Source organism: Halichoerus grypus, chromosome 13 (genome assembly GCF_964656455.1).
Source record: "Halichoerus grypus chromosome 13, mHalGry1.hap1.1, whole genome shotgun sequence".
Taxonomy (NCBI): Eukaryota; Metazoa; Chordata; class Mammalia; order Carnivora; family Phocidae; genus Halichoerus; species Halichoerus grypus.
The window spans coordinates 72,029,261-72,143,986 of NC_135724.1; the positions used below are offsets into that span (position 1 = coordinate 72,029,261).

Here is a 114,726-nt window from a genome sequence, read left to right on the forward strand (position 1 = left end):
AGCACTGTTTATTTCTTCATGTTCTTGCTATTAAAACATTCTCAAGAAATAACAGAATTGGAATTACCAAACTTGGAAGCACTTCAGCTTAAAAAATATATCGAGTGGGGCGCCTGGGTGGCTCAGTCGTTAAGCGTCTGCCTTCGGCTCAGGTCATGATTCCAGGTCCTGGGATCGAGCCCCGCATCGGGCTCCCTGCTCGGCAGGAAGCCTGCTTCTCCCTCTCCCACTCCCCCTGCTTGTATTCCCTCTCTCGCTGTGTCTCTCTCTGTCAAATAAACAAATAAAATCTTTAAAAAAATATATATATATATATCGAGTAATATCTTCTCTATTTTAGCACACTAAGACACTTATGGGCCACAAAAGCACACTGTTGGTGATGTTTGCATGTATCCTGCTATGACCCAGCCTGGATTTAATATTATTTAATGCTTACAACAAATTATGACAAATAAAAAATATTCATTCCAGTGGGAAAGAATAAAATAAATAGAAATGTTCTGATTTCTTCCTCTGCTTGCTCTGAGCATCCCAAGGGCTCTCATTTTAACAGCTCTAACCTTCCTCCTGCCCCCTTCCTTCCTCTCCCCTTCCTCTTCTGATACTAATATTAATACTAATACTGGCAGCTAATATTTATTGAATGTTTATTAATGTGCTACACACTGTGCTAAGGGTTTTATGCAATTTAATCCTCACCCCCGAATCATGAAGCAAGTATTACTACATATGAGGAGCTAGAGGCCCAGAGAAGTTAAGCAACATACCCAATGCCACACAGCTGGTAAAACTCACACTCAAGATTGGAATCTGCCTACAAAACCAGCACCTGTTGAAATGCTGCCTCACCATCTGGGCCAGAGAGGAGGTGCTGTGAAGGGATGGAGGGAGGGATGGGGCTGGAAAGGAAGGAAAAGGCTGCGGCAGGGGGTAGTGGGAATCCATGCAGAGGCATTCAGATCTTCTCCAGAGTACAGAGGAGAGGGGTGGAGATTAGGAGCACAACACAAGTAGGAGGCCACTGCAGAGCCTCAGAGGGATCAGGAATATCAGTCAAGGAGTTTGAAGGGCCAGGAAGGTTGAATAGTGGGAAAAGGCAAGTAATTGAGTAGAAGAAAGCTATGATTAAGGACTTGAGGCCTCAGATGTGTATCTGCCAGGTGAGGAGAGGCAAGAAGTCTGGTAGACCTTCTGGCTTCTTGGATCTGTTGAGGGTCACAGGTCCCTGCCCTTCTCTGAGCCTCAGTTCTTTCTTCTGTTCAATGAAGGGAAAAAAGATTCCTAGGAACCAGCCCAGCTCTGGTAGGTGGCATCACTTTTTCCTCCAGTCTCCTCATCTGACTTGGGGGAGAATATTCCCTGGGCCTAGCCCATCCCCCCCTCACCCTAGGCTGGGGTCAACCTCTCCTCATGGGTACAGGAAGCTCAGAGAGAAGACCATGTGTGCAGAGAGAAGGGAGAAAAAGCCAGAGAGAGCGTCCTCTAATCCTCTTCAACTCCAACCCTTCCACAGAGGAGGTGGAATCCAAATTGAGACACACATTAAGTATAAAATACACACCAGATTTCAAAGACTTAGTATGAGGAAAAGAATGTAAAATAGATCATTGATAATTTTAAAATATTGATTACATGTTGAAATAATATTTTATGCATGGATTACATAAAAATGGATCATGAAAATTAATTTCCCCTGTTTCTTCTACTTTCTAAACTGTGGCTAGAAAATTCTAGATTATGTTTGTGGCTCACGTTAGAGTTCTATTGTCCAGCACTGGTGGACAGAGTGTGACTTATTCACCTGTAAGAAAGGAACTCGGAGAGGTGGAGCTGATGTTCACACTGCCCAACGGTGGCAGAGTGGGATGGGAAATCAGGTTAGTTTGAACCCTGAGCCCACGGATGGGCTGAATGGACTGAATGGACAACTATTTGATCTCTTCCAGGGTCATATCTTATTTGAGACCTAAATCAATCTTCTGTGGGGACCTAAAGTACACTTGCCCATCCTGGGTTGAAGGCGTCAAGAAAGAGAGCTTCCTGGAGGGGGTAATTAAACTGACACTTGAAGGATGAGTAGGAATAAGCTAGGTAAAAGAGAGTGTTTTAGGCAAAGGAAATGGCCATATACAAAGGCCTTAAGAGGAACTGGTGATTAAGGAAATGAAAATAGCTCTATGTCACTAGAGCAGAGAAGTGGGGATCTGGTAGGCTTAGATCCTGCAGGGTATGACAGACTTCAACCTGAAGGCCAGGGTGGGTCAGGGGATAGACCTGGCCAGGGCTGTGTTTTAGAAAGATCAGGCCGGCTGCGATTTGGAGAATCTTTATTCCAAGAGAGAAAACTGAGAGCCAGAGAGGCAAAGGGCTTGTCAGGGTTCTACAGTGAGTCAGAGGGCAGAGCCCAGACAAGAAGGACCAGGAAGGTGCAAAAAGGGACCAGAAACTTGGAAAGACAGTCTTCTTTGTTCAGTTTCTCTAGGAGGTGCTGGCTTTGAGTGCCCACTAGATGGCAGCAGAGGCTGGACCAAACATTGTGGGCTCCGGAAAGGCCTACCCTGTTGTCCCCACAGGCCTTCCTGCTCCCATCTCCCTAGTCTGGGCATGAGGGGGCTCCTCCCTGGAACCTCTTGTCCAGACCCAAGAGCAGCAGGAAGAGCGCTGGGTGTCAAGAGGCCCAAAGTCTGGTTCTAGCTCTAACTCCCATCTGCTATTGACTTCGGGCAAATTCACAGATAAAACTGTGCTTGAGGGGTGCCTGGGTGGCTCAGTCGGTTAAGTGTCTGCCTTCAGCTCAGGTCATGATCCCAGGGTCCTGGGATCAAGCCCCATGCCGGATTCTCTGCTCAGTGGGGAGCCTGCTTCTCCCTCTCCCTCTGCCTGCCATTCTGCCTGCTTGTGCGTGCGCGCTCTCTCTGTCAAATGAATAAATAAAATCTTTAAAACAACAACAACAATTGTGCTTGAGAACTTGAGTCCTTGGCTGTAGAAATAACTAAATTTATTATTTAGTCTACTAGGGCCTGAGTTCTGCAGTCAGATCCCCCTCTGGCCTCCTGATCCTTCTTTTATGCTCCACCCCACCCTCTCAATCCTGTTGAGTGAGTTAGACTCCCAGGGCTTTTCTAGGGCCTCAAAGGCCAGTCCAACCCCAAGAGGGAAGGGCGTGTTGTGAGCTAAGGTCTCTGAGTTAGAGCCAACAAACAACCCAGGTTTCAACCTCAGCCAAAGAGCCCTGTGTAGATTGAAAAGGTGGATAAGCAGCAGAGCTTTGGGCAAGTCCTATCTCCTCCTTGTGCCTCCACTGTGAAGTAGGATGAAGAGTTACTGCCCTGCTTATCCTCATCTCACTGCCGGGTAGGGTGGTCAGATGTAGCAAATAAAAAACACAAGACAACCAGTTAAATTAGAATTTCAGATAACCAAAAAATAATTGCAATGTTCGGAGCATACACTTAAACTAAAAATTATTCACTGATTTCTGAAATTCAAATATAACTGGGCATCTCTGTTTTATCTGGCAGCCCTACCACTTGGGCTTGGTGAGAATATAAATGTCAAGTGCCATCTGAATAGGTGGGTTGTGATTCTTGCCCTCAGTGTCATTCTGTCCCATACCCCGAGGCCCCCAATGTGGTGGCCACCACATTGAGCTGGATAGAGCTCTCAGGACCCATTCTGCCCCCTGTTTCCCAACAGTTCTGGGGGCGGGATCTCATGCCACATGAACGACTCGTGAGCTATTCATGATATAATGTCGGTGAGCTCCTTTTTTATTCTCTGATCCTTACCATTGTCCCTGGGAAGTAAAAAAAAAAAAGAAAGAAAGAAAGAAAGAAAGAAAGAAAGAAAGAAAGAAAGAAAAGAAAAGAAAGAAAAAGGTAGGTGTGAGCATACCAATCAATAGATTATATCATGGGGATCCAGCCAAGATAAGGGACTTACCCTAAGCTGCCTAGGGAGGGGAAGTGGAACCCAAGATTGAACTCAGGGTGTGGATAAGATCTACTGAACATCTTAGGACCTTACTAGCAGGCTGGAGTCAGTTGGGAGAATGGAAGGAGCCCACATTCTGCAACCTGGGGAACTGAGCATTAAATTAGTCATGCTGTGATCCTGCCTGGCTCCTGCCCTCAAATCCCATTCTACCCATCAAAGGCTGCTGTATGTCAGCCACTGAGGTACCCTATATACACTCACATTAATCCTCATGGTATAGGCACTATTCTCATCTCCATTTTACAAATGAGGCACAAAGAGACAAAAGGACTTGCCTAAGATCACACAGAAAGTAAGGGAGAAGCGAGTACTCAAATATGGGTCTGTCCTGGGCTTATTCTATTCCATTACACTGCTTTTCCCATCCCAGGTATTGGATACACCTGCAGTTTCTAGGGAGATAAATCAATCTACAAACAATGACAGTTTTGTTTCTTCCATTTCAAACATAACAATTTGTGGGTTGTTTTTTTTTTTATTTTTGAGAAAGAGGGAGAGAGAGCACACACCAGTAGGGGAGAGAGGCAGAGGGAGAGTGAGAAGCAGACTCCCTGCTGAGCAGGGACCGTGATGCAGGGCTCGATCCCACCACCCTAAGATCATGACCTGAGCCAAAGGCAGATGCTTAACAGACTAAACCACCCAGGTGCCCCTGTATTTCTTTTTCTTATGTTATTACATTGGCTGGGACTTCCAGGAACATTAATAGTAGGTACCCATGACATATACCTGAATCCTTCTGTGTTACTTATGTATTGCTGTGTAATAAATATCTCAAACCGCAGTATCTCAAAACAACAAACATTTATCATCTCACACCATTTCTGAAAATGAGGGATTAAGGAGTAGTGGTTCTGGTTCAGGGTCTCACAAGGTTACAGTAAAGATATCTGCCAGATTTCTTCAAAGAAAATATGCAAATAGTCAGTAAGCATGAAAAGATGATCAACACCATTAACTGTCATAAAAATGCAAGCAAAACCCATAATAAGATGCCACTTTACACCCACTAAGGATGGCTATAAGATAGACAATAACAAATGTTGGCAAGGATGTGGAGAAATCAGAATTCTCAAATACTGTTGGTGAGAATGTAAAATGGTGTAGCCACTTTGGAAACAGTCTGGCAGTTCTTCAAGTGGTTAAAGACAGAGTTACCACATAATCTAACAATTCTACTCCTAGGTATGTGCCCAAGAGAAACTAAAACATATGTTCACACAAAAATTTTTACATGAGTGTTTGTGGAAACATTATTCATAATAACCAAAAAGTGGAAACAATCCAAGGGCCCAGCAGCTAATGAATGAATAAACAAAGTGGGGCATATGTATACAATGGAATATTATCCAGTCATAAAAAGGAATGAAGTACTAATATATGTTACAACAGAAATGAACCTTGAAAACATTATGCTAAGTGGAAGAAGCTAGTCACAAAAGACCATCTATTGTATGATTCCATTTATATGAGATGTATAGAATAGACAACTCTATAGAGACATGAAGTAGATTAGTGGCTAAGTAGGGGAAGGGAGGAAGGCAGAGTGATTGTTACTTGTTACAGGATTTCTTTTTGGAATGATGAAAATGTTCTGGAATTAGGTAGTGGTGATGGCTGCACAACTTTGAACATACTTAAAACCATTAAGTTGTATACCTTAAATGAGTGAATTGTATGGTATGTGAATGATATCTCAATAAAGCTATCACCAAAGGCAGAGGGCAGGGGAGGTCACATGGTGCTGTATTCATCTGAAGGCTTGATTGGACCTTAAGGATCTGCTTCCAAGTGGCTCACTCCTACAGCTGTTGAGTGAGCCCTCAGTTCCTCACCATGTGGGCCTTTTCATAGGGCTGCTTGAGTGTCCTTGAGTGTCCTCATGACATGTCCACTGGCTTCCCCAGAGCGAGTGATACAAGAGAGAGCAAGAAGGAAGGCGCAATGCCTTTTATGACTTAGTCTCAGAAGTTACGTCATGTCTACCACATTTTATATATTAGAAACAAATGACTAAGTACAGCTCACACTGAAGGGGAGAGGAAGTAGGCTCCACCATTTGAAGGAAGGAGTATCAGAGAATTTGTGCACATCTTTAAAACACCACAGCTTCTAATGTTGTTCAATTAGAATAGTTTCCATGGTCCCTCTGACTCCCCATCTCTCTTTCTCTTTTTTCTACGCATAGTTTAATAATCTGTTAAATTGAATCTAATGTGTTTCTTCCTATCTACTGCGATGTCTAGTTTTTTTTTTTTTAAGACTTTATTTATTTATTTGAGAGAGAGAGAGTGAGAGAGAGAGAGAGAGAGAGAGCCGCACAAGTTGGGGGAAGAGCAGAGGAAAAGGGAGAAGCAGACTCCTGGCTGAGTGGGGAACCCCATGCAGGGCTCGATTCCAAGACCCTGAGGTCATGACCTGAGCCGAAGTCAGATGCTTAACGAACTGAGCCACCAACTCCCCCTGAGATATCTAGTTTGAAACACTGTTGTTTCTCAGTATTTATTCCCTCAGACCCGGGGCTGGGCTTCGTTATGCCACGGATGCTTGGGTCTGAACTCCTACCTGGAAATCTTATGAGGGATAGTCTTGTACTCAGATTCCTATTCCTTAGCCCTGGGATCTCCTGGAAGAAGACTGCCTTCTGGGCTTCCTCCCAGCTGTCAGACCTACCATCTGCCCATGGAGTTTCTTCTTCTGATCTGGGCAGGGGCTGCCCCAGCCACAAGTGGGTGGCTGAATTCTCAGGTGTGACAGCATCAGCTTCAGCACCTTCAGCATCTGCAGCAGCATTGGGGTGGATGCCACTGTCCTCCTGGGCAGCCCCCACCCAATGACTGGGCACAGCCAGGGCATTAGGGCCTGCCTGTTTCTGACCAGCTGGGGCTCTTCTATGGGCAATCTGCACCAGAGCTCCCCGTTGGCTGGCTGAGATCTGCTCAGAGTGGGACCGCGGGGTGATGCTCTTACCCAGCTCTCCGTCCCTTCTACTCTCTCCCCATAGATGTCACTTGCGACAGACTGAAGGCTTTCCCTGCCCAATCCTGTTTCTACCCTATCCCCTTTATCTTTCACAGGCATTTCCTCCACTACATCTCTTGCACTTCCAACTCCATCTTGGTGGTGGCGCCCCAGAGGACCAAGCTGACACTCAGGCCCTAGCTCCCATGGGCTGCCAGACCCTGTCCCGGCAGGGAATGCATTCCTCTCCATCTCCTGACTTAAGCATGCTCTGTCTCTCCTCCCCTTCTCTCTCTGTTCAGCATACCCCCCCCCCCCCCCCCGCCCCGGGGCCTGGCAGTAGTAGACGCTCGATAGCTATTTGTTTTCAAATGAACACAGAATGTTCTGGAGCTAGGCACTGCCTGCACCATTCTCCTGGCACAGAGAGCTGCAGAGAGACCTCCAGATGGGCTAGGGAATGCAAGCTCCAAGGGCTCCAGGCAGTGGGGAGGAAATCCCTGAGATGAGGAGGTGGTAGGGGAGCCAAGAGCCTCCCAGGGCCATGGGAGGTCCTCCCCACAGGCCAAGAAAAATCTGACCTGTCTTCTCACCTGGTCAACTATGCGACTCCTGGCAAGTTACTTCTCTTCTGGAACCTCATTCCATCCATCTCAACAATGGGATGAGAAGCCCTGCCCTGCCTGTCTCCCTAGGGAGGGGCAGGGGTTGTGAGCATCAGATGAGGTCATGGCCTGGAAAGGGCAGGATACACTGGGTCCTGGGCCTGGGGTCAGGGTGCGGAGGGGGAGAACAGACAGAAAAGGCAGGAAGAGAGAAGAATGAAGGGAAAGAAACAGACACACACACACACACACACAAACGAGGAAACTATGAGACATAACAAGGGAAGGAATGAGAAAGAAAAGAGGAAGGGAGGAGAGAAACAAGAAGACATTAAGAAACAAAAAGAGAGGAAAACAAAGAGAGGGGAAAAAATTAAGAGAGAAACAGGAGAAAGAGGGAAAGAGAGTTTGGGGAGAGGACAGGGATACTTAGAGCCAGAAGAGCCCAAGAAATGAGATAGAAAGGGAGGGAGGGAGGAGAGAGAGAGAAATAAATGAGGAGAATCAGAGCCAGAGAGGGAAAGAGACCAAGAGACAGAAGGATGAGAGAGAAGACCGAGGAGACAGAGCGATGAGGACTGCTGGGCAGAGAGAGGGATAAATGATCAGATTCCATGGACCCCTGCCTCTCACCCTCCCTGGCACCCACTGTGAACCCTGCCCCACCCCAGACAGGTGGGGATCCAGAGGAAAGCCTCGGCTCCCCTTTTGTCTGTAGGGCCGGGCCTGTCCCGTCCTGCTGGTTTGGCTCCTGGGATCCTCTGTGCCAAGGCCTCTGAGGGGCACTCCAGTGGGAAGCAGGGCTCCAGAGTCTATCCTGTAGGTTGACTGACGTGACCACAGGGTGGAATCTGAAGAGAAAACCCAGTGACACCTTCCCTCGAGGCCTAGGCAGGCCCCTACCTGCCTTCCTTTGGGGCTGAGACAGGAAGAGACCTCAAAGATCACTTCCATTGTTTTCTTCACTGTACAGAGGAAACCAAGGTCCAGATAGGGGCAGGGACTGGCCTGAAGTCATACAACCAGGTCATGGCCTAGCTGGGACTAGCTCTCGTGGGTGCTGTGGTCTGAAAATCTGGGGACTTGCTTTCTCCTGGCCAAATTGTTTCCTGCCCAGGGATGTCCTGAGGCTTTAGTGACAGGGTCTTGGAGGCCAATCACTGTGCAGAGAGTCTTCCCCAACATCCCATGAACTGACTACTGTGATTATGCCCATCATACAGATAAGGAGACTGAGGCTCTGAGAAGTTAAGACTTCAAAGCCTGAGGCGACACAGTGCCAGGACCCAAGTTAGGTATGTCTGACCTTGAAAGTTCAGTTCCTGCCATGGGACCTCCCAGGCTTCCTGGGTGATGGGCTCTGTAATACAGAAAAGGGGGCAGAGATGGGTGGCCATTCCTACAACTGGGGAAAATGACCAGAACATGGTAAGCGCTGTGAATTGTGCAAGACTGTTGAATCTCAGATCTGTACCTCTGAAACAAATAATGCAATATATGTTAAGAAAGAAAAAAGAAGAAGAATGTAGCAGGAGGGGAAGAATGAAGGGGGGGAAATCGGAGGGGGAGAAGAACCATGAGAGATGATGGACTCTGAAAAACAAACTGAGGGTTCTAGAGGGGAGGGGGGTGGGAGGATGGGTTAGCCTGGTGATGGGTATTGAGGAGGGCACGTTCTGTATGGAGTACTGGGTGTTATGCACAAACAATGAATCATGGAACACTATATCTAAAACTAATGATGTAATGTATGGGGATTAACATAACAATAAAAAAATTTAAAAAAGAAAATGACCAGAACATGGTTTCCAAACAGTAGAGTTCTTTCCAGAGGGACCCACCTTTGTTCAGTGGTGTCCCTACCTTTGGGAACCCCAGGTCTCCCTACCCTTCCTGCCACCACTCTCTCTATTCCACACCCCCTTTCCCAGCTTCTTGAGAGAAGGAGTTTGGCTCCTGGGCTACTCCCACCCTCTTTCCCTTTTCATTGTCCCCAGCCACGACCTTCTGAGCCGCAGGCCCAGGCTGGTTCTGAAGCACAGAGATGGGCCTGCACTCCCGGCCACCCCCCTTCTCCCTGCTATGTACAGTGAGCTTCCCTTCCCCAGCTCTGTCCGTGGCTCTGCCTCACTGGGACTCGCCCTCCTGGAAGATTCTGGGATGGAGATTGAGAGGGATGTTGGGGGAGCGGGAGGCTGATGTGCAAATGGACAGACAGACAGACAGAGAAATCACTGTCCCTGGCAGCCCTGACTTCCCAGCAAAGCTTTCCAAGAGCTGTGCTGCCAGCTTCGAAGCCCTCCCTCCCTGGAGCCTGTCACCTGAAGTTTCCTCACCCTCAGTGATCTTCAGTTTCTTCATCTGCACTGTGGGTGTAAGCGTCCCAGCTTTCCTGGACGGTTGGGAGCTGGATGATACGTTAGCTTTGGGATACAGAGGGCTGGCGGTAGCCCTTCCCTGATGGAGAGACCATTCCTGTCCCTTGGGGAACACATGATGGCCTGCTGTGTCCCACTGGTGGCAACAGTCCAAGCATGGAGATGGCTGCAGACTCAGCCCTCTGCCCAGCCCTCCACTCCTCTGGGGCCTATAGTCCCTTCAAGTTCAGAGCATTAGCCCTGCCCCGTGCCCTGCTCTCAAGGCCTGCTCTGGCTGTGTCTCCACCATATATCAGACCAGGAGGGTTGCTGCTCGGCCAGGCCTGTGTCTGGGAGTCCCAGGAAGTGGGGAGCCCCAGGGCGCTATCCCCTGATTATGCCGAGAGGCTTTCTTAGAACCAGTCCTGGGCGGTGGTGTACCCCAGGTGGCCAGGGGATGGACTCCCCCTTTCCCAGAAGCCTCAGGAGCTCCCAGGGGGGTGGCCACAGGGCCCCAGCCCTGCGCTGAGCTCCTTCACATAGGTCTGGCAGAGGCCATGGCCCCCTGCCAACTTCGTGGAGGTGGGTGTGGCAGTCTCCCTGGCGCAAGGGGCTGAGGACGAGTTCTGGGAGCCTCCTCTGAGCCCCTGAACCCCCTTCCCTCCCAGGAAGATAGAGATCCTCTCCTGGCCCTCTGTCCCACAGCCCAAGGCTTTGGCTCTCACAGTCACCATCCAGGCGGGCTGGCAGCAGGTGACTGGATGAGAAAGGCATGGTGAATGGGGGCGTGGGCCCTGGCAAGTACACTCCTTGGCCAATCAGCAGCCTGCCCAGCCGGTGGATTCAGTTACAAGCCCGAGATCACCCCATACTCCAGCCTCCTTCCTACTCCTCCCAAAGCTCCATTCATTGGCCCCGCTGCACCGGGTCTGCAGGGCACTGCTTCCGCTCAGTTGCTAAAGCTGCTGCCTCGTGGGCTGCCGGGGGTTGGTGTCCTGGGGGCTTTGTCTGACTGGGCTGGTCTAGGACGGAATGGGGGTTCCGGTAGTGCTGTTAGGGATGCTGAGCTTCCTGGGAGTGGCTGGGGGGGTCTCCTCTGCCCTCCGCTGGGACAGCACCTCCTGCCACTTGGTCAGGCCCACCCCCGGCAGCCCCTTGGGGACACTGAGCTTCCTGGGAAAGGATGCCCAAGGACTGGCCCTGTTCCAGGCCCACTGGGACCGGCACGGGAGGCTGCAAGCGTGTAGCTGGCGAGACGAGCCAGAGCTCACCGCGGCCTTCAGTGCCCTCTGTGCTGGTGAGATCACCCAGGGCTCCTTCATCCACACCCCTGGACCCGAGCTGCAGAGAGCCCTGGCCACACTTCAGAGTCAGGGGGGCGCCTGCCGAGGGCCTGAAGAGGGTCCAGCAGGGGCTAGGGAGAAGCGAGCAGCAGGGACCAGGGAGGAGCAAGCAGGACACAGCAGAGCACCTGGCAACAGAAGACCCCAGCGGGTGAAGAGAGGCTGGACCATGCCTGGCACGCTGTGGTGTGGAGTAGGGGATTCTGCTGGGAACTCCTCGGAGCTGGGTGAGTCATGGGGGTGTGGACTGGGGGGCAGGGGAGGGAAGTGCTGGTTTTCGCCCTGGCCCCAACTCTCCCAGGCTGTGTGTCCGTGGGGGATTTCAATGTCCTTATCTGTAAAATGGGGGTGACCCTAAGTCTCATCATGGGTTGCTTAATTTAGGTCATAGATGGCAAATGTCCTAGTCAAACCTCGGAGTCCTCATTAATCACCATCCCTGGGAGGGGTTGGACTAGGGTGGGTCCAAGGTTGGCTGAGCCAAAAAGCCATTACCCAAGAGGAGGCTTTATGAGGCAGGATGCCCAGGGGAAGGGACGCCGAGACCCAAAGGCCTGGGTTAGCAAATTCAGGCTGAACAAGTCACTTCCCATCTCTGAACCTTGGCTTCCTCACAGGTACATGGAGATGACATTTCCCTCACAGAGCTGCTGTGAGTTTGGGTGTGGGGAGTGTCAGGCACTTGGGAAATGCTCAGTAATGGTAACAAACTTGGATGACTTTTTTGCACTCGGTACAGCTGTCTTTGTGCACGCATGGTGGGTTGGGGGAAGGCTTTGGCACCTGAGTTGGAGCAGACTGGCATCCTGGAAATGCCTCATCATGCCAGCGAGAAAGGACGCACTCTGCCTCTTTGCCATTCCATTCCGCACACATTCATAACTTTGGAGTTTTATTTGGGGCATGAGCTTGGGAGCTCTGGAGGCAGACTTCACTTCCCCTGAGGAAGTCCCTTTCCCGAACAAGGGCTCCTGGGTGGGTTGCCCAGCATTTGGAGCCGCCCAATAAAGGCTGTGCCTGGTTGCTCTCGTCAAGCTTTGAAACTGAGAGTCCCACAGAGGGAGAGTGGCCTGAGGCCACCCAGGGTATCTGTGTCAGGGCTGGGGCAAGACAAGGTCCCTGCTCCCTGCACCAGCGAGGCATAAGCCAGCATGGGGTGCCCAGGACCCTGCTCAGCTGGTGCCCTCTTTGCCTCCTGCAGGGGTCTTCCGAGGCACTGATCTCTGCTGCCGGGAACACGACCATTGCCCACAGAACATCTCGCCCTTCCAGTACAACTATGGCATCCGAAACTACCGATTCCACACCATCTCCCACTGTGACTGTGATGCCAGGTTGGCAGTGGGCAGAGAGGGCCAGGGGCTCAGGGGTGGGATAGTTCCTGGGTGCAGAGACTGGGATTCCAAAGAATCCTAAAAGATCAGCCCGCCAGACCCCACCGTGCAGGTGGGAAAGCTGAGCCCTAGGAGAAAAGACCCTTGGATCCCAAACCACCTGCACGGTAGCGACTGGGTGGTCTCGGAGGAAGGGAGGGGTGGCCCTCTTTGGTCCAGGGACCTGAGTGCCAGCTCTCGGGCAGGTTCCAGCGATGCCTGCAGAACCAGCAGGACTCCATCTCAGACATCATGGGTGTGGCCTTCTTCAATGTGCTGGAGATCCCCTGCTTCGAGCTGGAGGAGCAGGAGGCCTGTGTGGCGTGGTACTGGTGGGGAGGGTATGTGGCTGCCCCCTTCAATCCCCTTCCCAGCCAGAGGGGGAGCCTGGGCTCCAAGCCCTGGGAGGGAGGCTTTGTCTGTCCATCCTCCAGCGAATGATACCTCATCCTCCCTGTGCTCTCCTCAGGACAGGGCCCAGGCTGCAGACCTTCCTCGGGTGCTCCACATAGGCCAGTGGGACAAGGGATGGCACTGACAGAGCCTTGGTCTCCATGGAGATGAACCTGGGGTTTCCGTGTGTGGTGGGGGGGTTGTGAGTTACCAATTGCCACCTTCCAGGTGTAGAACATATGGCTCCATACCCCTTGCCCGCCTCCAGTCCAGGAGGACCTTCTACAATGCCTCCTGGAGCTCCCTGGCCACCCCCGTGACTCCCAGCCTCCAGAGCCCAGCCCCCAGCAGGCCTCCGCAGAAGCAACGTTCTCAGAAGCGGCCGCCACAATGGAAAGGGTCTAAGCACCCCCACAAAACCAACACCACAGCCATCCATGTCCCCGTGGCCTCCACCAAATCGGATATGTCCCCCACAGCCTGGCTGGAGGTCACCCATCCAGGCCTCCAGGGGCCACAGAATGGCCTAAAACCTCAGGGTGAGCTCAGAACTTAACTTTGGGGGTTCCTGATGTGGGAAGGTGTCCCTGCCTCTGTTGAGGGGCCCTGTGTTGAGGGGCCCTGTGTTGCTTCCTTCCCTTTTCCAAACTCTTCCTGGGGTGTCCCAACCTCTCCCATCAAGTCACATTGCAGCTAGAAGGATTTTCGTAAGCCCTAAACTTGCCCATATCACTCCTCACTGAGCCCCCACCATGGCTCCTCTTAACTCATGATGTCCCAATACCCAGGGGCCCTCAGGTGCTGGTCCTGCAGACTCTACTCCCCAGTTGAAACTCCAGTCTTGAAAACCTCATTTGGTTCCTCAAAAGCAGCTTGCTCTGTCCCACCTCTGGGCCTTTGCGCATGCAGTTCCTTCTGCCTGGAGCACTCTTGCCGAGTCTTCTTGTCTCTGCTTAGCAGTCTCTTCCTCCAAAAAGCCTTTCCTGACCAACATTCTGGGCTCTATGGTGGCACTGCTGTGTGTGCATGTGAGTGTGCGTGTGCATGTGTGTGTGAGACGTGTGTAGCATTCTGAAGGCAGGAAGGACATGAGACGGGGGACACTGTCTTTGTGTGACTGAGCACGTGTGCCTATGCTTCCCCTAAATGGCAGTGGGCATTGGTGGGGCTTTGCTGGGGGACCGGGCTCCCCTCACCACCATGCCCCCTCCCCCCAGATGCCCGCCGGGCCTGCCGCGCCTTGCGCCGTCTGGATCAATGCAAGCAGCAGATCGGGCCTCAGGAAACCAAGTTCCAACTGCTCAATAGCGCCCATGAACCCCTCTTCCACTGCAACTGCACACGTCGGTGAGGCCTGCTTGGGCCGTTGGGGGTGGGCAGCCTGCTGCCAGTCACGGAGAGGGGGCTCCTGGGTGGCCAGGCCCTGCCCTAGCCTAAGCCTGCCTCTGCCCTCAGTCTGGCACGCTTCCTGAGGCTGCACAGCCCAGCTGCGGGCACCAACATGCTTTGGGAGCTGCTAGGCATGAGCTGCTTCAAGCTGGCCCCTCCACTGGACTGTGCTGAGGGCAAAAGGTAAGTGGCGGCAAGGCCAGGATGGAGGGGGCATTTTCCCAAGGGGGGGTTACCTATCCTCCCTTTGTGTGCCAGGGCCAAAGGGATGGGGAAAGGGGCTAAGGCACCTCTGAGTTCCATCGTCATCATCCCCCTACTCCCTGGTGCTCCAGGTGCAGCTCTGCATTGGCTTGTACGGGTCCATGTTGACTCTGTCACTTCCTATGCGACCTAGCAAGTTCAGTCACCGCTCCGTGCCTCCATTTTCTTATTTGTAAAAAGCTTGTAGAAACCAAGGAAATGGTATGTGTGACACTGTGACACACAGAGCCCAAGGCCTGCCTGGCACATAGTAAAATGTTTGCTTAACTCTTACTCCTAACCTAAAACCATGACCACCTGCCCCATTTTTCTCCACCCACAGCTGTTCCAGAGACCCTAGGGCCATCAAGGTGACAGCCCGGCACTTGCGGCGACTTCAAAAGAGCCGACGCCGGCTCTGGGGTGTGGGCACAGGTGAGGGGCAGGTGTGGCCTTCAGATCACCCAAGAGCCGCCATGTCATTCTATGACCACTGCCTGCAGCTGACCCAGGCAGCCCGGAGACCCATAGGGCAGCAGAAATCCTAGAACGGAATGATCTCAGTTCCGGCTCTCCTGGGCACCAGACTGGACCCTGCCTCTAGCTCTGCTAGGCCCCAGGGGGTCTTGGCTTCCTCTCCATGTGTTAGACTGAAGCATGGCTCGGGCCCCTGTGGACAGCCAGGCGGCAACGAGAGTCAAGGGTAAAATGCTGGACCACGTCTCCTGCTGTGCTGAGTGATCTCGAGCTGGTGACACAACCCCTCTGTGCTTGGATGTGGTGTTCAGGAGGCGCATTCTGATGCCCTGGGCTTGGGCCTTGCCAGATGGGAATGGGGAAAGGGTAACTTATTACAACAGCCTCAGGAGGTACCAGGAGGAGGTACACGTATCTCCAGGTTGCAAAATGAACACATATCTCAAAAGCCTGTCCAAGGAGCCCCAAGCACCTACTTGCTGAGGCCTGAGGCAGCAGGTGGGGAATGGGATGTCACAGAAGTGCCTGTATCTGAATCCAGGAAAGGGGAGGGTGCTAGGGGGTGCTTCCCAACTCTTCCCTGGGGGATCCCTTCTCAACAGCTGCTGTGCCCTTTCTGGCCCAGCCCTGGCCCATTTTTTACTACCCTAAACCCAAATTCAAATCTCCTCTGTGTCCTTGAACGAGGGACCTCCCCCACTCTGAGCCTTAGTAACTCCTCTGAAAAGGGGCAGTGTGACCAGGACCTACCTCATAGGATTGTTGAGGATTAAGTAAACCAATACATGGAGAATGCTTAGCACCTAGTAAATGTTCCCTCCCTCTAACATATAGCCAGACTGTGGTTAGGCATCTGATTCTGAGAGGTTCACCTCCTGGAGGCCTCAGTTTCCCCACCTGTGAAATAGGTCTAAGAATTGCACTGAACACACCGCAACTCAGGGTTGTGGTGCAGATTAAAAGAGATGGCATGTGTAATGTATACGGCTGGTTCCTGGTAATTGTCAGATCTATCATCCTCTTGCCTCTTTAGTCCCTTCCTCTGACTACCCCCACCCCCAGACTGCTAACAAGTTAGGAAGGAGTCAGGAGTGATGCTGGAGAATTTAATTTCTAATTGATGACCTCCAGGATTGCAACCCCCCCATCTCAGATGGGGGCCGATAGGGCTTTGCTGATTGTCACAGTTGAGGTACCAGGACTGAGTTTGGGGGACCCCACTTGGCCACCCCTGGCCAAGACAGAGTGGCAGGTGCGGATGAAGCCGGAGCAGCAGCAAAAGGAACACAGGTGGGTTTGCAGGAGATCAGGGCACAGTGGTGGCCACCTGGGCCCATCCACCCACCCACCCTCAGGGCCCCAGACCCCCTTCCTCCAGCCCCTGCCGGCCCTGGCTACTGGGGGCTGGGGCCTCCCGATTAGGTCCCCAGGAACCCCCACCACCAGGGTCGACGGTCTCCAGGCGCAGGGCAGGCAGCAAGCCGAGGCTTCGAGGCACAGATGGTGGGAAGGCCCAGGGACCGGGCAGCCCAGAGGGCCCCTCCTCACTACTGCCCCGGCTGCCACTGTCATTGCTCCTGTCAGGGGCCACCCGGGGCAGGCGGCGGCTCTGGGGTGAGGGGCTTCGGTTGGCACCACGGCGTTCACGGGATGAAGGCCGCAGGACAAGGCCAGGGAAGCGGGCCAGGCCTGGGCTGCGGCTACGGTGTCTCTTGGACTTGCCAGGGCTGGGGCTACGGGACTTGGATGCAAGCAGCTCCAGGGTACTGTCATCCTCATCCTCTGAACTGGCACTTGAGCTGTCCGTGCTGCTGCTGGCCGGCTCCGAGGTGGGCAGCGAGATCTGGGGGGGAGGCCGGTTACTGGGCTGCCCCGTGCCCCAACCAGCCGCGGAAGGCGTCTCGGAGCCACTCCCACCCTGCCCGTTAGCAGAGCCGGGAAGGTCAGGTTACTTGCAGGAGATCATGGAGCAGAAGGCAGAGGCTGTGGTGTTTGAACAGGGTCTTTTAGCACCCCCGATCCCGCAGTCTGACCTACTCACCTGGAAGGGCTCAGTGACGCCAATGAGGATGCTGTGCGTGTGGCTGTAATAGCCCAGGATGAAATCTCCATGGCCCTTGGGCAGTGACTCCTCACTGAAGGTCACCTGGTGGGCCCAGGACATAGGCCCAGGTTGGGGTCAGGGAGGCAGCCTCAAGGACTGCCCAAGCCAAGTCCCGAGCCCCAAGGGCAATGGGGACTTCCTCCCACCCTCCCCCTCCCTTTCAGTACCTGGTAGACGTTCCCATCCATATCCTCGTGTTTGGCCCAGACGTAAGCCACGTAGTCCTTGCAGTGGCGGAAACCCACCTGGGGTGAGAGGATTCAGGGTGGTGTCTCCTCTCGCCTGACTCCAGCAGCCTCCCGGGGTAGCAACAAACTCTGGAGAAGCCAGTGATCCCCCTGGGCCCCTGGCTGCTTTCCCCAGGCCCTCCCTTCCCTGAGGCCCTGACCGTCCCTGCCCTTCTCACCCGGTACAAGCCGATCCAGTCCCAGGAGCTGCGGGCGAACACGGTTTCCATGCGGTACCTCACCACAGCCTGCTCTGGTCGCACCCACTCGTCTGCCACCTCCAGCCGCACTAGCGGCACGTCGTCCCTGTAGGCAAACTGCCCAGGGGCGGGGGCCACATCAGGGGAGACCCTCCAAGTGTCCTTGGGCCTGAGTCCGCACAAATCAGCTGAGAGAAAGAGCCTTTGAAGCCATCTTACAGGTTGGGAAGCGAAGGCAGAACAGGTCTAGGATAAACGCCAGGCTTCCCACCTCCCAGCCCAGGGCTCTTTATGCCCGCAGCCTCCTTAGGGAGTAAGAATACAGCTTTGAAGTGAATAGGGTAGCCCTCGTTCTGCCCTTGCTCCCACCTCAGGGAAGGACTGAGGATGGTGTGTCAGCCTCAGGCTTTTGTCTACTACCCCCCCCACCACCACCACCATTTATCAGGTTTCGGGTTTCCCTCCCTCCTCAGCTTTTGAGCCAGGCTGTTCCAGAAGAAACCAGAACATCCTCTCCCTGTTCCTAGGTTCCTAACAGCAGGTTTGCCCGGGGTGGCCTCTTAGAAATGCTCTCTGGGGCCTCGCAAGATCAAAATGCTTTGGTCAAGAGACTTAAGTTCTCTGAGCCTCTTGGGAGGAGAATTTGCATGTCTCAGGGCCTACAAAGGCATTCAGAGGATGACAGAGCCCCAGGGCCTGGCACGCAGTAGGTGCTCAACAGGTAACGTTCTGCAAGGGTCAGAGACCTTGATGAGGAGGGAAGGTCAGGGTAGGGCACCCAAAAGGAGTGGTTCTCAAGGTGAGGCCCCTGACTGAGGGTGAAACCTCACACCCAAGTCTTTTACCAAAGGTCATGGGAGGCCCGACTTGGGCAGATTTCCATTCCCAGTTGAGGATACTGGCCAATGTCCCACTGACGGACCACATGACAAAGTTACCAGGGAAAACATTCTCTGGCCTGCAGACTCCCTCTTATCAGATCAAGGAAAGGAATCGGAGAGTCCAGAGTTGGGTTTCAGGACTGGAAAGATGGGATCTACCTTTCTCCCCTGCTGAGCCGCTGTGCAGCTTGGGGGTACATGCCTACCCTACTGGGGGGGCCTCAGTTCCCCATAGAAAAACAGAGTGTTGGACTACATGGTCTCTCAGGTCCAGCTCTGACATCTAGCATTTCTCCTTTTTACTTTGGCAACCAGAGACCTCAACCCTGAACACAACGCCCTTCTCACCCGGTACAAGCCGATAACTATACTATACTAACTAAAATATAAAATTCTTTGTATTTTCATCTCTCTACTCCTCCTCCCCATTACTACCTCACTCATGGTGCCTGGCACATGGTAAAATGGTAAATGAATAATGAATAAATATGAACGAAGGCTATATGGAGTTTGAATAAACATTTTGATTTTTCTGGTCTTACTATGTGACTATATAATGTGAATTTTAATAAAAGTGGTCCTAATCCTTTATCAGAAGAACAGAGTTAGGGATTAGTGAAGAAGGCATGGACTCTGAAAACAGACTAGCTTGGGTTCAAATCCTAATTCTTCTGTTTACCAGCTTTGTGACCCTGATGTGATGCCGTGTCTCTAAGCCTCAGTTTCCTCATCTAAAAATGGAGATCATAACCCACTCCCACTCCGCTGCAGTGAATGGATGCTGCTGAGGGCAGGTGCAAGGGCTTATTGGTGGGCCATGGGATGCTGAGCTGGACCTGGGGATGTCATGACGGGAGGATGGGGCCAGGACTCACCTGCAGGACGAACTGGGCAGCCACGGGCTTGTGGTCACTGACTGTGTATTCCATGTGGCTGCGGTAGCTGTGCTGGGTCACCTGGAGGCGGTGGCTTTCCCGTCCTGAAGGGCTGGGACCCACACACGGAGCCTTGACCTTCCACAGGATACGGTCTGTCCAGGCTGGCTTCCGCTTCTTGGCACTGAAGTAGGCAGGGGTGACCCAAGTTTCAGGGGCTGGGGTTTGAGGCACAGCCCCCAGCCTTGCTTCTTGCCAATCCTCTTCCCTTTCTTCCCTATCCAGAAGACCTCAGCCCATGTCTCCACCTCATCCCAGTGCTGAGCTCACCTGGTATCATATTTGTTAGTACCCACATCAAATTTGAAGGTGGGTGCAAAGTTGAGGGGCCCCTCCTGGAAGCCCTTCAGGATGGGCCAGGTGTTCTTGGCCATGTTGAGCTGTGAAGGTCCAAAAGGGCAGAATTGGACAACAGCTTGGACAGGACAGGTGAAGGCAAGAGCCAGAGCCTAGGAGTATGCAAAAGTGTGCTGGGTCATGCTCTGTGTGTTTGGCATTTAGGGTGCGGGCTGGGATTCTGCACCTGGTCCTTCTCCCAGAGCTGGTGGAGCTGGTCGCTGTCAATGGCAAACTTGACGAAGTGCAGGTCATAGCTCTCGATGCGGAAGTTGAGGTCCCCAAACCAGAACACGAGGCTGTTCGGGGGTGGGGGTCAGCAGGGCCCACGGGGTGAAAGAGCCCAACCCAGATCCTTCTCCACCCCCATCCGACCCACAGCACTGGATGCCCCTTGCGATGATGCAGTGGGTGGGGTGGGTGGCTGCAGACCCTCCAGCCCGCCAAGGAGAGGCAGGGGGATGCAGATCTAGAACAAAGTTTGATTGGACCCTCAGCAAGGCCCTGCCCCTCAGCAAAGCTCCACCCTGCAGTTTCTGTCCTCCATCAAACTTACCAGCATTCGTGTTCCTAGATGTAGTTTAGGGGGGCCACCCCCCCGCCATAGGCTCTGCCTCTCCCCGCAAGGCCCACCCAGGCTGGTACTAAGGTTCCTGTGGCCAAATTTTTGAGACTCTCGCCTCTGAGGCCCACCTCCTCCTTCACTAGCCCCGCCCAAGCTCCACTTGGTCCCGCCCAGAGCCCATACTCGTGATCCAGGATGCCATGCGCCCCGGGCCCCGGGAACTGCTGGAGGCTAAGGATGGTCTGGAAGTTGTCCTTGCGCTGCTCTGCCTTGTCCATGTGCGCTGGCAAGTGGCAGTTCAAGAAGCAGAGCATGTGCCCGAAGGCCGCCAGTCGCACGCTCACTCCACCCTTGTTGCCCTTGGGAGACATGGTTGATCGAGTCATGGGCGGGGCCTAGGCAAGTAGATGAGGCACTGGGCGGGGCCTAGAGAGGGGCGAGGCCAGCCAGCCGGGTGGAAGAGGCTTAGAGAGGGGTGGGTTCTACGGCAAGGAGGGGAACCTTGGGATGGGGCAGGGACAGGAAGGGGGCTGGGTCTAGAAAATGGTATGGGGTGTTGGGCGGGGTTGGGGAGAGACAGGCGACAGAGTAAGGGGTGGAGCATGGGGAGGGGACCTTGCCAGTGCGTGGAGGACCCGGAGGACTAATCTATAGACCCGTTAAGGCCCTGTCCCGTCCCGGGCTGCTCCCATGCTCACCCAATAGCCACCCAGGCCAGTGCGCGTGCAATCAGTCTGCACGTCCCTCAGGAAGGGCAGGTGGTAGTACTTGGCGAACAGCAGCAGGATGACGCCCTGCATCCGCACAGTACTCACCTGCGGCGGGAGGCGACGAGGTTGAGGGACCGCACACAACCCCCGCCCTGCTGTGCGCTTTCCCCCAGTCTCCTCCATCCTCCTATTTCGCGGACCCAGCAACAGAGGTCCAGCAGGCCCCACAGTGAATCAACGCAGAGCTGGGGCCGGGAATCCAGGGGGCTCCACCCCTCCAGGGGCTGAGGGAGACGTTACCAGCACGAAGTTGAAGGGTGCCAGCGCGTCCATGAAGAGCTCGCTCCACTGGTCTGTGAAGAGCGCGTCCTTGAGCCGCTTGTTGATCATGGAGTTCACTTCCTGCAACCTGGGGGTGGGGGTGAGGCGGCTGCCGGGTTGGGGGTGTCCTAGAAGCCCTTCCCATGGGCAAGGGTCTGGGAGGCACGAGGGATCCAGAGTGGGGTCCACCCGCCCGGCCCCCTCACCCTATGGCAATCATGTCTGCCCCATCACTGTCATCACCACTGCTGCCCAGGTGGAGGAGGGATGTGACGTCGTCAGGGGGCATGGCCGTGCCCACATTCCACGTGACCACAGTGATCCTGGGGGTGGGGGTATAGGAGGGGTTACCACTGGGCACCACTCCCTCCTCCTCCCTCCCTCCCACAGGGCTCTTTCTGGGGAAATAAACTGAGGCAGGTGTGGGTGTAAGCTCTCGGAAGGAGGACAGTGGGCCCAGGATCCCTCCTACCAGACTCTCCCAGAGGAGATCGATTGAGGCAGGGGTGGGCAAGTCCCTTAGGAGAAGATGCTGTCTCCTGAGGGTCCCAGAGTAGGCCCAGTACCCCCAAAGAATCTTCCTCAGGGAAGTAAACTGGGGTAGTGTAGGGTAAGCCACCCTGGAAAGATGGCTAGTTTCAGAGCTCGAGCCCCACCAATCTTTCTTGGGAGAAGGCCCCCTCACCAGAAGCCAGGGTCGCTCTTGCAGGTAGGCTGAGCTGACCAACAGGATGATGAGGTGGAGGTAGAAGGGGAGGTGGTGACCGGAGCTGGAGTTTCTCGGGGCTGAAGACTGGGGCTCAAGTGCCCACTAGGCCCTGCACCCTGGGTGCCAGGCCTGGAGAGGGCCGTCTCAGGGGCTGGTGGCACACAGGGGGAGCGGTTGGGGGAGCGGCTGGGGGAACGGCTGGGAGACCGGGGTGGCTTGGGCAGAGGTGGGGGCACAGTCTGGGCCGAGGAGGCCCCTGGCCGGAAGGTGGGGGACAGAAGTCCTGGGGAACGGGAAGCAGGCTCTGGAGGGCCCTGGCCCACATCCAGGGGCAGGGTCTGGGGTGGCCGGGGCAGGACAGGATCCTCGGGGCTGCTGCGGGGGGCCTCAGGCCGGGCTCTGAAGGAGGGGGAGATCCAGGGGTCTGGGGGGGTTTGGATTAAGGATGTGGAGCCCGCAGGACCAGATGCCTGAGCTGAAGGCTGGAGATGCTCTTCGGAAGAGGGGAGAGGTTTAGGGGCTGGGGCATCCCTCTCTTTAGCTGGTGTCCATCCGACAGAGGCCGAGGCTGACGTCACAGAAGCTGGAGCCAGGGCCTGGTCCTGAGAGGACGACAAAACTGGACTGGGCACTAGGGAAGAGTTGGAAGGGGGTTGTGGGGGCTGCTCCTCAGATGCCAGGGCCAGGCTCAGGCCTGAGGCAGCCAGTGCTGGCTTGGGTCCCACGGAGGCAGGTGGCACCTGCTTTTGGTCCCTGGACGTTGGAGACAGCCTGGGCCTCAGGGTGGCTGGGGGAGGCCTCGGCCTTGCCGAGGCGGACATCACCACCTGCCCCAGGGGTGCTGGAGCCAGGACTGAGCCTGAGGTCACCGGAGGCGGCTTCGGCCCAGCTGAGGCAGACATGACTAACTGGCCCACGGGTGTTGGAGCCAGGCTGGAACTGCGGCGGCCAAGAGCTGTCTTCTGCCCTCCAGGGGTAGACAGTGGAGCCAGGGTGGGTCGAGGAGACGCCAGAGCCAACCTCGGCCCCTCTGTGGAAGGTGCCATAGCTGCTCGTGGCCCCGCAGCTGCTAGAGCCAACCTTGGTTCCGAGGGCACTGGGGCCGCATTCTCCTTCACCGGGAGCTGAAAACTTGAGTCCACCTTGCAGAAGACAAGTCAAAGACTCAGGGTAACCCTAACCAGGGGCTTGGGCCCCAACTTCCATAGAGACCCCAGCAGACTCCATCTAGCTAAGAAAGGCATATCTTTGCAAGGAAGTTCTTCCTAATTTCTCACTGCAATCTATTCTGTTGCAAATCAGCTTCTCTTTTGGAGGAAAGAGGATGCAGAACCTTATCCCCTCCCTCAAGTCTGACACCTCTCATAGATGGGGAACCTAAGACCCCACCTCAAATGAGGCAGGGTGTGAGCCTGAACCCGAGGGTTCTCTCCTTGCCTTCCTGGTTGACACCAACTCCCTGGCCATGCTGGAGTTTGGGCGCCTGGAGCCAGCTTCCCTGGGCAGCCCTCCCTGCATTTCCTCCTGCTCCCCTGGCTAAGGGCTAACACCCCAGATCTGCCCTCTCTGGACACCCTGGGTCTAGCCTATTCCTCTCCTTTCCTCCACAGTTCCTCCAGGAACCGTCAGCTTCTTCCCTGCCCAGCATCGTGAACTCCTTGGTCACGGTCCTCTCTGTCCTCCTCACCCACTCCCAGGGTTCCATATAGGAGCAAGAGCAGGGCTAAGACTAGCCATGTCAATTCCAAGCCCAGCTCCATGTCCCCTTAGGCAAGCACCCCTCTGCCCAGGGCCTCAGTTTTTGTCTGTAAAATGAAGAAATCTGGTAAAGGGTCCCTAGCCACACCTTGCTCCTGAGAAGCCTGGGTCTCCCATTCTCTGCATTTATGAGCCAAACATTTGCTAGGATTCCATTCGAGCCCCATGGAATAGTCTGTCCTCATCAAGTGTGATTCTAACATTCAGAGCAAGTGCAGGATTCTGTTGATCCTGGCATTCACTTCTCTGTGCCCAATTGCACTGTCTCCCCTGTCTCCCCCACTTTTGAGGACAAGCAAGCAGGTATCCTCCTTTTGTCTGGTAGGCGGAGTGGGGGGACATGAGGCCCTGTGGGGACCTCCTCTCTCTTTCCCATCTGTCCTCTGTTTCTGATGCCCCTGTCTCCAGAAGACAGGATAAAACGTCCTCCGCCAGGGAGGGCAGAAGGTTTACACCCGCCCTGAGGTGGCCCCATCCCTGCCTCCAGACGTGCAGCTCTGTCTGTGTCCCGTGTCCTTCTCGTTTCAGAGAACCTGAAACTCTGCCTCCACCTTCCTCCTCAAACTTAGCTCTTTGAGGCTGCATTTTGGGCATCCTCCTTGGCTCCAAGTGTCCCCCCAACCACCACACCGCCTCCAGCACTAACAACTTAGACATCCCAGATGTCACCATTTTAGTCTTCAGGGACAAGCCTCCTCATTTTGCATTGGTTCAGAGAGGACAAGCAACTTGCCCAAGGTCACACAGCAAACCTGGAGCACAGCTGGATCCCCTGACACCCAGTCCAGGGCTCTCCTGGGGGCTCCTGGAGATGGCTAACTCCATCTCTCTCTGGGTGTCCCATCACTGCCCCCTCAGCCCCCAGAGTGCCCTGTTTGCCTAGCCCCTGCTAGTGGGCAGAGGAGAGTGCCCGCCCCTCAGCCAGGGGCACCAGAGTGCCTGCGGTGCGTGGGGCTGTGTGGGACCAAGGATCAGGGATGGGGGTTTAGGTTTCAGGGGTCTTACCTTGGAGGGTGCCCCAGTTTGGGAAACCCCATGGGGCCCAGGCATGGGCAGGGGTCCCAGGCCAGCCCGGGTGCCTGGCCTCCTGCTACTGCTGCTGCTCTGGCCCTCCATGTCTGCAGCCCCGAGCAGCCCGGGCTCCCTGGGCTCCGGCTCCTGCTCCTCCGCTCCCGGGAACCAGTGATGTCATCAGCCGTTTCAACCTGCTGAGAATTTAAAGACACAGGCACCTACTTCCCAACCTAGAGGTGGCCAAGGCAAGGTGGCCTACACTCTGGGAACCCTTCAAGCTGACTGCTGAGGCTGAAATGGCCATGGGGCGGGGTGGAGAATGTGCCCGTTGGCCTGGCTTGGGTCCCAACTGGCGACATGGAGGAGGCTGCCTGTCTGCCCCCGCCCTCCTGCCGTAGGCCTGGCTGGTCCTTACTCAAAGGTGGGGTATTGACACACCTGAGGGACAACGTAGAGACAGGTAGCTCGGAGGTCAGCACCCTCTCCAGGGCCGCAGAGACAACTGAGAGGGAGACCCTGCCATGATCCTGTGAGCTTCCTGACTCTCTGCCAGCCCAGGGTTTGCTTTGGCCCCCACCTTTGCCCCATTTTCGGTCCTTGGTGCCCGCCCCCTGCCTGGCTCTATCCTTCCCATCCCAGAGCCATACACTCAGGCTCCAGCCACTGGAATCCCCTCCCATCCCAGCCTCACCACCGTCCCCTGCTATTCTGCAGACACCTGGCCACCTGTCCTGGATGTCTTCACAGCCCAGCCCCTCTCAGCTTTTCTCTCTCCAGTATTCACTGGGTGTGGTTCGGGTGAGGGACTAGCTCAAGTTCACCGGGTGAGCTGGGGAGGTCTCAAGAGTTTCAGTGAGGAAAGGGAGGTTTCTCAGTGACCCAAGACCCATAGGAGCCAATTGGGGTGTCTGAGGGGAGGGAACTAAGGTGGAGAAAGTCCCAGCAGTGGGGGAACAGACTGGCAGGAAGGTGAAAAACAGGCCCGGGAAACTTCGATGGCCAGGACCCAGCACAGGGTCCAGGGAAATATTTGCTGAATGAACCGATGACTCAATGAGTGAGTGAGGAGAGTGAATGAGTGACGGGGCTCAGATGTGGCCAGGGATGACTGTGGGCCCTCTGATTCTGCCTCCTTCCCTCTCTCACTCTTACCTGCTAAGTAGTCCCTGAGATCCTGATTTCTCCAGAATTGCTGGATTGCTTCGAGAGGAATGATCACACTCAGTGTAGCCAGAAAATGTCCAGAGTTTTGTACCCAGAGCTCTCTGGTGGTCCACGGTCACCACTGTAGCCTCATGGGCCTGTGTGGTCCCCTGCATGAAAGCTGCATGGACAGATACCTCGTCTCCTTCTCCTGGATGGGATTCCCCCCTCTGCTAGACTGTCTCGGGGTCTAGTCTGTGTTTTCCAGCCAGCAGCTCTGTGAGGCTGGAATTTGCAGGGGCGGAGCCCCAGACCATGTTAGGGCCCTGGAGTAGAAAGGATTTGGGGTGATGAAGGATGGTGGAAGTGATGAGTGGCTACAGGGGAGGTGACTGTGGTGGAGATAATGATGTACGGAATTCTGATAATGGAAGTGGAGGACCGACACTGATGATGGAGGTGCTGGTGATGTTTCGGGTAAATGGAGGTCGTGGAGGTGATAACAAAGGTACAGCCGTTGGTGATGGTCGAGGTAGTAGAGTGAAGCGATGGTGGTCACTGGGATGAGGGTGACAGTAACGGTGGAGGAGAGATGGGGGCAGGGAGGCACCTGGGCTGTTCCGTTGATAGAAGAAGAGGTGGTGGTGGAACGGGACATGGTGGTGGGACTCAGGCCACCAGAGAGGGAAGGAAAATTTGGACTTACCCTGCCCAGTCGTCTGACTCCTATTGTATAGATGAGAAAATGGAGGAAGGAGCCCCCCCGCCTCCCCCGCCCCCCCCCCCCCCCCCCCCCCCGCCTCGTGAGTACTGGCCTCCAGTGCAACCCTGGAAGTGGGGGAGGGGGCAGATCCCAGTCCCTGGGGCCTGTCGCAGAGCTCAGCCATCCACAGCTCAGACAGGGACATCAGTGTCCTTTGGAAGCCAGGCAAATGTCATGCAAATGAGCATGCAGAGGGTTGCTGCACCCTGCAGGGCAGCCCAGGATTTCCCGTCATCGTCCCTCCCTGAAGTCAGATCCCACAGGGGACTTTGTTTCTGGCCTTGCCACTGGCTTACCTGGGGAGGTCGCTCAGATTCCTGATTTGTGTAGGGAGATAAAAACAGTAGATACCTCCTAAGGTTGCTGTGAAGATTCAACAAGAGGATATATCTGAAGTGTTTAGCACAGAGCGGGGCACAAGCGAGCTCTCGGCGAGGGCAGCAGCTCTGCAGTTGGCATCACCACCATCATCATCTGCTCCAACCTGCCCATTTAGTGGATGCTGAAACTGAGGCCAGTGTCAGTTGCATTCCTGGGGGGAAGGGACAGGGGCTCTGAGACCCAGACTTGGCTTTACCAGGAGAAGGGGGCGGGGGGGGGGCGGACCCTGGTTGAGAAGGGAGCAGGGTAAGAGCTATATTTGAGCTCCTGGTGTGATGACTAAGGAGGTTGATAACAGGCTCTCGGGCTCTGGGCGGCAGGCTGGGGGCAGCTGCCAGGGAGAACCGCCCCCCTGGAGACGGCTGTCTCCAAAGGCCCCTCCTGGCTCCCTCCCTGTCCTCACTCCAGGGAGTAGGGGGGTGGTGTGCTGAGGCAAAGGGTACATCTTGTCCAATCCCCCCCCCTTGGAAACTCTTAGTGCTACCCTTCAGGCTGTTTAGGTCAGGAATAGGAAAGGAGGGAGCTGGTGATTGACAAATTATCTCACTCTCCATAGTAACCCTGGGAGGCTGGTAATAAGATCCCCATTCGACAGAGGAAGAAACTGAGCTCTAGGGATTACACAGCCATTAGGGGACAGAGCATGGGGTTCCCAGGGAGAGAGTGGATAATTCTCCCCCATAGAAGTGACTGTTGAACTCCTCCTTTGAAGGAGAGTCAGTGTTGCCAAATTGAAAAAAAGGAGAAATGCCCTGGGAAGCAGAGGGAGGAGCAGGGGCAAAAGAATGGAGCATGAAAGGTCCAGGCTATGTATGACAGGATGCAAAATCTGGATATGTGCCCTCGTGGTCCTTTGGCTCAGAGTAAACCCATCATAAGCAGGGAAGGGAGAGAGACTTTCTCTTTCCTCCTCCTCTTCCTTGAGCCACCTGAGGATGGTAATGATACAGAAGGGCCTGTCCTCCTTCCTTTTGCTCCCTGGTCACCCTGACCCAGGCCCACAGAGAGGGAGGTCACACTGTGGCCACTAGCCGATAAATAAATCTCTTGAGATTGTAGAGTGTGCCATAGGGTCCTGTAGGAAGGTAGAAGAGGGAAGCATTAAGGAGGGCTTCTGTGAGGAGGAAGCATACAGGGCACGGAGGAACACTTCTCCCTTCGCTCCAGGGTTCTTTATTGCTCCGAGTACCACATGTTACGTCATTGTATCCTCATTCTCCCTCTCTGGGGCAGGTGTCATCCTCAGCTCCCATTCTGCCCCATAGGAAATGGGTTCAAGCAGGAGTGACTTTCCCAAGGTCACACAGCTGGGGCTGCGCTCAGGCATCCCTCCTCCCTCTCCTCAGCTCCCCCTCCTCCCAGGCAGCCCAGCACCCGCTGTCAGCTGCTCTGAAGTGAGTGGCTATTTTTATTCTGGTGCGAGGGGATCTTGGGCAGCAGAGCCATGTAGGTTAGAAGACTCTAGGACACCGGCTTCGGCAGGAAAGGCGAGGCTTACTGCAAGAACATAAGCTTGCCGGGGGGTTCTCATTTCCTGCATGCCAACCTGCCCTGGGCGCTCATGTACCAGAAATTGCTTTTCAGGAGCTCAGAACAGAGCATAGAACCAAACTAAACCCTGGCCCTGATCCCAGATCCAATCTGAGCCCCAATTTTGGTGTTAACTGAGGCCTTATCCCATGCCAAGACTGACCCTATACCCTACCCTGACCGTAGTCTTAGATCAAGCCCTGACTCTACCCATGTACAGAGCCTGATCCAAGTCTGACTAAGGCTGATCCCAACTGAGACCTTGATTCTGGACCCAGATTGAGCCCTGGTTCTCTGTCTAAGCCTGAGCCATAGTCATTGACCGAATTCTAACCCCAGTCCAGACTAACCCTTGATTTTAGACTGAGCCCCAACCCCAGGTCTAGACTGAGCTCAGAGTCTAGTCATTAACTAAATCCTGAACATGATGGCAGATTGAGCAATGATTTTGGTCACAGACCGAGCCCTGAGCCAAATCACTGATAGAATCCTGTCTTCAAAATGAGCTCTAACCCTGGGTCACACAACACTGGTCCCACACTGAGCCCTCGTTTCAGACTGTGCACTGACCAAATCTGGTCAAAGCCTGAGCCTTGAATGTAGTCATAGACTGAGCCTTGATCTTGGTCACAGACTGAGGTCCAAGCCCAATTATTGACTGAGCCCTGAACTGACTCCAGCCCGAGACTCAGTTCTAAATCTGGCTTTAGGCCAAGGGCTGACCCTGACCCCAATCCCATTACAGACTAAACCCCAAACCCAGCCCCACCCGAGGAAGGCTGCTAGCCTAGATTACAAAATGCCACATAAGGGCATGGATTAAAAGTAGAGATCTGTTCAGGGACAACCTGGGCCTCCCATGAGTGCTGATGCCAGAATGTTCCTGGTACTCTTGTGGCTAGTGTCTCTACCACTGGTTCCACTCACTGGCTAGTCAACCCCCAGCAGCCCAGGCTGTGGCCCCTCTAGGCCACAGCATCTAGGTTAATGCAATGAGAGTGGTTTGGTGGCATCTGTCCAGTGAACAATGTGGGTCCATGAGGCACTGAGGTTTGGCTCTGTCAGCAGAAAGGCCACAGGCTCCATGGGGCCTCTGGCTTCCGCCACTCTGAGGCTCTTGCCTTGCTGGGGTATGGGCTAGGGTTGAGGGAATCCATGGCATTTGACCCATTATTTCTGTAAACAAAGTTTACTGTTTGTATTTAGATAATACATAATTATTATAGAAAATACAGAAAAAAAGTATAAAGGAGAAAAGCTTCACCCTATAACTTCATCTACCAAGAGATGACTATTTTGACTTCTTGGGTTGTTTCCATCTAGATTTTGTGATTTGGGCTAGGCATATATGTCTATATATACATATTTTATAAAATTGGTTGGCTACTCTGTTGATGCTACAACATCTGTTGAAGCCCATATCCTAGACGGGCTCCTGGAATGGGTCTCAGCTGGTTAAGCCAATGAGCTATTTCCATTCCCTTAGCCACATGATTGGATCATGGATGGATTAGTGAGATATAAAGAGATTTTTTGAAAGAAAGCTTGCTTTCTCTTCTGAGAAGGTTACCAAAAAAGATCATCTCCCCTTCATTAGATATGAATGAAGAAGTCTGTGGTCCTGGTCACTGTTGGCAGCCATCTTGATACCATCTAGGTAACTGGCTTAATGACCAGCTGACACTATGGAAGGCAGAATGGAGAGAAATCAGGTCTTGGGGACTTTATCAACCAGATCAAACCTGACCTGAAGGCCTCCCTGCCATTGAACTTTTTTGTTATTTGAGCCAACAGATTTCCTTTATTGTTTAAGCCAGTTAACTTGGGGTATCTGTGACTTGCAGCCCAGAGCATCACAACTCCCAACTGATATTACTGTTTTATAGCCTAAAAAAAATTTTAATACCATAACTATGAACATTCTCCATGTTGTTCAACACAATGCTGCATCATTTAAAACAATTGCATGATTTTCTATCCTTTGGAGGTACCATCATTTATTTAACTCATTCCCTGAGGAGACATGCTTAGGTTGTGTCTCCAGTTTTTCACCATTGTAAACAGTATTTTTAAAAAATTTATTTTAGTTTATTTTTTTAATATTTTGATGTTCTTTTGGAACTGCTCACATAACTTTTTTTTTTTTAAAGACTTTATTTATTTATTGTCAGAGAGAATGAGAGAGAGAGAGCACAAGCATGGGGAGCAGCAGAGGCAGAGGGAAAGGAGACTCCCCACTGAGCAAGGAGCCCAATGTGGGGCTCCATCCCAGGACCCTTGGATCATGACCTGAACCGAAGGCAGACACTTAATTGACTGAGCCACCCAGGCATCCCTTTTTTTTTTTTTTTTAATGTATAAAGAGATTTATTGCAAAAAATGGTTTATGCAACTGTGGAGGCCAGTAAGGCATGTCTGAAATCTGTGGGGCAGGCCAGCTGTCTGGAAACTCCTAGGCAGGAAGGGATGCTGCAGTCCACAGGTGGAATTTTCTCTTCCTCAGAGAAACTCCAGTTTTGCCTTATCTTCCACAGATCTACACCTCAAAACGTGAAATCCAGAAGGCCCAGGGAGTCCAGTGCCCAGCAACTGCTCAGCAGCTCCTCCTGTGGATGCAGCGCATGCCTTGGGCGCTAAAGATTGAGCCAGGGCAGGCGCCCTACAACCATGGCTGGGTAAACAGTGTTTTGATAAACTTAACCTAAAAATTGGTCCCTTCTCTGATGGTTACTTTGAGCCAAATCCTGACAAGTGAAATGACTGGGTGGAAGAAATGTTTTTAGGGTTTTGATTTATTGAGTTAAATTGCCCCTCAGAAAGCTTGGATGAATTCACACTTCCATAGCAGTAAATAGAGTGTTAGACATTGTTTATCATGTCAATAGTCTGGACAAAACCAGTTATACTTACAGCGCCCTGATGTATTTACAAAGAATGGGTATTAAATAACAACTCTAAGCCCATTATTATTTTATCTTTACAATCAAGTCAATGAATGTGAGGTAGCAAGGTATAAGCAAAGGGCTCTGTGCAAACCTGACTTAATCCATTAGGCTTAGTGTCCAGGACCCATGATACTTTTAGAGGTCATGAACATGTTTTAATTTTCATTTCTTTTAAAATTGAAAGAAAAAATAAACCTATAATAATGAATCCAGCCAGGATTATATTCACTTTTTTTTTTTTTTTTTAAATTAAGGCAGTTGTAAAATGCCTTAATGGAGGAAAAGGCCCAGGAAGGCAAAAATACCTAAGGGTCCATGAAAGTCATAATGCAGCTTTGGCTTGATGTTAAGAAGGATTCTGATTCCCAGTTTAGATTCAATAGCAAAGAGCACTGTGATCAATTTGCTGTGTCTGCCTCAGGCTTAAAGAGGGAACGTGGCGTCCTTATTTAGTCATCTTTGGTTTGATGAGACGAGCACAGGGACGTTTCAGGTTCAATTCCCAGATCCACAATGTCATCGGTCTACCTTTCTGATCCTGTCTCTTAACTTGCAAAACGGAGTTCATGGGGCTTTTATGAGGTAAGAAATGAAATAATGAAAGCTAACACTGTGCCAGGTACTGTTCTAAAGGGCTTTATGTGTATTAACCCTTTTATCCTTCCAGCCCCTACAGAGTACGTAATATCCCACATTCCGCCATAATGTGTGCTCCAGGGATTTGAAACCCAGATCGGAATTTCATCCAAAGAAATAAAAGACACAAACAAGAATTCCCAGCCTCAATTTCCCTATCTTCAAGTCAAGTGGCTGGCCCAGAAACTCCCTGGTCCGTCCGCATCCCTCCCGCGCCCCCTGCCGGCGTAAGGGGACACTGTCTGGCCGCATCCCGCCGTAGCGTCTGCGCTCTCGGTCGGCGTGGACACTCTCGCGGCTGGGAATATAAAGGCCTAAGGGCCAGAGAAGATCCCGAACCAGAAAAGATTCCAAACCCTGCCGGAAGAGAGCTGAAGGCCCCAGAGCCGGCCCTGGGGCGGAGACTGACAGCTCGGGGCGTGGTCCCCTAGGGGGCGGGGGCTCGGGCGGGGCGGGGCGGGGCCAGCCGGCGGACCCAGACGTGGCGCAGTGGCCCGGCCGTTCGCCTCTAGCTTGCGGGATCATCTTCGGCCCGGTTTCGATGCACCTCCCGCTGCCTCCACCGCCCCTGCTGCTGCTTCTCGCGGCACTCGCGGCCGCCGTCACTACCTTCCGGCCCAACTGGAACCGTCTGCACGGCCTGGCCCGAGCCCGGGTAGAGGTAAGTGCTCTGGTCCCTAGCTCAGGGACCACTGCCCCCAACCCTCTGGCCCCTTAGCTTTGGAATCACCGCTCACTTTGGCCCCGGGACCCTCCTGACTCCCAAGTCCCCCTCAGGGCCGGGACCATCCCTCCCGCTCCCCAGCCTCAGGACGCCCCAGCACCCACCACCGTGGAAGCCTGAGACACCCGATCTTGCGGCCTGGAAACCCGAACTCCTCCCTAGTTTCCCATCCGGCTGGACAGCGGGCCCCCAGACACACTGGCCCTGTCCCCTAACTCTACTCCCGGCCTGTGACTCTTCCAAACCTGTCCTCTGGAGCCTAACTTTACATCCTCCCATCACCACTTTTTCCTGGACTTCCTCCCCCACCACAGTTCCGGTTTGTGTCTCCCTTCCCCGAGGGAGGGAAGACTTTCTGGGCGCTTGCCCCACTATGCAAAAGCCAACTGCATTACCAACACTTACTCCGCAGCAGGCCCCCATCCTCCTCTGTGGGGAAATTACCCGTCAGAGCCCCTGTTTGGTTGTGTGACTTGAATCATCACAGATCCTCTATGGGCCTTAGTTTTGTCTGACAGAAGGAGGGGGAGGAGGAAGGAGGACTAGAAGAGTCCTGGGGTCTGGACTCCTGCTGGGAGGTGTCTCTCCCCTCTGGGAGTGCAGGGAGGGGCCCACACATCCTCCCATGTTGCGGAAGCAACCAGATGGAGGCCCAGCTCTGCATGGGGCTAGGTAGGGACCAGATGGCAGGTATCTCTAACGGGGTCTCCCAGGGCAATTCAGAGCTGTTTCCTTCTGGCCTGCCTCCACCCTGAGGTTCTAGGGGCCAAAGTCCAGGCCCAGGTCTCTACTGCCTGAGAGAAGTAGAGTAATCATTTCTTTTGGGCATTGGGAGTGAGTCAACAGTCAGTAAGGTGTGCAGGCAAGAGCCCCAAGGCTGGTAAGTGCCTTTGGGTCACTGGTCTTGCTCCTCTTTTACCTGATGTTTGTAAGCCCCTGTACAGAGTTCCCCCCTTCTGTCATAAGGGAACTTCTGTTTCAAAGGTAATCCACAGCCTCGTCCAACTCTGGGAGGAGGGTGAAATGGTCTTGAGGGTGTTATTGGGCAGATATGAAGGATTCCTGACCTATCTGATTTTGTCCCCCTCCAGACCTGTGGGGGATGACAGCTGAATCGCCTGAAGGAGGTAAGTTTGTGTGTGTGTGTGTGTTTTGTGTTTTGTGTTTTTAAGAGATGGGGGGGCAGAGGGAGAGGGAGAGAGAGAATCTTAAGCAGGCTCCACGCCTAGCACAGAGTCCGACTCAGGGCTCCATCTCACAACCCTGAGATCATGACTTGAGCCAAAATCAAGAGCCAGATGCTTAACTGACTGAGCCAGCCAGGTGCTCCTGAAGGAGGTAAGTTTGAAGAAAGGGGTCTCCAGCTCTGTCTCCACTGAGCCCCTTGGGGGATGGGTAACATAGTCCTACAGATTGGCTGGAGGGGAAGTTCCCTGGGGTGGGAGTCAAGAGTGTGTGACCTCAGCAGGTTTCAGTTTCCTGTCGGTATCTGGAGGGGGTCGGGGTCTGATTCTCTGGTTCTTTCCCAGGTGAAGGCCTTCGTCACCCAGGACATCCCTTTATAGTATCCTTTTTCTGTTGTGGGGGAGGGAGGATGGCGAGGAGCATCTGGGAGAATCTCCTTCCACTTAACTTCACAGATAGGGATGACAAATGGTTTTCATCTGACAAGTGGAATTGATAGTGACTGCCCAGAGAATTCCTAGGTGGTAGGCAAGAGAAATTGACTACTGATGACTGCCACAGACACGGGAACGGAGAAGAGAGCACTTTACTTCTCTGAACTCTAATTTCCTCACGTGTAAATGGGGGATCCCTGCCCTACCTGGGCAAAAGAGGCAGTGCTGTTCACCTGCTGTTCATAGGTGGGAGACCCCACCAGCCTCGGGCCACCACTACATGCCTTAACAACTCCAGTCACAACCTGGTAATGAAACACCTTCCAGGGGCCGATCCAGAGCTCGTCCTGCTGGGCCACCGCTACGAAGAACTGGAGGTGAGGCTTGGAAGCCGGGCGGGGGCGGGGTGGGGGGGTTGTCGGGGCGAGGCGCACTGACCCCACCCCTCCTCTACTTCAGCGAATCCCACTCAGCGAAATGACCCGCGAGGAGATCAATGAGCTGGTGCAGGAGCTCGGCTTCTACCGCAAGGCGGCGCCCGACGAACCTGTTCCCCCTGAGTACCTACGGGCGCCCGCCAAGCCCGCCGAAGGCGCTCCGGACCGCCCTGACCTTTAGGTCCGGGGACGCGGGCCCACCTCCTCCCCCGCCCGAGCCCTGGGGACAGAATGAAGCGCTCAGCGTCCCGGGAGCATCTCCCTCGCTGAGGGCCGACGCCTCGTCCCTGAGCCGGCAGAGATGGAGTTGGGTTTCCTCCTAACCCCTCTTTCTTCCCTACCCAGCTCAATTAAATCCTCTTCCGCCTAAACTGAGACTCGACTCCTTCCTTGCTGCGGGAGGGTGGGGAATAGGAGCCCCCCTAATACCCCCGAGAGGCCCAGCATCCCCAAATACTTGGCTGCTGGAATGGGGATGTGTGCACGCCTTGCCAAGCTGCCATAAATTTAACAACCCCAAGAGAGGCAGAGAGGAGTCAGGGTCGTTGAAAACCAATAATTTATCAAAACGCAGCGTGTGTATGCAGGGGAGGGTGTCGCGACAGACAGGGCAGCAGTGGGCAGGCGCACAGGGAGGGGATGGTGCCTGGATGGTGGGGGCAGCTTGCCGCAGGCGGGCCGTGCGGGCAGGGAGGCTAGACATTCTTGCCGCGCAGGCGCAGCTCGTGGCGCCGCAGGTGGTTGTAGAGCGACTGAACATAGGTGAAGACGCACTTGGGGTCGGGCTTCTTGCCCATGATCATCATGTCCTCCACCTCCACCAGAGGCACGCAGTCCACCAGCATCCTGCAGGGAGGGGGCACGGGGTGGTTGTCAGCGCCGACCCCGCCTCCTGCGGCTACCCTCTACCTGGAGGTCTTTTCACTGCTTGCAGCCTGTTGGTCTTCCATAAACTCCAGATTCTTGATTGACTGAAGGGGTAAAAGCTTTCGGGGAAGACAGGAAACTCCAGGCCCCACTCACCGAAGCCTAGAAGCATCACTATGGGGAGCCAGGCCAGGAAGGCAGAGGTGGAGATGGGAGAGGAGCACCATGCTCCATTCCAACTCTGGGCAGGTCCATGTCTCTACTCCTAGCCCGGGGGGGAGGGGGGGGGTTCCTGCCTCCAGACTTCACCCATGTTCTGTCTGGAGGGCCACCTCCTACACACCCTCAATGGCACACTCCAGCTGGCACAAGCCTCTGGGTTGGGCCATTGGATCCAGTGGGGCCTTACCAATGGGAAATCTTTCTCTGCAGTCAGGACCCGCCCCTGTAACCCTCTGTGCCCTGGATTATCTCTCAGATGCCTGGCCTGGTACCTCCTGCAGAGAGGCCCGGGAACTCCTGTCCTTGCACCAGGGGACAATCCCACTACATGAGATGGAGGACAGCGAGTGTGTGTGTGTGTGGGGGGGGTAGTTCTTTAACCCTTACCACCTGCCTTGGCTAGAGCAGGGGAGGCAGACGAGGGTCCCAACCAAAACAGCCAGGACCATCTACAACATGCTCAAGGGTGGGACCGCCCTTCTGTCACCCTCCAGAGTGCTAGCTGTACTTTACAGATAGGGAAACTGAGTCACAGACCAGGAGTTATGTTTCAAGCCCCATAGCTTAGTAGGTGCAGGGCTGGGCCTCCTGGGACTCAAGCACCCCAGTCCTGGCTGCTGACACCTGCCTGGAGCCCCCTCTTCCCTATTGCAGGAGCCATCTCCCCACTCTGGAGTCAATGGGCGGCAGCATCTGACAGCCCCAGAGCTCTAAAGCTGGAGTGTGCTCCTTGGCTCCATTTCCCCTCCTCTCCCAAAGCAAGACCTTTTCTGCCTTGCTCCCTCCCATGACCATGTTAACTGAATTTCCTTTGGCAGGGAAGGCATAAGGGCAGGAATTGTTCCTATTGCCAACACACCAAAGGGCCCAGGACTACCTCCTCCCATCTTGTGCCCTCAAGGTCAAACCTTGGGACCATGGTAGGGCTGGGGCCTACTCCCAGCTCACCTGGACTCCTTCATTGAAGCAGCTTGGGAGGCAGGAGACCTCTGTTTCAGTCCAGGCTGTACCCCTGATCAGCTGTGTGTGCTAGATAAAGCTCTCCCCTGTTCTGTGACTCAGTTTCTCCACCTCTATAGCAACAAGTTCTCTGCCTCATTGGAGACCTTGAGAGCACTTAGGATGAATGAGGGGGTTTCTGACTCTGTTGCTGATGTGCTATGTGCCCTTGGGATCATGTCTGCCCCAGGCTGGATTCATTTCCCCGGCTACACTAGGGGGAAAGAGGCAGCCTCTCTCTGCATCTTCTTCAAGCTGTGGCTATCACCCCAGGGATCCCGGGCTCCCCAGTGTGGAGCTCCCTCCCACCTCTGGTGTCTTCCCTGGAGACCTTATAAAGCCATTGTTTACACTGGGGCTCACAGCTCAGGGCTCCAGCTGCCCCAGTGACAGGCCAAACACAGGGCAATTCGAGCAACAGCACGGCTGAGTCACACTTTCCAACTGGATCAGGGCTGGGTTGGCCCCTCTCCTTCCAGGCCAGCCTGCTGGGCAGCAGCTCCTAAGTCCATATATGACCTGGAGACAGAACCAAGCCCATCCTCCCCTCACCTGCATGGCTTCTCTGGGTATATGTGTACACATGTGGGCTGCCCCCCACATGGCTCCAGGCCCCGTGGGGCATTTGAGTGCACGGCTAGCTCTGTCCCTGACTCACATTACTTTGGGCAATCCCCTTGCTCCCTCTGAGCCTTTGTCTTTTCTTCTCTCTACACAACAGGTGGGAAAAGTGATGGGGTAAGGAAAACAGCTGCTAAGTGGGGAGTCTGGAGTTCCGGTTTCTGGCCCTGTCTCTGACCTAAAACCTCCAGGACGCCGAGCCACCTTTCTCCTTCTCTGAGCAGCTCGTCTGGAATGGATAGTTAGCTCAGGACCTGAATTCTGTGGCCCTGAGGTGAGGTGACTAGAGAGAAAATGCCAGAGCTGGTGTAGAGATCCAGATCCAGATCCAGATCCAGAAACATCTTCCTGTTACACTGGCCCCACTCCTGAGCTCTCCAATGAGTGTGGCACCACCAGATCCCCAGTGCCCAAACTGGAGGCCTGGCAGATTCCTTGAGCCTCCTTCTCTCTCCCTAACTGGATACATCAGGAAGCCTGTCCTACTTCTTATTAAGCTGCTTCAGCTATCTAGCCCATTCCTTCCCTCCCCATCCCTCATCCAGGCATTGTTCTAGAATGCTAACCAGACCACATACATTCCTTCTCTGTTTGGAAATCTTTTATGACTCTTGTCCTCAGGAGGAAGTTCAAACTCCTGTGGCTCCTTCTCCCCTTCATACCCAGACTAAACTTCCTTCCCTTCCCAAGTGTGCCATGCTCTCTCTCCCTATCAACCCCAGCCCTGTGCATAAGCTCATCCCTCTGCCTGGGACTCCCTTTCCCTCCTTTATCCTGAACTTGTCGTTCAGATCCCAGCTCGGTTTGCACTTTTTTCAGATAGCCGTCCTGGGCCTGCAGGCCGGGTCAGGTGCCTCCTCTGGGGTTCCCTCCTGGGCTTGCTCCATCTCAGTCCTACTCATGTGGGTCATCACTGCCCCTTTAGAAGAATGGTCTTGCCTGCTAGGCCCCAAACTACCAGAAGATAGGGCCATGTCTGGCTCCTTCCGGCTCTTCTCAGGGTCCGGTTGCTTCCCCCACCCACCTCCCGGGTCTCTCTCTGTGCCCCTCTGAGCAGATTCCAGCGTACAGCACAGGTGGGCGAGGCGGCGTTTCTCACCGTGGGGCCCCTGAGCAGGGGTTAGGACTTTTTGGTTTTTACCAGCCCCTTCTGGACCAGACAGCGGTAGAACTCCTGGATGTACGTGTACACGCACTTCCAGTCAGGCTCTCGAAGCCGCACCATGTCCTCTGTGTCCAGGAGCTGCGGGCAGTCCGCATGGGTCCTGGGGAGGGTAGGGGGCCGGGAAGGGGCAGGGAGGGAGGCAGGGCCCGGGAGAGGAAGAGGGGGAAGAGGCAGAGAAGAGAAAGGGGAGGAGAACAGAGAGACACACACATACACACACACACAGAGACAAGAGTTCAGTTACGTTCTCAGTGCTGCAGTCGGCCGGCCCCCCCGCATGCCCCTTCCCCATTGTGGACGTGCCGCTCACTACCCATCACTAATGGTGTGCGATGCAGACAGGGGTGGGGGGCCAGACCAGTCACAGGTGCAGAGAACTCTTGGGGCAAGCGGGAACGGGGTGTGGGGCAATGGCGTTGGCACTGAGGTTGGAGAGGAGGGCTGTGCCCCAGGGAGGGGGGGTGAGGGAGGCGTGAGAGGAGGTGGGGGAGGGGAAAGAGGAAGAAATCTGGGGGAACCAGAAAGAGAAAAGGAGAAAAGGAAAGACAGATGGAGGGTGCTGAGGGTGAGGTGAGCAGACGGGGTAACGATTCCAAAGTGGAGGGCTTGCTGATGTCCTATATAAGCCTTTGGCAGCACCTATATAGGCCGGGCGGGCACGGTGCCCGGGCCAGGAGCCTCCTTTTGGAATCTCCAGCCGGGATCCCGTGGGAGCAGGAAGCTCTGGTGATAGTGGGAGGAGAGCAGGACAGAGAAAGGGAGAGAGAGAGAGGGAGGAGGGGGCAGAGGGAGGATGGAGGGGATATGGACAGGGCCACCTGGTGGGCCTTGGCCGGGGCTGGTAGGCGGGCCGGCGGCTCCTTCGTTCCGGCGGGCACCTGGCACGCTCAGCGGCGGGTGGGCAGGGTGGAGAGGACAGGGGCTTTCTGGGGAAGGGGGGATCTCAGCCGCTGTCTGACAGTGCAGCTGGCCAGCTCTAAGGGGCCTTGGGGCAGCTGGGCCTGGCCCAGATGCGCAGCCCCGGATGCCCAGCTGACACCAGCAGGGCTGGGGCCCACACTTACTCTGCAGATGAGAAGGCCACCTCGAAGTTCTGGCGCCGGTTCTGCGGGCTGAGCTGCCCATAGTCGAAGGCCTCGGGGAAGAAGTTGTGCACCAGGGCACAGAAGGCCATCCCATCACTCCAACTTGAGGAGAAGTTCTGGATGTCCACGTGCTATGTATGGGTGGTGGAAGGACTGGTCAGCTTCCCCATAACTTCTATGCCCCCAGCGTTTGGCATTCCAGACGTAGGGCAACTGGGGTCAGAGAGGCCCTGTAGCTTTCCCAAGGCTGCACAGCAAGTTGGGCAGTGGGAACATGAGCATCCTTCAATTGAGTTTGTCAACTCCCACGTCTGCTACGTATAGGCACAGAGCAACCAGGAGGCCCAGCACCACCCGGCTAAGACCATGGTCATGCCTCCCTCACTCCTTCCCTTACTTATAGAAATTTACCCAGCTCCCCCACTCCCATTTCCAAGAGCAATGAGGGGGGACTCCAAGAGTGAGGTCTGACCCTGAACTGGGCCCCTCATGAGGCCCTGCCACTTAATCACTTATTCTGGAATCTAGGGCACGTTGTGTGTCCTCTTTGAGCCTGTTTCCTCATCCCCAAAGAGGGCTTCCATCCTCCCTGCCAGGCACGGGGGCTGTGAAAAGCACAGGGTGTGAGAAGGAGTTCTGCCAAGAGGGAGGTGCAGAGCGGCGGGGTGGGGGTTGTGGGGAGAAGAAAGAAGCTAGGCTGCCTGGCCTCATAGAGCTCACCTCATAGCCACGTGTCTTGGCTCGGCACCAGTCCAGCAACATCTGCTTGATGCTGGTAGCGTTGGGGACCCCAAAGCTGGTGGAGCGCTGCACGGCTGCGCGGGGTCCACCAGGGCTGCTGCAGGGGCGCGTGGGGGCGGGGGGGTGGTGGTGAGGCGGGGCCGGGTCACACCACCATAGGGGACGCTGCCTCCGCCCGCCCATCCAGCCGGTCCCAGGCCCCGCCTTCCCCGTCCTTCAGGCCCCTCCCAGCACAGCTCCCACAGCGCCTTCCCGTTTCTGGCCCCGCCCAGCCACGCCCGCTGCTACTCACCCCGCGGCGCCTTCCTTCTCCAGCTTCTCAATCATGGCCTTGCGCGCCTGGGAGGCCGAGGTCTTGGGCAGGCTCTGCGCCTTCATCAGCTCTTTCTTCTTCTCTGCTTGGCGTTTCTCGAGTGCCGCCAGGCTGCCGGGCCGCGGGCTGGCCTCATCCTCGCGGTCAAAGATGCTGGGGGGGGTGGGGGTAGGGAGGCGACTGTTAGGCTCCTCCCGAGCCTCGACCCCCACTTGCCAAGGGAGGGGTCCTGTTGTACCCTACACCCTGCCGTATATCCACCACCGGCAACACAGGTCAGCAGGGGAGGCGCCCTTATCACACCCATTTTGCAGAGTAGACTGAAGCTCAAAGGACAAGAAGGTGGGAGCCACTCTTTTCAACAGACTTGGCCCCTGGGGAGTTCTCTGAGAACGCTCACTCTCTGATCAAGTTACTAGGTGAGTTCAGATTCTGGGCACTATCAACTAATAATGCCCACCAGCATAATCAGAATGATGGTAATAATAATAGCTCATATCTATTGAGCCTTTGCTATGTGCCATTTTAAACTTCACAAGGGGAGGGGCACCTGGGTGGCTCAGTCGTTAAGCATCTGCCTTGGGCTCGGGTCATGATCCCAGGGTCCTGGAATCAAGCCTACATCAGGCTCCCTGCTTGACGGGAAGCCTGCTTCTCTCTCTCCCACTCCCCCCCGCTTGTGCTTCGTTTCGCTGTGCTCTGTCAAATTAAAAAAAAAAAAAAATCTTAAACTTCACAAGGGGAGGGAGGCCTCTGGCCTCAGGTTTCAGAGGGCTTGGGGGGCAGTGCAAGAACTTGAACACAGGTCTTTCTGACTCAGAGTTCTTGAACCCCTCTGGTTCCCAGCCTGAATTCTGATCCTACCAGCCCTGATATACTCTGTGGGATAGAGGTGTACTCCTCCCTCACGGAATAAGGTGCAAAAGTGCTCTGTGACATGGGACGTGGTCTGCAGACACAGGGAAGGGGCAGGGCCATCAGGAAGCTCAGTGGCAGGCAGTCCTCTCTACGGGCTCAGTGTTATCGCTGCCACTCAGAGCTGGGAGACCCTGAGCAAGTCTCTGGCCTCCCCAGTGGTGTGGTTGAGGATTAGGTGAGATCACAAGGGGACCAGGAGTGGCCTGATTCCTGCTCTGATTCTCCCTGCCTGTATGCTTATCACCTTCCAGCACCATGGTCTACCCCTCTGTAGAATGGGTGTGCAGTGAGGTCCCATGTGGCACTGACTCCATGTGGTCTGGGGATGGGTACCTGTGCTCACCTGCCCATCTTCTTGGATGATGACGAGGAGAAGGTCTTGGTTTGCACCATGGTGCTGCTGCCACCATCTACAAGAAAGGGGAAGAGGAGCAGGGTGAGGGCTTCAGCTGGACGTCAGGACATAGGGCAGGGGGCTGTTGAGGGGGGGATGGTGGTAGCCACAGGCAGAGAAGAGAAAGTGACTGCTGGACAGAGAGACACACAGATGAAGGTACGGAGAGAGAGCTTGAGGAAGAGTCTGAGGAGGTGGGCAGGCAGGCAGGCACAGGGCGACACCAGGCGGCCTTACTCTCCGAGCGCCTCACAAAACTGGACTCCACTGTGGTGGTGCGGGCCGTCCGTGTGCCATCATCTGGAGGGGCAGGGGACGAGAGGAAGAATGTGAGGCATGGGGCCAGCGGGTGGCTATATTCCCACGTGGAGCCCCGAGCCCTGCTTGGCCCCCTTACTGGAGTGGACGAGCCGCTCAGTCTTGGTGACAGTGCTGACAGCTGAGCCATCGGCTGTCCTCTGGCTGTGCTGCGTGGTGGTCTCAGTGGCTGTGTTGCCACGGCCCTCCCCTGGCCGGGCCCGTGCCTCTTGCAGCCGCCGTTCCCGTTCCTTGTCCCGCTGGTCTGGGCGGGGGTGGGGGGATGCCCCATGCATGCCCAGAAGGGCCACCCATCACCCACACAGCACATATGCATGGGCACACAGGGCACACAAGATGGGGTGGAGGGCAACTTGTTAGAAATACTGAAGACACAGGGGACAAGGGCCCTCTCTAGGAGTAGCTGAGGGTGAGGGGAAAGCTATAACTTGGCGGGGGTGGGGGGCGGGGTGTGGGGTGTGGCAATGGACTCAGGCAGAAACGGGGAATATGGACTAGCTAAACTCAAAGGGGAAGTATTTGGATCCAAGAAGGGAGTTTCTGTGGGAATGAGTAGCTTATTCCAGAGTGAATATGCAGATCTAGGGAGGAAGTAGCAGAGTTCAGGGAAGAAGCTGAGTGAGGCTAGTAGCTGAGTGGGTCTTTAAATGGGTCTTAGGTGGGAAAAGAGCAGCTGGAGGAAGAAATATCTAGATGCAAGGAGGGAGTAATTGGAGGTACCTGAGAAGTAATTCAATACAGGGAAAGAGTGGTCAGGAGAGAAACTGGCAAAAGGGGTAAGTGGGCCTAAAGAAGTAGGTGGGTGGGCATAGGGGCTAGGTGGTCATCAGTGGGGCCTGGAGGAAGCAGTCAGATTCAGAGAGTATCTAGAGCAGCAAATGAATCTAGAATCTGAGGGAAAGAATAGCTGGGTCTAGGAAGTGCTCAGGGAAGGGGAAGCTGGGTGGGGGGCAGAGGCTATGGTGGTCATCAGTGGCTCTCAAGGAGAGAAAAGCAGCTGGGGGAAGGAGTATTTGGATTCAGGGTAGGAGTAGTCGGCAGCACTTGGGGAAGCAATGGTATCCAAGGGGGAGTAGCTAGGAAAGGGAGTAACTAGGTCTAGGAAGGAGAGGAGAAGCTGGTTGGGGATGGTATAACTGGGGTAGCCAAGGGGGAAAGAAGGGGCTAGGGAAGGGAGAAGCTGGATCCAGGGGGAAGGAGGCAAGGGAACATCTGGGGCTAGAGAAGAAGCTGGGTAGGGCAGTTTACTGAACTAGAGTGTCCATGAATGGACCCCAGCGTAAGGGGAGCAGCTGGGCGATGGAGCAGCTGAATCTGGAGTGGGGCAAGTGGCTCTCTACCTCTCTTCTTTTGTCGGAGCTCACGTAGTGCAGCCCGGATGAGCTTCCGTTCCTCATAGTCTGTCGTCTGATCCAGCTGCAGATAGAACCCGTCATTACCCACCTGCTGGCTGCTGGTTCCTGCCCCCTGCCGACCCCTAGTCCACCAGATCTGGCCATACCATCTTGTCCAGGATGCTTTCGTCCTCGATGGCCATCAGCTCCTCAGCGCTCAGCGCAGCCCGCCTCTCTGGTGCTTTGTCCACCCGGGTTTGCTCGGCGCCATTAGCCACTTCCACTGCTGCAGCGGGGGGCTCTGCTGGCTCTGGCTCCATCTGCAGGGTGGGGACAGGGCATGGACTTTAAGGAGGGCTGTAGAGGAAACCAACCATGCCCCCAGCGGACAGGGGACCGGGCCCTGGGTCTGCGGGCACAGCCTTGGAAATATCCACCAACTGGTCAGACTGCCCGCGCAAGGATGGTCATAGTGTGGTCAGACTCGGGGAGGAGGCACCGACAGCCTTGCCATAGGGCTTCCCATCTACCCGGGATGGTGTTAATACAATTAGCAGTGCCAATACTGGTGATTTTCATTTGGTATTAAGCATTGTATAAACACTAGGGATTTTACTGTCCCTATTTAGCATAAGGGAAAACTGAGGCTCAGGGTAGCTGCATGACTTGCCCACAGTCCTTCCGTAAGTGTGATGTAGCCTGGGGTCTGAGCTGAAGGTAGCTTAACTCCTGAACCTGAGTTCTTTCTGCTGCTTCATTCCCAGCCCCCTCCCAGGCAGACTGTGCTCTGTCCTGGCAGTTCCCAAGGCCTGGGTCCTCCTGGGCCAGTGCCCAGGCAGCACGTGCCCCACACACACACCCACACACACCCACACACACACTCACACACACACCCACACACACACACACCCCAACGGGGCTGGACCAGGGCCCTTGGGCTCCTGACCAGGTGTCTGACTGGCACTGCTCAGAGCCAAGTCCTCTCTGAAGCCTGCCCCCGCTCCCTCTAAGGGGCCTGCAGCCCCAGCCTAGCACCCTACCCCTCCCAGGCCACCTTCCAACCACTTGCGGACAAGCCCCCAGCCCAATTATCACAGCCCCTCCCCTCCTGGCAGGGCCTCTCGGTCTGTTGTGAGGGTAAGGAGAGCCAAAGTAGCAGCTGCTTTAGGGAGACTCAGCCTGGCTGGGGCAGAGTAGGGGTGGGGGTGGGGGCTGGGCCCTGGCCAGGGGCCGCTGGGGCAGCCACCAGGCATGCCTCAGGGCCAGGAGCCTGGCACCCTCTCGCCTGAGTGTTGGAGCACTGGCATCCCAGTCCCTCTGCAGATAGGTAAACTGAGGCTCAGAGGAGGTAGTGGCATCACTTAAGGCCCCTCAGCAGAGGCAGAACCCACTCAAACCCCCCCCCTTCCCCAGCCCACGGGGACTTACGAGACTGCTGCTGCGGGCGGGGCCGGCAGAGGAGCGGCGGCGGGTGCTGAAGGCAGGCGGGTGGGCCACGGGGGTCCCGGCATCCTCAGCCGCCTGGAAGAGGGCCTCGGGATCGGCAGCGGCCAGGAGCAGCTCACTGGGCTCCAGCTCGGGCTCAAGGTCAGGCGCAAGTGGGACCCCCAGCCGCAGGCTCAGCACCTCCACCTGCCTGCCCAGTGCATCCAGCCGCCGGCTCAGTGCTGCCGTCTCCACCCGCAGCTCTTCAGCTGCCCGGGCCACTGGCTCCATGGCCGAGGCTGCCGCCTCAGCCGCCTGGGTCACTGCCGCCCGGCCTGCCTCAGCCACTGCCCGCAGCTCCTCCAGCGCCAAGCCCAATCGCTCCTCAAGGGCTGCAGCCAGCTCAGACCCAGGCCCCGGTACCCCCGGCATGGTGATGGCAGGGGCTCTATGGTGGGGTGACGAGGGGCACAGTGGTAGGGACAGTTGCCTCTGGCTGGCAGTGTCAGAGTCTTTGCAGCTGGCCTGAGGGCGAAGGCAAGGGCAGTGGGCCTGCCCCGCCCCTGCTGGCCTCCCGGCCTCCCAGCCTGCTGCCCGCCAGCTGGGGCTGGGGCCCAAATAGAAACCTATTCTGGGCTCCCTGTGGAGGGGGCTGTGGGGGAGGGGTGGCCTGCCCGAGCAGGCAGACCGCCAGGCCTGGCCCTGGCCCTGCAGAGATCACAGACTGGCAGTACAGAAACTCTGCACGGGTCCTGAAGGACTACCTAGGCCACAGCCCCATGCCCCACAGATGGGGAAATCAAGGCAGGGAGCAAGGAATGGGTCTGCCTGGGCCACCATTTGCATTAACTGCGAGGATCCAGTCTGCCAGACTCCAGAGCCTGCACTCCTTTGCCTTTAGGCCATGCAGTTTTAGAAAGCCCTGAACAAATGGGGGAAATGGAGGCACAGAGAGGCGGGACTTTGAGCAATCTGCTATAAGAAGTGTCTCGTCCCTGACATAAATATTCTCTGGCCTGCCTGTGGCCCTGGGATCCAACCACAGATTTTGAGCACGTTTTAGGCACTTTTCTGCTTTCCCTTGATTCTAGATGGGGAAACTGAGGTGAGTTGGTGGTATCAGATGCAGAGCTCACGATTGTACCTCCCACCCACCCCAAGGGCCTCAGCCACCATCCCCTCACTCTCTTGGCAGAGAGCAGTTAGGTCCTGCTCTGCAGGGGAAAGGGTGCTTTCTTGCCCCCACCCTCTCCCAGTCACCCCCGAGAAGGCCCAAGTCTGGCTCTAGCCATCTCACCTCAACCAAAGTCCCATTCAGTCCCCAGTGCAGCCCAGAGGACATTACCTGGGCAGCCGGACGGCCCACTGGGGATCCCTTCCCCAGCTGAGCTCCCAGCCAGCTGATCCCAGGCTCGGGAATGAATAATGGAAGGGTGCAGCGTATTCAGTTCTCGTGGCACCTGCTAGGCTGCGGCCTCACCTGACCGGCAGCCCCTGCCTGTCCCCCCATCAGTGCTTCTGCTCAGCCCCGCAGAGATGTTGACACAGATGGTAATCACTAATCTCCAATCTCCTAAGAGGCCAGGCTGATCTTCGATGAGAAGATCAGCAGCTTTGCTTCTTGGGGCTGAGGCTCAGTTTGGAGTAGGAACAGGAGCACTGGGACTATCACAGGAAGAGGGGCAAGCCCTCACCACCCTCTCTGAACTTCCATTTTCCCATCTGTTCATTAGGAATGAACCAACCAATTTTGGAGTAAGGACCAGAGATCAGCATGTGGGAAGCCTGAGGCCAGTACAGAGTAAGCTTCTGACACACCTAGTGGGCGATACAGATCCTAGTCTGCCCTTAGCTCTGCCACCAACTGGCTCTGGACTGTAGGTAGCCACCTGCTCTGTCTGGGCCTCAGTTTCCCTGTTTGTGCAATGGGGGAGGAGCGGAGCCAGAGGAACCCCGCTAGCCTACAGCCTGAAGCAGTCTATATAAGACTGATGGATCGTGAGGCTGGTGGGGTAAGGAGGGGCTCACCTTAATGCTGCAGCCTCCCCGGCTAGCAGGGGAGGCATGGCTGAAGCTGGTGACGTGAGTGACGCTACCCAGCTGGGCCAGGGTCCCAGGGCTGCTGATATGGGTGATGGTGCTCTTGCCCCCACTGCTGGTGCTGAGGAGGGTGGGAGGCGCCCGTAGCCCCAGCGTCAGTTCTGGAGGGGGAGAAGGGCTACTGTCAGATCAGCTGCGGTGAGGGCGATGCCAGCCAAGGTAATGGTGCCCCTTGCTCCCAGCACACCCTTTGGAGAAACCCTGAACCCTGGGCACAGCACTTGCCCTATGTGCAGAGCTGGGTGGCTGGCTGCAGGCACTCATCCCCAGCAGTGGGGAGACAGCAGGGAGGCCTACCTGCCCTCTGGTTGCCTGTGGGCAGCAGCACTCGGCTCGTGGATGCCTGGCCACGGCCATCCTTGATCTCGATGGTGAATGTGGTCTTCATACCGGCCCCTGGCTCGGCAGTGCCGACAGGCACGGGAAGCGGGGCACTGGGCTCCTCTGAGCGGGCCACGGGCCCCCCTGCTCTGTTTTCAAGGGGCCTGGCAGCCAAGCCCCGCCCCCTGGGGCCCTCCTCCCGGGGGCAGCTCTGAAGCTGGGCCAGGGGCCTGGCTGTTCCTCGTGGCTCCTTGCTGAAGCGGGAGGAGGTGGCACTGGGGCCCCGTGAGGAGGAGCCACTGGAAGAGGAGGCAGGGGTAGTGCTGATGTGGGAGGGGCCCAAGAGTCTTGTGGGGGTCGAGGGACCCAGGGCCAACCGGGGTGGACCATCCTGGAGCCCAGCAGCCATAGGAGAATCAGATGTGAACTTGCGCACACGATCCCGCACGGAGCTGGCCCGCTGGAATGGGGAAGGTCCACTGGCAGGGGTCGGGGGTTCTAGAAGGCATAAGAGGGCTATCAGTGACTTGGTGGGACAGGGACTGCCCTGAGTCTACAGTAGTGGGAACAGGTAGTACCTCGGTTCTGGGCTGGCTGGCGGGGGCTGAGCACGGACAGGGAGCGTTGGCAGGGACGGGGTCCAGCCAGGTCTGGCAGTTTGGAGAAATGGTGGTGGCCAGGTGGGGGAAGATAAAGGAGACGTGGATATGGGGGTTCCACCCCTCAGAGTTCTCTCCTCCATACCACCTCAGCCTCCCAACCCCTTCCTGTACCCCAGCCTCCCCATCCCGTCTTGTACCTCCTTAGCTCCTGGCCTCCCCACTCAGCTTTATCTATCTTATAGGCTCCTCCTTCTCCTCCCACACTGACCCTAGGATGACTTGGACACTCCTGGGGGCTGGGGCTAGGGCTTGGGCTGGAGGAAGGGTGCCCAGATCCTCCCTGCCGATGGAGATGGGGGACACCCCCCCGGCCAGGACTGCCCCATGGCCTCAGCTGGGAGATGGGCGCACTCCCTTATTGGGGAAAAGAATGTGCTTGAGGCCCGTTGCCTTTCAAGGCTGCGGGGAGGCCTCTGGCCATGGGTTGGGGGGGGGGCGGGCCAGGCTGGGGGTGGGGACACTTCAGGGCAGGAGGAGGAGTATCAGGGACTGCCTAGCCTTGAAGAAGCTGAAGCTGTCTAGGCACTAGAGCCCATTTTCCAGACACGGAAGGGGAGGCCTGTAGCTACCCCTGCTGGGACCCTCACCTGCTCTCTTTGTGTTGGAAGGACCTTTGGTGGGGCCTTGGACAGCTGGGGGCTCTGTGGGGCCAGGCAGGAGCTGCAGGGGAGACATAGCATAGGCAGGGCCTGACTCCCAAACCAAGGAGCTCACCTGCCTGGCATCCCTGTCCCTCATCCACACTCACCTTGCTGACCACCTGCCTCTCAGTGCTGGGGGTGGCTGGAGCTTCCTGGGGCTCAGGACTGGTGGCCCTGGGTGGGCTGGAGGGTGGCTCGGGGCTGCCCACAGCCTCAGCAGCAGGACACTGGGCCTCAGCAGGCTCTAGTGGAGGCTCAGGAGAAGCAGTGGTGGGTGAACTGACGGGCGAGGCAGGTAAGCTGGGTGTGCCCCCAGGTGGGGCCCGCAGCAGGAGTGTCACCGTGGTCACATCCCGGCTGGTGCCCTGGGGGGTTGGGGTTGGCTCTGGGACCTCTGCCTGCTGCTCCTGTTTCTCTGGCTCTGGCACCTGTGGGTGACCCACGGGATGCAGCCAAGGCTCCCCAGGCTGTCCGGTGCCCAGGGCAGGGCAGGCAAAGCAGAGGGGCTAGGCATAGCTTCCTGTGGGCACACCCGCACATGCATGGACGCTGATCCTCACTTCCCAACCTCCTGGCACTACCTAGTGGAGGGTGGTTCAGAGAGGACCAGATCCTATGCCAGGGGTTGGGGATGAAAGGAGACCTGCTGGGGACTCCCGGCCTTAACAGATCCCTGGAGCTGAGGCCCCAGAGCCCTGATCCTAGCCTGGCTAATCAGTGGGTGTGTCTGTGGGGGTAGTCCTTCAGGGACTGGGACCCAGCGGCCTCTGCTGGCCACTTAAGGAATCTACACAGCGTGACCACACTCCCCGGAGAACAGTCAACTCTGTGAACAGTGCTCCACCCGTCAGCTGGGGTGTGATAGGTAGGCCCTGATAAGCCAAAGTCAGGATGTGGGCTGTTTGGACAGGGAGGGACAGCCCTCAGGATGGGTTTAAGCTGGGGAGGTACCAGGGTCAGATTTACATTTCAGGGAGATTGCATTGGCTACTGAGTGGAGGCTGGATGGCCATGGTGGGTCAGAGGGGGGCATGGAAGTAGGGAGGCCAGCAGGGTGGTAATGGGGAGACATACTCGGGAGCAGTATAGACAAGATGGCTTTGAGGGGAAGGCCTGGGTAGATGCAAAGTCTAGACTGGGGGACATGTGGCCAGAAGTTGCCCAAGAGAGGAGGCAGGGGCCTGAGATAGAGCCCTAGTGTCCCCCCCGCCCCCCCCCCGGGTCAAGTACCAGCCTAGCAAAGACACACAGGTGCTCTTTGCTGCTGGCATCCATGGGCACAGGACACTGGGCTACGCTCCCACCGTGCTCACCTTCCTTACCTCACACCGTTCCAGCCTCTGTGCTGCCCGCCCCTTGCTCTCCTCTCTTGAGCCACTGTTGGGACGCCCGCTGCACAACCTCCCAGCCAACGTGGCAGCTGGAAGGGAAGGACAAAATATCAGTGGGTGGCCCGGAGGTGCTGTGGGGAGCACGCAGCAGGGCACAGGGCAGGGCCAGGGCAGGGCACCTACCCTCAATCTCCTGGGCCCTTATGCGGCGGATGGCAGCTCGGATCAGCTTGCGTTCTTCATACTCACCGGCACCTCGCAGCTGTGGATGAGAAGCAGGCCACAGGTGCTGGACCGCGGAGGCCGGCTCCTCACCTGCCCCGCCCCGTCCCCTGCCCTGGCCTGGGCCTCACCAGCGCGGTCAGCTCTTCCACATCATTCATGGACTCCAGCCGCCCTGCCAGCCGCGCCAGAGCAGCTCGCTGCTCCGCCTCCTGCTGCTGAGAGCTGCAGGGACATCAGGACCATAACCGCCACTGCCACAGCCAAGTCATGGAGGATGTGGGCTGAGGGGCGGGGCCCGGACAGGGTACCCAGAACCTTGGCAGAGGGGCAGGGAGCGGCGCACCCCCTCTGGCTCCCCACTGGCACACGCCTGCCCATGTCCGTGAGCACTCAAACCACAGGCTCCGACGTGCTGTGGACATGCGTGTGTCCAGGGCCCCGTGACCGGCGAGTGGTCCGGGCCCGCATTCATCCCGGTGTATTCCAAATGCCGGCCGGTACCGCCATCTGCACCCAGACGGGCAGCAGACACAGCTGTGCTCATGCCTGCCTGCGCAACGCCAGCCTCCTCCCACCTGCATGACCACCGCCCTGGCCACTCACTGCAGCCAGTTCTCCTTGTTGTCCTGCCGCTCGGCACGGAAGCGCTTGGATGCCAGGGCCTCCTCCTCACGCTGCAGCTCCTGCCGCTGCAGCTCCCGGATGGCTGAGCGGATGCGCCGCCGCTCTGCCAGATCCGCTGTGACCTCCAACTGTGGGGTGGGCGGGGGTGAGGGGCGAGTCATTTTGGCTGCCGGGGTGGAGGGCGGGCACCAGCTGCCCACAGCTTGGCCTGGGCCACAATGAGTGGTCTGTCTCTCCTCTCTCTGCCACATGCCTGTCACGAGCCTGCCCTCCAACCCACCCGGGGTCTCAGGGAGACCCGGCCCATGGAACCAGAGCTCCTGGACAGGCCGCTGTGCACTGTGGTTTACAGAGTGGGCGGCCAGCAACTGCCCACCTGGGCCAGTTGCCAAGCCAGGCACCGCTTCCTGAGATTTGACTCCTGTCTCAGAGTCCTTCATCAAACCCCAAAGAGCCTGGGAGTCAGGAGGAGGGAGGCCACCCTATGGGCTCCTAACAGGGTCCCTGGGGGAGGAAAGGGTGATTAGGGCAGCCGGAGTCCACCCTGTGAGCAAGGAAGATTCTCATGTTCTGGTCCCAAAGCACTACAGCCTTGCTGGGGGTAGCAGCCTCATCCACTCTGGACTGATGGGAAAACTGAGGCAGAAGCAGGTGCTCAGGAGTCCTAGTTTCTTGCCCGGCTGGGGGCTATTTTTTTCCCCCTGTACTGACCCAGTCCTAACCACCATCAAAGGGGCCAGGGCCCAGAGTAGCAGGGTCAGTTCCCCAGATAGATAATGCAGCTGCACTAGGGTCTACCCAGGGCCCTAGAGAGGGTATCAATGGGGGAACAGGTGCTCCCACCAGCTTCTGGGCCTCTCAATCCCTGGGAAATTGGAGGCGGCTGGTCTAACCAGGTTCAGGAAAGGGCACCTTCGCTGGGCAGAGTCAGCCGATTCTGTTGTGCCCTCCCCCCCCCCACCGGTACCTCTCCCCCCTACAGTCTGTGGCTCAAGAAAGAGAGGACTGACCTGGAGAAATCATTCAGGGGTAGGGGCCAGGAACCCTCTACCTCCTTCCTTATAGCCTCCTCCCCCATCATTCCTTCCTACTCTAGGATAGGGGGCCAAGTGGTGATGGGGATAGGTTTCAGCAGGGTGTATGGGCTGGCCCAATCTGCCATCAGGTCACTTGTCCTAGTCTGAAAAGAGTAGGGAGAGCTCTGGGGGACAGATCCCTCCATGGTTCCTTCAGGCTCCACATTTCTGAGGAGCTATGGGAGGGTCCCTTGAGGCTCAGGCCAGAACCCCCAGCTTGCTCCAGCCTCAGTCCACGCCTGGCTGGGTGGTCAGGAATATGTCCTTAACCTCTCTGTGTCTCGGTTTTCTCATTTGCCAAATGGAACAATGGCTCCCACCTCAGGGCAGTGGGTGGGGATGGGGGCAGTGACTTGGGGTGCCCCTGCATAGCTGTGCATGCAGTAAACATCACCCTGTCCTTGGTTCCAGCCGCTTAGGAGGAGAGAAAGGCAAGGGTAAATGAGTTCAAGATACGAGACATCAGTAACATTTATTGAGAGCCTATATGACAGATCCTGCACTGAGCCCCCAGTCTGTCCTAATCTCACAGAAACCCTAGGTACTTTATTACTCCTATTTGACAGATGAGGAAACTGTGGTTCAAGGGGGAGAAGTCATTTGCTTACAGCCAAACGACCGGAGCCAACATTTGGACCCATGTCTCTCTGACTCCAGGGTCAGCCTTGAGCTGAAGATAGCTCTGTTGCTAGGGCCTGTCTGCCATGGTGGGTACCTTAAGGACCTTGGCACCACTGTGTAAGGAACCCTCTCTAGCCTGGACTAGAGAGAACTATAAAGAGGGCCTATTACAGCAGAGGAGGGAGAATGAGACTCACCTTCCCACTCTCCAGTCCTGGCCTCAGAACTAGAGCCTTCTGTGGTACACTTGGAGATTGTGGACAGTGTGTGGTACACTTGGTGATTGAGGGGTCAACTGGCTCAGTCCCCCTGTCCAGAGGGTAAAGAGGCTAAGAGATGCAATGACTAGCCCTCTGTCTCCTGGGTACCCCTTCTGAATGCCCTGGATTCCAGAGATGGGGTTCTTGTCCCTGAAAACAGCCTGATGTGGAACCTTGGCTACCTCTGTAATCCCTAGGAGCCTCACTGTCCCCATCTGGAAAATAGGATCCTCCGTCTGATCCTCCCACCAAATGAGTGAAGCGGAGCTGGGGGAAGGACAGCCTCATTCCACTGGTCATCCCCAGCATGACCCTACCCTTTGGGCCTGGGTATACTGTCTGCCCACAGTAGCCCTGCTGTGTGGCCTATGTTCCCCGCCCTCTCAAGCCCCACCGTTGTGTGTGGAGGGGGCTGTGGGAGGGAGGGAAGGAAGTACAAAGCGCCATTGTCCACTAGAAGGAAGGGGAAGGGGATAGGGCGGTTTCCGAAACTGCCCAGTGAAATTCTCCCGGGAGGAAAGAGGGCACTTCCTCCTCCTTGGGGGCCGGGTCTCCCGGCCTTTCTGTCCTCGCTGCTGGGGAGCGGGGGGTGGGGTCTGGCAGGCCCCGGCATCTCTCTGGTACTCGGTCTCCCCACCAGCACAACACAAGACTTTCCGGGCATTTCCTCAGTCCCAGCTCCCCCAGCCACCCTGGGAGACCGGCCGGCAGTGGAGCGAGGCCTCGCCAGGGGGCGCCGAAGGCCCGCAGGCTCCGGAACGGCCCGCCCTCCCAGGGCACCGCCTCTCCCGGGCCGCCCCGAACTGGGCGCCCGGTGGGGAGCCAGACAGGAAGCCCCCCGCCACCGCCTGCTTTAATGTCTCCGGCTACGGAGAGGAAATCAAAGTTCATAGCACTTAAGCAGCTTCCCTAGGTCACCCAGCTAGTGAGCGTCGGAGCTTGAACTCGAACCCGGGACCCAGGCGGAGGGCGTCCGGGTATGTGGCGGAGGGACACGCGGCGTGCCTGTCCCCCAGCGCCCCCATCCCGCGCAGGCACCCCGCCCCGTCCTCAGGAATGTGCGGGAGCGTAGGCCGGAAGCGGCTGCCCGGGTCCCCGAATCGGCCCGAAGCTGGGGCGCGGGCCAGCTTTCCCTTATAAGGCCCGGCCCCGCGGGGAGGAGCCCGGCTTGGGACGCCCCCGTTCTTGCCACGAGGCCGGCGGGAGCCAGGCCGGCGCTCGGGGCGGGGACCCTCGGCAGTGCCGGGGCGAAGTAATGGCGGGCGCCGGCCGTGGAGGAACCGGTCTGGGGGTGGGAAAGACCTCGCGCCGCTTCGCGGTCCAGGGACGAGGGGCCGCGTCTAGTTAGTCCTTTCCCGGGGAGGAGGCGGGGCTGGGCCGACAACAGCTACTGCTTTGGCTCCTTCTCTGAAATCCCACATGGGGTGGGGGTTGGCGACTGGAGAACCCCGAGCCTCAGAGTGGACCCCTCAACATGGAGATGCCCGGAGACCTGGCTTTCTTTCTGGAACGCTCTGCCTCTACTACCCCCAGCTGACTTCCTGAGGGGAGGTCGAGCTGACGTGGTGGGAACCGCTGAAAAACCAACGGGACACACAGCCGGCTGTGGCGGTGGCAGACCCCCAGAGAGTCTAAGGGGTTGGTCTGAGGGCACACAGGCTGCCTGCCTTGGGTAGGTCATGGCGGTACTGGCCCCTGCCCAGTGACCCCTGCCTCCAGAAGAATGGTATGGGGGTGGGTAGGTCACTAGCCTTCTCCTAGGGAAGGTAAATCTTTAATCCCCATCCCTCCGCTGCCCACCCTCGCAAAGGTAAAGGGCTGGTGGGGGGCAGGGCTCTGGCCCCTCCTCCAGTTCAGTAGCTCCCTGCCCTCGATAGTGGGCACATGCCTGCCCTGTGGTGTTGCCCTGCAGCCTTTCTGTGCATGGGGATGGGTGGGCTATGGTTAGATAGGGTGCTCAAGAAGCTGGGAAAAGAGTAGGCCTATTCTTCCACTCTAAGATCTGGGCCCATGCCTCATCCTATCCCCATGTCAGCTCTAGGGCCTAGACATATGTTTGCACAGATCTCCACCTCCCATTTTACAGGTAAAGAAACTGAGGCTCAGAGAGGGAAAAATGACAGAGCTTACAAGGGCCCCCAAGGCCTTTCCCTCTTTACTGGCTCTTCTGGCTTTGAGTTACTCAAGACTTGGTCCCCCATGGCCCTCTTTGGGGTTTGTTTGGATCCTGGCACATCCTCTTTGTAGCTGGGTGCCCTCGGGGAGGTGATTTCACCTCTCTGAGCCACAGTGCCCTCCTGGCTTTTGGAGCTGCTGTGGTCACAGCTTCTGTGAGATGGTCTACCACCCAGCCTGACCCCTGCTGTGCCCTGGCACTTTTTTTTTTTTAAGATTTATTTATTGATTTTAGAGAGAGAGTGTGGGAGCAGGGTGAGGGGCAGAGGGAGAGAGAGAATCCTCAAGCAGACATCCCGCTGAGCTGGGGGCCACATGCGGGGCTCAATCCCAGGACCCTGAGATCACGACCTGAGCCGTGGCCACCCAGGCGCCCCTGTGCCCTGGCATTTTTAATCATTGCTGCTACTATTATCCTTATGGCCAGCCTCCAGGGGCGGGCACTGCCCAGGCTGTTGCTTGGAAGAGCAAATCTAGCCTCCCCACACCTGTAGCTACACATGGGCGAGTCCTCAGCAGTTACTGTTTAAACAGGTGGTGGCAGTGGGGGGCTGGGAGGGACCAGGCCTTAGCACCTGGCACGGACAGGCACATGCTACTAGGTCCTCTGCATCAGCCATGCATAACAGGCTTAGTCCTGTCCCCCTAGCCTTCCTCCTGCCCTCCTTTCACCCCTCCTCTTGTCAGCTGAGAGGTAGCCTGGACAGGCCCTGCCTCTGACCTGGCTTGCCTGTCATCACAGCAGGGATGAACAGGCCACTTACCAGCTTTCGCAGGGCTCCCTCGTCCAGCCCGGCTAAGGCCTCATCCGCCATCTCGCTGGCCCCTACCTCTGTCCGTCCCCTCCTGGTGAGATCTCCAGTGCCTGTGGCACCTGACACCAGCTCAGGGAATTCTGCAGGAGACAGACATGAATTAGGCCTGCTGGGGCCTCTGGAAACCACAGGTACCTGGGCTCTGTGCCTCAGTTTCCCTCTCTAACCCATGATCATCTGTTGGTGTCCCATCCTTGCTACCTGTGGCTCCCGGCTGGGAGTTCCCCTCTGTCCTAGGCTGGCATGTTGAAAACTTAACAAACCAAGGGTGGGAGTCTCTGGTTCCTGCCCGGCTAACTTGATGCCAGCAGGCTGTGTGGCCTAAACTGGGCTCTCTCCCTGTCTTAAGCATCAAACAGGGAGAATAGAGACCTGGATTAAGAAGGCCCACCACAGCCTGATCACCACCAGGGGGTGCCCGCCAGAGTCCAGTTTCCTGCCCCACCCACCTATCCCCAGGGCCTGCCCAGCTCCTCCCGGACCAAAAGCTGAGTCTCTGGCTGTGGGCTGTGCCCATATCCAAATCCATGCTGCCACTACCCTTCATTTCCCCAGGTGATTTAATCCACTGAAGGTAACATCCTGTCTTCCAGTTCTTGACCACAGCCGTCTATACACACCCCTCCCTTCTCCCCTTCCTACCCTCCCCCTGATGCCAATTGTCTAGACCTCATGAAGCCAGGTGTCCAGACACCCAGCTCCTCCTGCCAATTTACAAACTTAGAACTGAATTTCCCAGCTAGAATGGCTTTCAGAACCTGATCCGTCCAACCTCTGGATAGGCAAAGTGAGGATTGAAGAGGGCCAGGGATTTGTCAGAGGGGTAAGGAGGATCCCAAAGACCCAGAGGGCAGGGATGGATTTAATCAAAATCTTGGCCACCTCTGGCTCCTGAAGCCCCCTTCCAAAGTGCCCCTAGGGGCTCAGGTCACTCCCTCTTGCCCCATCACTGCCCATCATGGCCCTCTAAATCCTGGCCCAACCTTCCAGCTCCTTTCTTCTTTTTTCAGCCCTCATGTCTTTATGGAATTTGAGGGCCCACAGCCTGACACACCGTAGGTGCTTAATGTATGGGGACTAAAATGGCCCCAGGATTGCCCCCCCACCCCGCGTTGATTCATCCCTCAGTCATGCCTTCCCCCTCCCCAGAACAGTCACTTGTCGAGTCACCCCATCCGGTGAAGGGGTCTGGTGGGGTGAAGGGCGTCCCTAAGCCACAGTTGGGGTTCTTCGGACCCTGCCTGTTCAAGTGGCTGCTTGCCTTTCCCATCCCCTTAGGCTTGGATGGGTGTTAACCACCCATCTTCCCTCTGTTGGGGTCCTTGCCTCTATCTACCTACTTTGGGGTAATCCCCCCGAAGTGCCACTCAGCAATCACCAGACTTTAGGTTCTGTGGACACTCTGAGTTCCCCCATGTCTCCTGAGGGGCAGGGGTCCCTAATGCGAAAGTCAGAACGCTGGGGGGACTATAGGAAGTGTCTTTCTCCTTAGGGACTCCCGCCGCTGCCCCACTTCAGTTCCAGGGCTCCCTGTCACACACACAGTCTGCGGCCCCCGGGGATTGAGAGAGATCTTAGAGTAATGTGGGACGTTCCCCAAGGTGTGTGCCCCCACAGACCAGGGTCCCTGGGGGTCGTGGAGCCTCCTGGAGGTCCGTGGGTGGTATCCTTTCCCGCGGTCTAGAACCTTATCCCATGGCTTAGAGCCTCAGTGGATGGGGGGAAGCTCCCAAGCCTGGGAGTCCCAGAACCCCTGTCCAGATATCCGCGTTCCACCCCCAGGACCCGTCGGGGGTCCCGGTGCCTCCCAGAGGCCTGCACACCCACCTCTCAGTCCGGCCCACCGTTCGGCGCGGGCTCAGGCTAGGTCTCTCGGGATCCGACAGAGACTAGGAACGGTCAGGCGGAAGGCGCCGCGACCGGGATCCCAGTCGCCCTCAGCAACCGTCCCCGAGATTCTGCAAGCGCCGCCCGTCCAGCCGCGCCAGCAGCCCTGCCAGCCCCGCCCCGCGCCGCCGCGCCAGCCAATCCTTAGGAGGGTCCCGCCCATTCTCGTGCCCCATTGGGGAAATTCAATTTGACGGCCACGCCCCCAGGTCAGGTCCCGCCCCACGCGGGCCGGGTTGTAGGGGATCGTAGTCTTGGGGCCACTGCTGCCGCGACCTTGGCTGGTTGGGCAGGCATCGGCAGGAGGACGCAGCTTCGCACCAAAGTCGGGGAGGGCGCCCAAAGCCGGAGTAAGTGGCCCGGGCTCGTCCGACTCGTGGAGTCTTCAGAACAGCCCCTCTCCGCCCTCCTCTTTGTTCCTGAGACCTTGTCCCTTCCCCCGACTCCGCCCCCTTCTCGCGTTAGCGTGTGGGCTTGGCTGCCGCCCAGGCTGCTTTCGGGACACCTGGTCCCGGCCACCTCAGAGCAGGGACTGTGACCGGCAGCACGTCGACCCTATGTTGGTGCATCTCAAGGAGCATCTCAGGTGGAGCAGGATCAATCACAACAACCCTTTCCCAGTCGACACACCTTTGGACTGACGTTGCCTTCATCTGTCATGCTTTTCCTTCCGAGCCCCTCAGGGTCCGCCTCTGGTTGCGCTAGAGGGAATACGGAGTACAGGCTCTCATTCAATAAATGGGGAAAATTGAGGCCCAGAGAAGGCCAACATGCCCAAGACAACACCAGGAGTTAGCCAGGGGACCCAAGAGCTCAGATCCACTGGGGAGGACGGCCCCACAGTATCTCGTGCTGGAGGCCCAGGACCCTCCCACCGACTCACAGTTCCAGGGTCATTGGACCCTACCTGTTCAAGGAGCCCGGGAGGTGGGGTCTGGAGTCCTGTCTGTCAAATAAAAACAATACCAACTCATTTATTTTGTACTTGCCATGTACCAGGTATAAAATCCCTATAACGACCATTTGAGCCCAGGGTTACTGTCCCATTTTACAGTTGAGGACAACAGCTGATAGGTAATAGAACTGTAATTCATCCCAGCATCTTTTGAGCCCAGAATTTGCTTTTACCCACTGTGATGTGGGGTAATGGGGAAGTGGTTTCAGCCTATTGCCCCAGCAGAGCCCCGCAGCCCTGCTGTCCAGATCCTCTGTGACCGACCGCCCAGCCACCCCACCCCACCCGCATCTAGAGAGAGGGCCAGTACACTCCCAGACTCTTTTAAAAGGTGTCATCTTATTTCATCCCCACATCCCTGAGGCGTGGTTCCACTTTACACAGGAGAAAATCAAGGCACAGAGAGGGAAGAGACTTGTGAAGGTCACACAGGAGGAGGAGCAAACAGATCCCAATTTTGGAGGCCATGGTTCCAGGTCCCCTTCTTCTGGGAGGGCCCCATCTAGGCCCTCTCTACTTGACCTAGATGCCATCTTATTTACCAGAACGAGGGGCAGCGCTCTCCAAGGCTAACTCGGTCCCACTTCAAACCTCGTGCTGCCCTGGGAACGGTCGATTGGGGTGGGGCACACCTAGGTTACCTGGGATTCTCAGGGCCTGCCTGTGTGGCGGCTGGCGGCTCCAATGAATAGCTTGCTTCGTGCTAGCCCGCCCCCTGGCCCCGCAGGCTGGGAGGAACCACACGGGTGAGTCTGTGCCTGCGGACTTAATATGTCGCACACGCGCTCACCAGGTCTTGACGGTACGGAAGAGGTGCGTAGGTCCCTCCCCGCTGTCAAGCCCTCAGGGCTGGGATCCTCCTCCAGACCTACCGGCCTGACTTTTTCTTCTTCCCTGCAAAGGGTGGGGCGGGATGACGGTGGTGGCAAAACAAAGATCAAAGGGTAGCCGGGTACAGTGCCGGGGGAAGCTTTCAGCTACAGCCCAGGAAGGAGTAAACATCCCACGAGGAGGGCCTGCCTCCATCTTGCTGCCTCTAGGATGGGGGAAATCTTGGAAGACTTCTCAGAGGAGGTGATTTGCAAACTGATTCTTGAGAAAGGGTGTGAAGAAATCCATCACACAGAGAAGATGGGGAAAGGCATGGAAAGGAATTTGTGGCAGGGGAATGGTATGAGTTAAGGCCGGGAGGTTTGTAAGTAGGAAAAGGAGGAGAGATGGGTTTGGGATGAAGCAGGAAATGGAGACGGGGGTGGGCCCTGAATCCCAGGTGAGCAAAGTGCACATTATCTTGGAGGCACTGGGGAGACCAGGCCTCAGTCTATCCATCTGTAAAATGAGGGGATTTGACTGGCCTGTTTCAGGCCTTCCCGAGGCAAGGGGCTATAACAAAAAGGGTCCAGATTCCTCCAGGTCCAGTCCTGGACTGGCAGAGCGGGGAGTGGCTGGAGCAGCTCAGGGGCCAAGGGTAATATTTTGCTCCAGTGCCTGAGTCTGAGAATAAATATTTTACCAAGCTGGCAGCGCTAGATCCCTGAATCACCCTGGCTTCCCCTCCCTCCAGCTAGGGTCCTGCCAAAAGGCAAGAGGGGTGATGGGTCTTAGCGCTGGCTCTGCCCCAGGCAAAGTTTTGGTTCCTTCAAAGCCTCAGTTTCCTTATCTGCACAATTATGGCCTGAGCTCCCTAATCCCTTTCCCCCCTAGACTACGCAACATAAAATCCCAAGACTTTCAGGGAGACCCCACCTTGGGGTATGCTCACAAGTGGCTGTGAGACCAGCCAAGGCCTGAACCTGGGGCCTATGAGGGAGTCCAGGGGCTGCTGGGCGCGGGGCGGAGCGGAGGGTTAGACATAGGTTGGAGCTGGGCCTGCTGTTGGGGTCTCACAGCCTAGTCAGAGTAGGGAGAGACACGGTATCTGGACTCTTCCCTTTGCAGGGAAGAAGAAAAAGTTGTACAGAACGAAGCCCTCACTTGCTGTTTGGCATGCTGAGGGAATGGGAAGGGCAATCTGGAGAAGGGAACAGCATGAACACAGGAAGGGAGGTAGGACTATGAGGATTTTGTTGGGGAAAAGTCAAGCAGGTGAAGCTGGAGCATGAGGTCCTTGAGGAGAACTGGTCCTTACTGGGGTTGGTGGGATCCAAGGGCTGTAACCTTCTTCCTCATGGGCAGAACTGGAGGTTCCCATGGTCATGGCCAGCAGCCCCAGGAATAGGACTGGGGACCTGTTTGGCAAACCAGTTTGGCAAGGCTGTCTCCTCTATGATGTCATCCAGCCGCTGTGTTCTCTGAGCGACAGTGCCAGACAAACTTCCGGCCTTGGAGGAGAAGGGGGCCTGGCCTTAAGTGCTGAAGGATGGGAAAGGAGGACTCTTCCTTGGAAACTTGGAGGCAAGTGGGCTCTGGGAAGGAGAAAGGGCCCTGAGATGCCTCATGGAAAAAGGAGAGGATTCAGAGTGGGCTGGCCTGGACCTCTTGTGACTTCTGGGGGGTCCCTGATGCCTGACATCTATCTAAGTTCATGACAGAGGCTCTATGCAGTTGCTGCTCAGTGGGTTGGAGCCTGGCTCCAGATCCCCCTTATAATACATGAGTGGCAATTTTGTTATTACCAAGACCTTCATAGCTCTCTAGTCCTGTGAGGTAGGACCATCATTATACAGAAGAGGAGACAGACCCAGTGAGGCCAGGCCATGCCCACACCTCACACAGGATTTGAACCTGGAATCCTCATTCTTAACCACAGGACCCTGCTGTCTGCCATTTGGGATCTGCCATCTGTCCACATGGGCTCTTGTTCTGTTTCTTAACTATTCAGCCTAGCAGCTGAATCTTGGCATTGTAGAGTCCTAGATGCCTACCTTGTGATCCAAATAGGTAATCTGAGTCCCAGAGAGGGCAGGGAACAGGCTTCGTGTCATATAGCAACTTGGAGGGGGAGCCACTCTGCACCCCAGATCCCCAGCCTCCCAAATCCCTTGTTTCCCCCTTGGCCTGGCACACCCAGGCATGAAATAACAACACCTGGCACATACTGAGTGCCCATTACATGCCATTCACTCATTTAATCATTACCACGGCCCGTGAGGTAGATGCTCAGATTATATCCATTTGATAAAGACACTGAAGCTCAGAGAGGGAAGGTCACTTGTTCAAGTTGACACAGCATGTTGGTGATAGGGCTGGGCTCTGAACCCCGTTGTGTGGCCCTTTCCCCTTGAGGGACCCAATAACCCTCACAGGAGGCACAGAAGGACCTCTAGGCGGGAGGGGAGAGGGCCCCTTTTCAGGCTCCAGAGGCGAGCAGGGTCCAGTTGGTAGTTTCCACGCAGGCCTGGCCTCTCTGGGTGGGGTAGAAAAGTGCTGAGGCTGTGGAAATGCTCTGAACCTTCCCAGAGGAGGCGGCCACGGTGGGAGGGAGTGCTCGGTGCAGACCTCAGAGCCAAGTGGAGACGTGGCGGCTGGACCCGCTGCAGGCGAGGGAGGGCAGGCGGGGTGGGGCCTAAACCCAAACCGGCCTCCGGAGCAGCTTTCCCAACCATCCGCCAGCCAGGCCCGGCCCTGCCTGCCCTTGTAGCTCCCCATCTGGATTTGAGATGAGGACTCTGGGCCTAATAATAGCTGAGTGGCAGCAAAGGCAGCGCCTGAAGCTGCAGCCCGCGGAGGGCTGGGGTCCCCCATTGTCTCGTGCTGGCCTGGAACAGGTTTCAGAACTTTAAAAATAACGGCAAGTGCTTATGAAGCGCATACAGGTGCCAAGCTTTGTGCTAAGGCATAGCCCGCAGGAACTCATTCATTCCTCACGGCCACCCCAGTGAGTTAAGACTGTTATTAGCCCTATTTGAGGGATAGAGAAACTGAGGCACAGAGCGTTAAGCAACTTGCCTTTGATGGTTATGGCATCCTCCAACTGCTGAGCACATACGTGTCTGTCCTGGATGCTGTGCTAAGCACTTTCGTGTACTTTCCCATTTGAGGAAACAACAGGAGGCTTTAGGGGCAGATTGTCATTTACTGAGATGAGGAAAAAAAAAAACCCCAGAGAGAAAAGGGACTTGCACAAGGTCACATGGCTCAAGAGACAGAGTCGAGACTCAAACCCAGGACTCCCAAACTCTAAGGAAGTTAAGACCTTGGCTTCTGGAATCAGACAAACCTGAGTATGCTGGGGACATCACTACCCCTTAGCTGTGTGGCCTTGGCAAATTGCATCCCCTGCCCAAGCGTCTGTTTTCTCCTCTTAAAATGGGGATTTGGCTGAGATGATACTATACCACCTGCCAGATAGTAAGCCCACCTTGGGGGTAGTAGGTCATTTATAGTGTGCATTTACATGATGCATTCATTCATTCAATTCTCATAACAGCCCCCAATGTGGGGACTCCTCTTGCACCCATTTTATAGAAGAGAGGGAAATAGGAGGCTCGGAGAGGAAAAGGGACTTGCCCAGGACAGATAGCAAGTGAGTCAGGATTGGAACCCATTACTGTGATTCCAGAGGCTGAGCTCTTATCTCTTTACACCTTGCCCTCTGATACTGAGGCACAGAGAGGGTGTGGGCTATGCCTGGGTCACACAGCAAGGTAGGTCTTTAGGGACATCTGATGTATGAAGGCCAGGAGGGGAAGACCTGTCTGCTAGCCCCAGCTCGCTGAAGTCACAGCTGCTTCAGGTTTGGAGCTCAAGATGTCCCCCAGCCTCAAATTTCTCTAAAGATGCCCTGTTCTTCCAAAGGCTAGAGCAAGATCCAGATTTGGGGGCCTCTTCCCCAGGAGGCTACGATGCTGGATTCTCGGTTCAGCTAGCAGAGGTGGAGAGGTTCCTTCTGGCCAAAGAGGACCAGTCCTCAGAGTCACCAGCGAAGCTTAGGGCATGAAGAGATCTTCAGGTTTTGCTTAAATCCCGATTCTTCCATTTACTATCTACTTCATCTTCCTGGGCCTCAGTTTCCTCGTCTTTCAGATGGGGGGCACTAATACCTTCTGTGGTAGATTGTTTGCAAAAGTAACTGCAATGCTTTGCTCCCTCTAAGCAAGACCCTTTGCAATGTGACCTTGAAACCCCCCCCCCATCAGGAGATAGAATCTGTTTCCTCACCCCTTGAATCAGGGCTCAGCCATATGACTTATGTTGGCCAACAGAATGCAGGGGATGTGACGCTGCTGGTTCTGAGCCTGGACTCTTAAGAGCTCTTGTAGCTTCTGTTTGTTCTCTTGGAACCTTCTCAGCTGGCATGTGAACAAAGCTGGGTCTCCTGCATGAGGATGACAGACCACCGGAACAGGAACGAGTTGTCCTGGCTAAGGCTATGCTCGTCAGCCACCAGCTGATCCCACAGCAGACCACAGATGAATGCGCAAGCCGGACTGAGACCAGAAGAACCTCTAGCTGAGCCCAGCCCAAATTGCCCATTGGTGAAATCATGAGCTAAATAAATGGTTGCTGTTTTAAGGCACTAAGTTTGGGGTGATCTGTTATGCAGCATTGCTGTGGCAATTAATAACTGGAATACAGTTTAAAGTTTATTTATTTATTTAAGTCATCTCTATACCCAACATGGGGCTTGAACTCATGACCCCGAGCTCAAGATTCGCATGCTCTTCCAACTGAGCCAGCCAAGTGCCCCTGGTATACAGTTTTATTCAGTGTAATTAATGTAACAAACCAAAAATCTCAGTGGCTTAACACAATCGGAGTTTATTTCTCCCTCACACAAAGTCTGATAAGGGGCAGGGCTCTCGTAACTCACCTCTCTTGGAAGGCACCTCTCTTCCAAGCAATGACTCCCTCACACCCTCCCTGGAATCCATTTTTGAGTCTTCTGTATGTGGAAAGGGAGCCTAGAAATCAAAAGAGGCTCACCCACTCTTAATTGCTTTGCCCAGGGGTGGTGTGTAATTTCATTGGCCAGAATGTAGCCATATGACTCTACTAACTGCAAGGGAAGATGAGGCTGTGCCCTTCTTGTGTGCCAGGAAGAGGGAATAGGTTGGAGAACACAAAGCCTTGTTTCTGCCACATTCTCTCCCTCACCAGGCTGTCATGAGGGGGCCAAGCAGAGAATTAACACCTATAAAGAATTAATTCTAGCACCTAGCACAGGGTGGTTTGAATAGGGGACAATTTATAGGTGAAGAATCTGAGGCTCAGAGAGGTAGAGGAATTTGCCCCAAATTATACAGCGAGCCAGCTGAGTAGCTGTTTTGTGGTAGTGAAGGGTTCAGGACAGATCTGGGTATATAAGTCTCAACTCTGTCACTTCGTCACTGTGTGACATTAGGCGAGTTCCTCAGTTTCTCTGGGCTTCAGTTTCCTCATCCACAGAATGGGGAGAGGAATAGTTCCAACCTCATAAGGTTGGGGTGAGCATTCAGGAACTGGTGAGTGTCAAGAGCTCAGCTTGGAGTCTGGTAGTGGGCACTGCTTAGTAAATATGAGCCCCCTGTGCAGATGTGATGCTGTTTCTGACCTTATCTTGCCAGGGTCAACAAATTTATTATGTTTTGCAAATTCTGTCTCTTCTCTCTACGTCTTGTGGTGTGAATGGTCTTATTTACTTGGTTAAGAGAAGAAAACTTTTCCTTGCTTGGATATTAGTCACTCAACAAACCTTTATAAGCACTAAGCCCCCAAACACCCATGGCTGTTCTGCTGGCAGAGGTCTGAAATGCCCTCATTATTGCTTCCTTTAGACTAAAGCATGGCCCTGTGAAATGCGTCCCCTTCCCAATCCACCCCTAGGATCGTCCCATCACTGAGAAAGGGGCAGGGCGAGAGGGTCTGGAGCTAATGGGCTCCAGCTGGGGAAAGGCCAGAGCCAGCGCAGACCCTGCTGGGTGTGTGGTCCGGGCATTCTGCAAATGTCTGCCCACACAGAAGGAAAGGTCCAAGATGGGTAAGAAGAGGCTTCCCCTCCTTTTTTCCCCATGTAAGCCATCTCTGAGCCTCCTCTTGCAGCCCGCCAGACAGAGGTTCATGAGCATATGCTGAAACTTGGCAGGTCTCACAGAGCTGACAGTCTGGATGGGGAGACAGACTCGGCAGACAGAGCACCATATAAAGTTATCATCACAGATTCGGGTGAGCTCTGTGAAGGAGGGGCCACATGACACCATGGGAGCACATCCTGGGGACCTACTTTTTTTTTTTTTTTTTAAAGATTTTATTTATTCATTTGAGACACAGAGATACAGAGAGAGAGAGAGAAAGCATCAGCAGGGAGAGAGGCAGAGGGAGAGGGAGAAGCAGGCTCCTCGCTGAGCCAGGAGCCCGATGTGGGGCTCGATCCCAGGACCCTGGGATCATGACCTGAGTTGAAGGCAGACGCTTAACCATCTGAGCCACCCAGGCGCCCCCTGGGGACCTACTTTAAATAAAGTTGTGTTTTGAATGGATAATCCTAGGAGGTCAGAGAAGGTCTCTCTCAGGAGATAATTATGCTCAGATCTGGAGGCTAAGAAGAAACAAAGAACTGAGTTGGTCTTGGGGTGAGGGGTGGTGTCACAGGCAGGGGTAATAAGTGCAAATGCAGGAACAACCTCCAGGAACTGCTGGAGGACCAATGTGACTGCAGTTTGAAGGGTAAGGGAGGAGTCGGGTGGGAATAAGAAGGGAAAGGGGAGCGGGAGCCAGGCCAAAGTGTCCCAGTAGGTGGTGTTGGCTGTATAATTTGTGGGGTCTGGTACAAAATGAAAACAGGAAGGCCCCTGTTCAAAAATTATTAAGAATTTCAACATGGTGACAGTAGAGCATTAAACCAAGCATGGGGCCCTGTGGAACTGCACAGATCATACACCTGTGAAGTTGGTCCTGCCTGTGGACCATGGTAAGAAGGAAGGACTTCACTGAGGGCTGGAGGGAGCCACTGAAGGCTTTTGAGCTAGGAGTGATAAGCTCTGATTTGCATAAGCTTTAGTTGCTATCTCACTACCCCACACCTGGGTGGTATGTGACCCTCTTCTCTGCACAGGTGGCCTGATTCACTTTCCTGAAATACTTTACTCAGAAGGTCATTCTCCTGCTCAAGACCCTGCAATGGCTTCCACCCCCTAATCAGATCCAACCCAAATTCCCAACACGGACGCTCAAGGTCCTTCATGATCTGCCCTCCCACGATTTAGTTAACCTGTTGCCAACCCAGGCTGTGTGCTGAATCCCAGAGATGATGAACTAACTCGAGGACACGAAGCAATTACAGGAGGGCAAGCCGGGACTAGAACCCAGGTCTCCTGTTGTTTTCCCACCCGGCCTTGGAGGAGTGTGAAGCCTCACAGTGTGCTCTGTGCCCACCGCCCCCCAATCTAGCACAGAACCCTGCTTGATATGTGTCTGTGGAGTACAACTTTGCCAGGGTAATCGTGTTCCAGGGTCCAGGATGTAGTTAGTGTCCTTTCTGACTCCTCTCCATCCCTGCTACCCCTAGGCATTCACCAAGCCCCACTGCACCCCGGGGGTGCCTGGTGGGCCAGGTCCTGCCCACAGACATGTGTCTGGCCCACATAGCTTTTTATTTTATTTTTTAAAGATTTTATTTATTTATTTGACAGAGAGAGAGCACAAACAGGGGGAGGAGCAGAGGGAGAGGGAAAAGCAGGCTCCCCACTGAGCAAGGAGCCCAGATGCAGGCTCCATCCCAGGACCCCGGGATCATGACCTGAGCTGAAGGCAGACGCTTAACCGACTGAGCCACCCAGGCGCCCTACACAGCTTTTTAAAAGCTTTTTAAATTTGTCATTGACATTTAAAAATCAGGAAATTTCACAGGGAAATCTGCATTTTTGTTTCTCTGTAGTCTCCAGCCTGGGTCTGGATTCCCCCAGGGTAGCTGCTCCCTTCTGAGGTGAAGTCAGTCTTCCAAAGGGGTTCTACCCTAAGCCCCCACTGGGCCTGTGGAATTTTGGACCTTGAAGAAAGAATGCCATACTTTTCACCAAGGAGCAATCAGGATTCTGGAATCTGACCAATCAGGTGAATGATTCCTCCTTTGGGAGGCGGGGCCAGGAAAAGTAAACCCCGCCCCCAGTCTCTGCTGACAGGAAGAGGGAGGGATGCCCCTGACCCGTGTTGCTGGTGTGGGTGAGAGCCCCTATATAATGGGTAAATTTGTTTGCAATTAGGGAGTAATTAGTTACCAGCTAATTAATGCACAATATAGCTAAGGGGCTGGGAGGAGAAAAAGGGACTGAAGCTCTGAAAGAAACCTCAGGTCTCTTTCTGGAAAAATATTAAGAGAGGGCAATGAGGAATCCCCAAGGTAATGTTTGAAAACCTCTTTTATGTTGCTGAAGGAGATTTAAATGTTCAGAAGCCCCCCCACAAAGGATTTGGTTAGAGAAGCAGTTGGGTCTAACCAGGCTGTGGTGGTTGGGGCTGGAAGGTATGGAGTGGGACGGAGGAAGAGTAACCCTTTCTTACTTTGCGGGGCAAAATGCTTTTGGGTATTAGGAAAGGTTCTTTGCAAAAACTAGAAACCTCCCTGGATCACCCTGAGCAAAAGGGGACTCTATTAGAAGGCCATCAGAAGTGGTATGAAGATTATAAAAATCTCAAGGTAGGAACAAAAACTCATTGTTTTAGTCCAAATTGGTTTCTGGTGTCCAGACTTCCTTGTGATCAGCCTGTTGGCAAGAAGTACACACCTTTTGCATTCGAAGTGTGGTCCGTGGACCAGCCTTGTTGGAAATGCAGAGTCTCAGGCCTCCCCCCAGACCTACTAAACCAGAATCTGTATTTCAACAAGATTTTCAGGGAGATTCATGTGCACATTATAGTTTGGGTCTGTGGCCACAAGAATCAACTGAGTGCTGAGAAGCAGGATGTTTCATAAACCTGAAGGTTCCTAGGCCTTCGAGAAGAGCCGTTGCCTCAGTGGTCTACAGGAGATGGGTGTTTTCCAGGATACACTGGGGAGAGGTCAATAAAATAGGCAAATAGTCTTGAGCTGCAGCCACCAATTCCCACCCAGGTGCTAGTAGGGCAGGAGTCTGGCTTAAACCAGCTGGCTCCTCCGGTGGGAGATGGGCTGGAGAAACCCGGGCATGTGACTTGTCAAGGAGGAAACTGCTCCAGACCCTAGAGGGAATGCCCTGTATGCTGCTGGGTCTCTCCTTAGGGGACTCTATTTTGAGGCACTCATCTGCTTGGTTGAAGGAAGGCAGAGGGTGGTCTGGGCTGATGTCAGAGCTGGGACCTTTAACGTTTCTGCTTTGCTCTGGGCAGGCAGTTCCTAAAAGCTGCCCCTGGGGCACAGAATGGGAGTAGCAATATTGACTTGGCCCTATAGGGAGTTTCAAAGCCCCTTCACCCTTTATTATATTTGATCTTCATAACAATCTCATACAAAGAACCAAAAAGAAACAGCCAAGTATGATGGCTTCTGCCTCTAAAAAGGGTTGAATTCAACCCCAGGAGTTACTGTAACAGCTAAGTTTAGTGAGAGCTGCTACTTGACTTGTACCCTCTTGGTTTGTTGAAGTCCTGTTCTCAAATTAGAAGTGCTGTTGAGTTAGGAGGTTGGGTCAGGGGTGAGCTCATCCTTTCACATTATTCATTTAAAGTATGAAAGTATGAAAAAAAGTTGTTCATTTAAAGTATGCCCCTGTTAGAGCTCTCTGTAAGAGACAAGTATCCATCCAAGCTTGTTCAATACTTGGTGGGGTGTGAGTTTCCTTTTCAGGGCCAACGCATTATTGGAGGAAGGCAATTCCTACTTCTCCCCCTTATTTCTGTCATGAGAGAAAAGATTTCCCACCTGCCACCTACAGGTTCCAGGTATCACTTGGCACCTCGAGGCAGCTCCCAAAATTGCAGACAGATTCCAGAAGGAAACGGGGCTCACCTTATGTCTCCAAAACTTATTAAATGACATCACAAGTAAGGCTTGGCAAATAGGATGAGGGAGTCTGGCTGGTGAGGACAGACAGAAGCCCGCGGGCATGGATGCACACAGGATGGAAATGGAGACCTGACAGCAGGTGGCGGTGACGACAGAGCTGAGATCCCCGGAAGAAGAATGAGTAGTCCCAGTTGGCCCTGCAGAACAGTTCTGCGAGCAGGATTCCCCTTTATCCTTGGCAGCCCTGAGTGGTAAGATCGAATTATACCCATTTTACAGATAAGGATCCTAAGGTCTAGCAAGCTCATGGAGCTACACATAACCAAGCCAGTGCTTAGTGGGTGTACAGCTGATGTTTGTGGAATACAAGTAGAGAGTGTGCATTTGATAGCACTTTGTAAATGATGAGAAATTTATATTTTTGTGTAGCTTTGAGTATCTCCCCACAAGAAGCTTGCTAATTACAAAGGGACCCTTTACAACAGGGAAACTTGGCAGACGCCTCCTTAACCAAGTGATCGAAGTTAACATCACCAGTAATAATCATGTTGACAGAATGTAGCCCCTGAATGATGTACTAAGAAGGGTACAACATCGCTTGGTGGTATTCTTGCCAAAAATGCATAATCTTGATCTAATCATGAGAAAACATCAGGCATCCAAATTGAGGGATATTTTATAAAATGACTTACCAGCACTCTTCAGTGTCCGGGTTATAAGAGAAAAGAGAGTTGAGGAACTGTCACAGATTGGAGGAGACTAAAAAGACATAACAAGTAAATGCGGTGTGGGATTCTGGCTTTGATCAAAAGGAAAACTGGCAAAATTCAAACAAGGTCTGTAGGTTAGTTAGTAGTATTATTATATTAGTGTTAATTTCCTGGTTCTGATCACTGTACGAGGGTTGTGTAAGATGTTAATATTAGGGGAAGCTAGGCGAGAGGTACAGAACGTGAAGATTTTAGCAGAACTCTGAACTACTTTTGCAACTTTCTGTAAGTCTAAAATTATTTCATAATAAAACTTTGTAAATTTGATGATATATGAATTATATCTCAATTTTTAAAAATAATACAAATCTTGACAAAGTAAAGCATTAATATGTAGTTTCTTCAGATGATAACTTCTCCTCTACCAGTGCTTATTTTTCTCTTCTAATTTGAGATGGCATTTAGAATCTCTGTATGTTCCACATATTCTCAGCTCAAAAGTCATGTCTTCCAAGAAGGTCTTCTCGATCTCCACAGCTAGAAGATATGTCTTCTCCCCCTGAACTCCCGTAATACTTTATCTGCACCTTTATTAGAGCATTTATCATCTTCATAATGGACAGTTATGGTATTTCCCACCTAGTGCTCTTGCCTAGCTCTTCTTTCCCCTTCTGACTCCAACCACGACTTTCTCATGGGAGCCGCCATATTTTTACAGACCCATCCCGAGCCACAGCTGATTGGTCCAGGGGTGGACATCTGACTCAGTTGGGCCAATCAGACACCTTTCCGGATCTCTCCCTCCCCCACTGGAAGTGAGAAGTTGATTGGTCTGTCTGTGGTGGCTGGTGCCGGGTGTTATGAAACATGGAAGTTGTTAGCCATCAGCTTGTCTGCTACATGGGGGAACCCTGTCCGCCACTAGCGAGGGAGGATAGGTAACACAGAGAGAAGCAGAGAGTGAGAGTGAGAGTGAGAGAGACCGGATTCTATTTGTTTTTGGAGTTTCCTGTCTTTGCCTGGTGTACGTTGGTTGGTTGTCCCTACTGTCTACTACATAATCCCCAGAATCCAATCTCCCAGTAAAATCTCCTTCCAATAAATCTTTATTAAGGTAGCCAGGATAGTTTTATGTAGCTCTCAACCCGAAGACACTCAAAGAATATAGCTACTCTGGATTATTTCCCTAAATGTTTTCGCTTTCCCACGCATCTGGAGATTGCCAAATGCCCACTTAGATACAGTTTTCACTGGCCTGCGGCTAGGGAGAAAACTAGAACAATGTGGTGAGTTATAAAGGTAATTTTTTTTAATTGCTGAATTCTGAGATTAGTCCTTATTAAATTTTATGGTGACAGTAGAAAGCAATGCTTTATTTTTCCTTTTCTTTAGTGTTCTTTGACAAATAACAAAATGTTGCCGCATATGGGGAGAACACTTCACTGGGATGTAAAATCGCAGAGTCTGGGAAGCACCGGCCAGGTAGTGATTCCTCTGGGGCAGAGCCCTCGCCTAGCTCTGTGCACAGGCTCCTGATACGTGGTAGGGCAGGAGGTACCTCGGGAACGAGTGAGATGAGCTAATGGGCTTAGAGGGCTGTTCTGGTCTTCTGCCTGTCACGCGGAGATGATCTGATTCAGAACTGTTATAACTTGTTCATTAACTTCATTCTTTTATGATTTTCAAATCAGGCCAGATTTCTTTATCTATTTGCAAAATACCCTTCTCGTCCCGCCTGACCTTTCCTTTCAAGTGGACCTCAGATTAATTTTCTCTTTTATCCTTACATCCAATGAGGGGTGGCTTGACTGGGAGGAGAGTTGACAGCTCTCCTCTCAGAACATGGAGGGTCGGCTCACTGTGGTGGGGAGAGAGCACTGGAAGGGGAGTCAGATAACATTGCAGTCCAACTCTGCTTTTCCCTCTGGCTGGTTGCTAACTCTCAGGCAACCCGTTTTATTTCTCCAAGCCTCAGTTTTCCCATCTGTAAAATGGGAGGTGCTGTCTAGCCTACCTTCTGCATGGGGCTCTTATGAGGGGCTGAGTAAAGCTTTGGCAGCAATTTGGAAACTGAAAGCAGGGAGAGAGGGGGGGCCAGGAGTTGTTTTACAGGGGCATTTGGGGGTATCTGAGTAGGAAATGATGAAATCCTCGAAATGGGAAATTAGGGAGGTTGCTAAGTACTTCCTAGCTCTTCCTGGTTATGTCTCTTACTTGCACGTGACCTCACTTCTCTGTGCCTCAGTTTCCTCGTCTGGAGAGAGCCACGTCCCACAGTCAGGATGTCATACTGGACACTGAAGCACACAGAGAGCTGGTTAGGGAAAGAGAGGCACTCCGTGTAGAGGGGACTGCAGCAAAGGCTCTTGGGATTAGGAATTACTGCGGATTGCATGAGAAACACTGGTCTCACATGATGTTTCCCGGGTACAGTGATAATACTTGTCTGTCATGATATGAATGAAACAAGGTAGAGCCCTCAGCTCTACTGGCACATAGTAAACTCAGTCATGGTGCTTGTCCTTACTGCTGCTGTTTTATTTTACCTGTAAAGGAAACAGAGTCTCTGAGAGGTGATGTGGCTGGCCTAGTCACACAGTTATTGGAGTCAGGCAGGATTTGAACCCACATCTTCACTCTAGAGGCCAGGCTCTGAACAACTGTGTTCCATACAGTCACCCCTTTGTGGGGCCACTGCTCCCGACCCCAGCTGCCTGCCTGACTCAGCAGCTGTGGGTGGCCTTGCTCCTGTGTGTGGGCAGCAGAGCCTGTAAGAAGCTTCCCGGTTCCTTGAAAACCAAATATGGCCAGACCGGGCCCTCTGAGGCCCGACCCCCAGGCTGGGCTTGCTCCTGCCTGCTCATCTGGGCCGTGGGGCCCTATTCCCTATACAACCTCTTGGCTCTGCCCCAGAGGACTCTGGGAGAGCCTCTGTTCAGATTCCCCTTCCTCATGGGATCTTGTTGAGCAAGTTACTGAAGGAGAACATGTGAGACCAGTGTCTCATCCACACTGCAGTAATTCCTAACCCCAAGCCTTTGCTCATGCAGTCCCCTTCACCTGGACCAGCTTACCAGCTCTTGTGCAATCTTTGGTGCCCAGTGTGAGGTATGAGGAAGAGGTACTTCGGGACTGTGTGACCTGGAGCAAGATACTCATCAAACCCATCCATCAATCCCTCCCTCCCTTCCTTCTTTCCTTCCTTTTGTCCTTCCTTCTTTCCTTCCTTCCATCCACTGGGTACCTACCTGTGCCAGCCACTTTATGTACAGTCTCTCCTTGCAGACTAGAAGCCTCTTGAGGATTGCAGACCAGGTGCCAGAAGATAATTATTCAACCACTATCCATGGCCCAAGGCTTGTCTTCACTACGGTCCTGGTGAAGCTTTTAGAGACGGGAAGTCCAAAGGATGCACAGCAGAGAGGAGTGGAACTGAGACTTGTCCCTGATCTGTTGGACTCCAGAGGCAGTATGGAGGGACAGACCGTGGTGAGGGTCAGGTCCTGGGGGGAGGACTGGGACCACTTCTCCTTCAGTTCTTTTTTTTTTTTTTAACATCTTTTAAAAAGATTTTATTTGACAGAGAGAGAGAGAGAGAGAGCACAAGCAGGGAGTAGCGGCAGGCAGAGGGAGAAGGAGAAGCATGCTTCCCTCTGAGCAAGGAGCCCGATGCGGGACTCGATCCCAGCACCCTGGGATCATGACCTGAGCCGAGGGCAGATGCTTAACTGACTGAGCCACCCCCGTGTCCCTCTCCTACAGTTCTTAGCTTCTGAGCAGTCCCCATAACCCAGAGTCTTTCTGAGGCAGCTGTCCCTCACTTACTTTCCCTGCTCCAGCCCCTCTGCGACTGGAGCTGAAACTTGCCCGGGTGGCTAGAGAGGGTTAATTCTTTCCTGTGTCTCCCTCTTTCTGAGCCTTTGAGAGTGTCTGTCCCATCTCATAACCTGCAAAGTCCTTTTCAAGGTCACCAGCATCCTCACCTCAGCCTTGCGGGGGACAGCAGAGCAGGGAGGATCTTCCCCATGGTTCAAATGGGGGAACTGAGGCCCCTGCACTGGTCATATGCCACCTCAGGGGGTGGCCTTGCTTCAAGGAGCTGAGCATGGAATTAGCTCCTAGATCTTTCTTGAAACCATGGTATGAAGTGTTTAGAGTGCAGCAGATCCCAGCTCTGCCACTCGCTAGCTGTGCAGCCTTGGGAGAGTCACTTCACCTTTCTGAACCTCATCTTCTCCTCCGACAAATGGGGACAGTGCTAGGACCCATTTGAGAGATATTGGGAGAGTGAAATAAAATAATGCTTGAGAAGCACTTAGCACAGTGCCTGGAACATACTGGGTGCTCAGACAATGAAGTTATTATTGTGCTAAGTGCCTAACATAGAACATCAGATCAGGAGGGTTATCTAGGCCAAGGCTAATTTACTAACATTCCTTTATCGCTACTGTGTGCCAAGCACAACCAGCAGGACACCGTCCCTATAACTCAGTGCCACTTTACAGATGAGGTAACTGAGGCTCAGAGAGGGAATGTGACTTGCCCTAACTCCCTTTCCAATCAGAGGAAGAGTCTGGGTCTGGACCCAGATCTGTGTCTATACCCTCAGCTCTGGTCTCCTCTGCTGGATTCTCCAACCTTACCATGCTAAGGCCCAGAGAGGAAGAGGGAATTACTCGGGGCTCCACAGCAGCTGGGAGTAAGTCAGACCACACTGCGGAGGCCTCTTCCATCCTGGCAGCTCTGCATAGGTCTGGATAATTCTCCAGTTTTAGGATTAAGACGGGAGCTGACTGACACAGTCACAGTCCTCAGAAGGGTCCCAGAGTCTGGTCCACGATCTCAGGCCAGCCAACAGATCTCAGCTTCCCCAGACACCCCTCGGCCCCCCACTCTACCCCGTGACCACCCCTTGCCCACCTCCAGCTTTCCGCATGCTCCCCCTTGTTTTCAATCCACTGAACCTTCTGCCAAAGAAAACTCGTCGATGCCCGCAAACCAGCCAGCCGGGGGAGGAGGCTGGCCTGGAATGTCAGAGGGGGGTCACCACACTGTTTGTGAGCGGGCCAGCAGAGAAATGTGAGCAGCTACCTTTTTTGGGGAAAGTCAGAACTCCTGCGGGAAAAGAGCCAGGCTTGGGCCTCAGTTTCCCCCCATGATCACCACCATAGCATTTATGGGGCTAGGAGTAACTCCGGCTGTTGATTCAACAGCTCTTGGTGACTGCTGGGTACCAGGCACTGAGCTGGCCGCTTGAGACACAGCCAGGACAGAGCTAAGCCCTGTCCTTCGGGGCTGACTTTCCAGGAGCAGGCAGTCCCTCAGCAAGTCTCCCGATGAGCTAGAGGCAGCTGCCCCCGGCCCACAACCCCTGATCAACACTCTTGGGGCTGGATGGGTTTCAGAACTCAGAATTTTGGGGGTTTTAAAAGGTGACCCAGTGGGGACTGGGCCCACCCATCTCCAGTCAGATCTATGAATACTGCTGTAGTGAGAAGTGTGAGTATTGAGTCAAAGTGGGATCAATAAATGTTCTGCCCAGGCCCCAGTCCATTCAGGTTGGGTTTTGCCTCCACACGAGTTTTCTTCAAATACCCAGAAAAGCCCTTGGTTGCCTGGGCTTTGTGGACTGTTAGAGTTGAGGACAAGGAATTGAAGCCCTGATTTATCTCCCCATTTCCTCAGATGAGAAAACTGAGACTCAGGGCAGAGGAATCACATACCCAAGACCCTGGAGCAAGCAAATGGCACCAGTGAGTAGGATTGCAGGTCCCACTGACTCCAAATTCAGAGCTTATCACCGGCAGGGACCCTGGCTGGGAGAGAAGCAGGGGCTGAGTGGAGAAGGCTCCTGAGCCAAACCTCGGCGGCCCACCAGGCAGTTCTGCCAGGAAGGGGTTAAGAGCACCCTGGGCCTCTGCCAGGCCTCCACACGGGGCTCCTCCTTGCACGGCCTGCCTGTCTGGGGCCTGTTTACCAGGAGGCGCTTGCATCACCGGCTTTGACGTGCAGTGCAAACACACTCACATTCTTGGGTCATGAGAAATGCACAATTGTGATGACATCATTCCCAAAGAGAAGATTTGCGCCAGCCTCCCTCCTGCCCACAGTCAGAGCTGTTTAATTAACACTCTTAACTGGAGGTCTTGTCTTCTTGTAAAAACCAACTGGAGAAACTTATGGGTGGGGGTGATGGGGGTTGGAGTGAGTGTGTGTGTGTGTTTTAAGGGATAAAAATAGCCCATCTGGGACTCCTTTTGGGGTGTTTGTATCAATGCACCACTGTTTATATTAAATCCATGTCACACTGGACATTTTCATCTGAATTTGGCTTGGAGACCGGACGAGAGAAACCACCCATGTCTTTTTGTTCCCTGTAGTTTTTCCTTTTGGGAGGGAGACACGTAGGCCAAGTAAAAGGGCCCTTGGAGACGATTTAGACCAAAGCTTATATAAAGCCAAGGAAAGGGAGGCCCAGAGAGGGAAGGGCCTTGCCTGAGGTCACACACCGAGGCTCCAAGTTCCCACAACACTCACATGCATTTAGCAGCACTGCCCTCAGGCCCCACTTCGGCTTTGTGAGTTGGTTTATCAGGGTATTGGGAAGAGAGATGCCTCTACTCGAGCTTCCTGGATGTCTTTTGAGATCAGAGTGGAGGCGTTGGTGGTGGTGGATATGGAGGTGGCCTGGGAGCAGAGGAGAGAGATTGGGACCACAGGAGACCTCAACCTCACTCCCCTGCACCCCCCCAAAGGAACCTACCCTAGGCAATCCCAGGCTTCCTTTAGCTCCCCCTTCCTAAGAAGTGCCACCCCCTCACTGGCCTCCTTCTCTGACGATTGAAGACTATTTCCCACAAAGGGGTGATAGACTTTTAACAAATGAAAATAGAAGATACCCCGCTAAATTTGACTTTGAGATAAACAACAAAAAATGTTTTAGTATAAATATGTCTCATGTAATACCGGGGCATCTGGCAGCCCCAATCCCCTTCATCTTTATCGTCATCATTGTGGCAGATACAATGCCTCCCATTAGCCTTCCCTCTCTTTCCTCATTAACCAAACCCTGGTGTTGTCTGGGTGGCATTGTGTCCCAGGCGATGAGTCAATCATGATTAGTCTAAGCTAGTCATGACAATCCTGTTCTCCTGTGCCTTCCCAGACTCCCTTGCAGTCAGGAATGATCTGGTAGCTTTAAAATGTGTCTGTAAATTTTTTGACACCCTCCTTTTGAAAAGGTGGAAACTCATCCCCACAACATTGAATGTAGGCTAGACTTAGTGACTCATTTCAAAGAGTAGCTTCTGAGGGTAGGTCATAAAAACCATTGTTCCTTCTGCCTGGCTCTCTTAGATTACTCACTCTGGGGGAAACTAGTGGCCATATTGTGAGGACACTCAACAGCCCTGTGGTGAGGCCCACATGGGAGGAACAAAGTCCTCCCACTAGTAGCCAGCACCAACATGTCAGGCATGTGCGTGAGATGCCTTGTAAGTGGCTTCAGCCCCAGTCAAGCCTTTGAATAACTGCAGCGTGGGACAACATTTTGACTGCTGCATGTGCCAGAGATATCTTTGCATGAATCATATTTTTTAAGATTTTATTTATTTTTAAGATTTTATTTTTACATAATCTCTACACCCAACGTGGGGCTCGAACTTACAACCCCGAGATCAAGAGTTGCATACTGTACTGACTGAGCCAGCCAGGAGCCCCTGTATTAATCATATTTTTAATTTTCTATATTTTATGATGTTTAAGTATTTTTGGAGAGCCTTGCTGGCTGGGAAAAGACTGCCCCTCCCGGTTAGGGCTAGCTAATTCCTAGAGACAGTAAACAACCTGTTGGTGAGCCCACCTTTCAAATACAAACCAACTAATCCTGAGTCCATCCCCCCAGCCACCTCCTTATCTAACTCACACACCAAGCCAATATTTCCCTTGACCTAGATCATCCTAGGGCCAAGTACTAGACAACTAGGGACAGCCCCTGTGCCCCAAAGTCCACTGGAATTATCCAAACTATCCAAACGTTACCCTGCCCTGCCCTGCCCTGCGCTGCTTTTCCCACAGAAACCCCAATGAGGGTTGTGGCCTTGGCCTTCTCTTGCTTCTTTCTGCCTCCTGGCTGACAGTGATGCTTTCTGCATCTTGTTACTCTTGTTACTAGGAGGACTGTAAGTAATGTTAAACTTTGCTCTCAGTGGCATTGAATTTTCCATGTCGTCATGTAGTCATCTTGATAAATTAAGACTCAGACACAAATCACCCCTGAGAGATCCTGATCCAGAGCCTCGTAACTACGCCATCTCTAGCTGACCCACAGTAACCAGAGATAGTAAAATGTTTATTGCAGTCTTAATAAGCAACTTAGGTTTTGGGTAATTTGTTTCCCAACAACGGGTAACTAACATGAACGGTCATGTGACCTAGTTCTGACTAGTACAACGTAAGGGAAAGTATGCTTGGGTGCTTCTAGGAAGCTTTCTTCATAAAAGGATCAGAAGGGAGAGGAGAGATGAGGGGTATCTCCCTCCTTGAACAAGGATGATACTTAAAGAACTGACAGCCATCTGGGAACCATGAGGCACTGAAAATAAGCATACAGGAGTGAAAAAGTAGAAAGTACCTGTATCTTTTATTTATTTTTATTTATTTTTAAAAAAGATTTATATTGGGATGCCTGGGTGGCTCAGTCAGTTAGACGTCTGCCTTTGGCTCAAGTCATGATCCCAGGGTCCTGGGGCTCCCTGCTCAGTTGCGGGCCTGCTTCTCCCTCTCCCTCTGCTGCTCCCCCTGCTTTGCTCTCTCTCTCTGTCAAATAAATAAATACAATCTTTAAAAAAAAAGATTTAGGGGCGCCTGAGTGGCTCAGTTGTTAAGCGTCTGCCTTCGGCTCAGGTCATGATCCCAGGGTCCTGACCTTCAGCAGGAAGCCTGCTTCTCCCTCTCCCACTCCCCCTGCTTGTGTTCCCTCTCTCACTGTGTCTGTCAAATAAAATCTTTAAAAAAAAAAAAGATTTATTTATTTATTTTGGAGAGAGAGAGTGCATGCCTGCACAAGTTGGGGGAGGGGTAGAGGGAGAGAAACCCAAGCAGACCCCATGCTGAGCACAGAGCTCAACCCAGGGCTCGATTTCAGGACCCCGAGATCATGACCTAGCAGAAATCAAGAGTCGGCTGCTCAACCGACTGAGCCACCCAGGTGCCCCACACTTGTGTCTTTTATAACATCATTAAGCAGGTGGACTAATTCCGTGACCACCTGCATCCAGTTGTATTTTTTTAAGATTTTATTTATTAATTTGACAGAGAGAGACAGTGGGAGAAGGAACACAAGCAGGGGGAGTGGGAGAGGGAGAAGCAGGCCTCCGGCCGAGCAGGGAGCCCGATGCGGGGCTCGATCCCAGGACCCCGGGATCTTGACCTGAGCTGACGGCAGACGTTTAACGACTGAGCCACCCAGGCGCCCCTGGCTGCATCCAGTTTTGCAGACAAGCAAACAGTCAATGTGCTTAAGGTTTAAGCTACCATATCCTGCAACTTGCAGCTTTAATGCGTTCCTAACCAATACAATCAGCACGCACAATAGCATCTCACTTAACTGGAGTAACTTGTGCAATGACTTCATTTATCTGAATTTCACAATCTGAAATGAAGCTGAAAGGCCAACTGAGCACCAAAACCAATAGCACAATGTCCATACCAGTCACCTTGCTCTTAGGTAAGCGGTCCCTGGCCTTCACTCACAGCCTTTTAACTTTTACTTTAGACACAATCCTAACAAGCATTCCTAAGGTATCTTCCCAGGCAGAGTAGCTTAGAAATCCAATTCAATTCAATAATCAATCATTTGCTATTGTACAAAGCACTGTGCGAGGCCTGCTTGACACCAGGTATCCATAAGTAAGTTTTAAGAGAGAGAGAAACATGATCTGATTGGTCAAACAACTTGGGCTGTAAAGTAGAGACCAGAGCAAGCCTGGAGAAAGGAAAAGAGAAAAGTTGCTAGTGAATGCCAATTTATTCAGAAAATATATATTTCAAAGTATTTTTCCATGGAAAATTCCATCAACAGGACAAACCACTCTAACTCTTCTTAATTGTTGCTAGTACTGCTTTCCAAAATACCCAAAATACTTGTATGCTTTAGCTTCCTGAATCCCTTAAAAGTTTTCACAAGTAAAATCCAGTGCCAGGCCTGGATCTAAGTTCAGAGGAGATGCAGAACGTGGCAATTCTAGGATATCCCGATGCACAGAGGGGAATCTACGGGCCAGGAACAGCCCGGAGTGACTCGGTAAACTAGTGGCAGAGTGAAGACTGGAACCCAGAGCTCTGAAATTTTCCTTTCTCCAGGCAGTGAGGGAGGGAACACCAGTCCCCTCAAACCACCCAAACATTTCCTCTCATGAGGAGGAGGTTCTTCACCCAGTGCTGCAAGCTTCCCCCACCCCGGGTCAGGAAGCTCTGCCTGCCCAGGATTTCCTGTGTGTGGGAAAGAAACAGAAAGAGCAGATAAATCCTCCAACACTTATTTTCAAGTGCATGAGGCCCTCTCCCTGGCCTCGATGCCCTGGCCAAGAGGACCAATCCATTGACATGTGTTTTGTGTGTTTCTAAAAGTAATTTAGAAGGATGACTGTGCGCCCATGAAGCACGAGGCTGGACACAATAGCGGAGGAGAGTATGGGTCATTGTTCCTATGCTTGGGGGGGATGCCTTGGTTTGGGTCCTCCCAGAAGCAGACCCTAAGACAAATATCTAAGTGTCAGTCATCTCTCTGGGGAGTGAATCCCTGCAGGGGAGTGGGGGAGTGAGACAGGGAGTGGAAGTCAGCCAGTAAGGGAAGCATAATCAAGGTATCACTGGGGTGGACAACTAGAGATCAGCCCTACTAGGGAGCCCTCAGAGGCAGTGTTGGGCGTACATCAGTCATCCCAACCAAAGGGTTAGGGGGCTCGGGTGTCTATCCACCAATTTTCTTTTTTTTTCAGACTTTATTTATTTATTTGTCAGAGAGAGAGCACAAGCAGAGGGAGCAGCAGGCCAAGGGACAAGCAGACTCCCCAGTGAGCAGGAAGCCTGATGCAGGGCTCGATCCTGGGACGCCAGGACCTGAGCCAAAGGCAGATACTTAACCAACTGAGCCACCCAGGCGCCCTATCCACTAATTTTCCACCCTTTGATGGTCAAGGGCTCTTCTGGGGGGGCCATGTCTTGGCACTCCCAGCTTACCCGCAGGTAGGCACAAGCATGCTCCTGAGACTCAAGCTGTCAGGCAGATTATAGGATTCACAGTGAGCGGCTTGTCGTGGGTAGAGGTGATTGTCAGTCGGACATGGGCAGTGTCTGGTCCCGGAGTTGACCACTAATTGGTTTTCCATTCACAGGAAAATGTGGACACAGGCCCAGGAGACGTGTCTCCTCCTCCCTGGGGGAGGATGGGAAGGGTGTGTACGCTGCAACAGCAGGGGCTTTTTCCTGTCCGGGCCTCCGTCGCCCCTTTCTTCTCATGTTGGGGAGCCACTCTTCTGTGCCCGTCAGCTCGTATATCCATGCCTTCTTCTTTGACACTCAGCTAGACCACACTTCCCAGCCTCCCTTGTAGTTAGGAGGAGCCGTGTGCTGATCCCAGAAAATGAATTGTGAGCAGAAGGGATGTATGCCTCCTCCAGACTTGGGCAAAAAACAAAACAAAACAAACAAACAAAAAAACCCCTCCACATACTGGGCTTTTTCTTACTTTCACCACATGGGCAAAGGCCATGGGGCAGGAAAGAGGAACCCAAAGCAAGTTAGTGCAACTGGAGGTAACAAGCGAGGGAGAGTGGCATGGGAGGAAGGTGCATGATCCTGATACAGGATTCCTGGGTTTGTGGGAGGTATTTGATGGGTTTGGGCCAACACAGCCTTGGCACTCTCCCCCGTCTCCCGGGGGCAAAGCATCAGTTTAAGAAACCAGATTGTAACGAGGAGGGGCTGAACCTAGATACTCAGCATTTGTAAAGTGTGGCTTGGATAGTCGTGGAGTGCAGTGGACCCCATTCCTGGAGTCCTCTGTTCCAGAGTCAGGGCCCTCTGCCCCTCCCAGTGGAGGAGGGGCTTTTCTGTGTCCCAGTCACAGCCCAGCCTCACCTCAGAGGATCATTCCCAGGTCACCTAGCCTGAATTTGGTGAGTCTTGAAATCAGGTGGCCCAGACACTCTCTTGGGCTGAGTTCCTCTTATCCTATACAAATGACTCTCCAATACCAGAGCCACAGGCTCTTCTTGTGGGCTAGCCTGGGAACCTCACCCCATGGTTTTGTTAAACCTCAAGTAACTGACTTAACTAATGAAGTGTTGGGGCCAGAGCTGCTTGCTTGACCTCCGGGGCTGCTTTTTGCCTGCCCCATCCCCTCCCCCAGAGCAGTGTCCTCTCGGGAAATGCAGCTGACCCAGCTGCATCCGTGGGAAGGCCTGGCCCCCACACCTCACCCTCCTAGCCCTGCTGAGGCCTCAGGAAATGACCCTCTTAGCAGGCACGAGCTGTGATCCAGAGGACAATGACAGAGGGACGGAAGCCTGTTTGTCTCAGCTAACATGTCCCCTTGGGTGGATGCCAGGTGCTGGAAACACAAAATTGAAGATTCAGTGGGAAAACATATTTTTTTAAAAAAAACAAACAATCCTGTGGGCTTTAGCCAACTTCTGAGGATGCGAGGGGTTTTGTTTTCTTTAATTGTGTGTGTGTGTGTGAGTTTAAAACATAGATAGGGTCAGAGAATCAAAGAATCTAAGGTTTGGGAAGATCAGCTGTGCCACCCAAGCTGCAGGCCCTGCTATGGCATCTGTCTTTATGTGGCTGGGCTCAAACGCCTCCAAGGGGCTTCCTGACCACCCTCTCTGAAACAGCACTTCTCAGTTGTTCTCTCTCGAAACACTCATCATAACACTTAACCCCATCTGGACGGATCTGGCTTGTTTACACGTGCCAGGTGGATGGTAGGTACTCAGTAAATGTTGACTGGATGTTTTTCAGTGGTAGTTGCATTCAGGTCAGAGTTGGCTCAGAGAATCTGGTTTTTATTGAATTGCAACACACATCATCATTCTTGGCTACAAACCGTGTGCCTGGGCCAGGAGGTAAAGCAGTCAGGAACTCCACTCATTCACTCGTTCATTTGGAGGGTAGAGCCCTGAGTAGATAGTGATTCGGTCCTGGGCGGGGTGGGGTGGGGGGTGGGGAGCAGTGCAGAGAACAGAAAGAAAGGTTCATGGCAGAGGGGATGTGAGGTGGGTTTTCCATCAAAAGAGAAGCCAGATGGGACCGAGGACTGTCCAACTTGAAGGAACTGTCTGGCTTGGAAAGCGTGAACATGAATGTGTTTAGGAAAGGAAGAGAGCCATGGAGTGTGGAATTTAATTTATTCCCACTTGGGACTGCCAGGGAAAGCAGAGACGTGGTTTTATCTGGGGCTGCAGCGGGGACACTCCACCTTGTTTGCTGCAGCAACGGAGGGATGAATGTGAAGGGCTGAGGTGGGGTCGGGGTGAAGCTCTTCTGTCGCCCTGGGGGCCTTGAAGGGCATGCTAGGCAGTCTGGGTTTTCATCTAGAGGCAACGGAGTCGAGGAAAAAATAATGATTTTGAGAAGCCTGTTTTAAGATCCTGGATGTCACTGGCCCCAGAATTCAGTCTCCAGTGATGCAGACGTCTGTGAGGCAGAGGCTTCTGGAAAATACAGTCACCTGGGACCCATCCTGGGAGAGTCTGATTCTCTGTAAGTTAGAGTTGGGGCCTGGTCACCTGCATTTTTACAACCTTCCCAAACGTTCTCATCATTTGCCAGGTTTGGTGACCACGGGGCCTCCGAGAGGCAAAGGCAGCCAGACAGGGGCACAGGCAGAGGGGGCCTTTGAACCAGGTCCATGTGGCCCTCCGTGTTTACCCGCTTCATCTGCAGCCTCCCACTGGACCAGCTCTTTTCTCCAGTTTTCTTTTCCCCTGGATGCAAGCAAGCATCTGGGCCACGGCTGAGGCTGCTGGCCCTGTTCTCCCTTCCCCTCCCCACCCCCAGCCTCAAAGGTCAGGTACCTCCCAGCCTCCCGCGGGCATGTCCATTTATGGCTCTGTTGTTCCAAAATGTGGCCAAATTTATAAACTCCCCCTTCCCGGAGACACGAAACAATTTGCGCAGAGTACAGTGCGGGGGCAGAACTGGGAGCTCCAACCGGGGCCTGGACTTCAGCCCGGGCCCAGGCCCAATGAGCTCTGGCGTTGGACAGGCCCCAGTCCCTCCCTGGGCCTCAGTTTCTCCACCTACCGGGCGGAGGAACTGGACTAGATCATTCCCGAAGTCTTTCTTAAGTTTGGACACATGCAATTTACTGCTTACAAATGCCAATTTCCTAAATCCATGGGCCCAATCGTTGTAAAAGGGTGGGAGGATGGACTGCAGCCTCTATGCTCATCTGCATTGCTTCTTTTCTTTCTTGCTGGCTTGTTTTTTTTTTAATTAAAAAAATTACCCAAGGAATCAATTTCCATGGTAAAATAAAAGTCCCCCTCACCTGCTTCCCATTCCTACGCTCCTCCCCAGAAATATCGGTTGTCAAAAGTTTGGAGTGGTGCTTTGAAGACAGGATTCTCTGCCTTTCTTTATACATGTATTTGTGTTCATATGGGAGGGTTTTAATGGCATTTATTTCTTACCTACCTGAGAATTGTATAGATGGGCATCTCACTCTTTTTTACTTAATGTCTTATATCCCTCTTGCTATATCAACTTCCTTTTTTTAAAAAAAAAAAACAGTTTGGTTGAGGGGCGCCTGGGTGGATCAGTCATTGGGTGTCTGCCTTCGGCTCGGGTCATGATCCCAGGGTCCTGGGATCGAGCCCTGCGTCGGGCTCCCTGCTCAGCGGGAAGCCTGCTTCTCCCTCTCCCACTCCCCCTGCTTGTGTTCCCTCTCTCACTGTGTCTCTCTCTGTCAAATAAATAAATAAAATCTTTAAAAAAAAAACCAGTTTGATTGAGGTATAATTTACATACTATAAAATTCACCTGTTGTTAGGGTATAGCTCAATGACTTTTGCAAATGTCTAGGGCCATGCCATTTGGTAATGAGCTCTCTGTCACTGGGGGTATTCAACTAGAGTCTGGCCAGCCATTTGGCAGAGGCTATAAAGGAGCTCTCAAAATCTGATGGGAAATGTCTGTGTGGCTTCCGAGCAGCAGTTTGGCTAAGGGGTTAGAACATTTCCACACACTCCCCATCCCCCAACAAGTGCCCTTAGGCCCATTTGCCAGTCCATCCTTCAGCCACAGGCAACCACTGATCTTTCTGTCTCCACAGATTTGCTTCTTCTGGACATTTCATATAAATGGAATAATACAATTTGCTCTTTTGCATCTGACTTCTTTGCTTAGCATAACTGTTTGGAGGTTCATCCATGCTATATGGTGTATCATCCTTTTTCTTGCTAATATTCCATTGTCTAGATATGCTGCATTTTGCTTAGCTGTTTGCCCGTTGGTGGACTCTAGAGCGTATCCAGTTTGGGGCTATTAGGAATGATATTCTTATGAATGTTTGCATACAAGTCTTTGTGTGTTCTCATTTCTCTTGGGTGGACAACCTCAATCCCAAACTTTGAAACTGCTGTGGTATCCTCCACTGGAAGGATGAACTCTGATGTAAGTAGTCCTCTATCAACGGACATTTAGATTCCTTTTGAGGTTTTATTCTCACAAACCTACTGTTTGGAGCTTGTTCACCCATCCACCTTTAGGTGTGCGTGCAAGAAGAGAAATGGCTGGGTCATAGAATATGTACATTTTACATTTGCTGAATTGTTGCCAAATCATCCTCCGTGATACTCTTGCCTTCTCTTCAAAGAGAATGGTAAGAGAGAGAATCCATTACAAAGATATCACCATTACCCCTACCCTGCCCACTGAGCTTGAGGGACTGGACAAGGAGGAGAAAAGCTACTTCTGGATACAAGTCCCCAGGGTGGGCAGTCACAAGATAGCTGAGGTCAAGCAGGAGAAAGCAGAGGCTGGTATAGGGACTAGAACCCTTCCTCCCAACCTTCTCCTTTGCAAGCCTATAGGTAATGAGCTCTCTGTCACTGGAGGTATGCAAGTGGAGCCTGGCTAGCCATTTGGCAGGGGCTACAACAGAGCTCGAAAAATCTGATGGGAAACTGGGCTATGTGGCTTCTGAGCAGCAGTTTGGCTAAGGGGTTAAGAATGTGGGCTTAGGGGGCACCTGGGTGGCTCAGTCGTTAAGCGTCTGCCTTCGGCTCAGGTCATGATCCCGGGGTCCTGGGATCAGGCCCCACATTGGGTTCCCTGCTCAGCGGGAAGCCTGCTTCTCCCTCTCCCACTCCCCCTGCTTGTGTTCCCTCTCTCACTGCCTCTCTGTCAAATAAATAAATAAAATCTTAAAAAAAAAAAGAATGCGGGCTTGGAGGGGCACCTGGGTGGCTCAGTCAGTTAAGCATCCGATCCTTGGTTTCAGCTCAGGTCATGCTCTCAGGGTTGTGGGATCGAACCCTGTATTGGGCTCCATGCTCAGTGCAGAGTCTGCTTGAGATTCTCTCCCTCTCCCTCCGCCCCTCCCCACTCTCATGCTTTGTCTCTCTCCCTAAAATAAATAAACAAATCTTTAAAAAATAAAAAGAATGTGGGCTTAGCTGGTGGGAGCCCCTAGTTCAAACCCCAGCTCTGCCATTTTCTCTTCCTTCCAGCCTCCAGGTAACCATGATGCTGACTCCTATTATCATAGCTTTATCTTGCCCATTCTAGAACTTCATACAAATGTCATCACACAGAACATTCTCTTGTATCTGGCTTATTTCTTTTTAAATATTTTATTTATTTATTTGACAGAGAGAGACACAGCGAGAGAGGGAACACAAGCCGGGGGAGTGGGAGAGGGAGAAGCAGGCTTCCCGCCGAGCAGGGAGCTCGATGTGGGGCTCGATCCCAGGACCCTGGGATCATGACCTGAGCCGAAGGCAGACACTTAACGACTGAGCCACCCAGGCGCACCATGTGTCTGGCTTATTTCATTCAACATTATGTTCATGAATTCCTGAGTTGTTTTTTTTTTTTACTCTCCCTCCATCCAGTAGGATATATTCATCAACATTCGGTCTTTCATTAATTTCTTCCATCACTGAGTCACTCATTCAACAAATATTTCTTGAGCCCTTACTGTGTGGGGAGGACTGGCCAAACACAGTAACCCATGGGAAAGACTGGTGAACTCTGAGTCTCCCAGGATGTTCTGATTCCAAACTATTTTGGCTCCGAATTACAATGGTGACAGCCCTACTCTGAACTACCCCAGTATCAGGTAGAATCCCCAATAGAGGCCACACAGCTCAGTGGTGAGGGGCTCGGGCTCTTGCATCAATACACGTGTACGTAGCAGGTGCTTAATAAACAGTGGCTATGACTATTTCCTTGGCACAGAAGCATTGTAAGGAGGAGAGCCCTCCCCTTTTTCTAATCCTTCACTGGCCCTAAAAGGTAGGTACCATTACAATCTACATTTTACCAATGAGGAAAGGATGCTCAGAGAGGTGAGGTAACTCTCCTGAGGTTGCACAGCTGGTGAGTGGCTGAGCCAGGATTCAAACCCAGAACTGCTGAGTATCGAGTTTGAGCTTTCACCTCTGCTACGGGGAATCAGCTGATGCCTCCTCCCACTTCCTTTAAGCCAGAATCGCTCTGGACAAAGGTTGTACACTTTGCCATTTCTTGTCTTTTTCTACTTTGAGAGGGTCAGCCCAGGATGTTTTCCTGGCTTTGGATTTTGTCTGTTTCAGCTTAAAATCATAGTGGAGGGGGTGGGGAGAAGCACAACTCACTAGCACCAGCTCCTGCCCCTGTCCGGTGCCCTGGGCCTGGCTTCTAGATGGTCTCACAGCAATTTGTCCCCCTCCGCCCTGCTTCCTGGGGACTATCCACCTTCGGGCCCTCCTGGACCCTCACTCTAAGGTTTTATCAAGTGATCCCTAATGGCAGCATTTTCCTAAGTGATAGGCATGAGATTATACATCTGGGCTAGTTGTTACCAACACCCTGACTCACCGGGCTCAGAGAGTGAATGAGCCTTTCATTTTAACTGCTGGCTTTTAAAGGGCCATGCACCCATTTTGTCCATGCACCCATTTTGTCCAACCATGTACAGTCTATTAGAGAAGGAAAAATGTGGTTCAAAGAAGTAGTTAAGTTTTCTCCATGGGAGCACATTTTCCAGGGAAGAAAATATGTCAATCTTATGATATAATTGAGTGGCTTTCAAAAAATGTTTTTTCAGCACATGAACCCTTTCGCAGAGGCTCCTTAAGCTGAAGCTCAATGTACAAATGCTAAAAGTGGAGCTTCTGTGACAGGAGGAGGAGGGATGGGATTCCCTCTCACTTCCTAGCCACTCACTCCTCTGTGAAACTGGCCGTTGGGTGTGGAACCCAGTTTGAGAACCTCTGAGAGCACCCTGGCCCAGGAGTTGAACCCTGGGTCTGAGCCCCAGGGTCATCCTTTACTAGTGTGTGACCTCAGAAAAGGGAGTGGGCTTCCCCAGACTCAGCTTTCCCATCTGGGAAATAGCACAGTTGTAACTAAATATAAACTGCTTTCTAGTTCCAAGATTCTGTGTTACTGGGGAAAATTTAGTTGAAGCGTCAACTGTTGGAAATACAGACTTTTGGAAAAAAGAAACAAAGTTCTCTTGTTCGAGGACATCCGGTAACAAACCAAGGGCTATAAAAGTGTTTTCTAAGTAGAGGTACTGTGGGCCTCCTTGCATGAACTGATAGAAGAAGACCAAGAGGTTCATTTACTTCATTATTAGAAAGTAAGTGAAGTCAAATCATTATGTTGTACAGCTTAAATTTATACAGTGCTGTATGTCAATTACATCTCCATAAAACTGGAAAAAAATGGGGATAATATTAAAGTGTCGAAAAAAATACTCTCCAGGAAAATCACTCCCATAAATCAATGCAAAAAGTCATTAATGTATTACCATATGCGGCAAGGATTTTTTTTTTTTTTAATTTGACATAGGGGCACCTGGGTGGCTCAATCGTTAAGCATCTGCCTTTGGCTCAGGTCATGGTCCCAGGGTCCTGGGATCGAGCCCCGCGTCGGGCTCCCTGTTCCACAGGAAGCCTGCTTCTCCCTCTCCCACTCCCCCTGCTTGTGTTCCCTCTCTCGCTGTGTCTCTCTCTGTCAAATAAATAAATAAAATCTTAATAAATAAATAAATAAATAAATTTGACACAGAGAGAGAGCACAAGTAGGTAGAACTAGCAGGCAGAGGGAGAGGGAGAAGCAGGCTCCCCAGTGAGCAGAGGGTCCAACAGGGGGCTCAATCCCAGGAACCCAGATCATGACCTGAGCCAAAGGCAGGTGCTTACCTGACTGAGCCACCCAGGCGTCCCTCTCTGTGTAATATTGAGGAGCTACTAGCTTCTCTGGATCCCGGCTTCCAGCTTGGTGAAATAAGGGGGCTGGTCTGGAACAATTTTTTTAAGCAGTGGAACTTGTCAGATAGTCAGGACCCCAATATATAAAACAGACCATAGTCACAACATTTACATTGTCAGCATTTAGCTGGAAATTCTTCATGGTGTACAGAATTCCTGAGACTCTGTTCCATAGGCTGAGGCTTCCAGAAGCAGAGTGTGAAAACATGTGGTTTAATTGCTCTCTAAGGACTTTTGGGGCTTTAAAATTAAATCCAACATTTAATTCAAACATTTCATTTGTTTATCCCACAAAAATGTTTGAACTGCATAAGATTTACGAGGTGCTGGTCCAGGCACTGGGGTATCAGAGATGAGCTAGACCAGGATCTCTCCACCCTGGCACTGTTGTTATTTGGGGCCAGACGAGTCTTTGTATTGTCTTGTGCCTTGCAGAATGTTTAGCAGCGTTCCTGGTATCTACTCCCTAGATACTCCCTACTCCTGCCCAATGTGACAGACCCAAATTGACCTTGAGGGGTAAAAATCAACCCTGGTTAAGAATTACTGAGCTAAACTTATAAAGATCTCTCATCTCGTGAGCTTATGTTCCCTGGGGAGAGACAGACAAGAAACATCTCTTTTTAAAGAAATATGTGATAAAGGGAAAAATGGGGTGATGAGGCAGGTATTACTGGGGGACTTCTTCAGTTGGGTGGGCAGAGAAGGTGTCTCTGAGAGGATATTTGATCTAGAACAGGAATGTCCAGCAGGGAGGAGCCAGTCATGCAAAGATCTGAAGGAAGAGTGCTTCGGTCAGAGGAAGCACTGAGAGCAAAGGCTGAGAGGCTAGACAAAACTTGGCTTGATTAAGGTATAGAATGAAGGCCAGTGTGCTAGGAACATCAAGGATCAGGGCATGGACAGGAGAGATGAGCTGAGGGGGTGTGGAAGGCAGGTAGAATTGGGAAGTGTAAGATCATTGAGGGCCTCATAGGCCAGGGGAGGGAAGCTATTTTTAATTATTAGCATCTGCTATGTGCTCCTGGGCTAGGTGTTGGGGACACAAATGTGAATAAGATAGTGAACCCACAGAGGATGGTACAGTTAATTCTCTCTGGGGTGAGTCTAGGCAGGCTTCATTGTGGAGATGACATTGGTGTTCACTTGAAGGATGAACAAGAATCCACTACATGGAGAAAAGGGAGCAGCGGAAATTGTTTCCCACACACTATGCATGTGATTCTCTCTATGCACGTTGTTAAATTGCTGACTCCTGGGTCCTATCCCCAGAGGTGGCAGGGCCTAGGAATCTGTATTTAACACAGCATTGTAATGATTCTGATACAGGTTGGGGTGGGGACCTCATTTTGAGAATAGTGCTCCATGGCTTTCCTGTCACTTTTCTGGTGCTCAGTGGAGTATGAATGTCTGGGCAAGTCTTATTCCAGTTGGAAAGCATTCACTCATTTGTTGTATACCAGGACCCAGGGATAAAGGGGAAGGCAGAAGGACCTAGTCTCTGCATCTCTGTCCCCAGTTATCCTTTCTCTTGTATGAGGAAACAGAGACTCAGAGGGGATAAATGACTCCCCCAAGGTGTACAGCTTTCTTAGAAGAGGTCCATTTGGACATTAACTTCAGGCCTAGGGGCCCCGGGTCCTGTTCTCTTTCCCCTTCCCAGCTATACTCAAGCTGTTCTTCCCCGGAGATCCCTGCATACACCATCCATGAAGCCAGTGTCCACTGATTTGAAAATCAACTCTGACTCACACCAGAGGGAGCCACATGAAGCCGAGCAGGCCAGCTGCCAAAAGACTGGGGAGGAGGATGTACACGGGGTGCTCCACACAAAGCTCTGAATCTGCAAGTGCCCCAAATGCTGCTTGTTTTTCTTCCAACGGACACACATGGAGACGGAGGGAAAAAATCCCACAAAAATGTTCAGACCACAGGAAATATGTTGGCAACTGTCAGAGCTGTGGACAGGGACCTGCAAGAACAGGCTGGCATGAGGCAGGCGTCAGAAATGAGAGTGGGCCTGACTGCCGGGAGTGTGACTAAGAGCCTTCCTTCCCTGAAATACAGCCTCCTCTCCTTGTTAAACTGGGTGTCTATGCAGTTGCGATCACACCAGATCTGGAGCTGGGGCTGTAGAAGTGGGTGATAAGCATGTAGTTGTAGAAGCTTGCAATCACATAAGTGTGTCATTGTATAAGTGACTAGGCAGGTAAAAGGGTAACCCTGGAGGAGGGCAAGCAGATCAGCGAGTAAGTGTGCAATTGTGTTAGCACACGAGAGTGCAAGCATGTAAAAGGTCCAGGTGCAAGGAGATAAGCATGTGGCATGTCTGGAGGTAAACATGTAAGCTGGTAAGCGGGTAAGAACGTAATTGAGCAGCTAAGTCAGGGAGGAAGCATATAATTGTGTGGGCAGGAAGTTTGTAAGTAAGTAAACATGAGCGAGCAGGCAATCACATATGTGGATGAGCGTGTAAGTAGATAAATGTGGAAGCACGTGAGCATTTGGCTTGCTGCTGGAGGTGAGATGTGTGGCTTCCACACACTGTACTGATGTGTACTGAGCTGTTTTCAGAACTTCAACCAGGGGGGCGCCTGGGTGGCTCAGATGGTTGGGCGTCTGCCTTCGGCTCAGGTCATGATCCCAGGGTCCTGGGATCGGGCCCCGCATCGGGCCCCGCATCGGGCTCCCTGCTCTGCGGGAAGCCTGCTTCTCCCTCTCCCACTCCCCCTGCTTGTGTTCCCTCTCTTGCTGTGTCTCTCTGTCAAATAATAAATAAAATCTTAAAAAAAAAAAAGAAAAAGAAATTAAATGACACCCTTTAATATAATTCATAGCTTAAAGAAGAAATAGCACAGGAAATTTTTTTTTTTTTTTTTTTTTTTTTTTTTAAAGATTTTATTTATTTATTTGACAGAGAGACACAGCGAGAGAGGGAACACAAGCAGGGGGAGTGGGAGAGAGAGAAGCAGACTCCCCGCTGAGCAGGGAGCCCGATGTGGGGCTCGATCCCAGGACCCTGGGATCATGACCTGAGCCGAAGGCAGACGCTTAACGACTGAGCCACCCAGGCGCCCCGAGGAAATTTTTTTAAAATATACAACTGGTGTGCCTGGGTGGCTCTGTCGGTTAAGCATCTGCCTTCGGCTTAGGTCATGATCTCAGGGTCCTGGGATCGAGTTCCACGTCAGGCTCCCTGCTCAGTGGAAAGTCTACTCCTCCCTCTTCCTCTGCTCCCCTCACCCCAGGCCCCAGCTCATGCTCTCGCTCAAATAAATAAATAAATAAATAAATAAAATCTTTAAAAAATACAGAAATGAATGAAAATACATTTGTGGGATGCAGTTAATGCAGTGCTGAGAGGGAAATTGATAGCACTAATATCTTTACATTAAAAAGTAGTAAAGATATTAAATTAGTAATCTAACTTTCCACCTCAAGAAACTAGAAAAAGAAGAGAAAAATAAACCCAAAGCAGAGAGAATAAAGAAAATAATAAATATAAGAGCAGAGGGAAATGAAATTGAAAACAGAAAAACAATGGAGAAAATTAATAAAACAAAAAGCTATTTCTTTGGGAAAAAACTAATAAATTGACAAACTTCTTGCAAGACTGACAAAAAAGAGATCAATATCAGGATGAAATGGGAGATATCACGACAAATTATGCAGCTATTAAAAGGATAATAAAAGAATACTACAGGGGCACCTGGGTGGCTCAGTCGTTAAGCGTCTGCCTTCAGCTCAGGTCATGACCTCAGGGTCCTGGGATCGAGCCCCACATCAGGTTCTCTGCTCAGCAGAAAGCCTGCTTCTCCCTCTCCCACTCCCCCTGCTTGTGTTCCCTCTCTCACTGTGTCTCTCTCTGTTAAATAAATAAAATCTTACAAAAAAAAAAAGAATACTACAAACAACTTCACACTACTGGACTTGAAAGAGATGAACCAATTCTTCAAAAACCATAAATTTCCAAAGCTCAGTCAAGGTGAAATAGATAATTTTAATAATGCTATAATTACTGAAGAAATTGAAGTTTTAATTTAAATGCTCTCAAAAGAAAAAAAAAACCCAACCCTCTAGGCCCTGATGGTTTACTGGGGAATGTTACCTAATAGTCAAAGATTTAATGCCAATTTTACATACTCTCTTCTAGAATATAGAAGAGGAAGTTTCACTTCTTAACTCATTTTCTGAAGCTAGTACTTTCGCTATAACAAACACAAAGGCAGCTCAAAAAGAAAAAAAAATCAACAAATCAGTATCTCTCATAAATTTAGACACAAAAAATCTTTTCAATAAGTGGTGCCTAAATGGCAAAATGAAAAAAGAAAAAAAGGAAGAAAACCTCACACCTTATAAAACCTAACTCTAAATGAATTGCAGACTGAAGTGTGAAACATAAAACTATAAAACATCTAGGAAAAATAAAATATAGGAGAAAATATTTGGAACCCAGGACTAGGTAAAAAGTTTTTTAGATTTGATACCAAGAGGCACTGGGTGGCTCAGTAGGTTAAGCATCTGACTCTTGATTTTGGCTCAGGTCATGATCTCAGGGTTGTGTGATTGATCCCAGCGTGGGGCTCCAAGCTTAGCATGGAGTCTGCTCGAGATTCTCTCCCCCTCCCTCCCCCTCCTCTTTGCCCCTCCCCCCTGCTTGTGCGCTCTCAAATAAATAAATAAATAAATAAAATCTTAAAAAAAGATTTGATACTAAAAGCATGGTCCATACAGGGGCGCCTGGGTGGCTCAGTTGGTTAAGCGACTGCCTTCGGCTCAGGTCATGATCCTGGAGTCCCGGGATCAAGTCCCGCATCGGGCTCCCTGCTCAGCAGGGAGTCTGCTTCTCCCTCTGACCCTCCTCCCTCTCATGCTCTCTGTCTCTCATTCTCTCTCTCTCAAATAAATAAATAAAAAATCTTTAAAAAAAATAAAAATAAAAAAAAAATAAAAGCATGGTCCATACAGTATGTTAAGGAAATAAACCATTCACAGAAAGAAAAAAACAACAACTGCTTGATCACACTTACATGTGGAATCTAAAAGAGTCAAACTCAGAGAAGCAGAGAGTAGAACAGTGGTTATTAGGGGTTGGGGTGATGGGGTGAGTAGGGGGATGGGAAGTTGCTGTTATGTAGGATGAATAAGTCTAAAGATTCAATGTACAGCATGATGACTATTGTTAATAATACTGTATCAAATACTGGAAATTTGCTAAGAAAGTAGATTTTATGTGCTTTCATCATCAAAAAAAGTACTAACTATGCGAGGAGATGATGTTAATTAGCTTCACTATAGTAATTGTTTCACTATATATGCACACCAAAGCATCATGTTGTACACCTTAAATATATATAATTTTTATTTTTATTTTTTTAAAGATTTTGTTTATTTATTTGACAGAAAGCACGCACAAGCAGGGGAAGCAGTAGAGGGAGAGGGAGAAGCAGGCTCTCTGCTGAGCAGGGAGCTCGATGCAGGGCTTGATCCCAGGACCCCGGGATCATGACCTGAGCCGAAGGCAGACACTTAACCCACTGAGCCACCCGGGCACCGCTACAGTTTTCATTTTTAAAAAGCATGGTCCATAAAGGAAAATTGATAAATTGGAGCTTGTCAACATTAAAAACTTTTGCTCTACAGAAAAACAATCAGTTAGGATGAAAAGACAAATGACAGATTGGGAGAAAATGTTTACAAACCACATATCAGACAAAAGAAGAGTATCTTGAATATATAAAGAACTCTCAAAACTCTACATTTAAGAAAACCAAACATTCTGATTAGAAAACAGGGAGAGGAGATGTACAGACATTTCACTGAAGAGGATATATACAGATGGCAAAAAGGCATATGAGAAGATGTTCAACATCATTAGCCATTAGAAAAATGCAAATAAAATCACCACACACTTATATGAATAAAATAATAAATAGTTATAACACTAAATGCTGGTGAGGATGTGGAGAAACTGGATCACTCATATTGCTGGTGGGAATATAAAATGATACAGTGTCTCTGGAAAATAATTTCTTTTTAAAACTAAAAATGGACTTACCATATGACCCAACAATGAAAACTTATTTTCTTACAGAAACATGTACACAAATATTCATAGTAGCTTTGTTCATAATATCCTTAAACTAGAACTACCCAAATGTCCTTTAGTGGGTGAATGGTTAAAGAAACTATGCTACATCCAGGGGCGCCTGGGAGGCTCAGTCAGTTAAGCCTCTGACCTTGATTTTGGCTCAGGTCATGATCTCAGGGTCATGGGATTGAGCTCCACGTCAGGTTCCGCACTGGGTGTGGAGCCTACTTAAGGTTCTCTCTCTCCCTCTGCCCCTCCCCACTTGTTTGCTGCTCTCTCTCTTTAAAAAAAAAAAGAAAAGAAAAGAAAAGAAAAAAAAAAAGAAGAAAAGAAACTATGTTACATCCATTCCATGGAATACTACTCAGCAAAGACAAAAATAAAAACTACTGATACAGGAAATCATTTGGGTGAAAGTATGCTGAGTGAAAAAAGCCAGTCTCAAAGGAAGTATACTGCACAATTCTGTTTAAGTGACATTCATTAAATAACTATAGAGATGGAGCCTAGATTAGCCGTTGCTGGGGGTTAAGAATGGATGGGGAGTGGAGTGGGTGTGGCTACAAAGGAAGGCAGGAGGGAGTCTTGTGATGGTTCAGCTACACATGCAATAGAATTACACAGAGCTACACACACACGCACTCACACACACACACAGACACAGTGCATATCCGAATGTGTTCTAAGGATTGTACCACAATCAGTTTCCTGTTTGTTTTTTTTAAGATTTATTTATTTGAGAGAGAGAGAGAGAGCACGAGAGAGCGCATGCGTATGCACACTTGGAGGCAGGGGAGGAGGGGCAGGGGGGAGGGAGACAATCACAAGCAGACTCCCCACTGAGTGCGGAACCCCACATGGGTTTGACCTCATGACCCTGAAATCATGACCTCATGACCCTGAAATCATGAGCTGAAATCAAGAGTTGGAGGCTTAACTGATGGAGCCACCCAGGCGCCTCAGTTTTCTGGTTTTGGTATCAAAAGCATGGTCCACGGGGCGCCTGGGTGGCTCAGTCGTTAAGCGTCTGCGTTTGGCTCAGGTCATGATCCCAGGGTCCTAGGATCGAACCCCACATCAGGCTCCCTGCTCTGGGAAGCCTGCTTCTCCCTCTCCCACTCCCCCTGCTTGTGTTCCCTCTCTCACTGTCTCTCTCTCTCTGTCAAATAAATAAATAAAATCTTAAAAAAAAAAAAAAAACATGGTCCATGAATTAAGTTATACAAGATGTTGCCACTGGGGGCTGCTGGGTGAGACCTCCCTGTACATTTCTTGTTCTTTCCAGTGAATCCATAATTATTTCAAAATAAAACATCTTAAAGTGAGTTGATTTAAAGAAAAATTTTAAGTAAACAATAAGGGACATAGATGTGGCAAAAATCATTTGGACATTGTACCAATGGAAAGGACATGGGGTTTTGGGATCCTGGGTTCAAATCTTCATCACTTACAAGCTGTGTGACTTTGGGGTCAGTCTTTGCTTCAGTTTTCTTATCTGTGAAGTGGGGAGAATCAGGCCCACTTGAGGGGATTGGATGAGGCTCAGAGGTGGGTGCGTATCCTGAAAGGGCAGGTGGCTTCTGATACAGGTTTATAAGGTGAAAGAGCCAGAACCATCCTTCTTGGGTGGAATTCTCTGCCTCACCCATATGTAGGATAAGCCCCTAGATTTATTCGACCCCAGTGAGGGAGCTGGCTCTGAGTGATGGATCTGAGGTGGATGGCAGGTATTCCCAGAGGTTGGGGTTAAGCATGGGGCAGCCTGAGAGAGAAGGAGCAGCATGACTGTCCTGCCCTTGGGTCCAGCATCCCCTCAGGCCATTGTGAGGTAACTGAGAATGAGTTTGGCTGAGTAGGCCCCGGGCAGATGAAGGGAAGCGAGAAGCTCCCCCAACCCAGCTAATAACCAATGCCCCTTTCCTACATTTTAGGAAACTGGTGAGTTCACAGGCTGGCCTTGCCTTCTGCCCTCGTATCTCCAGCAAGCCACAGAAGGGAGGAAAGGGCAGCGGGTGTGGCAGCCTGGCCAGCAGACTCCTCTTGCTCAGTGGAGAATGGATCTGAAATCCAAGAAGGTTTTGGCCTCCTGCCACACGGGCAGGCCAAGAGTGCTTCATCCAGAACCTGCTCAACACAGAGGAACAGGCTCCAGGCCCCAGGGGAAAAGTTTACCGGCAAAAACAGCAGACTTCTGCTTCTGCAATGAGTTTACCAGGAGGAGCTGAGAGATAACACTGTGAAGTGACATTGACATGCTCAGGCTAGAGAAGAAAGGTCACCTTCCTTTCTTAAGTGAACACAAGGCTGACTCTTGGCCATGACTTGGGTGATGCAAATACCTACAGGTGCCAAGATGCCAACATAAATGGAAGAAGCCCATTGGGCATAAAAAAGTAAAATAAAAACCAATAAAGGGACAAAACCCACATGATCATCTTAATAGGCACAGAAAAATCTTCTGACAAAGTCCAATACCTACTAATAATAAAACTTCTCAATAAACTTAGAATAGAAGGTTATTTCCTTAATTTGATGAAAAGCCTACAGCTACCATCATTATAGTGAAAGACTGCAATGCCTTTCTGCTAAGATCAGAAACAAGGCAAGGGTGTCCATGTTTGCCAATTGTATTCAACATTGTACTGGAGGCTCTTGATATGTAACAAAGCAAAAAAATAAAAAATAAATAAATAAAGGCACCTACTTGGGAATAAAGAAGTAAAACCGTCTTTATTCAAATATAACATGGTCATGCATATAGAAAATCCTAAGGAGGGGGAGCACCTGGCTGGCCTAGTCAGTGGAGCATGCAGCTCTTGATCTCAGGGTCATGAGTTTGAGCCCCATGTTGGGTGTAGGAATTGTGTAAAATAAATAAATAAAAATTTAAAAAAAGAAAATTCTAAGGAATCTCTCTCCTATTACACACACAAGCTGCTAAAACTAATAAATGAGGTTCAGTAAAGTCACAAGACACAAAGTTTAAAAATGGAACTTAAAGGAATTAGAAAAATCATTCCATCCACAGTAGCATCAAAATGAATAAAATACTAGGAATAAATTTATAAAACATTGCTGAGAGAAATTTAAGAATATCTAAATATATGGAGAGATATTCATGTTCATGACTCATTATTGTTAAGATGGCAATTTTCCCCAAATTGATCTATACTTTTGATACAATCCCGATAAAAATCCTAGCAGGATTTTTGTAGAAATTGTCAAACTTACCCTAAAATTCATATGGAAATGCAAGGTTCTAAAAGAGACAAAAAATTTTGGAAAATAAAGAACAGTTGGAGGACTTACACTACCCAAGTATAAACCCACTTGGCAAATGGCTAGATATATATCAATAGGACAGAATGAAGAGCCCAGAAATAAACCCTTATGTTTAGGGTCAATTGATTTCCCACAAACCGTCAAGGCAATTTGATAAGGAAAAGGTAGCCTTTTCAGCAAATTGTTTTGGTACAACTGGATATCAAAATGATGAATTTACAACCTTTCCTCACACCATACAGAAAAATGAACCGAAAATGGGTCACAGACATAAATTTAAGAACGACAGCTATAAACCTTATAGAAGAAAACATGGGAGAAAAGCTTTGCGTTCTCGAGTTAGGCAAAGATTTCTTAGATATGACACTAAAATGATGATCCACAAAAGAAAAAAAATAAGTTGGGCTTTAATAAAATGAGAAACTTGGGGCACCTGGGTGGGTCAGTCAGTTAAGCATCTGCCTTCAGCTCAGGTCATGATCCCAGGGTTCTGGGATGGAGCCCCTCATCAGGCTCCCTGATCAGTGGGGAGTCTGCTTCTCCCTCTCCTTCTGTCACTCTCCCTGCTCATTCTCTTTCTCTCACTCTCTCTCTCCAATGAATAAATAAAATCTTTAAAAAATTTTTAAAATAAAATGAAAAACTTTTATTTTGTGAAAGACACACTTATAGAAAGACAAAAAGACAAATTATAGACTGGGGAAAATATTTTCTTTTTTTTTTTTTTTTAAAGATTTTATTTATTTATTTGAGAGAGAGAGAATGAGAGACAGAGAGCATGAGAGGGAGGAGGGTCAGAGGGAGAAGCAGACTCCCTGCCGAGCAGGGAGCCTGATGCGGGACTCGATCCTGGGACTCCAGGATCATGACCTGAGCCGAAGGCAGTCGCTTAACCAACTGAGCCACCCAGGCACCCAAAATATTTTCTTTTTTAAAAATATTTTATTTATTTATTTGAGAGAGAGAGAGATAGCAAGTGAGAGCATGAGCGGGGGCAAGGGATAGGGAGAAGCAGGCTTCCACTGAGCAGGGACCCCGAAGCAGGGCTCAATACCAGGACCCTGAGATCATGGCCCAAGCCAAAGGCAGATGCTTAACTGACTGAGCCACCCAGATGCCCCTGGGGAAAATATTTTCAAACCATATGTTTGATAAAGAACTTGTATCCATAATATATAAATAACTCTTACAACTCAATAATAATAACACAATACAATTTTTAAAAATGAACTAGAATCCAACAAAATATAATAAGAACTATACACCATGACCAAGTGGGATCTATCCCAGGAATACAAAGTTGGTTTAGTACCCAAAAGTTAATTAATGTAATACACAATATCAATAGAATAAATAACAAAAACCCACATGATTATCTCAATAGATGCAGAAAAAGCATTTGACAAAATCCAACACCTTTTCATGATGAAAACAATCAACAAAATAGGAATAGAAGGGAACTTCAGCATGATAAGATGTAACTATGAAAAACTTACAGCTACCATCATACTTAACGCTGAAAGTGTGGGTGCTTTCCCCTTAAGACTAGAAAGAAGACAAGTTGTCCACTCTTGTCACTTCTCTTCAACCTTGTGTTAAAGGTTCTAACCAGAAAAATCAGGCAAGAAAAAGAATTGAATTGGAAAGGACAAAATAAATCTGAATTTGCCAATGACATGATTTCTATATAGAAAATCCAAAAGAATACATTAAAAAAGCTAATAGTACTAGTAAATGAGTTCAGCAAAGTTGCAGGATACAAGATCAATATGCAAAATTATCAACTGTATTTCTATAAAGTTGCAATGAACAATCTTAAAATGAAATTAAGAGAACAATTCTATTTACAATAGCATAAAATAGAATAAAATACTTAGGAACCATTTAACAAAAGATGTGCAAAACATACCCTGAAAACAAAACATGGTTGAAAGAAATGGAAGAGAATCTAAATATATGCAAAAAGATGTCATGTTCATGAATTGGAAAGTCTGTATTGTTAAATGGTAATAAACTTCAAGTTGATCTACAGATTCAACACAATCTCTATCAGAATTCCAGATGGCTTCTTTGTAGAAATTGATAAGGTGATTCTAGATTTCACATGGAATTGCAAAGGACCCAGAATAACCAAAATAATCTTGAAAAAGAACAAAGTTAGAGGACTCACACTTCCTAATTTTAAAACTTACTAAAAAGCGACAATAATCAAGACAGTGTGTTACCGGCTTAAGGGAGAACATATGGATGAATGAAATAGGATTGAGTCCAGAAGTAAGCCCATGTGTCTGTGGTCAACTGATTTTTGACACAGATGCCAAGGTCATTTAACAGGAAAATAATAGTCTTCAATAAATAGTGCTGGGACAACTGGAGAGCCATATGCAAAAGAAGGAAGTTTGATTCTTACCTCACATCATATATAAAAATTAGTGAAAAATAGATCAAAGACTTAAATGTAAGAGCTAAAAATATAAAACTCTTAGAAGAAAATGTAGCCTTGTAGCTCATGACCTCAGATTTGGCAATGGATTCTTAGATATGACACCAAAAGCATGAAGAACAACAAGAAAAAAGAGATAGAGTAATTGGACTTCACCAAAATTAAAAAATTTTATGCTTCAAAGTGAAACCGCTTAAAAGCATCAAGTTGAACAAAAATCAAAATGGCTGCACTGTTGCTTCAGTGAAGCTTGATTTTTTTTTTTTTTTAAGATTTTTTTTTTTTTGAGAGCACTTGAGCTTGGCTGGGGGGGGTGGGATGGTAGAGGGATCGTGACCTGAGCCAAAGGCAGGTACTTAATGGACTGAGCCACCCAGGCGCCGCAAAGCTTGATTTTAAAGTAACCTTTTTCCTCTCTTCCACAAACCTCCCTTCCTCTCTTCTTAGCCTTTTGTTTCAGGAACCCGGTAACACCCTAAAGACATGACAAAGAAGGCTGGCAGCAAGTACACAATTCCTGTCAAAACCAGCTAGATCCTGTTTTTCCCTCTAACCCCCCACCCCCACCCCAGCCCCTTCCTCTGGGCAGGTTTGCCGTTCTTTGAAGGCCATATCCTGCGGCAGCCTCCTTTGCCTGGCAAAGCAATAAAGCTTTTGTTCCTCTTTATCCCAAACTTTATCTTCACGTTATATTTTGGCTCTGACGCACAGAGGTTGGTTTTTGGACAACAAATTGACAGTGTCAAGAAAGTGAAATGATTGGGCGCCTGGGTGGCTCAGTTGGTTAAGCAACTGCCTTCGGCTCAGGTCATGATCCTGGAGTCCCGGGATCGAGTCCCACATCGGGCTCCCTGCTCAGCAGGGGGTCTGCTTCTCCCTGTGCCCTCTTCCCTCTCATGCTCTCTGTCTCTCATTCTCTCTCTCTCAAATAAATAAATAAAATCTTAAAAAAAAAAAAAAAAAAGAAAGTGAAATGATAACCCAAAGAATGGGAGAAAGTATTTTCAAATCATATATCTGATAAGGGACTGGTATCTAGAATATATAAACAACTTTTATAACTCAATACTAATGAGCAAAAAACTTGAATGAGCATTTTCTCCAAAGGAAATATACAAATAGTCAATACACACATGAAAAGATCCTCAGATTCATTAGTCATCAGATAAACGCAAATCGAAACCATGAGATAGCACTTCACACCCACTAGAATGGCTCTAATCAAAAAGTCAGTAACAAGTATCAGTGAGGGGGCCTGGCTGGCTTAGTCAGGAGAGTATGCGACTCTCAATCTCAGGGTCATGAGTTCAAGCCCCATGTTGGGCAAGGAGCCTGCTTAAAAAACAACAACAACAACAAAAAAACAAGTATTGGTGAGGATGTGAAGAAATCACATCCCTCATACGCCATTGATGGGAATGTAAAAAAATATGCTGGGAAACAGTTTGCCACTAAACAGAATTACCACATGACTCAGCAGTTATACTTCTAGGCATATACCCAAGAGAAATGAAAACATGTCCACATAAAAATTTGTACATGAATGTTCATAGCAGCTTCATATGTAATAGCCCCAAACTGGAAACAATCCAAATGTCCACCAATTGGTGAATGGATAAACCAAAATATGGTAACAATGAAAAATTATTTGGCATAGAACATTATTCAGCAATAAAAAGTAATGAAGTACTGATATAAGCTACAACATGGATGAACCTCAAAAGCGTTATGCTAAGTGAAATTAACCAGACACAAATGGTCACACATTATATAACTCTGCTTAAATGAAATGCCCAGAAGAGACATACTTGTAGAGACAGAGAGCAGGTCAATGTTTGCCCAGGGCTGAGACTGGAAGTAGAGATGAGTGCAAACACTCACAGGGCAACTTGTTAGGGTGCGGGCAATATTCTAAAATAATTGTGGTGATGGTTGTATAACTGTATAAAGTTACTAAAAGTTATTGAATTGTACCCTTATCTTTGGCCAATTTTATTGTATAAGTAAGTACCTCCATAAAGCTGGGAAAAATCCAATAACTGGCTGAAGGTAGGTGGTGGGAGGCATAGATGAAGCAAGTTTGGCAATATATAGATAATTATTGAAACTGGGTGATGGATAATGGGGAGTTGCAGTGGGTTGAATTGTGTCTCCTAAAAAGGTATGTTAAAGCCCCAACCTCCAGTACTTGTGATTGTGACCTTAATTGGAAATAGGGTCTTGGCAGGTGTAATCAAGTTAAAATGCAGTCATACTGGCTTAGAGGGACCCTCAATCCAATGATTGATGTCCTTACAAGGAGAGGGAGATTTGGAGACACATTAACACACAGGGACAGCACGTCATGTGAAGACAGAGTCAGAGATCGTTGCCAACAAGCCAAGGGACACCAAGGATTGCTGGGAATCACCAGAAGCTAGGAAGAAAGGAAAGAACGTTTTTTTTCCCTAGAGCCTTCAGAGGGAGCAGGGCTCTGCTCACATCTTGACTTTGGATTTCTAGCCTCCAGAACTGTGAAAAAATAAATTTCTAAAAAAAAAAACAACTTAAAAAATGTATATATTTCTGTTGTTTTAAGCCATCCAATCTGTGGTAATTTCTTAGGGCAGCCTTAAGAAATGAACACAGAGTTCATTATATTATTATTTCTACTTTTCTGTATGTTTGATATTTTTCACAATACAATGTTAAAAAAGAACATTGTGAGCCAGCTGCGAGGCCTCCATGTTAGGAACGTCGGGGGTGGTAGAGACTGAGCACATGCCTACAGAGGACACACATACTCTGTCTAAAGGGGACCTCTCTGCTCCCAGGATTGCTGTGCCCTAGAATATGCATCCAGTGATGCCAGGGCTTCCAGTTTGTCTAAAGAAACTGGGAATCCATATTTTTCTGGGTGATCTCCTAAATTTGAAATGTTTGTAACTAATTCAAAATCCTAAAAACTTGTGTGGCTTTTCATAGTAAGACATGGTAAACGTGTGTGTGTGTGTGTGTGTGTGTGTGTTTGTGTGTGTGTGTTTTGTGTGTGTTTTAATCTTTCAAATCTCCTCATAAAAATAAGAGTAGGATAACAAAAGAAACCCTCCCCTCCACACACACACACACACAGTCCTTGTTTGGGCCAACTAAGATTTCTGCTGGTTGGATCTGATAGTCAATTAACACTGGAAATACAGGTTTCTTAAGTGTCTATTATGTGCCAAATACTATGAAGGCATTTTATAGGCTGTATTTCTCTTAATTATCATGAGGTAGGTATTATTCATGAGGAATTGTTTTTTTTTTTAAGTAGCTCTACTCCCAATATGGGGCTTGAACTCATGACCCTGAAATCAAGAGTTGCATGCTCTACCTACTGAGCCAGCCAGGCACCCCTCATGAGAAATTCTTTTACATGAGAGTAAAATGAGGCAAAGACTTTGCCTGTGCTCTCTCTCTTCCACCATAACCCATGAATTGTTTTAAAAGGTCTGTATCAACTGATCCCAAAAGAATGGACCCCGGAATCAGATAGACCTGGATTCAAGACTCAGCTCTCAAGTTAAACACTGTATGATTGTGGGTGAGATACTAACATTCCAAGCGTCAATTTCCTCATGTGTAAAATGGGGATGATATCAGTGCTTAATTCATGGGGCTATTGAAGAAGGAAATAAGACAGTGTATGTAAAATGCTTAGTCTGGTTCCTATAAAGGCAACTGGGAACTAGTAGATGTAAGCTATCATTATTATTATTTTAAAATATTATTGCTAGGTGCAAGGATTTGTTTCTTTAACTATAACTCCCCCAGCACATTCAAAATTACTGATTACAAAAATCTGACACCAAACTTTCTAGAAGATCCCTCTGTGAAGAAATCTTTTGGTTTTCTTTTAAAGCAAATGGATTATAATTGTTGTTTGCCATGTGTACAAATAGCACACGTTCTCTTTAAAAATGCCATGTTGCTCTCCTTGCTGGGAAATCGCTGTTGCCAGAGACAGGATTCTTCCGTGTCGCCAGAGACAGGATTCTTCCGTCTCACCATGTGCTGGAAGCAGGAACTGTCTGTCCAAGAGATTCCTGGTCACTTGACTGTTTCTCCCTGCCTGCCCAGCAGGTGGCCACTGAAGTTTGGTTTTCCTTCCAGTTCAATGCTGTAGGGCTGACTTTTGAGGGAATAAGCAAGTCCCAGGGCAGAGTCTGATTTGCTCAGCTGGAATTTGATGTCCACCTCTGGGCCAATCAGCTGTGGTCTGGAAGGGTCATCTCAGTAGGGTGCTCTGGAGCACTGACTCTCTGAGAACCAGACACATGGGTTCTCCTGATCATGCAGTCAGACAAGAGTCGTTTAGACGTGCAGGTTGATTGGCAGAGATGAAAACCATGGCCCCCTGGGGCACATCCCTGGGGGAGGTTGTTAATAATTTTCTTTTTTGGATATGCACCAAGTTTATTAATTTATTAATTAACCTAATCTTTTGGAGATTAGGACTTCAGAACAGAAGAAAAAGATCTTCACTTTCCATACCTTTGTGTTGTTTAAATTTTTTTCTTTTTAATACACTTTTTTTAAAGAACCTTTTAGATTCATAGAAAAACTGACAGGATAGTAGAGTACCCTGCATCCAATTTCCCTATTATTAACATCTTCCATTAGTATGGATATATTTGCTTATAATTAGTGAATCCTATTGATACGTTATAATTAACTAAAGCCCATACTTTATTTAGATTTTCTTAGTTTTCACCTAATGTCTTTTTCTGTTCCAGGATTCCTCCAGGATACCCCATTCCATTTAGCTGTCATCTCTCCTTAGGCTCCTCTCAGCTATGAGAGTTTCTCATATTTCCTGTTGTTAATGACCTTGACAGTTTTGAGAACTACTGGTCAAGTGTCTTGTAGGCTGCTCCACTGTTAGATTTGTCTCATGTTTTTCTCATAAGCTCGGCTTATTGGGAGGGAGATCACAGAGGTCTCCATTTTCATTACACCATATTAAGCATATATACTATCAATATGATTTATGACTGTTGATACTGGCCTTGATCACCTGGCTGATGTAGTGTTTGTCATGTTTTTCCACTGTCAAGTTACTCTTTGTTCCTCTTTCTGTATTGTACACTTTGGAAGGGAGTCACTATGCACAGGTCATGCCCCAGTGGGTGAAGATTTATGCTCCCCCTCCTTGAGAGCAGAGTATCTCCATAAATTATTTAGAATTCTTTTGTGTATTAGTTTCCAAGAGCTGCCATAACAAATTACCACTGACTGGGTGGCTTAAAAAAACAGAAATGTATTCTCTCAGAGTTCTGGAGTCTAGAAGTCTGAAGTCAAAGTGTCAGCAGGGCCATGTTTCCTCTGCAGGGTCTGAGAAAGAATCCTTCCCTGCCCTTTTCAGCTTCTGGTGGCCCCAGGCATTACTTGGCTTGCAGCAGCTTAACTCCAATCTCTGTCTCTACCTTCACGTGGCTTTCTTTGTGTATCTCTGTTCTGTGTCCTCTTCTTATGAGGGCACCAATCATTGGATGTAGGGCTCATTCTAAATCCGGTAGGATAGCACAAGATCCTTAACTAATTACATTTGCAAATACGCTATTTCCTAATAAAGTCACATTCTGAGGTTCCAGTGGGCATGAGTTTTTGAGGGACACCATTCAGCCCATTCCATTCTGCATGGGAGATTTGTCCTCTCTCTCCCCTTTCTTAATTTATTCAATCATTTAGATCATTATGGACTAATGGATATTTATTTTTTACTTTGGGTTATAATCCAATACTACTTTTTTTTCCTTGCTCAAATTATTTCAGCTTTGGCCATTAGGAACTATTTTAGTTGGTTCCTGTGATATAGTCTCATTAAAAAAAAATTTTTTTTTTTTTAATATTTCCTTACTCTCTGGCACTACAAGATGCTCCAGGTTCATCTTGTATGTTTCCTGCACCTGTCCTAGAATCAGCTATTTCTCTGAGGAGTTCTGGTTCCTTTTATTGGAGAACGCCATTAGAAACCAAGATTTGGACATTAAACATTCTCCTGGCTACTGGAGTGTCATTTCTTTTAGGGCTTCTCAGCTGACAGAGCAAAAAATATTTGTTTAACTAATGAACTAACTAACTATATACACACACATGCACACACACATCTACGTTATTTTTCTATATGTAGCAATATAAAGCTGAACATGAGCTCATGTTGATGCATACCATACTACATGGATCATTCTAGCCTTCTACCCTTGGGTACCTGTAAACTATTCCAACACAGAAAATTCCCACCTCCCATTATCTGTTACCCATTTACTTAATTGTTCTATTCCAGTATTCAGGTATCAGAATTGTTAACCTGTACCCACATAGGAAAAAATGTTATCAACTAGAGCGCAGTGCTTACATGCAATTCCTTTTGCCTTTAGTCTTATAGACCCGAATTATTCCAAAGATCTGCTTAGATCAGCACCCGCATCCCCTTCAGTTCTGAAGGTGTTTCATAAACTCATACATTCATATAGTTAAATTCTCTTACCACAGCCTGCATTCCTTCCTAGGATCCCCCAACTTCCTAAATGATTTTTTAAAAATTTGCAGATATTAAGGTTCAGTCTTTGTGTGGTACCATTCTGAGTTTTGAGAAATGCAGTAATGAATTGTAACCACCATTACAGTATCATACAGAATTTCACTGATTTCAAATCCCCTGTACTTCATTGTTCATCCCTCTCCATGAATGTTTGGTCTGATGTTGTGTGCGCTTTTTCCAACACCACAGGCAGTTAACTCAATTCCGATACTATCTACCTAAAGATAGCATAAGATTAACTCAATTCCGATACTATCTACCTAAAGATAGCATAAGATCCCACAGGCTAAGGGTTCAGTCCTACAGACACAACCTCCCCGCCCGGACTCTCCAGAAGCTAATCACAAGTCCAGGTTGTCACTTGTGCTTCTGACCAATTGGTTATAGATCAGAGATTCTCATGACCCCATCCTTGGGTTTGATTAATTTGCTAGAGTAGCTCGAAGAACTCAGAGAAACATTTTACTTACCAAATGACCAGTTTATTATAAAGGAACAGCCAGATGGGAGGGAGGCATAGGGCAAGGTATATGGGAAGAGACCCAGAGCTTCCATGTCTTCTGGGTGTGTCACTCTCCATGTGTTCACCAACTTGGAAGCTCTCCAAACCCTATCCTTTTGGGGTTTTATGGAGCCTTCATAATATAGGTATGATTGAACTCAATCTCTAGCCCTTCTCCCCTCCCTGGAGGTGGGGGTGGGACTGAAAGTTCCAACTCTTGAATCCCTTGGCAACCAGCCCCACATCCAGTTATCTAGCCTGCAGATTCACCCTGAAGTCTCTTCCTTCTCTGTTTCATCACCATCGATGCTCCTTAGGAGACATCTTCCGTTTTTTGTTTTTTTTTTTAAAGATTTTATTTATTTATTTGACAGAGAGAGACACAGCGAGAGAGGGAAAACAAGCAGGGGGAGTGGGAGAGGGAGAAGCAGGCTCCCTGCGGAGCAGGGAGCCCGATGCGGGGCTCGATCCCAGGACCCTGGGATCATGACCTGAGCTGAAGGCAGCCGCTTAACTGACTGAGCCACCCAGGTGCCCCTGTATTTGGGTAATTTAAATTGAACTCTTTTTATCCCATGTCTCGAGCACACGCTACAATGCTGCCTACATGAGTTGTGTCTTTCCAGAATGTCAGCCTTATTCAGTCATGAAGCAAGGTTAACATAATTGTTAACCAGCATTCCAAACTCAATGACATTTCACCAGGCATGTGGCTTCATACACATCACACAAAGCAAAGCACAGTACAAAGTAACACAACAAACAAGATACAATAAGGGGTAAGCAGTTAATGAACCAAGCACAAAGTCAGTCCATGAGCATGTAGTTGAAATGAGGACTTAGTCTTGTCCAGGTCCATTCTCGGGGCTTACTGCTTATTATGTTGAAACAGTGGAGGATCTCTATTATGTTCAGAGACCAAACGAGCATAAACTTTGGAGGGAGTTGCCTTTCAAATGCAGTCAGACATGGAAGGTTCAGCATCTGGAGTGTCTGACAGTTTGCTGCAAAAGTCCTCCCTTCTTTTTAAATTTTATTTTATTATGTTATGTTGATCACCATACATTACATCATTAGTTTTTGATGTAGTGTTCCATGATTCATTGTTTGCATATAACACCCAGTGCTCCATTCAATATGTGCCCTCTTTATTTTTTGTTTTTTAAAGATTTTATTTATTTATTTGACAGAGAGATACACAGCAGGAGAGGGAACACAAGCAGGGGGAGTGGGAGAGGGAGAAGCAGGCTTCCTGCTGAGCAGGGAGCCCAATGCGGGGCTTGATCTCGGGACCCCGGGATCATGACCTGACCCAAAGGCAGATGCTTAACGCCTGAGCCACCCGGGCACCCGACGTGCCCTCTTTAATACCCATCACCAGGCTAACCCATCCCCCCACCACCCTCCCCTCTAGAACCCTCAGTTTGTTTCTCAGAGTCCATGTCTCTCATGGTTCATCTCCCCCTCCGATTTCCCCCCCTTCATTCTTCCCCTCCTGCTATCTTCTTCTTCTTCTTTTTTTTTAAACATATAAGGTATTATTTGTTTCAGAGGTACAGGTCTGTGAGTCATCAGTCTTACACAATTCACAGTGCTCACCATAGCACATACCCTCCCCAATGTCTATCACTGGCTCTGTCCATAGTTTGGCTATTGTGGACATTGCTGCTATAAACATTGGGGTGCACATACCCTTTCGGGTCACTACATTTGTATCTTTGGGGTACCATAGGACCCAGCAATTGCACTACTGAGTATTTACCCCAAAGATACAAAAGTCCTCCCTTCTTAAAGGAGTTTAATCAGTCCTGGGTCTTTGCAGGCCACTTACCAGCTCTTGGTTCTTCCAGGCTCTCTTGGCTTTACTGGTTATCAGTTTTGAGTGCCGCCAGTCTGTGCTGGTTTCAGTGTTGTCTGGTCCTACCTGCAACGCCCTTGGCTGCTTGTCACTGCTTAACATGAGTACTGCTTGACGTGAGTGGCTCCATCTTACTCTCTACACCCCACAAAAATGAGAGCATATTTTTCTGCAATTTGCTTTCCTTAATATTTTTCCAAGTCCTTTCATGTAAAACTACCTTACTATTTTCAATAGCTATATCATCACTTATGGGGGCACCATAATTTAAGCACCCTCTTCCCTTGTTGATGGACCTTTCCACTATTTGCCATTTTTTATTATTATGAACAATGTGTGAAAATTAATAAAAGGAAACCTCATTTAGAATCAAATTAGGAGGCCGGCAGGGGGCGCTCTCAAGCCCTAACTATCTTCAGTTGCAGCCCCCTACAAGAAGAGACACACCTTGCATGCGGGTATTTCTTTACTATCCCAGCAGGAGGAAGAAAGTCTTTCCTTCTGCCCTGGCAACAGCTTAGCCAATAAGAGACTGTCACAACTCAGCCAATGAAAAGCCACTGTACTTGGAGCTCCCACTTTACTCCAATGGACTTTTTGTTTATAACATCCCCTCCCATCTCCCCATTTCCTCAATAACACAGCATTCCTCTCCTTTGTTCTGTGGACTTGCCAGGATGGGTTTGCCCAAGTTTGCGTATCCCAGCTGCAATTCTGTCTTCCCTGAATAAACCATTTTTTGCTGGTAAAATACCTGCTTTTCTTTGTAAGGGGTTAAAATTGTCATGAACATTCATTAACATATGTATTTGGCTTTCTTTTATAAAATAACATTTTATGGTTTAAAAATAATGCATATTTGTGGTTACATTTTTATTTTATTATTATTTTTTTTAAAAACAGTTTATTTTTAGGGTGGAATGAGTGGGTTTTTTTTTTTAAGTAGGCTCTATGCCCAACACTGGGCTCGAACTCACAACCCCGAGATCATGAGTTGCATGCTCCACCTACTGAACCAGCTAGGCACCCTGTGGTTAAATTTTTAAAGAAAATTACAGAAAATATAACACATAAAGATGAAAATAAAAAATCATCCTTAATTCCATTACCATGGTATATTGAGTCTCAGTTTTCAAAATAAAATATTTAATTTACCTTACCAGATTTTAATAGAAGAAAAAGAACTGAAGTGAAACCAGTCTCCCTCACCCTCCAAAATCCTTCTATATTTAAAAAGAGATTGTGAAATAGTGAGAGTGGGAACCTTGTGTTTTTTATTAAACTTTGTTTCTCTTAATAGGTATAACTTTAAATTTCCATGTAGTAAAACCTCATCACCTCACAAATGAAAATCAGAAGACAACTGTCACAGTTCAGTAGACAGTAAACACACACATACGGATTTAAAAAATTTTATTGAAAGGGAAAAAGATTAAAACCTGAACCCACTAGAAGAAAATAATTGAGAAAGGCTGCTCCAAGAAAAGATCCAATAAAAGTGACAGATTGCTTATAGGGAAAAAACAATAGACATCCTGTGAAAACACTTATTCCTGCTATCTATTTTAAAACCAACAAAGTTAATTGTGGATTCAGAATCTTAATCTCACTCCTCTCTCAATTTCTTTGTCCTATAAGGGGTGGGCAGCTCATACTTGTTTAAAAAAGCAAACAACATCTTGCTAAGCTTTGACCATGTACATTCAAGCACCTCTGGCCCAGGGGAATCTTGTTTTGACATCTTGGACTTGTTTGAAAGCAGGTTCCTACCATCGGTTGACATAGAACTTAAAGGTGACCACTTTCAAACATGGTTTGACAAGCTGCTTTGTGAGCCAGCTAGAGACCATAAATCAGAATCTTGCCTTATTTGAGGCATTCTTTTTTTCCCTCCTCTTTATTTACTTTGATTTTTGCTCAGAGAGACCTATGGAACTTGCATTTGAGTGACATGACTCTCCTTTGCCAGGAAGGCAATAACGTCAACTTTGTTTTAGATGATTTGGTGATTTTTGTGTCTTACTGTTTAAGTCACAATCAGTTGTTCAAAATCACGTGCATTTTAGCCTGATCATGATTTTCCAACATAGCTTGTGTCTCCCCCAGATTTTCTAACTGCACTCTCTCTTTCTGGCAGAGAGTCTTTTTTTTTTTTTTTTTTTAAGATTTTATTTATTTGAGAGAGATCGAGAGAGAGCACAAGCGGGGTGAGGAGCAGAGGGAGAAGCAGACTCTCCGCTGAGCGGAGAGCCCGAGGTGGGGCTTGATCCCAGGACCCTGAGATCACGACCTGAGCCGAAGGCAGACACCCAACCAACTGAGCCACCCAGGTGCCCCAGTCAGAGAGTCTTTTATCTTCATTTCACTTTTTTTTTAAAAAGATTTTATTTATTTATTTGACAGAGAGAGATAGCAAGAGCAGGAACACAAGCAGGGAGAGTGGGAGAGGGAGAGGGATAAGCAGGCTTCCCACTGAACAGGGAGCCCGATGCGGGGCTCGATCCCAGGACCCTGGGGTCATGACCTGAGCCGAAGGCAGACGCCACCCAGGCGCACCCCCTTCACTTCACTTTTAAAGATTTTCAGACTTTTACTTACTCAATTTGCACAATGACATCTATTTCATCTGTGTAATTTTTGTCCCAGAAACATCTAATATCCAATTCTGGTTTTGACAGATTGTATTGTAGGTCTGCTGAATAGCTATTAGGTTGGAATTTTTTCACTTTTTCCTGCTTTAGTTTCACTATTTCTTTCTTTCTTTCTTTTTTTTTTCCTAGTCTTTTCCCTGGACTACTTTATTAGTTTGTTGGAGTACAACCTCAAGTAGTTTTTTTCAGAGAGGGTGTACAAGAGAAATTTTCAGAGTCCCAGCCTGTCTTCAGATATCTTCTTTTGTCCTCACATTTGCTTAACGGTATGGCTGGAGATGGACTTTTCATTCAAAATAATTTTCTCTATACAGAGTTTCATGTAACAGAATTTTCATTATTTTAACAATTGATATCAGAATTCATTTAAGGGAGGGGACTGTTTAAAGGATGGGAAAATATATACTGATAAGTTCTTGTGGGTAGAGGAGAAGGGTGGGAATGTTTGGGAGAAACCAGGGGGAAAAGGAAATCAGCTATACTGCTCATTAGGAGACAAGGCCGGGGACTTGAACTGGTTCCAAGAGAGCAGAGGCTTGGAGAGGGTGTCTAATGCCCAGGATGTAGTAGAATATGTGGCCGTTAAGGTGCTTTTAAAGAACTTTGTCCATAAATTCTTTAATACTCCTCTCTTCAAAAGATAGAGCTTAGTTCTCCCTCCCTTAAGTGTGGACTAGATTTGGTGATTTGCTTCTAATGAGTAGAAAACAAATAGAGGTAATGATGTATGACTTTGGCACTGTGGCTTCTGTCTTACTACCTTTAAGAAGATTTCCTCTTTCTTGGAATTCTTGCTCTGGGGAAAGCCAGCTACCAAGCAGAAGTGGTGCCTATCCTGAGACTGCCATGCTGAGGGGAAGCCCAAGCGAGGCATGTGGAAAGGGAGCATTAAGAAAGATGTCCAAACTTCCTCCAGCTATCTGACTGTCTTCAGCTCAAGTGCCATGCAGAGATGTGACCTAGGCATCTTGGTCATTCCTGTCTCAGAAGATACATCATGGAGAACAACTGAGGCCCCAGACATATGGCCCCAGATGAGCTGTCCCAGCCATTTGTAGCCATCTTAGGCATTCCAGCTGGTGTCCAGGATATCTAAGCACAGAGATGAGTCATCCATACTG

At 51.0% G+C, this 114,726-nt stretch overlaps 4 protein-coding genes and 1 long non-coding RNA gene across 19 annotated transcripts; 3 read left to right on the forward strand and 2 right to left on the reverse strand.

Moving 5' to 3' along the window:
* Positions 1–10,910: 10,910 nt before the first annotated feature.
* PLA2G3 (phospholipase A2 group III) lies at positions 10,911–16,125 on the forward strand. Of its 2 annotated transcripts, XM_036074541.2 has the most exons (7): positions 10,911–11,495; positions 12,470–12,602; positions 12,848–12,982; positions 13,263–13,573; positions 14,252–14,381; positions 14,490–14,606; positions 15,010–16,125. In XM_036074541.2, exons 1-7 carry the CDS (start codon positions 10,958–10,960, stop codon positions 15,212–15,214), a joined length of 1,569 nt encoding a protein of 522 aa, XP_035930434.1. In that variant the 5' UTR covers positions 10,911–10,957; the 3' UTR covers positions 15,215–16,125. The 2 variants fall into 2 exon arrangements, with proteins under 2 accessions (XP_035930434.1, XP_077916884.1); XM_078060758.1 differs by lacking the exon at positions 12,848–12,982.
* Positions 16,126–16,235: 110 nt separating this feature from the next.
* Positions 16,236–25,067, reverse strand: INPP5J (inositol polyphosphate-5-phosphatase J). The gene is made up of 13 exons (XM_036074524.2): positions 24,895–25,067; positions 22,108–23,273; positions 21,629–21,745; positions 21,402–21,510; positions 21,090–21,206; positions 20,575–20,750; positions 20,014–20,125; positions 19,761–19,870; positions 19,431–19,614; positions 17,654–17,791; positions 17,415–17,492; positions 17,185–17,289; positions 16,236–16,986 (listed from the first exon to the last, which is right to left on the reverse strand). Exons 1-13 carry the CDS (start codon positions 25,003–25,005, stop codon positions 16,495–16,497), a joined length of 3,015 nt encoding a protein of 1,004 aa, XP_035930417.1. The 5' UTR covers positions 25,006–25,067; the 3' UTR covers positions 16,236–16,494.
* Positions 25,068–32,740: 7,673 nt separating this feature from the next.
* SELENOM (selenoprotein M) lies at positions 32,741–35,452 on the forward strand. Its single transcript, XM_036074542.2, has 5 exons — positions 32,741–32,962; positions 34,117–34,152; positions 34,555–34,589; positions 34,943–35,021; positions 35,104–35,452. Exons 1-5 carry the CDS (start codon positions 32,843–32,845, stop codon positions 35,260–35,262), a joined length of 429 nt encoding a protein of 142 aa, XP_035930435.1. The 5' UTR covers positions 32,741–32,842; the 3' UTR covers positions 35,263–35,452.
* A 171-nt stretch (positions 35,453–35,623) lies between these two features.
* On the reverse strand, positions 35,624–58,305 carry SMTN (smoothelin). Of its 14 annotated transcripts, none has more exons than XM_036074533.2 (21): positions 58,162–58,305; positions 56,284–56,414; positions 51,367–51,515; positions 50,892–50,985; positions 50,722–50,800; positions 50,530–50,627; positions 49,315–49,635; positions 49,154–49,226; positions 48,483–48,554; positions 47,881–48,402; positions 47,512–47,684; positions 44,226–44,378; positions 44,065–44,140; positions 42,804–42,968; positions 42,644–42,706; positions 42,356–42,422; positions 41,074–41,247; positions 40,761–40,878; positions 40,020–40,171; positions 38,890–39,055; positions 35,789–35,927 (listed from the first exon to the last, which is right to left on the reverse strand). In XM_036074533.2, the coding sequence occupies exons 2-20, from the start codon at positions 56,332–56,334 to the stop codon at positions 38,911–38,913; spliced, it is 2,745 nt and encodes a 914-aa protein (XP_035930426.1). In that variant the 5' UTR covers positions 56,335–56,414; positions 58,162–58,305; the 3' UTR covers positions 35,789–35,927; positions 38,890–38,910. The 14 variants fall into 14 exon arrangements, with proteins under 14 accessions (XP_077916890.1, XP_077916889.1, XP_035930425.1 ...); XM_036074531.2 differs by having other exon boundaries at positions 50,521–50,627; XM_078060760.1 differs by having other exon boundaries at positions 48,483–48,580; positions 49,153–49,226; positions 50,521–50,627.
* A 163-nt stretch (positions 58,306–58,468) lies between these two features.
* LOC144379797 (uncharacterized) lies at positions 58,469–64,634 on the forward strand. The gene is made up of 2 exons (XR_013443183.1): positions 58,469–58,571; positions 64,408–64,634. It is a non-coding gene; the product is annotated as an uncharacterized LOC144379797 (long non-coding RNA).
* Positions 64,635–114,726: the final 50,092 nt, after the last annotated feature.

Coding starts and splice junctions, on each gene's coding strand:
- SMTN (XM_036074540.2), bottom strand. CDS start 56,334: ATGGCGGATGAGGCCTTAGCCGGGCTGGACGAGGGAGCCCTGCGAAAG. Junction 44,141..44,225: donor AAAGCATCCTGGACAAGATG/GTATGGCCAGAT, acceptor TTCTATCTGCAG/CTGGATCAGACGACAGACTA. Junction 41,248..42,355: donor TCATCCAAGAAGATGGGCAG/GTGAGCACAGGT, acceptor CACCCCCCCCAG/CATCTTTGACCGCGAGGATG.
- PLA2G3 (XM_036074541.2), top strand. CDS start 10,958: ATGGGGGTTCCGGTAGTGCTGTTAGGGATGCTGAGCTTCCTGGGAGTG. Junction 12,603..12,847: donor CACTGTGACTGTGATGCCAG/GTTGGCAGTGGG, acceptor GCTCTCGGGCAG/GTTCCAGCGATGCCTGCAGA. Junction 14,607..15,009: donor GACTGTGCTGAGGGCAAAAG/GTAAGTGGCGGC, acceptor CTCCACCCACAG/CTGTTCCAGAGACCCTAGGG.
- INPP5J (XM_036074524.2), bottom strand. CDS start 25,005: ATGGAGGGCCAGAGCAGCAGCAGTAGCAGGAGGCCAGGCACCCGGGCT. Junction 21,511..21,628: donor GCAGACATGATTGCCATAGG/GTGAGGGGGCCG, acceptor CCCCACCCCCAG/GTTGCAGGAAGTGAACTCCA. Junction 17,493..17,653: donor ACTGGATCGGCTTGTACCGG/GTGAGAAGGGCA, acceptor CTCTCACCCCAG/GTGGGTTTCCGCCACTGCAA.